The 144179-nt window shown below is 46.2% G+C and overlaps 4 protein-coding genes, 2 long non-coding RNA genes and 1 pseudogene across 10 annotated transcripts; 2 read left to right on the top strand and 5 right to left on the bottom strand.

Moving 5' to 3' along the window:
- Positions 1-21208: 21208 nt before the first annotated feature.
- Positions 21209-22394, bottom strand: LOC120658742 (membrane protein PM19L-like). The gene is made up of 2 exons (XM_039936956.1): positions 22065-22394; positions 21209-21921 (listed from the first exon to the last, which is right to left on the bottom strand). Exons 1-2 carry the CDS (start codon positions 22189-22191, stop codon positions 21539-21541), a joined length of 510 nt encoding a protein of 169 aa, XP_039792890.1. The 5' UTR covers positions 22192-22394; the 3' UTR covers positions 21209-21538.
- A 3694-nt stretch (positions 22395-26088) lies between these two features.
- Positions 26089-50295, bottom strand: LOC120659868 (protein TSS-like). The gene is made up of 26 exons (XM_039938135.1): positions 49946-50295; positions 48349-48451; positions 48179-48240; positions 47737-47829; positions 47237-47309; positions 43239-43607; positions 43048-43115; positions 42803-42934; positions 42221-42262; positions 40798-41322; positions 40560-40717; positions 39924-40455; positions 39253-39315; positions 39000-39101; positions 38590-38907; positions 38413-38505; positions 38120-38221; positions 37929-38033; positions 37139-37272; positions 30906-31089; positions 30618-30749; positions 29923-30035; positions 29695-29785; positions 27255-29616; positions 27115-27178; positions 26089-26460 (listed from the first exon to the last, which is right to left on the bottom strand). The coding sequence occupies exons 2-24, from the start codon at positions 48407-48409 to the stop codon at positions 27394-27396; spliced, it is 5775 nt and encodes a 1924-aa protein (XP_039794069.1). The 5' UTR covers positions 48410-48451; positions 49946-50295; the 3' UTR covers positions 26089-26460; positions 27115-27178; positions 27255-27393.
- A 20161-nt stretch (positions 50296-70456) lies between these two features.
- On the bottom strand, positions 70457-75644 carry LOC120659867 (annotated as a pseudogene).
- Positions 75645-86557: 10913 nt separating this feature from the next.
- LOC120659866 (alpha-glucosidase 2-like) lies at positions 86558-107386 on the bottom strand. Of its 4 annotated transcripts, XM_039938134.1 has the most exons (23): positions 107235-107386; positions 106859-107150; positions 105507-105575; positions 105088-105225; positions 104851-104965; positions 104306-104391; positions 101668-101763; positions 101264-101432; positions 101040-101182; positions 100868-100954; positions 100584-100769; positions 99924-100091; positions 98579-98699; positions 98316-98385; positions 97872-97959; positions 97673-97793; positions 97239-97432; positions 97043-97151; positions 96734-96889; positions 93618-93720; positions 93324-93497; positions 87060-87205; positions 86558-86974 (listed from the first exon to the last, which is right to left on the bottom strand). In XM_039938134.1, the coding sequence occupies exons 2-23, from the start codon at positions 107075-107077 to the stop codon at positions 86781-86783; spliced, it is 2952 nt and encodes a 983-aa protein (XP_039794068.1). In that variant the 5' UTR covers positions 107078-107150; positions 107235-107386; the 3' UTR covers positions 86558-86780. The 4 variants fall into 4 exon arrangements, with proteins under 4 accessions (XP_039794068.1, XP_039794065.1, XP_039794067.1 ...); XM_039938131.1 differs by lacking the exons at positions 105507-105575; positions 106859-107150; positions 107235-107386 and having other exon boundaries at positions 93324-93536; positions 104306-104388; positions 104840-104965; positions 105088-105108; XM_039938133.1 differs by lacking the exons at positions 105507-105575; positions 106859-107150; positions 107235-107386 and having other exon boundaries at positions 93324-93494; positions 104306-104388; positions 104840-104965; positions 105088-105108.
- A 3287-nt stretch (positions 107387-110673) lies between these two features.
- On the top strand, positions 110674-111908 carry LOC120662447 (zinc finger BED domain-containing protein RICESLEEPER 2-like). Its single transcript, XM_039941592.1, has 2 exons — positions 110674-111780; positions 111885-111908. Exons 1-2 carry the CDS (start codon positions 110674-110676, stop codon positions 111906-111908), a joined length of 1131 nt encoding a protein of 376 aa, XP_039797526.1.
- A 23-nt stretch (positions 111909-111931) lies between these two features.
- Positions 111932-112550, top strand: LOC120659865. Its single transcript, XR_005669234.1, has 3 exons — positions 111932-112030; positions 112114-112272; positions 112351-112550. It is a non-coding gene; the product is annotated as an uncharacterized LOC120659865 (long non-coding RNA).
- Positions 112551-115825: 3275 nt separating this feature from the next.
- On the bottom strand, positions 115826-119487 carry LOC120659864. 2 transcript variants are annotated; one of them, XR_005669233.1, is made up of 5 exons: positions 119166-119485; positions 118933-119031; positions 118389-118461; positions 116475-117633; positions 115826-116081 (listed from the first exon to the last, which is right to left on the bottom strand). It is a non-coding gene; the product is annotated as an uncharacterized LOC120659864 (long non-coding RNA). The 2 variants fall into 2 exon arrangements; XR_005669232.1 differs by lacking the exon at positions 115826-116081 and having other exon boundaries at positions 116608-117633; positions 118389-118478; positions 119166-119487.
- Between the last annotated feature and the right edge of the window lie 24692 nt (positions 119488-144179).

The following is a 144179-nucleotide window of genomic DNA, read 5'->3' as shown; positions in this document are numbered from 1 at the left end:
GCCTGGAGAAGGGTAAGGACATCGCTTAGGTGTACGCCTCCACCAAGCGACAAGGCGCATTTACTTTTCATGTTTAGTTCTTGAGTTTACCTTTGCATCATGTAATAAGCGCCCTTTTCATTTCAATATAATAAAGTTTGAGCTCCCCGGATTCCAATCCGACAGAGTTCCCTTTTTATGTGTGCCATATTTTGTCTTGAGATTTTGTACAGGCACAGAAACAAGTGTGGGGGGATGCACCTCGTAAAAATGCGACACAAAACTGACACGACCAGCACGCAACAGAAGAGGGCGAGAGGGCCCACCTCAGGGGTGGCCGAACCCATGGGTCGGTCGGCCCCTGGTGAAGCCCACTCGACTCCACCCAGCTCCAGATCATTGGTTTGCGTCTCCAAACCCTTAAACCTCCCTGCATTCATTTAAATTCAATGAATTTCTTCGCATAAAAAATCACAAAGTCCTTAAGCTTTCAAAAAAATAAAACCTTGCATGCATTTTATTCTTAGCTTTCTTTTTAACCTTGTGAATAAACTCCTATAGGGACCCCATGCTTTCTAAGTAATTGATCAATGAGATATGACTTGGTTTGAAGGCATCATGCTCTTCCTTGCAAAAGCACTTGTTTTCTTTTTCAAAAGTTAAAATAAATATAGCTTGACTCCTCAAATTATCATGAATTCCTACCAAAGCCAAAGACAAGTTTTCATGCTCAACATTCAAATGTTGTTTACCTTTGCTTTGAGCTTTGTCAAATTCTTCAACCCCTGTTAGAGATTTGTCATGCTCTCTTGATCAAGATCACGTACACATGCTATACTTCCCCACTGGGAGATAGTCGCCACATCCATCACTCCACAAAAATAAGAACTCTATGACCCTGCTCTCCAAAGCAACCTGGGCTATGAAAAAACAAAAATAAAAGACATCTACCCAAAGAAGGTAGACCACATGCTCATGGAGTATGTCAAAAAAAAAGAGAAAGAGAAAAGAGAAAAGATGCATACCCAAAGAAGGTATGCCACATGCTTGCAAAGGCATGTCAAAAAAAATGTTGATAGCTCACAGTTGAAAAGAACAAAGGGAGAAAGAGTCAGGTAAAAGGAGTTCATCCATGAATCACCAAAAATAGTCCACACACTTGCACATCTTGATCAGGTTGTATGACTCGTTTCTGCTCGGATCTTGTTTTTGACTCAGCAATACAACCAAGGCAAACATGCCTGTCCACTCCTACCCCTAAGCCCCACATAAGCCTGAGTAGATGGTAGGAGAAGGACGGCAGCATCTTTGCCTTGGTGAGGATATAAAACAAAAAGAGTGATTCAGAGAGTAATTTGAGGAGCAAGGCTATCTTTCTATTTTCAAAATAAAAATGTCCAAGTGCTAAGCAGGAAGAGCTAAGAACCTGAATTCTGAGTTGTTCCATTGCTCAATTACCCAAGGCTACATGGTAGCCAGACAAAAATTCACAAGGATGAGAAGAAGCTTGGAATAACTTGTATGCAGGTTGAATTCAAGGAGTAGCATCCACCATGGTCCTTCAAAGTTTACTCGAGGACGAGCAAAGGACTAAGTGTGGGGGTGTTGTTGACGGACCTTAAGTGTCATTTTCGACCATCAACTCTTGCAGCTTTTCACCAAAAATAATCACCAAACGTAGATATAGGGCTTACAACTAACCATTTTAGTGAGTTTTGGTGAATTGTCATCTGCAGGCACCCACATCTGTAAAAGAGGGAAAACACAAGTGAACATGAGGAAAAATGCACAAAAGATCCACACTGAAACGTGTCACTTACAAGGAGGGCCGACATGTTAGAGCAAACGGGGAACCAAGGCAAATGCACCACGGGATCTTGACATGGGCCCACAGATCAGACTCCCCGAGGAAGATAAGGACGAGAGGCGACCAGGTGGGGCCGACCAACCCCCTGGGTCGGCCGAACCTGGTCGGCCTCCCGTCCAGGTGCACTTCGACGTGGCGTGCCCCCTACTCCTCCTGATCACCTTTTATATATGCTTTTGGCGGGAACCGACCCTGAAGACTATAAAAGGGGGCTCCCTCCACCTCTCACAACACACACCATTTTCATATGTGAAAGAGAAGAGTAGAGAGGCTCCACCTCTTTGTATCATTAGCCTAGGAAGTGTGTGAGAAAGGAGTTCGGAGAAGAGCCGTACTTGTCGGCGTCTCTTCGACTTTGTTCCTCTACGGATATGGTACATTTGGAGTACATATCCGGGTTCTTCTATTCGGTGAGTTCTTGTAAAGTTATTCTTCTGTTCTCATTCGTTCGCGGGTTCATCGTCCGTTCTCGTAGCGGATACTCTAGAAGAGGGCCTCTGATAAAGACGGGATAACCCTACACAACTCTAGAGTAGTAGTCGAAGGCATAGGCGTGGTGTCTGGGCCTTAGATTACCTTTGTTTGTCTCATGCTCAGCTGGTATTGTGGGGTAGGCGGCAGGTGGTGACAGCCCTGTCCGTTCACTATGGAGACAGTCTGCGTGGTTAGTGCACTCCCCCCCCCACCTGGGTACAACATAGAGCAATACCGGATATTCCTTGGCAGACAAGGGTCAAACCGGTGCCTGAAGTGAGCGAGTGGAAACATTAGTGTATCTTCGCTTGAACCTATCCATAGATCAGAATCACACTACCGTAAGGTCTCTTTATCTCTTATCTTCTTCGGGGTAATCTCGATAGAAGACATTTACACACCCGTTCCTCGTGGAAAATACGATACCTTGAATACTCCCGGGTGAAGTGCTATAATGGTATTTCCGTGCGCTTGCGAACTTCTCTGTAAGAGTTAAGAAATACCAACAGCTGGCAGGAGGCCTCATGCAGGCGCGGGGTGTGCTGCTGCCCCGCTGACCGGGCCGCAGGGCCACGTGGCGGCCTGCAAGTGGTGCGCCCCAAGGCGGTTGGCGGTCCAGGCGCCCGAAGCGCGGTTAGGCTGTCGGTTCGGCCGGTTTAGACACCCAGGAGTCCGGTTTTCTTCCCAGAAATACATTACACCGCGGGTTTCTCTCGGTTCAGCTCCGGTTCTTGCCCCTGGAGCATGGTTCTTCTCCGATTTTTGCTACAAGTCGGTGGAGGAGGAAGATACCGATACCAGGAGGTCGGTTGCATGCAGGGGAGCAATTAGGAATATTCCTAGCACCTCTCCCCTACAAATAGAGGCCATTCCCTCCTCCCACAACATATACCTACACTTGAGCTTCAATTCCTCCATCATATTGTTCTCCACCTAGTTGTATATTTAGAAAAAAGGAGGAGAGTGAGAGTAGAAGAGAGGAGGAGGAGGAGCCGGGCTTGTTGGAACCTCCTCAGCTTTTGTACCTCTACGGGTCTGCTTCAACTCGAGTTGCATCCAGGTTATCGCTCGGTATTATCTGAGCTTATTATTTGTCTAAATTTAGTTCTTGCTTTATTTCACTTACGGGAATTCCACTCGACCGAGTGCTCTAGTCCAGGTACCGGGTTAGAGTAGTAACCATTAGCATAGACGTGGTGCCTAGGCTAGTATTTACCTGAGTTTGCGCCCAACCCCACGGACAGTTGTGGTAGCCCCGGAGGTGACAGCTCCGACCAGGCCTTTGTATTCCACCACGTTCCGGTTGATGTTTCGTATGGCTGTTGGCGGCCTGACCCCGATCACCATTTCCCAGCCTTTTCGAGGATCGGAAAGGTACCGTCGCTCCGAAGTAAGTGAAGTTTAGTGAGCCTGACTCTTTTGCATCTGGTAATCATAGGAGTACCTTAGGATACCCTCTCTTCCTACAAAAACATTCTTTCTACCTTATCTTTGGATGACCTTGGCCCCTATCTAGTTCACTTCTCGTTCCCCGTGGAAATCGATACCTTGGAATACTCCGGGTGAAAGCTACAGCGGTATCCGTGCGCTTGCAGATTTATCTGTTTGCGTTAACAAATACCAACAAGCTTTCAGGTGCCGTTGCCAGGGAATGGTAGCTGTTCTAGAATCGAACCAAGTCATCCGCATATCCTTTTTCATTTTACCATCATGTTGGCGGTCGATATCAATGATTTTTGCCGCCAACGCTCCGCCTGATTTCATGAAATAAAGTCCATAATCATTCCAAATTCACTTATACTAATAAGTTCCACAAGTTCTGTTGAATATTTGAATGCAGGAACTCAGTGTGTAAAAACTGGGGAAATTCCTAGGCCGGCCGGCCTACCCAGTGTGGAGTCTCGTGTCCATCTTTTGCCAGTGTGTCTCAAATCACAAAACCAAGCCAATTCAACTTGATTGCACTCAAGATTCCTATCCTAAGATCGAAAGGCTTGAGTCAAGGATTGGCGGACCCACATGCAGAGAGAACCTAATCTTCTAGTTGGATACCGTCTTAAGGAATAACATGCAACCGTCGATGGACGAGTTAGTGCAACGGAGGGCGGAGAGGGGACAAGCCGAGGCCGGCCGGCCTAGGCTAGACCGCCTGTCCCCCAACTACCTCACTTCGGACCAACGCCACTGCAACAAACTTCTTCAGAAGATCAGAGCCGTCAGCAAAGAAGGCGGTGACACGTGGATGGCAACCCCAGGCAGGCCGGCCTAGGGGAGGCCGGCCGGCTTGGCCTTTTTGTGCCACGTGTGCAGCCTTCTAGATGGAGTTACAACTGTCATGTGTGCAGCCCACAAGTGGAAGTTACAACTGCCATGCATGTGTGGACAGCTTTGCTTTCAATCCAAGCCAACCATAGCTTAGCCTACAAGCTAAGCAACCTTAGCCTTGCTTACAAGCTAAGCAACCCACCTTGGAGGCCTATAAAAGGGAGCCCCCACCCCACATTTCAGCACACACCATTTGGAGAAGAGAAGAGTCCCAAGCAAGATGTAGTCCCACTTAGCAGAATAGGGAGAGTGTGAGGTGAGAGTCTTGGCAAAAGCCAAAGTAAAGGAGCGGTGCCGAGTTCTCTCGGCCTTACTCCACTTTTGTAAGTCACCTCAGAGGAATGAAGCATCTTCGGAGTGAAGTTCCTCATCTCTCATCGGTATCTCGCTAGTCTTTCTCTTTACTTCAGTTACTTGTTTACTTTCTGTCTTTGATCTGCGGGATCCCTAGTCTGCGTAAGTAGCAAGTTCTACTTATTTGAGAGTGCTTTCTGTCTTGCTCGTAGGCAGGAGTACGTAACTCGATAGTGTTAGGCGTGGTGCCTAGACTTGGTTAGTTATATAGGGTTGTGTTCCACCCCGCGGTACCGCAGTGGTAGGCGGCAGGTGGTGACAGCCCTGTCCGTCCTTTGTAGTCCACCACGTTCGGGTGTTTTCATAGCAGTAGGATTGCCAAAAGTATGCTGGGCCCCTTCTCACCCCTGTCTGAGCCCTTCGCTTAGGCCGCCGAAGCAGATCAAGATAGTTTAGTTGCAAGTCTTCTGGGTAATGAGTTGGCTAACCGACATTAGACCCTCTACCCACTTACCTCTCTTCCCCAGGTGGGTCCGGTTGAACTAGTTCTAGGTCTGGTCGCGCTTTATCATTCCCCGTGGATTCGATACCCTAGAATACTCCAAGGTGAAAGCTACACCGGTCTCTGTGCGCTTGCGGAGTAATTCGTTTAGGCTAAGGAGTGCCAACACACCACCACTTTCACCTCACCACAACCATCAACCACCACCTACCACATGGATTCCACTCCTATTCACCAGTTCTCCGCACCAAAGGGCGAGTTCTTAGAGCCACCATAGTCGTATAAGCCTATCACAGCTTCTGGTTATGAACTTCGTCCCGGCTTTACAGCCATGGTTCGGGACCAATCATTCTCTGGGCACGAAGATGAAAATCCTTATACCCACCTTTGGGAATTTGAGCATTTGTGTTCTTGCCTTCATATTGAAGGTATGGAACATGAGACCATTAAATGGATGTTGTTTCCATTCTCCCTTTCGGGAAGAGCAAAAAAATGGTATGCTCATATCGTTGGTGGAGTTAATGGAAGTTAGGACGAACTTCGAGACAAATTTTGTCTCGCTTTCTTCCCCGATTCCCGAGTTGGTGCCCTTCGTGTAGAAATTCTTACTTTCCGACAGAAAGAGAAGGAGACTCTAGGAGCAGCTTGGGCTAGGTTCACAGACCTTATAAATATAGTCCCAAACCTTTCTTTGCCTGACCACGTCCTTTTGAATCACTTCCATCTTGGTCTAAGCAAAGAGGCTGTTGTTTACCTAGATATTTCTTCTGGAGGCTCGTTCAAGCACATTACCATTAGTGAGGGGAAGGTCATCCTTAAAAAAATCCTTGAAAATACCCCTTACACTGACATATATGACGGGTCCCCGAAATAAATAGTGGAGTCAAATCCCGACCAAGAAGAGGAGGCACTCGCAACCGTTTCTGAAATTCCTTTGAATCCTTCCCCTGAACCAGTTGCCAATGAATCTCACATTAAGGGAATGCACCAAACTCAAGAGGATGATGAACCTCATCCCTCTTCTTTTCCCTTTGAATTCGAGGAAGATCTTTTTGAAGATTTTGGAAATGCCTCGAATTTACTAGTACAAGGGAGACCTCTAGTGCACTCTGCACCGACTGAGGATGATGGTCCGCACAATGAGCCCTTCCTTTTAGAACATATCAAAGGACTCTCGGCCATCATGAGCTGTGAATGGTCGGCAGAAGCAGAATTATCCATCAAGGTAGCCCGAATCATTGCCCCATCTGATGTTCTACCTTGCGTCCTTAAAGACACCATCATAGAGGCTCACTACTGTTCGACCGTTGGGATGAATATTATTCCAAAAGTCTTAGCTGAAATGCTTTGCCCCAACGAGTCTGTGATCCCATCTCATAAGCTTTTAAAAATTCCTTCGGGAGTTATTCTTGAAAGTTATGGGATCATAAGGTCTATTCCTTTGTGCATAAAAGATTCTGAGTATCGTCTAGATTTTCATATCTATGACATCTCAGAAATGTCCCTCTTGATCGGTTTACCCTTAGGGACACTCTTTTAGGAAAGACCAAAACAGGGTCTCTTGAATGTGAAATTGGGAAGTTCTTCTATCGCTGTCCCACTTTCACGCTCAAACAATGCGATAATGGAGCCTAAACCCAAACGAGACCCTATGGAGAATGTCATGATGGCTTACCTAGAAAACATGGCTGAACCAGCTCTAGACATTGAAAACTTTGTTGAATAAGAAGAAGAGCTGGCAGAACCCATTGAGCTAGATTAAACCGAGGTGCCATCAGAACCCTCAATCGAGCTCAAACCCCTTCCTTCCGGCCTAAGATATGTCTTTCTAGATGATAACCGTGAAACCCCTGTCATCATAAGCGACAAACTCTCCCAGGAAGAAACCCAAAAACTTGTCGCTATCCTAGAAAGACATAAAGCGGCCATAGGCTACTCGCTCCAAGACCTCAAAGAGATTAGTCCCACTCTTTGCACTCATAGAATCCCTATTGATCCTGACTCTTCACCATCAAGGGAACCACAAAGGAGACTTAACAATGCTATGCGCGAGGTTGTTAAGAAAGAGGTCATGAAACTCTTGCACGCTGGGATTATCTATCCCGTACCACATAGCGAGTGGGTTAGCCCAGTCCTGGTCATACCGAAGAAGGGAGGTATGACAGTCATTGAGAATGAAAAGAATGAACTTATCCCTCAACGGACTGTCACGGGGTGGCGGATGTGTATCGATTATCGGAAACTCAACAAGGCCACTAAGAAGGATCATAACCCATTGCCGTTCATTGACGGAATGTTAGAATGCCTCGCGAACCATTCTTTCTTTTGTTTCCTTGATGGGTACTCCGGGTATCATCAAATCCCGATCCACCCCGACGACCAAAGTAAGACTACATTTACATGCCCGTATGGAACTTACGCATACCGACACATGTTGTTCGGATTATGCAATGCTCCAGCTTCCTTCCAACGTTGCATGATGTCTATCTTCTCCGACATGATTGAGAAAATCATGGAGGTGTTCATGGATAATTTTACCATCTATGGCAAAACCTTCACAAATTGTCTGGAGAATTTAGAAAAAGCCTTACAACGGTGCGAAGAAAAGCACTTAGTCCTGAACTAGAATTCATGGTTCAGGAAGGGATAGTGCTTGGACACAAGGTGTCCGCTCATGGAATAGAGGTGGACAAATCAAAGATTGAGGTAATTGAACAACTTCCACCTCCCAAGAATGTGAAAGGTATTCGTAGCTTTTTAGGCCATGCAGGGTTCCATAGGTGTTTCATTAAAGACTTTTCTCTAATTGCTAGACCCCTGACAAGCCTTTTGGCTAAAGATGCACCTTTCATCTTTAACAATGAGTGCCATGAAGCCTTTCAAATCGTGAAAAAGGCACTCATTACAGCCCCAATCATCCAGCCTCCTGACTGGAAGTTGCCCTTTGAAATCATGTGTGATGCTAGCGACTTTGCTGTCGGGGCTGTTTTGGGCCAAACAAAGGATAAAAAGCATTATGCTATATCCTACGCTAGCAAGACCTTATCCGGGGCATAGCTGAACTATGCCACAACTGAGGAAGAGTTGTTGGCAATGGTCTTTGCAATAGACAAGTTTAGATCTTACTTAGTGGGAGCAAAGGTAATTGTTTATAAAGACCATGCTGCACTCAAATACCTCCTCACTAAGAAAGAGGCTAAACCACGGCTCATCCGATGGATTCTTCTACTCCAAGAGTTTGACATAGAAATAAGAGATAAGAAAGGAGTAGAGAACTCAGTGGCCGATCACTTGTCTAGGCTGCATCATAGGGATACACATGAGTTACCCATTAACGATAATCTTAGGGATGACACTCTCCTCAAGGTAATAGACTCGAATCTGTGGTATGCAAATATTGTCAACTATATGGTTGCAGGATATGTTGCACCAGGGGAGGACAAGAGAAAACTCAAGCATCTAAGCCGTTCCCACCTGTGGGATGACCCGTACCTCTACAGAGTCTGTGTCGATGGGCTGTTGAGGAGATGTGTCCCAAATGTTGAAGCTACAAAGACCATAGAAAGTTGCCATGCATCGCCCTATGAGGGACACTATGGAGCATTCTGTACACAAGCCAAGATCTAGCAGAGCGGATTCTTCTGGCCAACAATGTACCAAGATGCAAAAGAATTCGTCAGAAGATGTGCTAGATGCCAGAAACATGGAAGCATGAATGCACAGGATGCAATGCCGCTCATGAACAACCTCCAAGTGGAGTTGTTTGACGTCTTGAGGATAGACTTCATGGGACCATTCCCAAAGTTTGGAGATGCTGAATATATTTTGGTAGTAGTGGACTATGTGTCCAAATGAGTTGAAGCACTGCCCTGCCGATCTAACGATTCCAAGCACTCCAAAAAGATGTTCCAAGAAGTGATATTCCCAAGATTTGTTTACCCCGAATGGTCATAAGTGACGGAGGGTCACACTTCATCGACAAGACCTTTCGGTAGTTCCTGGCCAAACATGGAGTTAAGCACAATGTTGCAACCACATACCATCCTCAGACAAACGATCAAGCTGAAACATCAACCAAACAGATAAAGAACATTCTGCAGAAGACCGTGGATGAGATGGGGAAGAATTGGAAAAACTAGCTGCATGATGCACTATGGGCATACCGAACAGCATACAAGACACCCATAGGCATGTCACCATACCAGCTGGTATATGGAAAAACATGCCATCTACCCGTGGAGTTGGAGTTCAGAGCCCATTGGGCCATCAAGAAGTGGAATATGGATCTCCACCAAGACGGAAGGAAGAGACAAATGCAAATATATGAGCTAGAGGAATGGAGAGAAAAAGCATACCACATCTCCAATATCTACAAAGAAAGAACAAAGAGGTGGCATGACAAGAGAATCAAAAACAAAGAGTTCAAACCGGGAGATAAGGTTTTGATGTTCAATTCAAGGGTGAAACTCTTTGGTCATGGAAAACTTTGGAGTAAATGGGAAGGGCCATTCAAGGTGATCGAGACCTCTTCACATGGTGCCATCACGCTCCAAAGTGATGACGGTAATGTATTCAAGGTAAATGGCCAACGTTTAAAAATTTTCCTCGAACCACAAAAAATAGAAGAAATTGACACGATTGAATTGTTGCAATTTAATGATTCAATTTAAAATATTCAATCTTGTTGGAAAAAACAAATAAATAAATAAATAAAAACTTGAAAATTTTGAGAATGATTTGTTAGTCCAATAAATTTGACTCTATGGTGTTTCCCACCAGAAGAGTCCCTGTTATTTTCACCTGTTTTTGTCTTTGAATAAAAAGCAGATATAGCTCCAAAGAAGTGTGGGGGTGTGCAACACCTCCACTGAAGAACAAAAGGCATCGGACCACATCATGAACGGGTGGAGGAGCGTGTACACAACTTGGTTTGATCATTTTCTTCCCACCTTATCATATGCATGTTCCCTGTTCTATACTTACTCTGCAAAAATTTAAAAAGAACCAAAGTCCACACTTAGATTTAAAATCTGAAAGTAAATTTGAATATAGCTCTTTAAGTATGGACTGCATAAATTTCGTTCCTTACATATCCTTAATGCTTGTGGGTAAAACATATAGGAAAAACTTATTGCCTAAGTTTTTGTGAAGTGAGATATGGCTTTGGCATGTAAATCCATCCTTTTCAATTCAAAGTACTTGGAGAATTTTCTTTTGCTAAATATTAAAAACTCCATAGTCTCACATACTCCTCAATGATAACAGAAATTCCTACCAAGGCCAAATATCATGTTACATTTTGAAACCCTTCTACTTTTGCTGCTTGCTATTGCATTGAGCTTTGTCAAGCTTTGTTGACCCATGTCAAGAAATTTATCATGCTTTTAAAACCAAGATCAAGTACACGCCATCAAATATTTGCACTACTCCTACATTGGGAGTAGGCGCAAAACATACATTCCACTTAGGATCCACCAAAAACAAATGTTCTACTCCTACACCGGAGTGAACAAAAATATCTTGGTTAGGCTCTTTCAAAATAAATGCTCCAAATACTTATGATCTCTCTCTAAAAAATTTTGTTGTGAAAAGAGACATGAGGCTATCATAAAAAAAGAGAAAAAAAAGTGAGACATGAAAAAAAAAAGATTGAAAGAAGAGAAGAAAAGATAACCCATGTTCTCACAAAAGGTTTCTTCCAAGTCTCAATAAAGAGAGAGATGTGTTCAAAGAGCATAATAGAATTAGGATAGCCTCTATATATCCACACACATGCACATCTTTGTTTGATTGCATGATATTTTTCTCCATGGATCCATTGTTTTACTTAGCAAAATATGCAATGCAAGTATGCCTTAAAACTTTCCCTACCTGAGCTCCACATAAGCTTTTTAAAAGTAGGAAGAAAAAGAAGGCAAAGCTCAAAATGCCTTGGTGAGGAAACAAACACTTGAGTGATTTGAGAGTACTATTTGAGGAGTGCATGTGAACTATGCTTTCTTTAATAAAAAAAAATATCCAAGTTACTAAGATGCGAAAATGGAATGAGATGGCTATGTTTCAGAGCTGTTCCATTTCTCAACCGCTCAAGAAGATATGTTAGCTACTCCACATATCCCGCAAGTATGAGGTATGTTTTGTGATAATCTTTATGACAATTCCATATCTTAAATTGCTATGTTTAAGTTTACTTTATCTTCAACCTTTACTCGAGACGAGCAAAGATCCAAGTGTGGGGGAACTTGTTGACGGTAGTTATCGCATAAAATTTGACCGCCAAAGTGAACTAAAATGACATCATTCCATGTCACATCATAACAAAAATATTATTTATCTAACGAGTTCCACGAGTTTCGATGCTCCCAAGTGTTTTGCAGGAATCTCTAATTTTCACAGGTAAAACCTATCTCAAATGGGAAAATAAGGTGCACCAATACGAACAGCTCGTCACGCTGATCAAAATAGACATATAATTTACTATTTTTGGAGCTCCCAATAAAAAGATATGAATTTTGCAAATTAAAAAGGAGTGCTGATGTCACCGCTGATGTCAGCACCCCCGGTCAACGCCAGCAGCACCGCGTGCGGGTCCCGACGGACCGACCTGTCAGCCGCAGCGCTGGAAGAAGTGCGCTCGTGCGCGATGTACAGGGGCCGAGTGGGCCACTCCCCGCACGAGGTGTGGCACCGCGTTTCAAACGAGCGCACGCGGGCAGTGTGTCGCCTCATTCGCTGGCCAGGCGGGCCCAGCTGGCAGGAGGCCTCGCGCGGGCGCGGGGTACGCTGCTGCCCCACCGACCGGGCCGCAGGGCCACGTGGCGGACTGCAAGTGGTGCGCCCCAAGGCGGTTGGCATTCCAGGCGCCAGAAGCGCAGTTCGGCCGCCGGTTCGGCCAGTTTAGACACCCGGGAGTCCGGTTTTCTTCCCAGAAATACATTACAGCACGAGTTTCTCTTGGTTCAGCTCCGGTTCTCGCCCCTGGAGCACGGTTCTTCCCCGGTTTTCGCTACAGGTCGGTGGAGGAGGAAGATATCGACACCAGGAGGTCGGTTGCATGCAGGGGAGAAATTAGGAATATTCCTAGCACCTGTCCCCTATAAATAGAGGCCATTCCCTCCTCCCACAACACACACCTACACTTGAGCTTCAATTCCTCCATCATATTCTGGTAGTAGTGTCCCTCTAGGTGTTCTCCACCTAGTTGTATATTTAGAAAAGAGGAGGAGAGTGAGAGTAGAAGAGAGGAGGAGGAGCCGGGCTTGTCGGAACCTCCTCAACTTTTGTACCTCTACAGATCTGCTTCAACTCGAGTTGCATCCAGGTTATCATTCGGTATTTTCTGAGCTTATTATTTGTCTAAATTCAGTTCTTGCTTTATTTCACTTACGAGAATTCCGCTCGACCGAGTGCTCTAGTCCAGGTACCGGGTTAGAGTAGTAACCATTAGCATAGACGTGGTGTCTAGGCTAGTGTTTACCTGAGTTTGCGTCCAACCCCACGGATAGTTGTGGTAGCCCCGGAGGTGACAGCTACGACCAGGCCTTTGTATTCCACCACATTCGGGTTGATGTTTCGTAGGGCTGTTGGCGGCCTGACCTCGATCACCGTTTCCCAGTCTTTTCGAGGATCGGAAAGGTACCGTCGCTCCGAAGTAAGTGAAGTTTAGTGAGCCTGACTCTTTTGCATCTGGTAATCTTAGGAGTACCTTAGGAGACCCTCTCTTCCTACAAAAACATTCTTTCTACCTTATCTTTGAATTACCTTGGCCCCTCTCTAGTTCACTTCTTGTTCCCCGTGGAAATCAATACCTTGGAATAGTCCGGGTGAAAGCTACAGCGGTATCCGTGCGCTTGTGGATTTATCTATTTGCTTTAACAAATACCAACACAGCCTGATTCCTACGATTTAGATGTAGTAGGTGGTGCGGGTCTTCAGCTTAGACAAGGGAAAGAGAAAGTGTATATCCCCTATAAGCTTAGTAGCAAGGTAATCAACTGGAAACCCAAATGGTTGTACATAGAAAACCAATGGGAAACCCTACCAGTGATTACTCTTGGCCCTCCGACCTAACGGCCTGAGTGGAACAAGAAACCAGTCGACAATAGCTAGATCCCTGAGCTACTCGCAAGGATTGCCGAACTTAGGCAAAAGAATTTGACTGGAGAGGCTGTTGTATTTGACTGGATGAAAAGAAGAATTCAGTCGTTGCAGGCTCGGGAAACCTTAAGTTTCCAGTATTAGGGAACAACTGATTTGTCAAGGTTCTCAGAGGAAGAGATCTCGGATGAAGAAGCCTTTAGTCGGGTTCAGCGACTACTAAAAATGTAAAAGATGTACCTATTGTCCCTGATACTTTCTCAGCTGCAAATCCTCCAAAGCAGGTATGAACTAAAGTAGTCGAAATATACTAATCGAGTACTTTGTCCTAGCAAGATTCTGATAGAATTTGCTTTTCTGAAGGAGGAAGTGGTGCTTTTTAAGAGCAGTCCTCCATTGCTAGGCACTAATCGTCCTTTTTACATTCTTCCCAAGCGCTTCTTACACTGTCGACCAATTCAAAGAATCTTCTCATGGAAAATTGCATGGGTAGTATTAATATCTGATTTTGGTTCTGCAGATGAGGAGGCGGCTGGAGAATATAGTGATGGGGAGCAGAGCCCCAGTGCGAGCACAGATACCCAAGCGGGGCACCCGAAGGGTACGCGATCGGCAGTGAGGAAGCGTTGTAGCTCCTCACAAACTACCAGCGATAGGTAAATAGCTAGTTGATTGCAATCGAGTACTTTGTTTCAAGTTTATCGATTTGCTTTCCTTGATTTTGTTTCTGCTTTTTCAAGTCCGGCGGCTAAGATACCGCGGACTAGATCATCTGGGGATGATGCTGTGGTGGGAAAGACCATCCCTTCCACCATAATGGACTCGTCAAAAGGGACTGGGACTACTCAGCCGGCGAGTAGTTCCAATTCTAGTGACACCAGGAACGCGGGTGGTGGTGCCGTGATCATCAGGCCACCCCCTAAGTTCGGTGTGAGGAAGCTTGCCCTAACAAGGGCATCTACGTAAGTTTCAAGAAACTTGATTGTAGATTCATCTTCATATCGAGTACATCTTTTAACTGGTTTGTCTTTGCAGTGATGCACTCCTAGAGGCGAGGGAAGGAACTAAAGTCAATTCAGCCCCCAAACTGACAGCGGAGAAGCCCTCGAGCACTCCAGAGATGGATGCTCATCAGGCAGAGGAGATGGCAAATTCCATGATGTGTAATTCACCACTCCCAGAAGCTGGGAGGAGCAAGGAAAAGCTCCCGGAAGAGGAGGGAAGCGAGAAGCTTCCAAAAGAGGGGGGAGGCGAGAAGCATCCTGAGGAGATCCCCACAGGTAAACTTATTATGCCTTTTGTAGAGGAAATACTCCCCTTTTTTCCTCTTGTTTGGTTCTGTAACCCCATTTTTCTTCTAGATTCCCAAAACCCAGGGAATACTGTGGGAAGAGTTGAGGAGGTACCACATATAGGGGCGGTTTCTGTGGTGCAGGCAACTAGTTCCCTTGCTTCATCAGGGAGTGCCCTACCACAGGAGAAGATAAAGCTTGCTCACAAGCTTTTGACGGTAAGTAGTCGAATAACTCGAGTACTTGTTTTTATTAGATCGAGTAGTATGTACTAATCTTTTTGTGTTGTACTTTTTGGCAGGAGGTGTTAGAGCAGGGGAGCAGCCAACCCCAGGATGGCTCAGAGTTGATCATTCTGAGTGAAAAATCTCTTGTCCGAGAAGGCTACTCTCCAGGAGAAGAACAAGAAGCTCTCCAAAGCCAAGAAAGGTTAGTCTTTAGCATATATAATACAGTCGACTAGGTTGTTTCGTCTGGTATTTATAAGTTTTTCTTTTAATCGAGTACACAGCTTGTTCGAAATCGTTAAAGATTGAGGAAAGCTTGGTACTGGATCTAAAGATTCTTATGTACCAAAACACAGATGAGATCGAGAAGCTCAAGAAGATCAAGGAGGATTCTGACATGGAGATGGCGACAGTCCTCAAACAGCTCAAGGACCTGTTAGAATCCCAGGACTCGATGCAGCGAGAGCTTGAAGAGCTGAGAGATCTGAAAGATGCCGCTCAAGCCATAGCCGACATTGTGGAGATCCCCGAGGGGGACGAGAACGAACCGCTCACATAGGCGGGAAGGCTTCGTAAAGTACCTGAGAGTTTTGAGAGGTACGTCTCCACAACCACCCGACAGTACGTAGGGCATGTACTCAGGTTGGTGAAGTCCTACTGGCCAGGCACTCCACTTAATCCGCTTGGTGAAGGTGCCAAAGCTGACTGCAGCGATGCTCAATTTGAGCAGTACCTTGAAGAGACCTCCACCATAGCGGATAATATAGTGGAGACTTTGAGCAAGTCTTGACCGTTCTTGGTTTTTCTGTAAAATGATTAGCTTATTGGTGCCACAAGTACTCTGTATTGTACAAATATTTGAATGTGCATCATATGAGTACTTTGTTTATTCTGTAAGATCTTCTGATCTATCGAGTAGTAACACTTAGGAGGTATAGAACCTCATAATTTATGGCGGCATCTCTCCTACTCGATTTTTTATGGTAGATACAAAGTGTTGTATCCATGAATATGTTTGCCTGAAGAGGCAAAATGTGCTCGAACAGGATCGAGTAACATGGTTCTAATCAGAACTCTGGTGCTGACCGGTTAGGATTGAATCCGTAGGATTAACCAAGTGGGAAAAGCACTTTGTTGTATGGTAGTTAAGCCGTAGCTTAATTCAGATTTCTTTTTAAAAGAAATGTTTAGAGCGGTGCTCTTATGAACTTTGTTGTCCAAGCAAACAAGGAGATTCTCGTCGAGTACTTGGAGAACTAGGAGTTTAGGTAGCATCCTGGATACGTAGGTGGACAGGAGACTTTTGGCAACTACTCGATGTACCAAGAGAACACCCTCGATGGTCCAAGCAAGCGGTAGACTTGTGTCGACTACTTGGAGATCTACCTTTTTGTTCTGCTCCTTGAATTTTGGGGTAATTTTCAAAGTTGACCAGTTAGGATAGACCTCATCTGGTCACCCAAGTGGGAAAAACTTTTTGAAAATATCCACAATCTACTCGAGTCAGCGAGTAGTGTGTCCTTTGCCCAAGGACTGGGTAATATCTAAAATAGAACTGTTAGGATGAACTCCGTTGAGTTAACCAAGATGAAAAATATTTTAGAAATATCCAAAAACTTACTCGAGTGAGTGAGTAAGGTGTCCTAAACAAGGACTGGAGTAATTTCTAAGATAGATCTATTAGGATGAGCCCCGTCGGGTTACCCAAGATGAAACCATCTTAAAACTATCCAAAACCTACTCGAGCCAGCGAGTATGGTGTCCTAAACAAGGACTGGAGTAATTTCTAAGATAGATCTATTAGGATGAACCCCGTCAGGTTACCCAAGATGAAACCATCTTAAAAATATCCAAAACCTACTCGAGCCAGTGAGTAGGGTGTCCTAAACAAATTTCTAAGATAGATTTGTTAGGATGAGCCCCCTCGGGTTACCCAAGATGAAACCATCTTAAAAATATCCAAAACCTACCCGAGCCAGCGAGTAGGGTGTGCTAAACAAGGACTGAAGTAATTTCTAAGATAGATCTGTTAGGATGAGCCCCGTCGGGTTACACAAGATGAAACCATCTTAAAAATATCCAAAACATACTCAAGCCAGTGAGTAGGGTGTACTAAATAAGGACTGGAGTAATTTCTAAGATAGATCTGTTAGGATGAACCCCGTCAGGTTACCCAAGATGAAACCATCTTAAAAAATACACCTTGGAGTAAACCAAAGTTTAAGGAACTACTTGATTGTTGCTCTATGTTGAGCAAAGCTTGTGGAGTAGTGTTAGATATGGGGTATAGGTCAGATGAGCGAGAGCAAAGTAGTCGATTTGTAAGGAAATCAACTTTTATTGAGGACTTGTCGTGATTACAGCAATTGTAAAGTAACAGGCTCTGACTCTTAAGACCTACTCCTTACTCGTAGTTATAAGGACGTGAGCAATGGTTTACATAGTTGAATATGAAAAAATATTCAGGGGTAATTCTAATCATTCTGATAATCGACTAGATTTTGGGTAAAGCTTCCTTCACCACGGGGGCCCCAAGGGCTTTGTAGAGTGAGTTGCACTCAAAGATCGTGTGGGAGCTCTTGGGGTGCATGAAGCACTTGCGTAAGAGCATTTTGTTGATCTTGTCTCCTCCAAGAGATGTTTCTCCATGGTGTTGGGTGCGAGTTTTACCCTGAGGGTGGGTGCTTGCTGGCTTGCGCTTTTTGAAGGATGCAGAGGCGAGCGGTGGCATGCAGTAGTTTGAAGAAGAGCTGTAAGCCTCTATTTCCTCATGCTCCTTTCTCCTTGTGATGATGACATTATGTGCGTCACGAACAATGTTGATCACATTGCGAAGATCGCTGTTGGAGTAGTCGTAGTTGTCGGCCTGCTGTTCTTATTGGCAGTTGGCGACGCGCTGGTGCCTGAACGCCCTTTTCTGGTTAAGCAGATGATGTTCATAGAGGTGCTCCACTGCAGGCTGCTCTTCTAGTTGGACAGTTAATGTGACTGCTGGAGGAGGTGCAGGCGGGTCTTGGTTGATAACAGCTTCGACTTCTGCCACTGCGGGAGTAGTTTCCATGTTGTCGGAGAGGTATACGTCATAGTCATCAGAATTGTAGTCGTCGAGGTTTAAGCGTTCCATCGAATCACCCTCTGATTCGTGGGCTTCAGAGATGCGAACCATGAGGATTTCACGGCAAAGATCCTAAACTTCTTGGTCTTGTTTGCTTGCTGACGGGTCTATCAGGGTGTCTTGCTGGAAAGGGAGAATTGTTGGCTGAGGGCTGAGAGCCTTGAGAGCCTGGGGGTGTGTCTCCTCCAGGCGCACTGTCTGTCCTTGGGGCGTTGCATATATGACCAAGTTTGGGAGGGAGTCATGATCGGACTTGGAGTTCATAGTCGAGTTGGATTCGACTTCCTTGCTGTACTGGATTAGATCATCTAGTTTATCTTCAAAGTTGGAGTACTCGGAGTCGAAATCGGTTAGGCCACCGATTTTGGAATATGTGTGCTTTGGGTGAGCGAGAAGCGGGATGCCCATCTCTACGCGGAGGGCATTCTCGTTCATCCAATGTAGCCAAGATTGAGTAGGAGTTAATCCTTCTGGCTCTTTAATCCAGGGTTTGTCGAAAAATCGACTTGCTGGTTTGTTCAGGAGCTTTGGATTTTCCCTTTTTAAGCTTGACTAGTTCCCAGAGGGCGTCTGCCATCTGGGGTGGATGGGCCATGGCATCCATAAATAAGTCGACGTTGTCGGACCAATCCTTGAGGTCGTCGAATAGTTCGAGGTTGTCAAGGCTTTCCATGAACTGGTCGAAATCCTGATTGAATAAGGGATCAGAAACATCAGTTGGTTCAGGAGTCCTTTCGTGAGTAGGTTTCGGTGAAGGGCTCTGGGGTTTCTCAGAAAGAGACGGTCCCATCCGAGCAAGCCGGGGGTCTACCTCTTCGAGTTTTCCGCAAAACTCTCCTCCCGAGTTCTGCTTCTTGTTTTGCAGAGTATTTTCGGCCATGTTGATACAGTCAATGAGTTTAAAATCTACTCGATCGACCCCAAAGAGCATGTCGCCCAATCGTCCATGTGGTGGGTTCAATGTTTCTGGGTTCTGATGTATGCCAGATGAGCCAAGAGCAGATTCTGCAAGCTTGATGCACCCCTCGATCGACCGAGAGACCCGATTTACTCCATCGAGTAGTTCTGAGTTGACGATCTTAGGACATTTAATTGACTTGAGATAATCCACGTATTTTCTGAGGATTTTGGAAAAGTGGAGGTTTTCGGAATCAGAGTTTGTATCGGACTCGGCTAACTCGTGGATTCGATTTGGAGTCGATATGTTTTCTATGATATCCGAGTTAAGCTCGAGTGGAGCTTCTTTTTCGTCGAGTTCTGCAGTCTTGCAGATTTCGACGGGCTGGTTTGATGGTTTTCAGCTCAGCCGAATTAGGCACGACGAGGTGGCTAGAGAAGCCTCCCGATCAATCAGCCGTGCAAGCCCAGAAGCCGAAAACGAGAGTTGTGCCCTCAGGCACGTTGTTGGAGTTGCTAGATTCGGCCATCGAACTCGCTGATGAACTCGCCGAATCCCCTACCTGGCGCGCTAGCTGTCGGTGTTTACCGACAAGACTGCTCAGGGATACCCTTAGCAGTAGGGTTGTAGGTAGGGATCGACTGCTCTGGAACTCGATGGTGCAAGGAACACAAACATTTAGACAGGTTCGGGCCGCGAGTTGCGTAATACCCTACGTTCTGTGTGGTTGTTTGTATTGCCTTAGGTGTTGATATGTTTTGAGAGGGTCCCTGCCCGCCCTTATATATCCGGGGAACATGGTTACATGGAAAGTCCTAGCTGAGTACAGTTGGAGTACTACTACAACACAATCGGGTAGTTTCCTTTGTACTGCAGCTAGTTCTACGCCTATTCGGGTAGTTACAAGAGAGAAAAGGTACACCCATGAGCTATCCCTTACTCTAGAATATTCTATGCCTATAAGCAGACCCGCTGCCCCGGATCTGACACTATCATCACATGTGACTAGGTACTAGATGTTTTCCTTTTGAAGTAACCATAAAAGTCTATTTAGTACTTGGCCAAGATACCAGCCTGTACTATCACTCTTTAGTACCGGTCGGTGACATTGACTGGTACTAAATGGTTGCGCCATTTTAGTATCGAGCCAATTGGTACTAAAATGTGACTTTTAGTATCGAGTGGTTTTTTTAGCCGGTATTAAAATAGTTCTGGAGGCTTACAAATTTAGATCCGATACTAAAATAACTTGGTGCCAACTTTAATACCGCTCCAAATAATAATCAGTGCTAACATGCTAAGACGAAAGGTCGTTTTTCTTGTAGTGTCCTAACAACGTTAGGGGCCTCAAAGGTCGTTTTTCTTGTAGTGTCCTAACAACGTTAGGGGCCTGTATACCGTAGTGTATGATAAGGATCTATGAAATCCTAACAAACGTCGCACGCTTAATTATCTCTTAACCTTACTAGGAGGAAGCTCTTTCATGCCGGAGGTTAAAGATTGCCGCCGGCCGGCCAGCTTTGTCGCTGGAGATCAGACAAGACGACGCCGTGTCCCGTGTGGGTGTGCTTCTGTGGCTTCTGAGCGTAGCGGACGACAAATCTCCACGCACGCAAACTCCTGCGTGCACTGTGCCACGTAGACTGGTAGGCAACGTAAACTGACACGAGTCGAACATGCAACGATAGCCGAACTGGTCCACATTTGTTACAGCTGAACTATGCATCGTCCTAGCACGTAGATCCTCAGTTGCATCTAGCGCTACAAAAAAATTTTGCATGAAATACTAAACAAAATTTATTTATAAAATATTTTTACGGATGTGTGTAATTTTTCGCGACGGATCTGATGACAGTAATTAACCAATGATTTGCTACAGTAATGCTATAGTAACATGTGGATTGTGGATTGTGGAGTTAGTTTTGTAAACTGTATTTTATTTAATATTCTTAATTATTGATCAAAATTAATGTTATGTGGGCTACTGCACAAACCAAACCAAACAGGGACAAGAGGTTGCTAGCGTAGCATCAAAGTACAGACGACGACAATCTGATCAGACTCGATTGCTCGAAGAGGCCGCTTTACTACTGCAAATCTGCAGAGTCTTGGATCAATAAGCAGGATACCGGTATATGGTTGAGCTCAAGACGTCGGTCATGGATGGATTCATGCCTTCATGCACGCATCATCGGTGAAGTTGACAGGTTATATTAAGCCAAACACACCCTGAATCATCTCCCGCAAGTGTCGTCACTGACTGAAACCAACGGCACACAAAATACATTTGACAGGGTACATGTACAAGCCAGAGCTGAGCTGACCTGACTAGAAACAGGAGATGAGCAGATAGCAACGATGTACACACCATCAACACCCACACACACATCCCATTACTACTATTACGTTAACGCCGCGCGCGCCTGCAGCGCGCGTGCATGATCGAGCGCTTCAGAGAGGCGATCAGATCAGACCCTGGGGCCCTTGGGCTCGCCGGCGGCGCCGCCGACGCCGTAGTCGTGGTCCCGGTAGCCGTCGCTGCCGCCGAAGAGGCCCGCGTGGAGCATCATCACGTAGAGCAGCTGCGTGAAGGCGAGGATGATGACGAAGGCCTCGAGCACGCGGAGGCGCCACCCGCGGTGGCCGCCGATGTGGATCTCCTTGCACGCCAGCCCGAAGGCGAGCGCGGTGACGGCCCAGGCGATGAGCGACGACGCCGCGCTCGTGGCGAGGCTGTCGTGGCGCCACGCGCGGACGTGGTGCACGCCGGCCAGCTTCGACGCCGCGCCCACCACGCCGGCGAGGATCGCGAACACCAGGAAGTAGAACGTCGCGCCGTTGCCGGCCACACCTGCGAGCAAGCAAGACGCGCACTAGCTGGGATCAGTAACGTTCCCTGCACACCGACATCGATCCAGATTTTTTTTAACCAAGAACGGCCCTCCTGTCGATCTGAAAGGACCAAGAAGCAAGAACTAAGCATAATTGTAGTACCAGGGTAGTTTGTCTGGCCGTTGATGAAGTGGTTGAGGTTCCAGCTCGCGAAGCCGATGACGATGAGGTACATGATGAGGTTGAGCACCATGAGCGGCGCCACCATGTTCCTCCCGACCCCGGCCATTGTCGTCGAATCTAGAGCAGAATCTAGAGCAGAGCGAGCCTAGTTAAGCTTGCACAGCCCAGCAATGGGAGCAGGCGGCACTCGAGCTAAGCTGAGCTCTAGCAGCAGCAGTGAGCGAAGACTAGTAGTAATGGACAGCAGGCTAGTATCTCAACAGAACAGCAGCTCCCGGTTTTAAAGGCACGGTGGCCACGGGGTAGGGGACGGACCAACCTGGCTGCCTTCCAGGGCTTATCCATCCGTCCGATCCGCTGCCGACTTGCCGAGGGCCGCTTGAGGCTGAAGCTTTCGCGGGCTAGCAGCTCTCTGCAATCTGCATGCGCGGGGGACGGGGGAGGCGGCGACGCGTGTGCGCGCCCCCGCCAGCGCGGCGTCGCAGGGTGGTGGGGGAGGGACACGTGCGCGCGCTCGGTGCCCGGCCGGGGGAGCCCCGCGCGCGCCGGAGCAAAGCGTGCACCTGCCACCGCTCGCGCTGGCGAATCCCGGCGGGGCGGATGGTTCTGGAGCGGTCGCCACGGCCACCGGACTCTGGACTTGGAGTATTCTGCTCGTGGCCATGCGTCTCCCGAGGTCGGTCGGGCCCGGGCCAAGGCTCCTATCCGTCCGTCCGTGCGCGCGCCAGCGCTTTGCGTGGGAGATTTAAACTTGGCGTTGGCGTGGAGGGTCGCTGGTTGACGTGTCGAGATGGCCGTTGAGTAGGTGGAAAGCCTACTTTGCCGCATAGTATATAGTTGCGTCCCGTCCTCACACGATTAAAGTTCACGAGTTACTCCCTCCGTCAGAAAAAAATATGCAATTCTGGCGTAACACTCATTTTGACCAAAACTATCAGCTCGTACTAGTAATCTGAACAAACACATTGTAGGTTTCATAGAAAAAAAATACTAGAAGCAAGGCTGCATGCAGGGACGTGGAGCAATTCAGTCCACGCATTCCATCTTCTAGAAGAGTCTCGCACCATCACAGGCATGAAAGACAGCCATTTACTGTGCCAAGTACTACTATACTTATTTTTTGAGTAAAGTCTATTTTTGACCATCCAACTATCGACTGCGTCCGAATTTGGCAATGCAACTCTAAAACCAGACATCCGCAGCCATCCAACTCTCAAAACCGTTCATGTTTAGCCATCGAGCTGTTTTGCTGGGTGGTTTTGCTGAGTTGGATGCCACGTGGCGGTGGGACCCACCTATCAGCCCTCCTCTCCCTCCTCTCTCCTCTTTCTCTCTCTCCCTCTACCTCTACCTCTCCTCTCTCCTATCCAACTCCGCTGACCCTGCGTCGGCCGCCGCCCTTCCCGCGCACGCCTCTCCAGCTCACCCGGCCGGCAGCGCGGGCCCGCGGCGGAGCTCGAGCTCGCCCGGCCGGCAGCTCTGGCTCATGGGCCGATGACGTTGTTGGCGATCTGGGCGTCGGTGAGCGCCTCGCGGTCGTCCCTTAGTCACACGGAACGCAGAACGACCCGGCGTTCCGTGTTCCGGGAACTTCATTCCCGGACGAGGAACGGGGACGACGCGGAACGCCTCCCAGAACGTGTGAGGAATGAAGCTTGGGTCGTCGTCCCGGATGCAAGCGGAACAAGTACCACTCACCTGGTGGTACGCGGCGCATCGGCTCGGCGGCCGGCGCGTCCGTGGAGGCCAGCTGCCCCTCCTGCCAGCACATCGGTTTCTCTGCTTCGATTCTTCCCGTCGGTCCGTCCAGACTCCAGCCTCCGCCCTCCATTCAGCTGGCCGTCTTCAAGGGCGGCGTCCCCGAGGCGGTGGACGCGACGCACGGCCGGCCGCCGGCGGCCGCACACACAAGCTTATGGCGGCGGCGCCGCGCAAGCCGTGGGTGGCGCGGCGGAAGGCGGAGAGGAGCGCGGACAAGGCCAAGGAGCAACAGCCCAAGAAGGCAGCTGGCCCGCACGCAGCTGCATAGGGGTGCCTAGCTGCAGCCGCCGCCGGCCTAGCGCGTCTCTGATCCAAGCTTTCGTGGAGACAACCTTTCGGCGGCCGGCGAGGACGAGTAAGCGACAACCTTTCCGCGGGCGGCGAAGGCGAGCACGAATGGCGCCAGGAGGCAGACGAAGAGCAGGAGGGCGCCCATGGCCTCTTTGCTTTCGCTCCTGCTCCGCTAGCCGCTGTGAACAGAGCGAGCTAGGAAAGGGCGGCGGCCGGCGCAGGTTAGAGGAGAGGGAGAGGAGAGAAGAGAGGGAGAGGATAGAAGAAAGAGAGGGAAAGGAGAGGTGCTGACAGGTGGGCCCCACCGCCACGTGGCGTCCAACTCAACAAAACCACCTAGCAAAACAGCTCGATGGCCAAACGTGAACGGTTTTGAGAGTTGGATGGCTGCGGATGTCCGGTTTTAGAGTTACATTGCCAAATCCGAACGCAGTCGATAGTTGGATGGCAAAAAATAAACTTTACTCTTATTTTTTTCCCTTATCTGGCGACGTGTGTTATGCAAACTAGATAGTCTAAACATAACTGTATATAGAGGCATTAAGGTAATTTCACTACCTACATTAGTATTGATGTCTAGTCCTACAATTACATTTTTTTCGGGACGGAATGAGTAGGCTACTCTGGTATAAGTTAAAGGGTATCTGCGTCAGAGTAAGATCTATCTATCAGTGACAGATATAAGACGGATCAAATCAAAGAATTTTGTTGGAAATTTTACTCGCTTTAGATATAAGTATAGATATAGATATAGATTAAAAACAAACTCTTCTTACCATTCAATTAATATGTCATTATATACTTGTTAATAATAGCAATAGTTTTGCACAGATACTCCTCAATATCAGTGTTATTGTATTTTTAAGAAAAAGGTAGGAGAGCTGTCATATCTATATTTATATCTATTTTTAAAACGACTAAGATTTCTACCTAATTTTTTGATTAATCCATCTAAATTTTTGGTTTGATCCGTCTTATATTAATTTTTATACCTATATTTATACTAATTTTTGGTTAATCTATATTGACAGGTGGGTTTTAGTCCATCCCGTATGCGAGTCGAATCAGCCCTACAAATTATGAAATGGACAACAATACATATTAAATACTTATACCAATTTCGGCATATTTACCTAGCATTCAAGAAAGGAGTAGAATCCAGGTTTACAATAGTTTCGATTATATCAGTAACGGCAAGAAATCTAAGTAAGAAATAAAAGAACTGAACATCAAGACACGAGGGCTCCCACATGCCCTTCCATTTCATCCTTGATCAGCTGTCCAACCTGGATCGGCGAAACTTGTACTCTTCCACATATTCCAACAGGTGTCCATGAGTACTGCAGCCACTCTTCTTCTTTGCAGCTTATGCAATGATCTCAGCGAAGCAGACCACAATCTCCACCGAGCAGTCAGGAGACTCAGCACTCAGCACTCAGCAGCTCCAAACCTGAACGGCGAACACGCATTGCAAACAGAGGTGTACAGCTGTCTCCGCCTCCGGAGCGGCATTGCAGAGAACGCAGGTAGGATTGCAAGGCCAATTTCGAGCAGAGTACTAAATTTTCTTATAATATATTATCAACTTTCACAAACCTAAATCTTGATTAAAAAATAGATCTAAGAGCACAATGACCTTGTTCTCCTCGTCCTATCCAATTTGGTAGAATCTCGTATTTGCCGAAAAGCCGGCCTAGGGATCAAGTAAGCTGCTACATCTCTTGATTTTTCAGAGTCACTGAAGCAAACAGCGGGCATAAAATTTAATGATAATGTCAATTTGCACCGGATTCAGAGAACTTTGCATCCTAACAAAATGAAGTGACACAATTTCAGCGCTTGTCCCATAGCTCATTAAGAAAAAAAACATTGCAAAAATATGGATAGACGTTATTGCCGACGGTTTCTTGAACAGAAACAACCAATGTTGCATCATCGGGTTCACAGACCATGATGAAATAAGAATATATTGATTAATCATATCGAAATGCCTCTTGTTCTGAATAAACAAGCAGCTTTACCGAATAGACATTATTATTGTTCTACAAAAAAGAATAACGTTAGTTTCTCAAAAAACATTCAGTGATTATTGGATGTGCCGAGGCAACAAAAAAAAATCAGAATCTAAGTGCTAAGTTTCAAAGGCAAAACTTTGCTCAAAAGAAATCAAAGAGGATTCTCTTTTTCTTAATCTATCAAAATTGAAGAAAAACCAGCCTGTCTAGACAGTCTATATTGTTGGTAATACTTTCATCTTCTATTAGTTCTGGATCTCACAAAATTCTTTGCAACTCTTCTGGACTTTACACCGGATTGTCGACACCTGTAATGTGTGTAAGAGGGCAGTGAATTCAGTGTATGAAGAAATCACTGAAAATTTTGGAGTAAGAATGTAGACAAACTGAAGGAGATTACTGTATACATGTTATGCTGTTCCTTTTATTTTGGATGCATAGAATCAGTTCCGCCACAGTTGATATGTTCAAATGATCAAGATTTGTAACATGAAACATTTTCGCTAGATTTGTCTTTACAAATGCTTTCAAAAAATTAAATTTTGTTGGAATATGTTAATGTTCAAGTTATAAAAAGTAGTGGTCAAACTTCTCACAAAAACCGCATGAAGTTAAAGATGTTACATAGCGAATAATTAATTCATGTAATGTGCTCAAATTTCACTTGCTCATTGGAACTACTGTTTCGCAACAAGGCTTGTGTTCTGAACAATTATAATATGGTTGATTTGATCTATGACACAATGTTCACTGTTTCTACATTTAGATGCAAATGCTTTCATTATTGATGATAAACATGTATATGTTCATAATAAGATCTTAAGGCATTGAAACAATGGTAATATTTAAATGCTACATACAAGAATATCAAGAAGCTAACTGCAATCAAAACCAATCCATCAAATGGAAACAGAAAAGATGAACATCCAATGACCCAAAAGATTCTTGCAAAGAAACCTTACCTTATTTTAAATGAAAATAATGGATTTATCGTTTCTGAACAGTTTTGGTTGTGGAATTTTACAACTGCAGAAAATAGCTTTATCAAATGAATGAAATATAATGGATAACAAGAGAGAAGTATATGAACTAAATTCATTACCTAGAACACTGAAGGATCGTCATTCTGCCTTCGAAATAAGAACTTTATCACAGCTCAGTAGATTTGAATTGGAGATCCATCAAAACTCTCTTGCGACCAATAATTCAAATATTTGATGCTTAGAACAATTTTGATTTGCCTAGTTGCCAGATGAAACAACTTCAGCAAAGGACACATCCGAAGGCCTGAAGATGTCGTTTTCTCTTACTACTCTGTTATACACAAGCTTGAAAGAACGTGACCCGTATGTCTTGTTAAGCAAACTTATTGGGATTCTCAGAGTTTGTTTCCGCCGGCTTTTCCCCTTTACACATATCCTGAAACTACCTTCATCTTCGTTCTTCATGTTGCTTCGCGATTGATTCGTTACACCAATGTCATGACTGTTATCTGCACTCATGTCAGGATTCAGCTCAATTCTAACCACATCCTTTAATTGTTTATCCTGATCATCATGTTTGTTGCTGATGAAATTGTCACCTCCTACCACTGCAGGATTCTCCATTTCCTCTTTGGCCGCTACAGCATTACTGTCCAGTGAAGGTCCTATACTAACAACAGCTGCATCAGATTGAATATGTTTATCTGCTAAAGACTGTGAAATGGGGTCAACAACATGTGGCGGGGGGATGAAGTCAATTGTATGGCCACTTGACCATGCTGACACTGGCACAAATTCTGACGGCGCTGAGCCCATATAAGGTTGCCATCCATAATGGTTATGCTGAAAAATATTAGTGTTCATGGGAAATGTGGTGCTTGGAACCACCTGTGGTTGACTATATGGTGGATAAATAAATGGCACAGGATGCATGAGATTAGGAGACCGGGGAGTAGGCGGATACAAATGATGAGGGGAAGTGCACAAAGGAGGACCACTTGGCACCATAGATGGATGCCCAGGATGGAGGGATACATTCACAGGCCAAGGTGCTACTCCCGGCATGGCACCTGGTGGCGGGAGACCAACATTTCCAGCAAGGGGGCTAAGTACAGCCGGTGGAGATGGATTAAATGGTGGGGCAGCAGCAGATAGCTTCTTATTAGGCATCTCTCTCAAATCAATATTACTTAGCACCAAGTTAGGCTTGGACGTCGCACTTGCAACACCTACAAGACTCCCTGTGTTTGTTGTAGATGCTGAATCTGATATAGGTTCTATACTGCTGGGCAGAGCTTCAAAAAATTCCATGTCAGACTTCCCGCTCTGTTCAGCTTTAGCAGACCCAGTAGACTCAGAAAACTCAATGGCTGCACCATCATTGCCACCACTTGGTGGTTCTTGACTTGTGTTACTGAACACATTGGCATCTTCTTTACTATTTCCAGACTCACTTCCAGTTACAGACATCGGCAAATTTTGTGAACCATCTTTGCCTATATTCTCAATCTCTGGTTCTCTCCCAAAGAATTTAGTTTCTTCTGATTGCTGGATTTGTTCTGCTACATTGGCTACTTCTTTAGGATTATTGGCATCTGAAGTGACAGGTCTCTGTTCCACCTGAAGTGAATCAACCAAAGAATCCTTCATTTCTTGTGCAATGATCTGACCAAGTGATGGTTGGTTCTGCGGTACATCATCTCTAGATTTCTGAATTTGAGTCTTGGCAATTGTTCCAGGACGTGCCAATGCAACATCTTTGTATGATGGAGCATTTCCGCTACTTGCAACTAAAGCTCCATGTAGCTCACTTTCTTTGTGATCTATTGAAGTAGGATTGTGTGCTTGTGAGTATGTCACCTGGGATTCTGCTTTACCACTCACCTGCTCTGTACTCTTAGTATCTTGCACCTCTGTAAGCACAGTCCCTGGCTTAACCCTATAGGTCACAGCCTTGTATATCTTGCGACCAAATCTGGCACCTGATGTCTGGACTTTCACATGCTGCTGAGGATCTGTATACGTTGTAGGTACGACAGTTCTCTTCCTTAAGAAATAATACCGATTATTTGAATAGGAATTCCTAGCCTTGTATTGTGAAGTATATGTTGGATCATGACTATCAGGGTCATACACCTTTCTGGTAGTGGGACGGTAATGCTTTATCTGCTTTCCTGGTCCTCCAGCTGATTTAGGTCTTTGAACAGGCTGCCAACCATCTTCAGGTTCTGCAGTTTCATCTTGAAGAACCTCCTTAGGTACATTAATGTTCACCTCGGGTATCTCTAGTGCTAGCTCAGAAGGTGCTGGTTGCTCAACCGATTTAGGACTCTGTATAACCTCAGCTTCAGACATAACATCAGTACCATCATCTTTTGGAAGCTCTTTAACTTGCTGTTCCTCATCTATAATGGGAGTTGAATCCCTCGGAGATATCTCAGGACTTGCTCCATTTGAACTTTCATTTGAATGTGGTAAAACCTGACAGGATAAGTATGAGGTGAATAAAATTCTTAAACAAAAAACAAGGATATGCAGAAAGAAAGATAGGTAACCAACCTTTATACTGGAGTATCTCCGTTTACCAGATTCAGAATCTCTTCCTTTGTTTTCTTGGTTGGGATTTATGTAATCAAGAAGATCAGACACACTGGAAGCACAATGTAAGTCAATATAACATCTAAGTATCCATCTAAAAATGAGTCATCAGAATATCAGCGAACCCAGTCTTTTGTACACTAGCCTAATGCAGAAAATCTAAGGATTTATTCTCAATCAAGGTTTCACCTTAGGTGTCCTTTACTAGCTATTGATGCGTCAGGTTTCCGAGTTCCATTCCGTGCAGCCTCTTGTTGCTCAATTACTTTGGACTCAAAGTATTCAAGCCAGGCAGCAGCATCCTGCATTAAGACAAGGCGAAAAGGTTAAGAATCGCCCTCCATGTCACAGAGGAAGCATTTCTTTCTTAACATATCGAACTGTCATCTTGGACAAAGAAATGCCCTCTAATGTGTACTTTGACAAATGACTATAAATCTGTATATATGTAACTCATCCCAGTTGCTTTTTATTTAGATTGTTGAAGCATCTCCATATATAATTAGTAATAAAAATTCAATGAGTTTCCTATTTTCATCCTCTTATGGTTCGCTTAAAGAATTCTATCACTCTCATAAACAAAAGCATCTTTTCTAGTATGGGAACTTGAAAAAATTGAAGGACAACCAAGTCATCTGATCTATTTAATTCCTGTGGAGCAGCTAAAGGATTTAAATCTACAATTTAAGGGGGTAATCCGATTAGTGTGGAGTTATTATGTAGTAGATTTGATAGCTATACAGTAACACTATTCTCATGTTACAATTTCAATGTTTTGCTAATACTAGTTAAATGTTTATTTGACTGCACGCATTTTAAAATGATATCTAATTGGAGGAGGTACTTCCTGTGCATGTCAACAATTTCATTTCATGAAAGGATACCTGAGTCCGTAGGTCATCTGGTCCAAGCTTTGCACGAAGGATCTGTAAGGTTGTTTGCTCATGCTGAACGCTCAAGGAATAAGCTTCCATCAACGAGAGCGCTATGGCTATAGCATGGTAGCTGGCAGCAGTCTACAGATAACAGAAGATCACTACATAAGTATTACCCAACCAACAGGGTAACTCTTCTGAGAAAAAAAAAAGATCTTAGTGCAAGTATATCTAGCATGTCCTTGCAAGAAAGGAGACATCCTATTCTAAACTATATATATATAGAAAAACAATTACCTGTATATGATCAGGCCCAAGTAATTTCTGGTTGCATTTTAAAGCTTTGTGCAAGTATCTGAGAGCTACATGCACATTGCCCAATCCTTCTTCCATCATGGCTACATTGATATATGTAGCAGCTGTATTTGGATGAGATGGCCCGCACGTAAGATGCAGAAGATATAACGCACGCTTGACATACCTAATTTACACCAATAGTTAATAAGCTTTACGAAACTAGAATATGAGTAAATATAGAAGTTTGCACATACTGTTACAGTTAATTCAAAAAACCAGAATTGTACATTTTACCAGGACTGATCAAATTGTAAGACAACAAGTATGATCCACTTCTGTTTTTAAAATGATTTCGTGTTTATATCTTTGAGCTTTAACCAGACTGTTGGAGTATATTGAGCCCATGTATAAAGGCCCACATAGAGGCCCATGTATAGGAACTATATATCCCACCCTTCTAGGGTTTGGAGGAATACAAGCCATTATTCTCTCCTATCCTCTCTCTTACATGGTATCAGCTAGCTTCTGTTTCCTTTAGCCGCCGCCGCCGCTGCCGCCATGGCTGGCCGGCCACCGGCGCCTCTTTCCCCTCCCCCCTTTCCTCCCCTTCCCTCCTCTGCTCCTGCGCCGCGCACCTTTGCAGCTGCCGCAGGCGAGCAGGGCCTGGGCGGCGCCGCCCCTGGTGCCGCCGCCGCCGCCTTGGCCAGCTGGCAGCCGGCGTCGCTGCCCCTCTCCTTACCCTGGCGTGCCCCAGCCGCCGCCGCCGCCCCGGCCTGGCGTGCCCCTGCTGCCTCTGCCCCGGCCTGGCGCGGATCTGCTCCCGGCGCGGCCGCCCCGCACCGGCTCGACCAAGCTGCCGCCGCCGGCCCGGCCTGGCGTGCCCCTGCCGCCCCTACCCCGGCCTGGCGCGGATCTGCTCCCGGCGCGGCCGCGCCGCCCCTGGGCCGCCGCCACCGGCGTGCCATCCGCCGCCACCCACGGCGCCCGCCGCCGTCCGCCGCCCGCCTCGCGGCCGCCCTGCGGGACCTCAAGGCCAAGCTCGCGCGGGCGCACGCCGCGCTGGCCGCCGTCGTGCCCGCCGCGCCCGCCGCGCATGCCGCGATGCCTCTGCCCGCGATGCCCATGCCCGCGCTCCTGCACGCGCCCGCGGCGCACGTGCCTGCGTTTGGTATGCCCCACGCGGACGCGCCGTTCGCCGCCGCCGCCGCCTTCCGCGGGCAGCCGATCGCCGCCGGAGCTGCTACGGCCGACGACGCTCTCGCCGCGGCCCTCCTCGCCGCCAAGTCCGAGGCTTCGGCGGCTCAGGAATGGGCCCGCGCGGCTGCCCTCGCTTGGGAGCGCGAGAGCTCTGCAGCCGACGCTCTCACTCGTCGGGTCGTCGTCCCGCCCGTCGTCCCCTTCACCGAGCACGGCACTTCGTCCTCCCACCAGGCTCCGCCCTCTGGATCTGGACCCCGGATCGACCCGCCCGACCCCCTCCTTGTTGCTCCTCTCACCGGTCAGACCGGGGGTGGGGTTGGCCGAGGGCGTCGTCGGCGGAGGTGGCGTGGTGGTGGTGCTCGGGGCACTCCGGACCCGACTTCGGCTCCCACACCTGCTCCTGGCCCTGGAGGTACGCCCTGGCGGCCAGGGCGCATCTCGATGTGGCCGTTTCAGGGTCAGGGGGGGCCCTCGTCCTCAGCCCCAGTCGGCGGCCATGCTCGCCGCTGCTGCTCCCCTGTTCGCGTCGTCCTGGACCCCGCCCGCTCCACCCAGCCAGCAGCTGACCTGGCCTGGGGGGTGGGACCAGGCCGCACTGGCGTAGTCCTTTAGCGCCATGGGGCGGACGCCGCCGGTCAGCACCGAATGGATCGCCGACTCGGGTGCCTCCTTCCACACCACCCTAGATGCTGGTATCCTCTTTTCTGTCCGACCCCACACCCCTCTTGTCCTTCTTCCATCATTCTTCCATCATGGTTGGTACGGGTCTTGCCTTCCTGTCACCGCCGTGGGTTCTGCTCCTGGTTCTTTTCTTCTTCCCAATATCCTTGTTGCTCCTCAGATGGTTCATAACCTTCTTTCCATTCGTCAGTTTACAGCTGACAATTCTTGTTCCATCGAGTTTGATTCTTCTGACCTCATTGTAAAGGATTCGGCCTCCCGGCGTCCACTACTCCGGTGTGACAGCACGGAACCCCTTTACACCCTTCGTCTTCCTTCTTCCACTGCACCACTTTCGCTTTCTTCGTCTGCCGCTTTTGTCGCGACGCCGTCTTCCACCACCTGGCACCGCCGTCTTGGTCACCCCGGCCGCGACGTTCTGCCTCAGCTCAGTCGTAGTACAGATGTTCCTTGTACCACGGCTCCTGCTGAGCACCTCTACCATGCGTGCCAGCTTGGTCGTCATGTTCGACTTCTCTTTTCTTCTTCGTCTTCGCATGCTGTGCATGCCTTTGATCTTATTCACTGTGACCTGTGGACCTCTCCTGTTCTCAGCCTTTCTGACTACAAATACTATTAGTGGTGGTCGATGATTTCTCACACTACTCTTGGACTTTTCCCTTACGCGCCAAGTCTGAGACATTCCCCACCCTCCTCCACTTCTTTGCCTGGGTGTCCACTCAGTTCGGCCTCATCATTAAGGCCGTCCAGTGTGACAACGGGCGTGGGTTCGATAACTCCACTTCCCGTTCCTTCTTCCTCTCTCGGGGTGTTCAGCTGCGTATGTCTTGTCCGTATACTTCTCCTCAGAACGGCAAGGCTGAGCGGATGATTCGCACGACGAATGACGTCGTGCGCACCCTTATGATCCAGGCCTCTCTGCCCCCGCGCTTCTGGGCTGAGAGCCTCCACACCGCCACCTACTTGCTCAACCGTCTTCCGTCCACTGCTTTTCCTGCTCCCACTCCACACCACGCTCTGTTCGGTACCCCTCCTCGCTACGACCATCTTCGGGTCTTCGGGTGTGCGTGTTGCCCTAACACCTCCGCCACTACTCCTCACAAGCTTGTGCTCCGCTCGACTCGGTATGTGTTATTTGGTTACTCTCTTGACCACAAGGGGTACCGATGCTTTGACCTCACCTCTCGTCGCGTCCTGATCTCCCGACACGTCGTTTTTAACGAGTCGGATTTCCCCTACTCCACCTCCTCCACACCTTCTCCTAACCCCGAGCTGGAGTCCCTGTTTCCGACTAACCCGGTAGTTCAGCCACCTTTACCTGTCTTTCCTTTCCCTGCAGGTTTTCCCGGCACACCGGCACCGCTTCCGGTGATCCCTGCTGCGCCACGGGCGGCCCCGGTGCCCAGGGTCGCGCCACGAGCGGCCCCCGGATCTCCGATCATGCCGCGCGCGGACCCGGTGTCTCCTGCTGCGCCACGCGCGGCCCCGGTGCCTCCCCCTACACCTGTGTGGTACGCTCAACCGGTGCGGGTGTATCAGCGTCGTCCGACGCCGACTCCGGCGCCGCCACGGTACGTTCAACCAGTGCAGGTGTACCGGCGTCGTTGGGCGCCGTCACTGGCGCCGACTCTAGCTCCGGAGGCTTCTACGACGCCTACACCGGAGTCATCGCCACCGCCATCTACACCGGAGCCGCTGCCGCCTCCGCCGACTCGCTCTCGAGTCGAGCCGGAGGTGTTCACCCGCCAGTCGTCCATCGGGATCCTCGGCATATCCATCCCATAGTGACTCGGCGGATGGTGTCTCAGGCCGCGACTCTCTCCGCCACCGAGGGCAAGACGCGGGTCTCTCCGGTACCCTCCTCTGTCTGCGACGCCCTGACGGATCCTCACTGGCGTCGCGCGATGGAAGAGGAGTACGCGGCTCTTCTTGCCAACCAGACGTGGGACCTCGTGCCGCGTCCGTCTGGTTGCAATATGGTCACCGGCAAGTGGATCTGGACACATAAGCGTCGGACTGATGGCACACTGTAACGCTACAAGGCTCGCTGGGTTCTCCGGGGTTTCACCCAGCGATCTGGTGTGGACTACGAGAAGACCTTCAGCCCAGTAGTGAAGCCTGCTACTGTGCGCACGGTCCTCTCGCTCGCGCTCTCTCGCTCCTGGCCTGTGCACCAGCTGGATGTGAAGAATGTGTTTCTTCACGGCACTCTGTCAGAGACAGTGTACTGCTCTCAGCCGGCGGGATTTGTGGACTCGAGTCGTCCGGATATGGTCTGCCGGCTCAACAAGTCCCTCTATGGTCTGAAGCAGGCTCCTCGGGCTTGATACTCTTGGTTCGCCACGTTCTTGCTGACTTTGGGATTCACCGAGGCCAAGGCTGACACTTCTCTGTTCATCTACTGCCGTGGGGATGAGACTGCCTACCTGCTGCTCTATGTTGATGACATTGTGCTCACCGCCTCCAGTCAGCAGTTGCTTGAGCGCGTCATCTCCTCTCTGCAGCAGAAGTTTGCTATGAAAGATCTTGGTCAGCTCCACCACTTCTTGGGCGTTACTGTTGAGACTCGCCCGTCTGGCCTGTTCATTCACCAGCGGCAGTATGCACTCGACATTCTAGAGCGGGCTGGGATGACTGATTGCAAGCCATGCTCCACTTCTGTCGATACTCAGGCGAAGCTGTCTGCTGATCTGGGTGATCCCGTGGCTGATCCTACTGCCTACCGGAGCCTTGCCGGTGCCTTGCAGTACCTGACCTTCACCCGGCCAGATCTCACCTATGCCGTTCAGCAGGTCTGTCTTCACATGCACGATCCCAGGGAGTCTCAGCTTGCTGCGCTGAAGCGTCTCCTCCGGTACGTCCGTGGCACTGTTGGCTTCGGCTTGGTTCTTCACTGCTCTCCCACCTCTGAGCTGGTGGTCTACACCGACGCTGACTGGGCTGGATGCCCGGACACTCGCCGCTCCACTTCCGGCTACGCCGTCTTCCTAGGCGGCAACCTGGTCTCCTGGTCGTCCAAGCGGCAGCCGGTTGTCTCCCGCTCTAGTGCTGAGGCGGAGTACCGGGCTGTCGCTAACGGCGTGGCGGAGGCGTCCTGGCTTCGACAGCTCTTGGCGGAGCTCCACAGCCCGCTCGCCAAGAGCACGCTCGTCTACTGCGACAACGTCAGCGCCGTATATCTCTCCACCAACCCCGTCCAGCACCAGCGGACGAAGCATGTGGAGATCGACCTACACTTCGTGCGCGACAGAGTCGCCGCCGGCAATGTTCGGGTACTCCATGTCCCGACCACCTCCCAGTTTGCTGACATCTTCACCAAGGGACTGCCCTCCTCGACCTTCTCGGAGTTTCGCTCCAGTCTCAACGTAGCAGGTGGCTAGTTGTGGCTGCGTCGGTAGTTCCGACTGCGGAGGGGGGGTTAGCTTTCTTGTTGTCCTGTCTTGAACACCGCTGCGCCGGTAGTTCAGACTGCGGGGGGGTGTTGGAGTATATTGAGCCCATGTATAGAGGCCCATCTAGAGACCCGTGTATAGAAACTATATATCCCACCCTTTTAGGGTTTGGAGGAATACAAGTCATTATTCTCTTCTATCCTCTCTTACACAGGCCATAAGAAATAGCTCAATAGACAGATATCATTAAAAAACAACAGAAATTGAGATATTTATTTTGTCCTTGGCTTTGTAACTTAACTTTCTATTTAGTGTTGTGTGTGTGTCAGTAGGGGCTTGACTCGCCCTGTAACATAAAACAAAATAATAAAAATAGGACAAACAGCAATCCAACTTGAGTAGAAATTCTGCATTAAAAAAATGACAATTTTCTTTGTCCTTTCCAACCTTTCCTCATAAAATGAAGAAACCATGCACATATTTTCATGCATTAACTAAGATATTTGGAAAAGAAACACCATCTCAGGATTCACTCAAATATCAGTATTTCCATTGCATCTGCTATTCCATAGCTAACAATCTGTATAACTTGTGTTGGAACTATCATCTTAAAAATAGGTTTTATTCCAAACAAAATTTATACCAACAAAGAGAAAAAACCAAACATGCACATTCTCGTGTGACATGTTTGTGAACAGAGGTTAGAATATGGGTTATAGAACAAACGCCCTAAAATAATAAATATGTTTTGTTTTATCTCCTGCCAATCATCATTACATGATATATCATTAAACTACATAGAATTACTCTTACGTCCAATCAAGATCTTGAAGATTGTGAAAATATACAGTATAACTTAGCTAAGACCAAAAAAGAGTATTGTGGTCCATTAGGCTGTTATGAAAACATAGATGAGCTGCATGAAACACAAAATGGAAGAGTTTTATGAATATTCCTTACTTCAGAGCCAATTCTGTATGTTGTAGACGGTAGTAGAATACAGCAAGATCTCCATAACTCTTCATTGTATCAGGGTGGTCAAGTCCAAGTTCCCTCTCATTGATGTCTAGGGCCTTCTGCTGATAAATAGTAGCCTGCAGTTTTTTAGACATATTAAAAGCTAGAACAAAAAAGTATGGCAGCACTTTTTATCTGTAGGCACATCCATTCTAAAAAGCATTGATTCAATGGCCGTCACACGCTTTCAGGTATCATGTCACTGACAAGCCCCCCCCCCCCCCCCCCCCAAGTTGCACTCTGACATGAGACCAACCTAAAAGATATCATTTTTCCATTACGAATCCTCGCATATTACTTTAATTCTATGATACTTTGCCTTAAAGTATAAGTGAAATGTCCACCTTTTCCTATCAGCCTAAACTTTTGGGTTGAATTGGTTGGTGTATGCAACTCAATATGGTATAAGGGCTAGATGTATCGAGTTTGAATCATGTAGGGCGCGATTAAAATAAAATAATTGCAGCCGACTCCTATTCCATGTTTGAGGCCTAGTGGAGCCTACATGTGAGGTGGAGTGTTGAAGTATAAGTGAATTGTCCACCTTTTCCTATCAACTTAAACTATTGGGTTGAATTGGTTGGTGCATGCAAATCAATATTTTGATCCTTTAATGTTTTGTCTAAGCAGGTAGAATCGATGTTCTGAAACCATGTAAGGCCACCTAGAATTGCCTGAAAATGTTTAGCACTTCATCAAATGACCTGATTTCCAACCGCATAGCAATATGTACCTGATTAAAATCACCAGTATGGTACAAAACAACAGCTAGCAGACTATAAGCTCCAGCTGTCATTCGATGGTAGGGACCACACACAGTTATGAGCTTACAAAGAGCCTGCATTTTCATATAGAAAATTACGAATCAGCGGAAAAAGTATATGAAAAGAATTGCTACATTTAGACATGATTTTAGAAACATACCTTGGTCCCATAATTGACAGCATCTTCAAGTTTTCCCTTGTCAAGAGCAGTTTTAGAGGATTCTAGCAGTTGCCTTCCATCTGCAGATGAGCATGCGACTTGCTGCATGTTATGAAAACCATATTAGTTGGGTTTTATGTCATTTCCTATAGTGTATAACAAAGTATTAATAAATAAAAAGGTTCTAAACTACTGATGCTGATAACTGATGTACATGCCATCAATGTATCTGATTACATATGATGAGTCAAATTAATTTCAAACAAGTAATAATCCTATCCTGCAAACCTCACCTTATGTACAGGTACCAGGCTAATAATGTCCTGCTTATGGAATGCGAAAGCAGAATCCATAATGAAATCTCGGGGTGCCAATTCAATGCCCACCTAACAGCAGCAGTTATCCTCAAATCAAACTATGCCAAATCAGGATGAATTTTTTAGAATAAAGATACAAATAGTAACCTTTACCTTATGGCATAGTCCTCTCAGGATAGCATATTTCCTCACATCATTGTAATGTTTTTCTGTGAGCTCAAATTCATATCTCTTTTTCAAGAATACCACCAGCCATCTCCATACTAGGGGATGAACACTAGGACAACTTCCAGAGACATCAGATTCAGGAACACCAAGCAGTAAGTTCAGAGCTGCGGCTATTGTTAGTGCTAATTGTCGTGTGTCTGAAATAGCAGCAATCACGGATCGAACAATATGCTTGAATGCTCGCACTATCATTTCATGCACACATAGGGACTGAACATGTGAAAGCTTCTCCGAAAGCTTGACCTAAACAGATAATTAGCTGGTTAGCATTATAGAGTAATTGGAAAGAAATGGCATTCATTAGGTTCAAATGTAAAAGAGCACTAGAAACTTACAACTCGTCCTAGAGAGCGCATCTGTAGGCCTCTGGTATGCATGAAATCTGTCAAAGTCCTACCGTCAACAGGTGAAAGCTCCAAAGAACCAAAATCAGCAACCTGAATATTTTCTTTGATTAGGCTTCTTAACTCAAAACATTGTGCATGTTGATTATATACATCACTCATAATCTCATAAAACACTTGACTACAGGGAGATGTCCCCTGGCTGTCAAAAAAAAAACTCATTATCTAGTATATTGATACATACCAGCTTAGGAAGCGCGACTTCATCATAGTACTTTAGAGCCATCTCAATCAACTCAGAAGGTGACTGTAGAAAAAACAAGGTTAGTCTTCAGTCTTCATGCACGATTATGATGCAATGAGTGTTAGCTAAGCATGGACAGTAAAAAAAACTCCAACATCAGCTTACTCAAGACAAACACGAACAATAGAAGAAAGTAATTATCTTTCTTTCAGAGCAAAAAAATAGTTTCACTTTACAAAATAAAAATAGCTGAGCAGAAGATTGAAGCACAAAAGTAAATGAACATAGCAAAGAAAGAATAGTACTTCTAAGGGCTTTCCTAGAACAAGTTTGTCAAATAACCTATGTTGCACCAATTTCAACACACCTGCATGATGATATCAGTTCTGCAGAAATTAGAATTGTATTGAGAAAGCTCGTATTTGAGGTTGTCTATAACTGGTTTACCTTAGAGTCCAGAAACTTCATACATGGGTCAGAATTGAACCACTTTCTTAACATTTCTACAGCTCAGCTTGATATCCTTCTTATTAGCCAACATCATATCAAGTGCAATGTGGCAACCTAAAGTTACTAGCTATATTTATAAAACATGTATGGCTCCCAAAGATATACAGAGCAACATATAGCTACTTTGACTTTTTCAGTTGTAATGAAATGCAATGCGTCACCTTCTGGTGGAGCCCAGTTTCTGATTCTTTCAACCTTGTAAAGGCAGATTCTGGTAATAAATCCTTCAGCAAGTTCTCATTCTCTGAAGCATTAGACTCTCCTTGTGGTAATTCAATAGGTTTGTCTTTCTGACTTTCTGCAGAGCTTTTGGTCCCCAATGAGGATCCCATGTCAGCAGTATCAGCATTTTTCAAGTTCTTAAGGGCTTTCAAAGGCTTCCCTAACCCTTCAACCTTTGTCTCTTTTAGAGATTTGTCCACTGTTTTCTTCTTATCCTTCTCACCACCTTGCTTTTTATCCTTATCAGAATTTTTCTGGTCCTGCAAATGCTGAACCCAGCAGGCACCAAGTTCCCATCTCATAAATGATTGTTTCTCATTTTCCTCTTCCTCGAGCTTTTGAAGACTATCCTTCAACAATCTCTTAACAAAAGTTTGTGCCATAGTTAGCTCTTCATGTCTATTATTTTGTGAAAAGCTTGATATCTTTTTCTCTCCAGTTGAATTGGCTTCATTAAGGAGCATCCTCAAACTAAACGAGTGAGCAGAAGTTAACCAACAACAGACAAATATAGGTTGAAGATATACAGATTAAATATGGAGAATAACATAAAAGCATTGTCTCTTGTTATTAACCTGTTAATGTTCAATGCATGTGCACCACCTTCAGGTTGATCTGCTATATTTATTGGCTTAATAGAAGAGGTCACTTTGGCTTTATCGATATTGGTAACCTTTGCTACTGCAACATACCCACAATACCTAAGGTTGATAATGCCCAAACTGTCAACATCCTGCAAATTAAAGAGAAAAGTAAGAAATACTACATTTAATGCAGAATATGGACAAGGCAACCTTAATTCTAAAATCATACATGGGCAGCCGTGTTTTCATCTGCCGTTATTCCTTTCAAAAGGTTCCTTTCTGCAAGATCCTTAAAGTCCATTCCTGTCGCTTGGCTTCCATCTATCTTAGCGTCCAACTTGCAGCTTGCATCTGAAGAATCTCTTGTGACAGTGATGCTAAAATTTCCCACTGTCTCAGAATACAAAAGTTCATTTATCTTGGTTGATGCTGATATCCCTGTACTCTCCATTACATGCCTTACTGCGGTAATAGTCCGAAAGATGGCAACATCAACAAAAAGGCTGTGCAGTAGGAATGCTCTCCTGTCACGGATTTCCCTCTCCTCAGCAGTTTTGCAAGGCATAGATGTCAGATAAAGGAATTCATCTGCCCATGGCAACATATCACTTTTGCCATCCCTTCCCCAACCACCTCCACTGCCTCCCCAGTTTTCATCCTCAGCAGGAAGAGGAGGAAAGGTTGATGGTGACTGGGCAGCAAATGGAGGAACAAGCCATGTGTTTGCACGAAATCCGTAAGGAAAATTTCCAAACTGCAATGTATGAGCAACACCAACTAGGTGAGGACATAAAAATAGAATAGGAGAAAGATTTATCAAACAAAGATGCAGCAAAGAATGAAGCACTTAGGTAACAGAAAACATGACAAGATGTAACGAATTCGCTAGACATCAGTGCTGAATTAAGGTGCTTCTACAAAAGCAGACAATACTATAATGCGTCCAATATGGAAGAAACAAGTTACAAAAGTACATTAGCATATCTATACAAGTAGCCAAGGTATCCCAGAAGGCCAAGACACAACCAAAATTTTTATTTGTTACTTGAAATACACGCACTAAAATTTATCTAACTCTGTTCTCATATATAGTCTAGCTGCTTGGCACATCTGGAAACAAAGGAACAACCTCATCTTCGAAGGAAGAAGACCAACAATTCGAGACTGGACATCAAAATTTATAGAAGAGGCAAGACTTCAAGCTCACAGAATCAAGGAAGGAAAAAAAACAGGAATTTCTTAGTTGGGTAGATAGTATTCAAATCTAGTTGGTATTCTTCTAGCTCTCTCAGAGCTCCCTAGGTAGCTTTGTTTTGCTTTCTTTCTCCTCCTGTAGCGCTTTGGCGCTCTCTGGACTTTGGTCCTCTGTCCAGTTTTTTTGCCTTTTTATACCCTACTCCAGCAGGGGCTTCCCCTCTGCTGCATAGCTTCCAAAAAAAGTCTAGTGCATTCCTGAGTATTACATAGTTCTGATACAACTAATGCCAGATAGTTTCCAGGGGCGAGTCAAGCCTAGGGCAGCCACAGCTCTAACCCTAGGCATAGAACGAAGATGCTAAAGTAATTCTAGTTCTAGCTCCACCCTGATAGTTTCCATCAATGCCAACAAAACTTAAGAATTGAAAAATAACTTGAATGAGGTTATAGCAAACCTTGTTTCGTTCCAAAAATGCCTTCATAAGATCTTCATATGCCTAAAACATATCAAAGCAACAAAAAGAATAGAGCTTTGAGTTAGTAGTAATGAAATAAGTAGTATGAAACATCAAGTGTGGTGGACAATCTTGAAACTTATAACTGCCTGTGATTAGAAACCTCATGTTGCACTATAGCAGTTTATGGTTCTAATGTTTCTCATCAAAAGCTCTCAAAAGATGTGCAAATGCAGATAATTTTTCTGCAGCAGTATGTCACTGCTACAATTAAAATAGCACCAGGCAAATATTGCTTTTAGTTTGTAACCTTACAAATCGATTTATCATCATAATCCTAAAATTACTGCCAGTTTAGTATTTTTCAGTACTGAAGAAAGATACCAATCGTTTTGATATAAAGTGAAGGAGATCCTCAAATTCTCCATGTACTACGAATTGCCTCTCCTAGTGTTTAGGAAAAACAATAATCCATGTGGAAACTAAATAATAAGGTCAAATACCTATGGCATTCAAGCTACTGTTACCCTATAATAGAAATCATAACAAACAAAGTCAAGAAGTTCAGTGAGATTGACGAACATTATCAAATGCTCTACTAAGATGCCTCAGAAGGTCGACAAGGTTATGGCACAAGACACGCTGCTTCCCCAAACTGAAGAATCCCTTTCTCCGAGCTTCAACAACAAGGAATTTCCCACTACAAAGCTTCGCCTGTAAACCAGACAACGATTCTGATTAGGGCCAGCAGCACATTAAACAGAAAAATCATGCGGGAACTATGTCACAACGAAGGTAATGAAAAGGCCGTCACTGATCCATTTTACCTCGAGAAAGAACAGATGGTCATCCGAAGGCTGCTCCTCCTGCCGGGGCTGTGACACTCGCCTTACAACTGAAACCGATCAAGAGTTTGGATAAATGCAAGTGAACATTGAGCGGATCTAGCGAATTGCGGACTCGATGCGTGATGGGAAATTAGGATAGGGAGTAGTGAGAGGCTGTCACGTTCACATACAGTGGAGTGGCGGCGTGAGGTTGGCGAGGGAGAAGAACTCGTAGAAGGCGCCGAGGCGGGGGCACGCGCCGCTCATCTCGGCCTCCAGCTCCGCCGCGGCCGCGGACTCCTTGGCCGCCGCCTCCTTCGCGGCCGACGACTCCTTGGACGGCGACGCCGGTGGCGGCGAGGTTGTGCGGCGCCCGCCAGAGGACCCGGAGGCGGCGCCCTTGGAGGTGGCGCTGGAGCTGGAGGGCTCCTTGGCGGCATCGGTGTACTTGGGGGACGGCGGCGGCGGAGGTGGCGGCGCGGGACCGAAGGAGGTGGTGCAGGCGACGATGTCCAGCAGCCGCCGGACGTGCTCCACCGCACTCTCCTCGCTGTACTCGTCTGCATTTTTTTATTATTTTCATTAGTGCCAGTAATTCGAGAAATTCAAACGGGGAAGAAGTAAGTGTCACTCCAACCGACCCCCTTTTCTAGACCCCTACCACATAGAGTTGAAACGCAAAAAAACAGTCTCCAACCGGTCTCTCATCCCGACCCCGACGGATGAGAGGACCTCATTTTCCCCCCTCCGACTCTCACTTGTAGGAGCTCCTCTTCCGAGCTCTTATCTGGCGACAGCCGCAACTACCGGCCTCCACGGAGCTTTCCCCGCGCCTTCCATGGAGCTTTTCTCGCATTAGGTAGGTTGATTTCTCATCACTGGTGAGTATGGAGTCTATGAGACGGATTGTAGATCCGGTGGCTATGGAGAAGGGGGCGCAGATCCGATGGGGAGCTCCGGTGATGGATTCAACTTGGGAGGGGCTCAAATGGATCGTTGAGGTTGGTGCGATGCCGGTGGTGCGAGGAATTAGATTGGTTTGGCTCGACGATTGGCGAATTTGACGGTGGAGTGAACTCAGCTGCATTGACCGATTTAGTCGGTCAATTTATCAGTAGTAATGAACAATGAACGTTTGTATAAATATGCTTAGATTGTTAATTACATGATATCAATAATAAAAAAAGGGGTATGGGAAGACATATGAGAGTTCGGTTGGAGAACAAAGCAAAGTAGGGGTTGAAATCTGGACGAGAGATCATATATAGAAGAATAGGGGCTCAAATTTGAGAGTTCGGTTGGAGTTGCCCTAAGAACTTTGTTTTATATTTTCTTTCAAACCAGGGTTCCATTGGATGGTTGGATGATGACTTCCCTAAACCCTAAAGAAGTTATAATTTTGAAATTTTTGAAAAGTTGATAAAGTTATGCTCCTTCAAATGAAGGCATGGTTCTTTAGGTGTTGAGACAATGGATTGGTTTCCTAAGAGCAATTTCAGTGAAGTGACTAGTTTAGTCATCTAAAATATAGTCTCTACTCCAGCAGCACCGACTAAATAGACTTCTAAATAAACTAAAAGGAAAAAAAAATAGTGGGCCCTACTTTTGGTAGCCTAAGTAGAGGGTGGCCAAATTGAAAGGGTGGGGGAGGAAATTTAGTCACCCCTCATTTTAGTCACCCAATTGGGAGCCCTGCTAGAGATGAAAATTTGAGCAAACTGACTAAAATGTGGGTTTAGTCACTCAAATGGGGCCCTGCTGGAGTTACTCTAACATGATGAATAGGAGACACAAGAGAAAGAAAGGAGGGATTTTAGAATGGAATTCATTTTATTCCGAACAACATAAACTTGGAAAAGATATGATTAAATGATCCGTTTCAAAAAAATAATAATGAATGATCATGGATCCCGTGAATAGGAAGCGTAGCTCACACCAAAGTCTGACAAAAAAAACACTATAGCCACAACTGGTTAAATCTGACCGTATAAGGTAATACCGCCACAAAACAAGCAAAATATATGTTAACCTAATGTATGAATTTGGCCTGGAAAAAGCCTTGATAACTCTGGAACTAAACTCCAATTGTACTCTAGCTTAGGTTGATACATTTCCAAGGACAGTAATAAAACCTAAATTAAGTATGAGTAGATTGCACCTCAGATCCTCGAACTTGTAGCTACATTCCGCTTAGGTCCCCAAACTCTCAAATCGTCTAATTCGATCCCTAAAGTCCTTTAAGTAGTTCATCCCAGGTCCCAAACGTGCCACGCGTGCATCCAAAGCCGACGTGGTATACCACGTGGCGCCCCGATGGCAAACATTTGCAAAAAAAACCCTGACATCGTCTTATCTTCTTCATTTTGCTCCTTTCTCTCTCTCCCTCGCCGCTTCCCCGCGCCAGCCGTGCCCCGCCTCGCCCCTCACCGCCGCGCCATGGCAGGGGGTCGTGCCCCGTGTGGCTCCTCGCCGCCGCGCCACCCTTCTTCCCCCTCCCTTGTGCCGCGCCATGCCAGTGAGGAGGGGGCGCCTGGAGGAGGAAGCCGACCGGTCAGGGAAGAGGGAGCGCCGGGAGGAGGGAGCGCGCGGCAGCTAGAAGAGGGGGAGGCCGGCATCGCAGTCGTCGTCGTCCTCCGGGCAGTCCGCGGCGGTCGTGTCGCCGTCCAGCAGGCCTGCCATCACGTCACGTGCTCGCCGCCATCCCGAGGTCCCATCACCGCGCCGCCCCCTGCTCCGCCCGGCGAGCACCACGGCCACGGCGCGTGCCTGACCATGGCGGCCGCCCGCCGCCGCCGCTGGGTCCCACCGTGCGGCACCTCCGCTGCACCATCGCGTCGTGTGCTCACCGCAGTCCCGAGGGTCCATTGCGGCGCCGCCTCTGCTCCGCCCAGCGAGCACATGGCCATGGCGGTCGCCCGCCACCGTCGTCGGGTCCCGCCGTGCGTGCCTCCGCCGCGCCGTCGTGTCGCCACGCGCGTGTGCGCTCGTGGCGAAGAGGAGCGCCGAGGGAGGAGGGACCCGGCATGCGCGGCGCGGAGCCACGCCGCAGACCCGCCATGGCCGCCGAGCTCGAGGCCCCCGGAGCCGAGCCGAGTAGCGTCGCCGCCGCTCAACCACGGCGGAGCTGCTGCCGGCCGTGCCACCGCCGCTTCGCTCCGCCGCGAGGAGGAGGCGCGGTGGCGGCCAGCTCCGGTGGATGAGGTAGTGAGAGATTGGAGAGGGAGAGTGGAAGAGAGGGAGAGAGGAGTAAATGTGAGAAGATAAAAAAAATTAGGGGTCTTTTTGCAAATATTCGTACCGTGGCACCACGTTGCATGCCACGTCCGCTTTGAATGCACGCGTGGCAGGTTTGGGAACTGGGATGAACCACTTAAAGGACTTTAGGGATCCAATTAGATGATTTGAGAGTTTGGGGACCTAAGCGGAATGTAGCTGCAAGTTCGGACCTGGGGTGCAATTTACTCATTAAGTATTGACTAGCTAGGAGATGCCGCAGCTATCAACCTTATGAGAGCATCTCCAATGGATTATTCATATCTTATATCCAAAATATATTTTCTCTCTATTACCAATAACTATTTTAGTGTTTTAGGTAATAGTTGTTGCAGCATACTACCAAAATGAAAGCACCAAAAATATGGTAGAGAAAAACCCCTACATTTAGGGGAGAGGGAGGTGTATTTTGGTGATTACCAAAAAATTATAGGTAATGGAGATTGAATTGGCAATCTGCTGAAGCACCTTTATCACCAAAATATTATTTTTTTTATTATTGGAGAGAGGGATAAGTAATCTGTTGGTGATGCTCTAAACTCCCTCGGGCTCATGTTGGTAAGCCACCATCAAGCCTAATCTGTTAATAATGTTTTTTTGAAAGGAACACTAATATATTGATAATGTTTGTACCTTTATCACTCATTTAGTTAGAAAACTAAAATTATTATTCTTTAATCACTTTAGTGCTATTATAAAAACATAAATCCAAGGGAATGAACATTTGGTGTGTTGTTCATTGTTCATGCGTCATATGAATCTATCCAAAGGAGTGGCTACTTTTGACAAAAACATAGCAATCAAGAACTAATATGAAGCCCATAGGTATAAAAAACCCTTTCCTTACGTAATCACCTCAGCCATGTTACACTTTGATTGCACATGATACTGCAACAGAGGATGTCATGGTCTTTACCTTCCACCAGGGTGAGCGTGCATGGCTTCAATGTTGCAATATCAGCGGCATCCTTCAACTGACCATCACGCGTCTACAACAAAAGCAAAATAAAATGAATCATCGCTATGCACTCATTACCGTTTTCGAAGATCCAGGAAACATGCTAGTAGGCTAGCTAGGGCAAAGATTGGGTTTGGATGGAGCACTATTGGAGTAGATCAAGCAATGGTATCATTCGAAAAGCCGAAATAAGTACTTCAAAATTATACAAAAGCAACACCTCGTTTCAAAAAACATCGTCCTTATCTAAATCAGCACTATATAACACCATATGAACATAAATTACATAATGGAGAGAATGAGAACAACCCATCCGGCTGCTTGAGGAAAACAAGTTTTTTTGTTACGGAATTTTCTTTTCGACCAACCCATGGATTTTTTTTGAACCGAATCCAACCCATGGATTGCCTTTGGCTGCTGCCCATATGACTTATTTGGTAGAGGATACTGAAACATACCTCATGTGTGAGGGAGTAGTTTGTGATGGCGCATGTGGCGGTGTTGACGCACAGCAGCCGCCTCACATCGATGATCCTGTCCGTTGAAATCCCCTGCACCAGAGAAGACAAATATGGAGTAAAATTATGAATACCACCAGAGCTGGTTATACTGTAATCTGTAAACCTATAGTTTGTAGTTTACACTATGATTTAAAAATAAAAAAGATGACTACCAAAAAGTACTATGTTATCTTCAATGCCGCTAAGGATCTGTAATTTATGTTTGTTCCAAGCTGAAGCTTTAGTTTGTTCCTATCTCAAGTAACAAGATTTAGTTCATCCTTTTTACGTGTGTTTTTATGAGAATTATCTTCTCATTATATTGTATAGCTCAGTGAGGACAGATGAGAAAATTGCTACGAGGAGAACGACTGCATTGGCGAGGACTTGGAAACCAAACCTTCAGAATGACATGAGACTGGTCCGGGAGGTTCACGGTGATGTCAATGGCCACTGGGAGAACTAGAAACAACAAAGAGTGAAGAACAGAAAGTTAATTGATAAGCTCAACGATGATATCACCTGATCATGAATTGTGTCAAGAAAACTGTGGACATGAAAAACAATCACCTTTCTCATCTTTCTTCTTCTTCTCACCCTTGGCCTTCCCACGCTTGCTCTTAGGCGCCATGCACACGCCCAATGGCGAGCGAGCTCAGCTCAATCAGCCCAACTGCACAACAGATGTGAAACCAACACATAAGTTGCTGCTCAGAAGGTTTGACACAATAGAATGGCTGTCAAGCACTAGAATGTAAACAAGCACAGTAGTGGGGCATGCAGCAAGATTTGGTCACTTTTCACTAGATACACTGAAATTAATAAATTCGATTGGGAGCCTTTCTATCTTCAGTTGCTGGAAAAAGATTTAATACACCGCCTTCCTATCATCAGTACTTCAGAACATATTAAAAATAAAAACTTTGCGCCTTTCGATCGCATGCTTATTGCTTAACAATCATCGTGACCGCCAAACGACGGAAAAGAAAAGGCGCTGCTTTCTTCCCTCTATCCTAGTATATGATGGCATCATAATGATATGATGATGATATGATTGATAACAAAAGGCGGTACTAGTATCTAACATTGTCGTCATCAACGATGAACCCATCTCCCCAGCAGCGCGCGCGCACACACACACCAGGTTTGTATGTTTTCACACGGCTGCTCGGAAGAGAAACATGTGTGGCGCATGTTTTGATTTGAGTTGGAGAAGAGGGCGAAGAAATGGTTACAGAGACTAGTTCCAGAAAAGTTCAGTGAGGACAAATTAGGGCGCTGTCCTTGACATGTGGGCATACCAATCTCATAACAAGTTAACAACAGGGAGACGTGAAAGAGAAATACTCGTCGTGTTTTCATGTATCTGTCCGGCCCACGGCACGAATATTGACCGAAAAAAAGTGAAACACTGACGATGTAAGAAAAAACAGCAAGCAACAAGTTTAATATTTTAAATTCCATCTCTCCTGTTCTCACTAGGATTAACTTGACTTCTCCACACAATATGACTTCATTATGAAGTTTAATACAAAAGCCGAAAAGAGGTAAAATTGAATTCAAGAATTTGGTTCCGTTCTGGCCAACTACATGAGAAACCCAGTTGCGTTTGCAGGCACCATACAGACAGAATTCTGTTCAGCAGAAACAGAGAGTGCGCAAGGAACACATCTCGGATTCTCTGCACGCACGCCGAGACGCTTAATAAGTTCATCTCACCATTCTAATATGCATCATGTACTTAACAAGGAACTAAGAGAGAACAGGAACAGTAAATGATGTAACAATGGACACAAGAACACGCACCAAAGACTGAAGATAAGCAATTCACAGGGTGACAGAAAAGAAAACCGCAGCCGCTGCATGCTCAGTTGTGAGGCTAGCTAGCTTCAGTGCCCGATGCCGTGTGCGTGTTCGAATTCCCAGAGCGATCAAAGAACAAACAGAGCAAAACCAAAGAACGGAGAAAGGAACAGCGTGAAGCCGTGAACGGAAACCAAAGCTTCCCGTAATTGACCTGAGGCGCCCGCCGGCACAACGCACCAAAGGCCAAAGCCCGAGCACGCAATGCTCAAGGGCAGCCGAGCAAAGGGCCAAACGGCCGAGCAACGGAAGCACGAGACACACTTAACAAACAGCAGCCAGCAGGAGGGCTCCAAGGATTTACCAATGGGCGCTGGCGCCCCAGCTGCCGCTCCTCCTCAGAGCACACGCTCCGTGCCTGACGACCTGCTCGAGGCTGTGGATGGGAAGTGTAATTCTTCTGCGAGCACGGGTGCCAAGCAAAGAGCAGCAGGTGGCTAGTCAGAGCTGCCGGAGGCTGCCATTATCGGGATAAGAGAAGGTGGGAGAAGGAGGGTGAAAGGATAGAGCGGGGTGGGGGAGGGGAGGGGGTAGAGCCCAGGGCGGGAGGTGACCAGGCCAGGGGAGCAAGGCAAGGCAAGCAAAGAGCGAGTGCCAAGGAGGGAAGGAACCGATAGCGAGAGGGGGTCGATAAGGGTGGAATGGTGGAGGTTTAAGATAGGGTCCTCACTGGCCGCTTCTGCTCGCAGGCTATTGGAGTCGGAGATTCACGGGCCGGGCCCCCAAATCGCACAAAACGTCTGCATACAGAAGCAAAGGGGAACGGAGAGATGAGCCCACCAGCCATCCAAAACCGGCGACCCTTCTTCTGCACTGCACGCAGCATGCAAGGATGATGGTGCTGCCTGCTGCTCTCCTTCTCATGACCGCCTCTTCTTCTCCCTCTTCCTCCTCCTCCTCCTCCTCCTCATCGTTATCATCTCTGCTTTGGCAAGGTAGGAGACCCCTTTAACATCTTTATCTTGACTAGGATCGTGCCCGTGCGTTGCTACGAGCACCAAAAAAAATTATAACATAAGATATAATATTTATTTAAATGATCATAATTTATAGACCTCAAAGGTGTGGCCAACCAGCATGTACCTGAAGTCATTGGTATAAACGCCAAAGAAAAAGATATACCAATAGAGAAGCATGATTATCCCATCGATAATAATCATGGACACTGGCCCGATACTGTCATGTTGACGTGTCTGATCCCGCCACAATTGGGTTGAGCCATGTTAGGTCCCCATTCGGATGTGCCAGGTTGAGCGCTCCTTGGCCGCCTTGAGGTAACATTTTTCTTGATACGTGTAAACATAGGATTGGACTAAACACAGGATTGGATTGATATGATAATCTCATTTTTCTTGCATGAGCACAAGGATCATTCATTACAGTTTACAGAACCAAAATGTTGAAAGTGCCTGCCAATAAACACTGGACAACAGGGAGCAGAATATATGTGATAAATATAGGACTCAACACAGGATTGATATGATAATCTTTTTTTCAAGCTAGTCTTCCAGAGATCAATTGAAGCAAAGGTCATTACACCACTTTTGTTACAATAACAAAATCACAAGCAACATATTTGTATATGGGGTTCTGTAGCCACAATGCATACAAGAGCAGACCTGAGACACAATTCAAAAAGTCAGTATATGACATATATATTTAATTTGGTACAGTGATTGTACATAAATATTACAATATGAAAGAAACAAATAATTAGAACTATCATTACCTTTCAACTATGGTGTAAGAATCTCCTTATATACCATTTTTTGTGAACGTACCGTTCCTAGTTGGGATATATTTCTTCTCATTCTTTTTTAATTTTTCCTTCCCATTCCTTTTACCCTTCTTCTTCTCTATTTTTTTAGGATCATCATCTTCCTCAACTGCATTAGGTGGTTTCGTGAGAATCTTGATGTTCTTCCTCGAAGTGGCTCTGGACATCACAACATATAACTGACCATGAGAGAATACCGGCTCAGGAAGGTACACACCAACATTTGGGATTATTTGACCTTGTGATTTGTTGACCGTCATGGCAAAACTCAATCTGACTGGGAACTGCTTCCTTTTAAATTGAAAAGGGAACATCTCATCGTCGGACGGGCATAAGGGTATCCGGGGAAGGAAGACACATTTTCCAGCATGTTGACCCAACACAATTTCCGCATCGATTGTATTTCTTTGGAAACCACGTACAACCAGTCTTGTACCGTTGCATAGACCATTAGCAGGATCTATATTCCTGAGCAATATAATAGGACAGCCAACCTTGAGTTTTAGAACATGAGGGGGAAGCCCGTTTGGCGTCAGAGTATTAAGAAACTCAGCTGGATAATAGTTACGAGGATCATCCACTGCAGCATCAAAACTATGGTACTCCATCTCACCGCCTTGGAAAGTGCCTATCATCTTCATATTAATCTTGTCGACCCAATCATTTCTGGTAGATAATATAGCTCTCGATGTGATGTAGTCTTTGTTCAACATATTCTCGTTGATATTTGGGAAAATGCTACTAATTAATGTATCGAGGTCACTTGCCTTCCCAGTATATGGCACACAAATCTCATCTGGAAGTCTGACCTCACCATCAGAATTAACCTCTTCCGTTCCACCACCAATGCGCAATAAATAATCTGCGAAACAAGGGTCACTTTGTGCCCTCATATTGCGAACCAGTTTAAGATGTCTCATCAAACCCCAAAGGTACGATCTCCGCAGTGAAGCATCAATAATTTGAGCCCTCGAACCCTTTCTAACAACTGGCAGTACCTGCCTAAAGTCTCCACCGAACACAACTGTCTTACCCCCAAAAGGTAGCTCAAGCCGATCCATTATATCACGTAGACTGTTGTCTAGTGCTTCAACAGCTTGCCTCTTCGTCATGGAAGCCTCGTCCCAAATAATAAGAGACGCCTGACGGAGAAGCTTCGCAGTACCACTCTGTTTTGTGAAATTACAAAAACTTCCATCCTCAATGGTAAGGGGTATCTTGAAACATGAGTGAGCCGTTCTCCCACCAGGCATTATTGATGCTGCAACACCGGACGTAGCTGTCGCCACAGCAAGTTTATTCTGACTCCGTAATATCGCTAGCAGAGCTCTATATAGGAAAGTCTTTCCAGTACCGCCAGGACCATCCACAAAAAAGAGTCCACCTTGATCTGAATCAACAGTTGCCATGATCTCCTCATAGGCGTCCCTTTGTTCTGGGTTAAGTGAGTTGACCAATGACACATCGTCGATATCCACCTCGACGCTTGCCTCCTCAAATATTTCACGAGGAATGCCATTAGCATCATCATACGCCACGTCGATCACCGGAAGAGGAAATGACTTAATGTCCTTCCCCATTGACTGCAACATATTCCTAATATCAATAAGTACCATTTGTGTGGCTATTTCAGGTGTTGGACTATTTCGTTGATAGTCCTATGACATTGCGTCCAAGTGTTTCTGCCATAGTGCAAACACATTGCTTGGTTCACAAAACACCAAAATGGTTGCAAATAGCCTTCGTAGTGAAGAAGGCATTTGGAACATAGAAGCTTCCTTAAGACAGTCATCTAATGTATTATCTTCTTCGATCAGACCTCTTGTTTCGGCTGCCTCGCGAAATGTAGGTTGCACAATGCCATGAACCATTTTAAGATGCTCGAACGAAGTAGCTCCAACAACATGGTTAAGTAGAACACGAAGATAATAGCATTCCCCCTCAGCCGGGTGTGCGGAGACAATTCTACCAACCTGCTTGCGTCCCTCATGTACCCTTCGCTGCCAAAATTTACCGTTCGAGTGCCAAGTATAGAATTCCGGAAAATCATGATACAATATCCCACGTGCAAACTCATCCACCCTATTTTGAGCAAAATATGTTGTAAGCATTGACTCTTCCACACCGGGGTGATTTACTATATTTTGTATATTAGAACGCTGATGAAATGACACCATATGCATATCAGGGAGATGGAGCTGCAATTGTTTGACTGGTGGGTGATTTTTGCTTAGGTCGAAACCATATATCCTCCACAAGGCTTCTGGAGGTGTCACCCACCGAGCGTCCCTAAACTGCTTTATCTCGTCAACATTACCATTGCTACCAACATTATCACCTTCTCTGACAGCAACAGATGCCCTATCATGACCCTTGTAAATGTATTTGAATAAGTATTTAACAGATTTAATGCTTCCACAAGCTTCAACATTAATATGGCAATTGAACGTGCGTAGCAAATAAGAGTTGTATGGGACTACCCATTGATTGTCCAGCTCATGACCTCTAACCATTTCCTTACGCCCATCGTTATGTCTCCTATATATGGGATACGAGTCCTTTCCTTGTGATGTGGACTCGCAAAAGGGCCCCGGATAGCGATTCTTACAAGAGGTGCGTCCCTTGGTGCAAGGACAAAACGGGTTAAGCACACCACAAGGACCATGCATCATGTGCTTGGTGACCATCTTGTACAACTCTGGAAACTTTTTCTTGTTTGGAAGTTCTGCTGAGATAAGAAGATCATATTGCTCAGGACATGTCAGCTTGTACTTCTGTTTCATGATCAGCAAGAAGTGAGCATGTGGTAACCCCCTCTTTTGAAACTCCACAACATATACATAGGCCCGAACCTTCCCAAGGATGTCATTCTTCATCAGTTTATTCTTCAAGACCTCAAGTTTAGCCCTGAATACCCTAGTCACGAGATCTAGGCGATCCTGTGCAGTTTGCCCAGGTAAAAGTAACTGCCTGATCTCATCCCAATTAGGGTTGCACGTCATCATGTGGAAAATATCCGGTTTACCATACTTCCGCACCAATGCCATGGCATCCATGTATCGACGTCTCATGTCTCGAGGACCTCCAATGAATGTCGGGGATAGTACTGTCCGTTTTCCAACTGCATCTGCTCGACCCTCGCCGGCATGTAAACTGTCAACGAGACCTTGGTATAAATCAGCCCTCAACTCTTGTTGGTTGTTCCTGATGTAATCTAAACGTGAACTTTCAATCTTTACATATGTGTCCACAGCAAACTGCTGAAATAGTCGCTTGCCAAAAAATATTGGGTTAAATATCCCAGGACGCATCTGGAATTTGTAGCAGTAGTAGTCACGTACTGACACACATAAATGGCCGCCCCCACCTTCATGTTTGGAAAGCTAGTATTAACACAATGAACTTGAATACAAGACAAAGTTTGAATTAAAAAAATCTAATTATTTATTAACAGTGAACTATACCTTCTCCATCATCGCCATCACTCTCAGCACGAGCCTTCCGGGAAGCACAGGCAGCCTCAATTTCTTGCATAGTCCACCAACCTTCGGAATGCAATTATGCCAACCGAGCTCCCCTCTGGGGAAGAATAGCGGATACGACAATGCATCGTAACACGCATGGTATGATCGAATCCCATGTACAGACCTATCCTTCCCTTGTATGAGGACACTATGTTGGAACTGGCCTAGGTATTCATTACCTTCAATCCAAACGGCAGTAACCTCTGTTGTCAGAGGAACATTATATGTCCTCTGATCCAACTGTTGGTCCATATTGGATGCAATATGGTAATCCTCAACATCTTCAACATGACCAATAGACCTTAAATGTTCTGAGTATGGGTTACCCCGAAGTATACCAACTAACTGATCTATAACCTCTTTACCCTTTTTCAAGCAATCTTCACGACACCTACAGTATCGGTGCTCAAGAGAAGGATCATCATCATAGAAGTATAATTCAAGGTGTCTAGGTTCAATGCCCTCTTTCTTACCAAATGAACGCACATTATGGTAGATTTGACCATGTGCACGGAATGTATAAACACCACCATTTCGCATGTTGGTTGTCATACGATCTAGGTGGCAGTACAAAGATGTGAATGAGAAATGCCCATTAAAGAATCGGATGTTTGAACGGAAGTGTCTAGCATCCGCATCAGAGCTGGTCCATAGCCTCCTGAGTTCAGGTGGTGTGTCGGGAGTTGATAAATGTATCTTCCCACTGTGGCAACAAAATCCAGGTGGCTCGAACTGAATTTTCTTTGCATTGCAGTGTTCACAGTTGTCAACCGGATCAAGCATATGTGTCCCAGACGGTACATTGTCATAAACCTTCCCGAAGGGATCAATTACATCTGGGTCGACTACATCGTCTTCACACAAAGAAACATCGACATCGTCATCGAATTCACCAGCTGTACCAAATGTCATTAATATATTCCATTATTCCACTATAGTGGAAGTATTACTTTTTTGTTAATCGTATGACTTATATTTTTCCAATACCTTGCCCAGCGAAGAGGTAACCCTCGTCTTCTTCTTCATCCTCCTCGAAAATAATATCCTCATCACCATCTGTTTCAATAGTGTGTCCATTAAATTTACAAGCTTACGATTAAAATGATTAAAGTTGTTAATGAAAAGTATGTCAAATTACCATCCTCGACCATATCAAATTGTGTCTGCAACTCTGAGCCAATTTGCATTCGTGCGCCCGATAAACCTTTAAAACAAAATAAAAAGATGATAATCTATTCAATCAATTTACATTTCACCTTCTGAAAGTCAGTAATCATATTACCAGCAGGTTTTGTGCAGATTGGTTGAGACTGTGATGCCATCCAGCTACCATCCTTAGGAGCAGATCCACCTGGAGATAAGCTTAGTTTGATTGCTCCGAACACAATTAGAAGCTGTAGCTAATAGTTATCATTAGAATTTATTGGTTTACCTATTTCGATTTCTTCCTGTTGTATAGTCTTGAGCGGCTCTGTACAATTATTCTCCTGAGTCCCTTTTGAAATAAAAAACATTACATATTTTATACTTTATTTCTTACAACATATATTATTTCAAATATTGATCATAGTTGATGGGCAAATATTTACCATCACGGGGTTCTGTTGGCAGCTGATCGCGACATATGTCTACATTATCCACGGACATGCGATTTTTACTGATGGTTGCATGGAACTCCATATTTCTTTGATTCCGAAGTGTGTTCCTCTCAACAGCAATCACACGGCGTCTTGGTAGACTCCGTCCAACTCCGGACTCCATGTGTTGAACATCTGGTATTTGTTCAACTAACGGCGGGATGTAAACAGGTGTTCCGCTGAATTCTGGAATCTCCAATTCACTCGCACTTTTAATAGACTCTACGGGGGTAGGAGATATAAATTTGGGGACCCATTGCGGGTTTGCCATAGCGATGGAATCAGGGTGTAAGTTGTTGGCTAGGATTTTTTTAAGTCTTCGTTTATATTCACGTTTCCCCTCCTTCCGCGCTGGCAGTCTGTTCTTCAACTTTTCACGATCAACTGTTTCTTTTGTCCTCAGCAACTTCTTTACGTGGTATGATTCGCGGCGACGCTGGTTAATTAGCGCCTTTTCTTGGACAGACATCGACGCTCTCTGTGCTCTATCCCTCTCCCTCTATCGCTGCTTCGGGTCAATGGATTCTGACACACACAACATTTGTGAGTCAGATGCACCTATAACGGATTATTTCCATGCATAACTGCCATGGTTTTAAATAGCGGGCTATTGCAAATAGCGGCGTATTTTTTCCCGAGGCTAAGAGGCTATCGTTGTGTTCGCTTGGTTGTGACTGGTGGCTGGTACTGATTTGTTATGAGAGAATAGTACTGCTGACTAGCTGGTAGCTGGTGGCTGGTGCTGATTTAGTATGTGAAAATAATACTGTTGGCTGGTTGCCTGACAAGCCAAACGAACACAGCGTATAGCGGAGGCTATAGCAGAGCAATACAGATGACAGACCTGGATCTGAATTAACTACATACCTGAACACGGTACACCAATATCCTCTATCATGGGTTCGTCATCAGCATTGGCGTTATTCAAAGATCCATCTGTGAATAGCCCTGATTAAGCCATAGCAAATAACGAGACAATGAAAGATAGGTATACCTGTTACACCACAATTCACAGTATTAGGCTCTCCATCAATGTTCACGTTGTTGGATGAACCAGGCGTGAACAATCCTATTATGAGACAAATGCAACAACAGGAATGAATCTCTTATACCTTAAATGATCCCAAGTTTGTTATGAGACAAACGCAATAACAGGATTGAGTTTGTTACCTAGGATATCATGATCATTCAACTCACATTCTTCAGGGGTAGCAGGCAACTCATCACTATCACATTGCCTCCTAAGAAGAGCATCCACTTATCCGCGCCCTGTAGTAACAACTACATTTGGTTATAAAAGATAAGTAGTGATCATCACAAACAAATAAACGCCATAACAAAACTGAATCTCCTAGAGCAGCAGTCGGCCTTCAGGGGTAGGAGACAACTCGGCACTCTCGTATTGACTCTCAAGAAGAGCATCCACCTCTCCGCCCTTCGTAGTAACAACTACTTTTGATTTAAGAAGATAGTTCTCATCACAAACAAATAAACGCTACAACAGAATTAAATAACCAATGAAATTAAACACCATAACAGAATTTAATCGCGCAAATCCCGGCTCATCGCATTAGTGTTAGGAAACAAACTCAGTCACCTGGGATAATATCCGGAGTAGCAGCCAATTCAACTGAATTATCCGGGAAACCTTCAACAGCGTGCACGCCTGTGGCACAAATAGACACCATTTTAACATGGATTTCAAATATATAATTTTAAAATAACTCACCAAAAGACAAGCAAATATTACCGTCTTTAGGCGCAATGGTAGGTGAACCATCGTGGCATGAGTAGATTGATCCTCCTTGATAGTCATTAACCTGCTGTAGCGGGGCTTCATTTTCTTTTTCCATCGCCTTCCTCTTCCGATATGACTCACGCTGTTTCTTGTTGCGCTCATCCCTCTGCTCAGCAGATAACGACGCATAACGGGCTCGCTCGCGCTGCCTCTTACGCTCTTTTGATTCTTCAACTACCAAACAACAAAATAGAATAATCAAAATGAATCCTACACAACAGGAGTATCGCAAGTGAACAGAGAATATGCACGATATCCCATACCTTTGCTCGGCACATTAGTTACGTCGGAAAACGGTGAACTTCTGCCCTTTTCCGCATAGGATCCATACACACGCCTGGTTGAAACCTCCTGTAGATTAAGAGACAATCCCATGTTAGTTAGTGCACAAACAAATCGGGTACGTTGAAAGTAGGAGGACATACGAATCCTCTATAACAGTGGGCCCTCAAATCGCCAATCGCCCGCAGACCGATCAGCAGCCGCCGCTGCACGCAAACAACCACCTATTGAGCAGATGAACCACACACGCAGCAGGATAATTAAAATTTGTTGTCGCGGTAGATAGAGCACTTCAATACAAAATATTCCAAGTATATTAAAATCCATACATAAGCAACCACATAAATAGTTTATAAAATAGAGAAACCTAGGTATGTTATCAAAGCTAAATCCAAACTCGCCTTCAAATGGTTTTTCCTATGATGCGGTCAAGATCAATTTCATATATTTTTCATTATGAATTCCTGTCAAAGGCCAAAACGTTGACCATGAAATTCTACCTCAGTGCTCGTCTATCCTGTATTCAGATTGCTATATATAGAGATAGCAAGGTCGGAAAATATCTAGAATAGGTGTGCGCCATGGCGTTGCTTCGTTCATACAAGATCTGAATAATATAAAACATATTTCAGAAAAACCATGCGAAACGCCTAATGATCATATCAAAGTGAATACAAATGGAAAAGCAAGATGCTCATAAAAAAGGCTGAAACTGCAATAATCTGCACCGTCAAAATTTGGTCATTTCAAGCTGGCACAATTTATTTCAGAAAAACCATGCGCAACGCCTAATGATCATATCAAAGTGAATACAAATGGAAAAGCAAGATGCTCATAAAAAAGGCTGAAACTGCAATAATCTGCACCGTCAAAATTTGGTTATTTCAAGCCGGCACAATTTATTTCAGAAAAACCATAGGTTTGTTCTCTATCCTGCCAAACGATTTTGAGGCGTAGCGTACATGAATCTCTGAAGATGAGCGCTAATTCACTTTGCACCTGAAACTCTGAAGATGGGTGCAAAGATCAGAGTAGATGCGTTCAATTCAAACTCTAAACCCTGATGGCCAGCATAGAAATCTCTTAGTTGTTACTCCATTCGTGCCTAGCAACCTTATCGATACATGTGAGCATTAATCTTCAGCAGCTATAGACAGAAGCATATTAGTAACTAACAAAACCAATATGATGGACTCGTATGCACTAACACAGAAGCCACTATCCAGCATAGTTGTCAGCCACTCAAGAACATGGCTTATGCTGAGCACACGTTCTGCTGGAGGAGCTCGCTGTCCCCAATGCCAATGGCACAACATGCCTGTCTGATTTCTGAATAGAGAAGGTGATCGGAGGACAACGAAGGTGAAGCCGGCATCCAGATTGCGAGGGGGAAGAGAGCGGCTTGTGATGTGTCGGTACTCTGCAACTGGGGTACCCACTCCTACTGTGCCAAGACTCGCGTAATTATCCGTAACTACGCCCTAAGGAGCTAAGCAGCCGGACCCCTGGGGTCCGACTCCATCTCACCGGAACAACGATCCCGGACCCGCTTCCCGCTCGGGAAGCGGGTCTAGTGTCACCACGTGTCCAAGAGGTGGAAATGCTCAGCACCTGTGACCGCGGACCCGGACCCCCGCAGTTGGGTCCGGGACCTCCACGTGCCATCCAGACTCCCGCAGATGGGTCCGGGACCTCCACGTGCCATCCGGACTCCCGCAGATGGGTCCGGGGCCTCCACGTGCCTATCTGGACCCCCGTGAGCTCTCGGCTCAGCTAGCAGCTCAGGAGGGGTCCGGAGCCGCCACGTGTCACGCAGACGCGGGCGCAAGCCTTCCGCTGGAAGCTCCCTCACCCACCCGCATTAAGTGCGAGTGGTTGAGGCGGGATCTGCTGCCTCTGGGCGCACGGGGCAGCTTTTGTCAGTCCACACTGTGGATCGCCAGTTACCGAGGCGGCTCATCAGTTACCAAGACAAGCATTAAAGACTCAGCGCCGTGCGCATGGGCGACAAGTCATGATGACCAGCTACTAACTGGAGCAACAGTGCACACTGCTACAGTGGACTGAGTCAGTAGTTCGGCACTTCATCATGACCTCGACGCGCGGCCGCAGAGGCTAGACTCTACTCTGACAGGACAGCTCAAGACCATCCCTGGTCAGAAGCTACGCACAGAAGCCGACGATAAGATCTCCGGATCTGAGGCATTGAAGGCCAAAGTGTAGTTTATAATACATCGCTGGGTCCACATGTCGGGGCCCCGCTCAGTGTACGTGCCCTCCTTGGACATATAAAAGGGAGAGCACGCCCGCTAGAACAGAGACACAGATCCTGAGACTCTCTCGAGACTCAGCTGAGGATACACACAACCTCACCCAGACTCAAGCAATACAATACACAGTGGACGTAGGGTATTATGCTCCGGCGGCCCGAACCACTCTAAATCTTGCTGTGTTCATCGTGTTCTTGAGTGAGATCGATCTAAGACTAGCTAACCCCCGAGTACTCACCCTCTGGGCTTAGTCGGGTGCCTTCCGCCACCCGGCTGTGGTCATCCGCACCACGACATGATGCCTGTCTGATTTCTGAATAGAGAAGGTGATCAGAGGACAACGAAGGTGAAGCCGGCATCCAGATTGCGAGGGGGAAGAGAGCGGCTTGTGACTTGTGACTAAAATTGAATCAAAACTTGAAGGAGAAGGTGAAAGGGACCCAAAGGCTTGTCTCGTGATGGCATCTCCTGATGGCGATATAAGCAACGCAGAATTGTATTGGCCGCATGTACCCTGATCACGAATCGGCACGACAGAATAGAACAAACGACAGAAGAGAACAAACCTGTGGAAGGTTTCCAAGGTGCGAAGCGAGGATGGCGGGGTAGACGCCCGAACGCCGGGAGCGGCGTCGTGCGTTCGGCGGCCCGATCCGATCAACAGGCGCCGCTGCACGTAGGGAGCAGTGCCGTGCGTCCGTCGTCGCGAGGGCAGTTTTTCGCGGCGGCTGCTGCCAAGGACCGCGACCGAACGCCGGGAGCGACGTCGTGCGTTCGCCGTCCTCGCGCAGGCAGTTTCTCGCGTCGGCGGCCCGATCCGATCAACAGGTGCCGATGCACGCCGGGAGCAGTGCCGTGCGGCCGTCGTCGCGAGGGCAGTTTTTTGCGGCGGCTGCGGCCACCACCGGCGGAGGCAGCTTTCACGACGGGAAACTGCAAGTAAGCTGTCCGTCGTGCGCGGATTAGATGGATCCGATTGAATCAATATACGAGGCAGTTTCGGGCGCCAAGTATGGCAGGTCATTGGAGGGCTGATGATCGGCCGTGCTGTGATGGAACGGATGACATTGGCGGAAGGCAGACTGATCCGGCCAGCAGATAACGAGCGACGGACGGACGGCCGTGCAGCGACGGAACGAGAGATGGACGACGCTGAGATGTTAGCGGCAGACGGATGGGGGCGCGGCTGTCCGTCGCACGACGGACGAGTCGCCTACTCATACTTTTTAGTGAGTAGAGATAGAGATAGAGATTGATGAGTTCGGAGATGACGGCGAGCGGGGGAATGTGCATATGGGTGCAATTGGTCGTGCCTCCTTATCAGGGTTTTTAATTCCGGTATGAAAAAAAAATCGGCCATCACCGATAAAATCGAAATATCGGGAATGTCGGGTTTTTTATTTTTTATTTTTATGTTTATTTTTAAATTTATTTTTTAGTGAAACAAATATTCAAAAAATCAATTTCGGCCGGTAAAAAAATATCGGACCCCGCCGATAAAACCGAAATATCGGATATACCGCGAAATTTCGAGCGATATTGTGAACCCTGCTCCTTATTGGGTATTATTATCAGGATTCAGGACTGAAGAATCAAGGGAGGGATGATGGATATGGGCTCCTGGTGGCTGGTTTTAATTTGTTTCTTGAAAGGTATGGGCACACTGTATATAAGACGATATGCCCCTTCTCAAGAGAGGTAGAGACATGTTCTTCAGTCTCTGGCAAACGTTTTAAGCTCCTTCCCTCCTGTCACAGAGAGACACGGAGGCATTTCTGGCGACAGACTTCACTACTCTCACATTATTGTGCCCTGGCGCCATGCAGTGATATTTTATTCATATGCGGATGACTAATTAATAGCAGTGGTGACAACACAAGGGTTGTAAACAAGCCCTTTGTTTTGAATGATAGATTGGTAGTAACTAGTAAGCCTACAACTACAAGTGAACGAATTTGCTTCATGCTAAGATAATCATGCCAAAGAAACACACAGTGAATCAACTCTAATGCTTCGCAACACTGTGAACATTCTTGGTAACAGCAATAAATCGAAATACGTTTGCTAATTTAGAGTGCTTCTTCTTTGGCGATTGATAGCTGAGACCCTTTGGCTTTTTATGTGGAAGGTCTATATCCGTGACAACTAGCTTGAAGTTTAAATATGACTGAATATCTTGTTTGCCGGTTTGTTAAAAAGAAAACTACATAGGCAACTTCACAGCAAGGTGCGTTGTAATGAAAACAATATGAACAATATTTTCTTGAATAATTCACTAATATTAAGAGTAAACACATTATTTTTCAAAACAATAATAGATTTGGTTTTCCCCTATATTGACATTAAGTTATAAAACTAATGCACATTCTTGTAATTCATGAAAATTTTGCTTTAAGAGACACTAATGTGGTGTCTCATTTGAGGAATCAATAAGAATTTGATGAGGGATGAGGTGATGGACCACCACATTGTTGAAATTTGGGCTTGGACCATTAAATATTTCAGCTATTCCAAATAAATCTCAAAGGTCCATGTGGGCATGAGGAAGTGGTGGAGTGGTGCAAACCTTTAATCCACATTGCTAGGGGAAGTTAAGGAGACCCTATGACTCTCATATATATCTAACCCATAGGCTGCCACCAGAGAATAGATCAACTCAAGGTAATGTTACAAAATCTAGCGTAGCCTAACCCATCCCGCTCGTCGGCATGCACCAGCAAATGGGAGAGCAGATCTCCGGAACCTTTCGCCTTTGGGATCCTACACCGGGAGAGGGCGAATAAAGTTTTTGGGAAGCGTCCGGCGCGACTGCTCAAAGATCTTCATCACGGCTCGTCCTTCGTCCAAATCAGGCGTTGCGGTGAATTGTCATCTGCAACACCGTCTCCTGCACTCCGTCCGCAGGACTGTCTTCGTTCGGTCATCGCCATTCATCTTCCCAAAGGCAAAGACACAATACATATACTCGATCTTGTTGTGTTTTGCTGCTATTATGATAGAGCAGTTCATGATAGATCTAGTCATGCTCATGATTTATTTATTTCGAAATTTAATCATGCAGTTGCCTAATAATTCAACACTCATTCCTCCAAGCCCCGGGTGAGGGGGCGCATTATGCTCTCAGCTTCACACCTCCTGTGTTATTTTGCTGCAGAATATATACATACGCCATTCAAGAAATCAACACCAGGATTACCAATCCAGTGAAACGCCTCTCATGGGATCATGTCTCCACATCTTCAGTTTGATCTCAACACATGCGTGCCACGGATGGAAGACCAACCTGAACCACAAATCAAAACCAGACATCCAGTCCCGTTTGACTATATAAGGCGAGTGGATCCACGAGATGCCCATCTCTTTCTTCCTCTACAGATCAAGACAAGGGAAAGCACACTGGCTCTAATCCCCCTTTGAAGAAGAAAAAAGAAGTCATGCATGCCCCATATTAGTTCATAATATTTTTCCTTATTCCGTTCCATCCATCAGTTAATATGACTTTTTCTTGAACTAAACGGGCTAGCAACTCGGAGGGCGGATTAGGGCATGTCCTATATCTATACGTCATGTAACTACTCGTATCAATCTTGTACCAGTCAGAATAGATAGAAATCACCCAAATAGTACTCGGGAAGGACTCTAGACGCCGCACTGACCTAGGGTTCCATGTAACCCTACTCCCCCAAACTATATAAGGGCGGACAGGGACCCCTCTAACGCATAGACACCTCATTCATTATCGCTCAAGCAATACAAACCACCACACAGGATGCAGGGTATTTGTAAGGGAAATTGCCCCATTAGGCCATTGTTTTGTGATTTTGGTGATTGAGTAATAATGTAATCAATGTGACTAATGAGTTTGCTAAGTGAATATTAATAGATCCCAGGGATGAAGTAAAAAGGCCAAGCAAGGCAAAACACGAAGAAAGAACTCAAAGAAATGTTGAATTGGACGAGTTCTGCAGAAGACAGTAGCACCGGATGAACCGGTGAGGCACCACTGGTCTAACCGGCAGGCCTCAGATGCACCGGTGCCCTAGCACCGGAGCAATTTGCAGAGCTGGTGCCAACAAGTCATGTGGCACCGGATGCATCGGTGATGCCAAGTTGAAGCACCGATGCAAGCACCATGCTTTGTACCAGAGAGCATGTCAAGGGCCAAAGAGAAGTTTATTCAGCACCGGATACACCGGTGGTCACCAGAGTAAGGCACCGGTGCACAACCACGTCAGCTGCAAGGGAGAGAAGCTGCATCGGATGAACCGGTGACAAGGCACCGGTCTAACCGGTGATAGCCACGTCGGCTGTCAGAAGGCCAACGGCTACTGATGAGCCGTGAGTGACCGGTTGCACCGGTGCCCCCTCATCGGTCTATCCGGTGCCCTCGCAGAAAAGTGGCCAACGGCTCTTAATGGCTCTATGGACTTGGTTGCCTATATATATGGACTCCCCCGGCCATTTGAAGATTGCTGGAGTTACTACAAGCCTCATACACATACAAGAAACCCTCCAAGCCTACCCAAGTGCTCATTGATCAAATCCTTAGGTTTAGCACTAGCTTTGAGAGTGTAAGTGCTAGATTAGCTCTTGAGTGAGTGAGCAAGCAAGGTGTTGTGCCTTGTGGCTGGTTCTTGAGTGAACCAACAAGAAGATTTTGGTGCGCCGGCCCCTTGGAGCATTGGTGGCTCGCCGGCACGTCAATGACCCTCCGACTTGGTGTGGAACAGCGTGGACGACCTTGTGCGGGGGACGTGTGAAACGAACATGGCACCATTTATGCCATTTCGAGTGATTTTGGTGATCGAATGACAACGCAATCAATGGGACTAATATGATTGTTAAGATGACATTCTCGGGCATTTAGGTCCAAGTGATGACAAAGACAAAGAGAAGATAAGCAAAGTTAGGCCCAATTGTGTCAAAATCAATGTGCATACATTTGCTTGGTGATTCAAACACTAAATGCACACATTTAGGGGGAGTTCATCCTATAGGTTGTGATTTTGAGACTAATATATTTTGCTAGTTTATCTTTTATAGTCTCACATGGAGTTAACACTCTAAGAGAATGTTTCTCACGATCAATGTGAACAAACAACTCTATAAGAGTGATTAGATGAACTGTGCTTTCATGCATATTGAGCCATGCTCTATTGAACGTAAATGCTCATATCTAAGTTCATAGGCTATGTGCTCATACATTTGCTTAACCTTGGTGTACCAAGTGCTCTTCTTTCAAAAGACTTTCAATTGGTTGCAAGTCACTTTCAAATTGGTACATGCAAGTAAAACAAAGAACCCCCGAAGGTATGCAAGGTTCTAAACTCATTCAATTGGTATAAATTGTCAATTTCTTTATAATCTTTAGAGCTACCTCCGTGCATAATATGACCTAAGCTCTCTAGTTATAACATCTAGTTGTGTACTTGATTTTCGCATTATCATTTTGTGCACATACTTGTAGAGAGCTTAGCTCATGTCATGCTAGTTTCATGATTTTGTGATCCACCATAGTAAATTTTCAATTGGTATCTTCATTGATATCATACAATTGGATCATGAGTCATGGAGCTAACTCCCTAGGCTACTAATCTTCTCTTAAGCTATATTATTGGAGCAAGACCTTTTAGGTGATTTGATTCCAAAAGGGGAGAAATGTGGATCAAAGCAAGGTATTTTCTCAAGGAGAAGAAGTATATCCCAAAAGGGGAGAAATATCTAAGTGAATCAAGTCATGAGGGAGAAGTAGCAAGATAGGGGGAGGAACAAAAGGGGAAATCATGGTTTTAGGGGGAGGCCAAGTCATCATTGGATGATAGTAAGCATCCAAGCAAGCGTAAGCGGTTTCAATTTGTTTCAATTGGTATCAAGCGGTTAAATTTGTCAATTTTTGCAAATATTATACTTGCTTTGATTGTGTTGTCATCAATCACCAAAAAGGGGGAGATTGAAACGAACATGGCACCATTTATGCCATTTCGAGTGATTTTGGTGATCGAATGACAACGCAATCAATGAGACTAATATGATTGTTAAGATGACATTCTCAGGCATTTAGGTCCAAGTGATGACAAAGACAAAGAGAAGATAGGCAAAGTTAGGCCCGAAGGGCATCGGTCTCAGGGCAGCGCCCTGAAAGCTCTTCGGTCAGTAGCACCGGAAGAACCGACGCCAAGGGCATCAGTGCATCCGGTGGTTGTCGGAAGAACCGACGCCATGGATTTTTGGTGCAGAAAGGAATCGAAGCCAAGTCAGCTTATAGGCACCGGATGAACCGACGGTTCAAAAAGGGGCATCGGTGCTTTGGGTGTACTGTGTTCCAGAGACGATGCAAGTCGCGCAAAAGCCAAGTCTTCAGCACCGGTTGAACCGGTGAAGCATCGGTGCATTGGGCGTACTGTGTACCAGAGACGATGTTAAGTGCCCAGGAGAAGTTTCTTCAGCACCGGTTCAACCGACGGTGCATCGGAGTATTGCGTCGGAGCATTGACATCAGCAGAAGAGAAGAAGGCTGTGAGTGACCGGTTTAACCGACGGGCAAGCATTGGTTCAACCGGCGGTCACTGTAGCAGCAGTCAGAAGTTCAACGGCTACTTCATGCCTTTGAGTGACCGGATGAACCGACGCTACCCCTGCCAGAGGCATCGGTTCTTCCGGTGATACGCAGATTTTCTGCTGACCGTTGGAGCAACGGCTACAAGACTTGGTGGCCTATATATATGCCTCACCCCGGCCATTTGAAGTTTGCTGGAGTTGCTGGACATCCCACACACACCCAAGAACATCTCCAAGCCATACAAAAGCATCAAGATCATATCCTTAGCCCTTAGCACACTTTGAGAGTGTTGTGTAAAGGATTAGCTCTTAGTGAGTGAGATTGCAAGGCTTCGAGCCTTTGTGCTATGGTTCATTAGTGAACCAAAACAAGAGCTTGGTGCGCCGGCACCTTGGAGCGTGAAGCTCGCCGGCAACGTCATCGACCCTCCGACTTGGTGTGGAGCGGTGACGACACTTTGTGCGGGGGACGTGGACACCCCCATCCTTTGTGGAGAAGCTCCTTAGTGGAACCCGGGGCCAAGGTGACCGTGATTGCGTTCACGGAAGAGAATTGGTGGCCGAGTAGCAATACTCTTAGTGAGTGCTACAACAACGTGGATGTAGGTGTGCCTTTGTGGCTAACCGAACCACAGGATAAACACCTGCGTCAAGAGTTTGCTATCTCCTATCCCGCTCTTTAAGCTTCCGCATTTCATACTAGCAATTTGTGTGCCTTTACTTTCATAGAATAATTTCTTCATAAAAAAGGCTATATGTTGCTAAACTCTTTTGGGATAAGGGTTTCACACTAGAACAACCTAGTTGCACATCTAGATAGCATGTTTTAGTTTAAGTTTTGTGCAAACTAGTTGGAGCCATAGGTCAAAGTTTTTATTAGTGCCTAATTCACCCCCTCCCCCTCTTAGGCTAGAGCACCCGATCACTTTCAACGTGGAGACCCCCATCCTTCGTGGACAAGCTCCTTAGTGGAAATCGGGATCAAGGTGACCGTGGTTGAGTCCGCGGAAGAGACTTGATTACCGAGAAGCGATACTCTTAGTGTGGGCTTCAACAACATGGACGTAGGTGTGTCTTTGTGTCTAACCGAACCACGGGATAAACACCCGTGTCGAGAGTTTGCTTCCTCCTACCCCGCTCTTTACGTTTCCGCATTTCATACTAGCAATTCTTGTATGCCTTTACTTTCATAGAGTAGTTTCTTGATAGGAAATGCTATATGTTGCTAAACTCTTTTGGGATAGGGGTTTCACACTAGAATAACCATAGTTGCACATATAGATAACATGTTTTAGTTTAATATTGTGCAATTTAGTTGGAGCCATAGATCTAGATTTTAAGTTGCCTAATTCACCCCCTCCCTCTCTTACGCTAGAGCACGATCCGATCACTTTCAGTATTACGTAACTCGCGGCCCGAATCTGTCTAAACCCTTGTGTTGTTTGCACCATTGTATTCCTAATCTTAGCGGCCCCCTACAAACAAAGTACTATCTTAGGGTATCCCTAAGTAGGCTTGCTGGTAAAACACCGACAATCACCTTTAGGTCATCTTGGTCGTTCGTTTGGTCTCTAGCAGTCGACTGGCTGCTTCGATTTTGGTGCATGCATGCTTTGCCGTCGACAGCAGATGCTTTGCCGCTGTTGTATGTGATGGAAGCTTTGTCGTCATTGCCCCTCTATTGGTGGATGCTTTGCCATCCTCTTGTTATTTGGGCGGATGCTTTGCCGGATTGCATCGTCTGGTGGATGCTTTATCACCACTATCATACTGAATTGGTGATGTTTTATCTTTATCAGGTCCAGTTGCTTAGCGTCGTATTTTGGTTTTTGCGAGGCTGAGCATGTTCTCTCTCCCTCCATTTTTTCTTGCTTGCTTGTTGTCGTGCTAGCTCGTGTGCCACTAGCTTAGAGAGGTGCTTCGTAACTCAGCGCTACGAGGGTTCTCTCATAATTTTGTCGTTATAATTCTCTCCTTAATAAAAAACGTGCTTAGCTACGGTCGTGAAAAATAATGTTTTTCCTTGTCACTTCTAGTTCATATGATGTCTTCTCTACCAACAATCCAAGACAAACGGTGTCACTCAAAAGCGACGAGTGCCGCGAATTTGTGATAAGGTCAAAGCTCACTTGTTCCCTTGTGCCTTCAGTACATTCATACCGATGTCATGTGGCTTTCATGCACCCAGGCACACGTAACGTGAGTTCCACTCTCACCCAGAACACCCCGAAATCGACACCGTTTGAATCCAACAAAATGGATCCGGTTGGTTTCGATTTAAATGTAGCAAGGCATAAAGATTCTACGCATGAAACTGAATCGGGACATCGGGTCACTATGCACCATCAGTAAAGATAAAACATTCTAGCAGCCCTGAGAAATTCACATTTTTCTAAAGTAATAATATTTTGAAAAATAACATTTTTTTTAAAAAAAAACTAGTGAATGATGCCATTTTTTTCAAAAATTAATAACTTTGGGTTGCTTTATCCTTACATATTCCGCCTATGTTTCCGTATGTGCCCCATATATAGCAGAAGCAGATGGTCTTTTCTCTGATTTTTAACAAAGTTCAAATGACTGAATGCGTTTGCATAAGCGGATCCGAGCAAATGAGGAAATGTAGACAATATAGTCATGCTTCAACAGAAATCAAGTTGGCCGGAAAATAAAAGGTGATTGATTCTCAGGGCATCCTGTTGACGGCGGGAGGCACCATATTTAGGCTAATTTTTATGCTTTTTTTTAATTTTTCAGATCAAATCATGAGAAATTCTTTATTCGACAATGTAAAAGTTGAGGCTTAACATTGCAAAATTTGAACCTCCCCACTTGACACTGGCCGGGTTGAACTTTTATTCCATACTAGTGGTTATGCACATGCCTGGCCCAGGCACGAGTTTGAAACTAATTTCTATATCAACTCTACAAGAACATAATGTACACCATAGTGTGAGAGTTCAACCACGTGGACAGATCAAGAATATATATATCACGTGTTGGTTGGTGAGCACATAATTAACAGATCAATAGAAATAAACAAAATAAAACTAACAGTAAGCGCGAACATCATATCAGATCCACCATAAGAACTTGTCTTAGTCCATTATTGATACAAGAATTTAAAACATTGCCTAATTTGTGCTACACCACCATGCAAGACATGACATTATCTGGGAGAGATCCATCCATACTTCTCCCTCAACTTCTATGTACACCATAGGCCATGGTTTAACCTTTAGGTCAGGCCACTTGGACCCTGCAATCTTTGTAACCTCTATAACTCATAATGCTATATCAATCTATCTCTGCAGCCCCTGAACTTGTCAAAAAACAGTGAGGGTCACTTTATAAGAATAAGATCCCGAATGCCTGATAGTATAGGGAATATATAACTATAATACTTACAACATATATTAGTTCACCACGATGCACTAACCCAATGAATCAATAACTTGTATCTCACAATTCTTGGCATTTATGACTGTAAGTACCAGTGACTTTGTTCAATGTTTATAGGGACAAATACCTAGTGCAAACAGATACGTTGTAAGGTTCAATATCTTTTTCCTGGTAGCGCTAACTGAACTATTAAGTATCCATATTGCACAAGACTGCATCTTATCCATATTGTCTGTAACCATCGAGTCATCCTGACAATACCAAACATAACCTCAATATTGGGAAATGGTTGCTCACAAAAATAACTGAGCACTGGCATATAATATCCTCGGGCAGATCTCCAAGAACAGACATCTTGGATCTCACATACGCCATTCTGCTAGGGATATACAGCAATACATCATCATCTCACAGAGCTTTGTTATTAAAATGAAAATGGTAATTGGCTTATCGCAGGGAAGAAGCCACTGTGATGTTACCTCCTCGTCATAGTGGTGTCCCTCGATTCCAGTGGTGTCCAGTGTTACAATTCAGAACATGAAACCTGTGCAGATTGTTCTTCAGAAAAGCAGGAGGTCGGTCAAGGTGCATGGCAAAACTGGTGGCATAATCTGATGGATTCAGAGGCTCCAAATCACAAAGTGTTGATGACCAATGGTATAAATTGTTGTATTGGTGCTCGGAAACCGATAGGCCCAACCGTCTGGTCTTTTTGCACCAGGTGCTAACACAAAGCCATATTCCGCTCCAACATCTTCCACATCAGGCCTCTGCTTTCCCCCAGTAACCATACACATCATTGATTGAAACATCTGCCTCCCTAAAGAATCACCCACATAAGCAATGGTTTTATCCTGCATCCTGAAATATGTCCAAGTTAGTATTTGCCTATATTCACAGCCAAAGAGTGCAGTATATGCCATCTCCAAATTCATCTTAGACTGGCAATGATCATGTACCTCCTCAAGAACAGAGAGGCCTCAAACTCTGGCATCTCACATGCTTCTGGCTGCCACCTAAATTTTTCATATGCAAAATCTTGCGCTGGGTTAATCTGCAGGACCAACTCTCAAAAAGCCACTGTTTACAGCCAAACCCCGAGTATAGTGGTCTACGATTGTCAGAAACCCACTTTCCATTCCTGTAGTTACATTCTGTAGGATTAGGATAGATGAAGCAAAAATCAGATTCCTGTAGTTACATGCCAACTAATATACATTCCTGTAGTTACATGCCAACTAATATACATTCCTGTAGTTACATGCCAACTAATATACATGTAGAGTGAACAGTAGATAAGATGAGGAATATCCTAGATGAAATAAATTCATTGTTTATCTAGCAGTACCACAGGTTAAGTAAATACCTTTCTTCTCAAGAGGCGGCAATTCCTTTTCATCTGCAACGTCAACAGAATAGCCTACCATAGTCAATGGTGGTGGTGCACCAGTAACTTGCTTTTCTGCTTTAACTACTGATTAAGGCAATGGGTCCGCATTTGGAAAGTCTTCTTCTGAAGATGTATGCTGATCTACAAACTTTGAGTTAGCTGCAGAAATTTATTTAAAAGAAAATGAGAATAGAAATTGATTTGATACAAATTTAAGAGAAAATGTTAATGTGTGCTTAAGATGACCTGGATTAGTCAAAACCAATGGATCTGGTTGAAGGATTCTAGAATCATAGTATGTGCCTTTCTCCCATTTCCAAAGAAGAAACAAAATAAAAAATGCAAGAATGACAAGCTTAAGCTGCTTGAACCGCAAACCATTAATACTTCCAAGCCTCATCCCTTTATTGATGTTCTGTAACATAAATAGTCTTCTCTTCAAGGTTGATGTGTGTAACCATCCATAAAAAGTAAGAAAAATGTTGGAAGTGAACCTGTTTCAGAAAAGGTAATGTTATAGGCATATTCCACAACATATTAACATGCAACATTTTCCAAAAAGAAGTGTAAAGCTGCCAGTTATGCAAGAAAAAAAAAATCAATGACGGGCATCTCCGTTTGGCAATTTACTGAATTTTTGGCTGCCAACAATAATCAGGATAAAGCCTGCCTTGCACCTGCTAAATGACGGATAAAAATCATGTTGCACCACAAACTTTATGGGGAAAAGGCCATTTTGTGAGACCTTTATCAATTAGTGACCCTTCCCACCATATGCTCACTCACATATCTAGGTGAGGATATGCAAAATTTAAATCAAATGTTTTCAGCCTTGTAATGTAATGAGATGAATATTGATAAACATCTATTGCTTGGGCAAAATGAGAAACAACCATCATGATGATATGAACATACGCCATCCACCCGATGATCCGCCGCCGGAACAGCAGGTTCTGGGGGCTCTCCTGGTAGGATTGAATAATATGTTATGCTGCAAGGAAAATAGAGTGAGAAAATTGCATAAACCAGTGCTTTGCTCAAGCATACCTTTGCAAATGTTTGCCCCTGGTCTTCAGTGAGCACGGTACTTTGTTGGACATATGCCTCCTGCATATTGTCATGAAAGACATTAGCAAGAACAAATATTGTAAGATCAGAAAAAAAGGTTCATTACTAATTTTCATCTAGTCAGTAGCACAAATCAATGATTAAAACCGAAAATGGAATCTTAAGGGCTAATTACACTATCTACTATAAAACTGAATGGTGTACTACATTATCTAATAATGCCAGTGAAGCTGAAGCAAACACATGGGCAGACCTAACAGAAATAGGACTATGAGGCAAGGATGCATGTTCATGAAGAGCTAGCAGAAACACATGGGAAAAACACAAATCTAGTCAGTGCATGCGCGTTTGTGAAGAGGAAACACATGGGAAAACACTAATCTACTCAGAGCATGCACATGGCAGATGGGCGGGCGCGCACGCGGTTGCACCCTGCACCATGATTGCAGATCGGTCGATATGTCCGCCGGCCGCCTGCGGGCGCTCGAGTCGGTCATTTCTCAATTTGGCAATAAAATGGAATACTTACTACTTTGATCGTTTCTCAATTTGAATTATGACAATTATTCGAGCTTTTAAAGATCTGCATTGTTAAGAACAAAAATAGCTTTAATCAGGTAACCTGCCACCACTTCTTAATTTGCCAACTGGGATGAGAAATTAATTAAAAATTTGAAAGATCATTGAATAGAGAAGTACCTGTTGCTTGTCCATCAGATGCATCTTGCGTCCCCACCATGATCAGTGGCTCCTTAAACTGCACCATACAATCGAACAAAACAAATCAAAATGACGCTTCAACCATGTGGCCAAAATTGTGAGAAAAGTAAAAATACGTATCCAGAGAATAAGGTTAATGCCAAGAGATGGAGAATAGTAAGAAGGATAGCCATCTGAGTTAATTTCTGTATTTATATCAACATAGATCAAGTTGATTATTTCAAAGTCATTGGTTTATACCCCGCCATTTCATGTTATCCTCACATGAATTCCAAATGTCAAAGCACCTGAAATTTTTCATCAGCATTTTTCTCTGAACAATTTCGGAAGTACTAAAAGGTGCACCTGAAATTTTTCAGAGCATTTTCAGGACAAATACAAGTAGCATCTACATACCATGACATATTCTTTTTTCAAAACTTAGTGGCTAATCTAATTTCGTACATGGGTGCTTTCTGAACTGACTTTTATGGTAACAGAGTTAATATTTTTTCCCTGATAAGTATAAGCACTAAACCACATGATTTTTAGAATAAAATAAAACAAAACACTTTACAACAACAAACTGATATGAGAACAAGTCTCAAATGCATATGGAATCCAGACAGGGTTGTACGAGGACAATTCTAATAAACTGACCAGCACAGCTCGACAATGACTCGGCGATGAGGTCGGACCTCTCCGCCTCAATGACTCGAAGCAGGAACTGCATGGTGTTGAGGTCCGAGCAGCACGCCCCACCGTCCAGCGCCATGTTCACGTGGTGGCGCCCGTTCCCGAAGTGAATGTCCGCCGCCTAGCAGCAGCAGTAGTCACAGCGAGTGAGATCAATCAGCAACCGAGATAGGGGAGCGGACAGTAAGGGCCGGAGCTGAGTTGTGGGAGGCTGCGAGCGACTCACCTGCAGGATGCGCCGGAAGCAAAGGGGGAGCGACGCGAGCGTCGGGGTCCGGGTAAAGCACGGTGCGGAGGACCAGCAGGGCGAGCAGGAAGGAGAACAGGAGGGATTCATGGCGGCCGCCGGCGTTGGATCTGGGATCCCGGATCTTGATCTCGCCCTCACCCTAGCCCTCCGCCTCGCCCGCCACAAGTACGATCCGGCGGCGGTGCGGAGAGGCGGCGGGGGACGTCACGACGACGACCCAGCGGCGGTGCGGGATTCCGATGGGGAAGCTACGACACGGGATCCCGACGTCTCGACGACGACCCTGCGGCGGCGCTGGGATCCGAAGGCAGGGGCGGCGGAGGACGGCACTCGGGGTGCCCAGCGGCGTTGCAGGTTGCGGCGGCGTCGGAGGCAGGTGCCACATCGGGGGGAGGCGGCTTCGTGGGGTGCGGCGGAGGAGGCGCGACGTCGGGGGAGGCGGTGCCGCGGGGCCACTAACGTCGCGTGGTGCGGCGGGGGAGGCGCGACGGGCGGAATGCGACGGGGTTACCGCGCGGTCAGGCGGGGGAGGCGGCGTTTCGAGTCGGCGGAGGAGACGCGACGTCGGTGGAGGCTGCGTCGCGGCGTCGCGTGGTGCCGCGGGGGCGGCGCGACGGCGGGGGAGGCGGCGCTACGGGCGGGGAGGTGGCGTAGCGAGGGGGAAAAAAGCAAAAATTAGATTGGTACCATTAAAAGATTCAGACTTTAAAAGAATACCATTGGAAAATTCAACTTTAGAAAATTAGCATGAAAAAATTGCTCCGTTATTGATTTCGACCACAACCGTGAACTCAACGTTAACAGCGGGAGTTTCATACCTGACCAACTACCTCCCTCTTCCTATGACACTGGGCCCATTCGTCATCCCTAGAAGCCCCTGCCGCCGCTGCAGCCAAGCAGATGATTTTCTTTGGAGATAGCCAGCAGCCCCTGCCACAGTTAAGGACGGCGGCGAGCCATCTGTTCCCATTGCAGCTCGTGGCATTGGAGGTGCAGCAGCATCTACTGGAGGCATGGGTGAGGCGCTGTACCAGGCAGCAGCTACTGTACTCAGCAGGGCCGCCCAAGCTCAGCAGGCCAATTGGAAAAATGTTGCCCACGATTATTTGCTAGGTTACCTTTGCTCAGGTGATTTTGGTTGGTTTGAAGCTGGAAAAAGATGGCGTGCGTGATTGCGAGTGGCTGCCGGCCCGCCGCTTGATCACCGGCCGCCCGGATGGGTATACGGCAATGCAGCGGCGCGTCACGGCTTGTGCCTGCGAACGGGGGAGTGGGTGGGGAGACACACATCCCCATCGTGGCTGCAGTTGGCCCTCAGAGCGCTTAGATCCGGTGAGCAGATTTCTGATTCTTGGTTTCTCGAGCTCGCAGTCGTTTACATTTTCCCCATCGCCCCTGTCCACCGGGCCACGCCTGCTGGAGGTTAGGGATGACAAGTGGAACCCAGGTGTCATTGGAAGAAGGAAGTGGCAGGTGAGGCCTGATGCTCTTGTGTTCTAGTGCTGTTAACGTTGAGTTCATGGAATGGTAGAAAGCTATAGCAGAGCAACCTTTTAATGCTAATTTTCTAAAGATGAATCTTTCAACGGTATTTTTCCAAAGTTTGAGTCTTTTAGTGGTATGAATCTACTTTTCCCGGGAAAAAAAGGAAAACGCCCCCAAATCAAGCGACGCGGGCGAGCGGGTACAAGGGTGGGTAAAAGAAGCCATGGTATCAAAAGAATTGGATTTTGGGCAGAAACATTTTCCTTGATGGTGTTTTGATATTTGGTCAAGTACTAAGATCTTCCATGTGGGCCTAAGAGACATACTTTGTGAGAGGGGTGAGTAGGTCAGTGTGGGTAACAATTGTTTTCAATTCTTTCATCCTTTATAGTATAGATTCGATACCTCCGTCCATATTCTATCAGTTAACTTACGTGAACAGTCCATCAAATTTCATTAATTTTTGTCCAAATTAAACAACCATCAAATCACCTCCAAAATTCATGAAATTTTTGTAGTGATGATATAATAGACGAAGATGAATTTATTTTGCATAAAAACTCATATGTAGCATTTAAAATCATAAAACTAAAGTTCATCAAATAGGCTACTTTTGAAGACTATATAAATTTTTAGGGCACTGCACTACTTTCCAAAAAGTTATGGAAAAATACTTTGATGGTATGAAATAATATGTAAAAATAGCTTTGATCATATGTTACTCAGAGAATCTTAAAGTTATATCAAATTTTTGGTTTTATGAATGAAGTTTAAAATTTGTTTTTGCTAAAGTGCTTCAAAATTTTCCTGGTAACTTATGATCTAAAGTAATTTTATAATTTCTTTCATCCATCATAGGAATATTGGATAGTTCCATAATTTTTTAAAGGACATCTGTGCAGTAAAATTCAGATAACCTTCAAAAGTAGTCTATTTTGGTGAATTTTAGTTTCAAAATTTTGAATGCTACATACTCTCCTTAATCCAAAAAAAAGTCATCCTAGGATTCAAATTTCATCACAAAAATAAGTCATTATACCATATTTAGTATGTGCATGCGCATGAAGAATCAATTAGTGTCAAATATGGCTCATAAATAGGAATAAGTAAGGTCATTTTACATCTTTCTTAATCTATCCTAAAATACCTAAAGTGACTTGTTTTTTGAGACTTTTCATGCAAAATGAATTCATTTTCATTTGATATATCACTACAAAATGTCCCGGACTAGCCCCCCAAAAACATATGCAACAAGGAAAAAATCAAGTGATGAGCCCACCACTCATCCAAAACCGGCAAGTCTTCTTATACACTGTATGCAAGGATGAAGCTAAGCTAGGAATAAGGTTTTAAAAAACGCTAGACGCTAGGTGAACGCTAGCCTATGGTTTAGAGTTTTTTGTGATTAAACGTAGATTAAACGTCTTTTGTGATTAAACGACACTGTGATTAAACGCAACGCTAGGCCAAAGTTTAGAGTTTAATTAAGATTAAATGTAGTTTTAAAACATTTTTTAAAACAGGGGCTAGGAACCTAGGAGCCCCCTCGCTTTCGACATCTTCAATTTTACTTGGTGCTTCATTAGTTGATTCTCTAGGAACCCTTCGGACCAATCGAGGTAGCTGCAACCACACACGATCTTCTGGAATTATGAGCTCAACGACCCCTTCAACATGTTTCACAACTATTGGTCTAAAAACATGCAGGTCAATGCTTGTGGTAGCTGGAAGAATCATGGGTATAATGACCCCTTCAGTAACAAAGACTTCTTGTAACTACTTGTCGCTGACAAGTACTCAGAGCGTTATTGGAGCTATGAGTTTGATACCTCCTTGAGTAATGAAATTTCCTGTAGATACTGCCATTGACAAGTACTCAGAGCATTACTGGAACTATGAGTTTGATACCTCCTTCAGTAACGAAACTTCCCGTAGATACTGCCAATGACAAGTACTCTGAGCGTTACTGGAACTACGAGTTTGATACCTCCTCAGCTTCAGTAACAAAACTTCCAGTAAACACTGTATATGACAAGTACTTGGAGCATTACTAGAACTATGAGTTTGATACCTCCTTCAGTAACTAAACTTCCCAAAGATATTGCCAATGACAAGTACTCAAAGCATTACTAGAACTATGTTGTAGCCTCATGGGTTCTAGTTGTTAGCCAGTAGTACACTGAACTAGTCGTCTTCATGATTAGTTTTGTAGCTGCTATAAGGTTGCCTCCTACGCGCGATGTAATTAATAATGGATTCCCACTTAGTCATCCACGAACGACACGGCCACTAAGTTTGATACCCAAAGGACCTCAACCGATGGTTCCGTGATATGCTTGAAGTGGTTCCTAATGTAGTATTTGTGTAAGTGTCAGTTATTTGGGCGATCCTAATGTAGTATTTGCTTCATCTTGCTCAAGACAAATGGAAGTAGGTGATGATGGCGGAGTATCGGTCCTTGGAAAGTACCTGGATAATCTTTTGTGATATGGCCTCATCACTCAACTTAGTCAAACCTATTTCATTTAGCTCATCAACAATAACATTTAAACATGAATACATGTCATTAGCTAATTCATTAGGCATCATTTTAAAAGAATTAAAAGTTTCTTTGACCAAGATATACTTTTGCTCCCTGACGTCACTAGTGCCTTTGTGGAGCTCTTCAGTTGTGTTCCAAATTTTGTGTGCACTTTTAAGATTGTACACTTTATTGAACACATCAATGCTAAAAGATTCTAGAAGAGAATTCAAAGCAATATCATTGTAGTGTATCTCCTTTTTCATCGGCCTTGGTTGGGTTGTTTGGCCGGGCTAGGGGTTTCATTACTTTATTCATCACTCTCCAAACACCTAAACCTTTTGCTTCTAGAAGGCATGACATGCGAACATGCCAATAGGGGAAGTTTGTGCTGTCAAAGCGTGGAGGCCTACCGAGATCACTCCTAAAATCTTCGGATGTCATTTTGCTTGATGACGGTGAAGCCAAATGTCCGAAAATGAGCTGCCAACTCTGATACCAATTGAAAGGACTGTGACACCCTAAGAAGGGAGTGAATTAGGTGTTCTAAGAACTAAGGCTCCAAGCACATATAAAACCTATTCTAATTTCTATCAAGATGTGAACTAGGTTTTTCTATGTGTTTCTATCTCTATGTGTACAGAAGTTTTGCACCCTTGGTTCCAATCATATAAACTACACAAGGCAATTCAAGGAAAGGTAAATGCGGATGTAAGTTAAAGAAGTAATATAGAATGTAAATGGATAGAGAATGCAAACTCTTGCACGATGACTTTTACGGAGGTATCGAAAAGCTCTCGCTTTCCACTAATCCTAATTGGAGCCCCTCGTGAGGGAATGCTCATGCAAGGGCTAAGCTCCAGGTCGAGTAACTCCATGGATAGCCAACAGGCCTTCCCCACGCGCAAATGGATCTCTGCCTTGCCTCTCTTGGATGCTCCCCACTATATTCACTAGGTAGAGCTTAGGCAAAATGTCGAGGACCTCTCCTCCCTATCACAAGCACCGGCTGCCACTCCGCAAACTCGGTTGGAGTGTCCAGCAAGACTTACAAGCCCCAGATTTACAATGCTTGGTGCCCTCAAGCGCACCGAAAGCAATGAGGTGTGCAAACCTCGCCTAACTCTAGGCTAAGACCTAAAGCAATGCACTAAGCAGCCTAAATTAGCACTAATTAAGCCATAAGACATGCTAATTGCCATAATCTTCTCTTGAGCATTTGGTGGAGAGCACTTGAATGTGAATGGGAACCAAGCCTATAGCTTCTGTAAGCTCTAACACACTACTATGCAAATAGTCGGGTGGAGGAGTATTTATAGCCAACCAAAGAATCTAGTCGTTGCTCCAACAGGTAGAAATATGCCTTGACCAACTGATTCGATCCCTTCCTGATGCACTGACCGAGTGAATCAATCCAACTGTGCAAGGTAGTCATTGGGTGGCTAACTCGAGCCGCACAAGCATCACCGACTAATTTGGTGAAGACTTCATTGGCATGACCGAATGAATTGGTCAAACCAGAGCCGATCTTTTTCCTCACAGCATCACCAACTGATTTGTTGTCCCCTTGATTTGCATGACCCAGTGAATCAGCCAATGCAGTAGCTTCTATTTGTGCTTCCCCTGGTGACCGACTGATATGGTGCTAGTTCCAGCACATGACTGGATGAATCGGTCAGATGCATTGGTCTTGTTTTGACTTGATTTAACTTTGTTTCGTCACATATCTTTTCTTTCTTGATCATTTGGATGGGTTCCAATTGCATTCTCAGAACCTAACAAACATCTTCAAAGGTATATCTTAACAAAAATATTAGTCACAATAGTTAGGTTGTTATTCAATCACTAAAATCACAAACAATGGCTCTGGGGCCATTTTCCTTACAGAAGTGTACCCATGCAGTCATATCTCAAAAGTGTGATGATAGTGCCTGATCAGCACTACGTGACGAGTAACACGACTTGGGGGTAAAGTGTGCGATCTATGCAGATAGTAAAACTGATATATTAGTCGTGCTCATGGTTAAGAGCAGCCTAGACCCTTGCATGACAACTTAGGGATTTATTGGTATAGAGCTCCAACTAATTTTGAATTCTCTATGGGAGTTGATTCTCTGAGAGAAGTGATTTTGTGTCTAAAATGATTCTCTTAAAATCGGGATGGAGAATCACTTCACAGAATCAGGAGAAGCTACTCTTTTTAGCTCTCAACCTCTTAGTTTATTTCATAGAACCACTTCATAGAATTAGCAGAAAATCGCTTCTCTCTGAGAAACTGTTTGGCAGAGCTCCTACTAGATTCAGCAGAGAATCAGCTCTAGGAGCTCTACCAAACGCTTCCTAATTGGAATATGAGTTTTAATTCAGTTATTTATTTGATCCAGCTTTACTTTATTGTTGTTATATATCTATTTATCATAAATGTGGGATAGAAAAACTATTATATTATAGTAATTAGATTGCTTATAATTTAATGTTCATTTAAATGCTAACCGCAGTTATTCAGCCAACGTCTATCCTTCATTCACGCAAGTCTCCATATGAACTGTTCTCGATCTTTTGCAGTTTAGCTCTATCAACTATGTTTTATCGCATTTAAGTCTCTATCATCTACAACTCATAGATTGCATGTTTTAGCTCTGTTTTACCCGTTCTTATTGCGTTAGCTTTATTTTGGCGGGAGCGTTTAGTAGCGTTGTTGTACCATAGTTCATGTATCATAATGAATTTAGAATCAACTTGATTAATGCCTATTTAAACTAGTATTTATAACTAAAAGCAAATTAGAGCTCTACCATTTTTCATAGTTAATGTTATATTGATTAAATACCAATTTAAATATGCCTTTCTATATAACATATCTAGTTCAACATGAATCTCTTCTATTTGTTAGTTAAATAATTAATTAGCATAATTTATGAGTAAACTTAATAAAATAAATGTTACTAAGTTTATCTCTTCTTGCAAAAATAAATTTAATTAAGTTAATTACAACCCAAGATATTATTTAAATATTCTTTACCTGTGTTTTCCTTGATTAAAATAAATCTTGCATATAGTTTTTATTCTGTTATAGTGTTTGTAGATAAGATCCGCAAGCACACGGAGATATAGTTGTAGAACTTCACCCATGACGATGAGTATTCAAGGGTATCGTATTTCCATGAGGAAAGGGTTGTAAAGATCTTTTAGCAAGTTTGCCTAGAGAAAAGATAGGATGACCTTTGGGCAGGGTGGTTGTCTAAGAGAAGAGGTATTTAAGAGAGATAAACCCAGCTCTTATTCGAGTACTTCGGGCACCGGCTTACTTCTGGTCTGCCAAAAGTATCTGGCTATTATCTCTACACCCAACCCGAACGTAGGGGACTACGAAGGACGGATAGGGCTATTACCTCCTGCCACCTACCCCGACAGACCATGGGGAAGGGAAGCAAATAAAGGTAACATCAAGCCTAGACACCACGTCTACGCTATCGATTACTATTCTAGCCTCGGCCAGACTCCGTCTCAAAACTCGAGACCTTAAGCTGGAACACCCGCTAGGAGGATGAATGATGATCCGCAAGAGAAAGATAACAAAAGCTTAACTCTAGTAAGAACTCACAAAGTATACGATACCTGGATACTTACTCAAGAAGAAGCTTGTATCCAGTGAGGTACAAGTAGAGGGATGCCTACAACTCCAGCATTCCTCACAAATTTCTCCTCACACACTCCCTAACCTACTCTACTAAGTAGCTCTAAATAAGGATGGCAACGGTTCGGGTTTGGATCGGGTGGAGTGTCTGGGCACCCAAAACCGAAACCCAAACTTAAAACCCGAACCCGAACACCTTTTCGGGTGAAAATCCGTCCCCAAAACTAAACCCGTGGATACCCGAAACCTGTTTTATATGACAATATAGTAAAATCAATAAGTACTTCCTATAGACATATACATGATATATATAATATTCACACATATAAACAAGAGGCAATAAATAGTAAATAATTTTCTAAATAAATTTAGTAGTTTAAACAAACAAAGTTATTATTAAGTATAGTATAAAATAAGAGTTTTATTCGAAACGGTTATCCATTGGGTATCCACGAGTGAAAAATCATCCCCGAACCCGCTAGACCTGAAACCCGCGGATATCCGACCCGAACCCGCTCTGTTGCCATCCCTAGCTCTAAAAGGTGGAGTCTCCCCTTCTCCTTCTGTCCAAGATGTGTTGTGTCAAATGAGGGCATGTCCTCCTCCTTTTATAGTCTCCAAGGCCAGTTCTCACCATCTTTATGAATGGAAACCTTAGCCATGGCCTTGAGGAAGAGTAGGGCCACTCCACGTTGAAATGAACCTGGACGGGAGGTTGTCTGGGTTCGGCCGACCCTGGGGGTCGAACGACCCCTAGGTGGCACCTCCCCGGCTCTGCCTTCCACTAGCTCACTGACCTGGGCCCTGGTGTTGATCTTTGGTAGTTCGTACCTTTGCACGCCCGTTTGGTCTGGTTTGTGGGCCCTTCTTATAAGTGAGCTGCAGGACGAGATCTTTTATACTTTTCTTTTGCGTATACTTGTGTTTTCCTTTGCTTTTCAGTTATGGGTGTCTGCAAAATATGACTCACCAAAACTTATGGAAATGCTTAAGTTAAATTTCTATATCTGAGTTTGATGATTTATTTGGTGTTGAATGATGCAGAAGTGGGCGGTTGGATTTTCAACTTAAGAGCCGCCAACATATAATATAAATCTTTCAATAGTTGACTCTTTTCAACCGTAGTTCTGTTTTCAGCCTTTTTTTGCTCTCTTGCAATTGTAGCTTCAAGTCCTATTCTTTGGTGCATTCTTATAATGCTTTTCTTTTGTTTGATGCTCTATTCTTAGTTGCGCTTGTTCGTTTGTTTGTTGTATATTTGTGCATATACTTGTTCAGTGGCGGAGTTAGAAACAATTCTAAAGCGGGGCCGGGGCCAAACAAACTTCGATAATATTTAAATATAAAATTTTTGCAATTTACACTAATTTTTATTGACCGCGCTAATATGCACAAGCTAGTTACGGTGTTTATTATTTAATCATGCAATAACAATTCACAAAGGAAAATAGGAGCGAGAGTCAATATATCATGTTCATTTTTGTTTTGCCTTGGTTTCCTACAAAAATTTAGCCTAATTTTAAAAATATTTTATTCTATTATACAATACAAAATCAATAATGTTTACAGAGCATATTGTATCAACAATAATATATTTATATAGATTCGAATTGGGGAAGTATATACAGGAGCCATGGCTTTGATGGCTAATGCGATCGCATTAGTGGAGCATGTGGGTTTGTTGTTGTCATCCTTCTCGGCTGTGGCCGCCTGCCTGCTTGTCGTCAGCGTCTTGTCGTGCAGTTGCTGATGCCAATCGTGAGATGTGAGTCTGCACGCTCCCCCTTTGAGACACTGATGAGCTGTGACTAGTGAGCAGCCATATACGGAGAACGTAGAGAAACTTCTGGGGCTAGAGATCAGGGTGGATTGTGAACTTTTGAGAAACTGAATAATATTGTCGGATTTTGTTGTGAGCTGAAATGAGTTCAAATTAAGAGGTACTTAAAAACATGAGCTAAGATTAAATTGAGATTAAAAGTATTTTAAATCTTGCGCTAAGATTAAAGAGTACTTAGAAACTTGAGTTAAGATTAAGGTAATATTAAAAACTAGTTAAAAAATATGTTGTTAGGGGACCACATGGCCCCTGCCAGCTCCCCCCTCCCCCAGTTAGGCCACTGTACTTATAGCGAGTAGAAGGAACACGAGAACTTTAAAAGTGAGTTGCGAGAACAAGTGTTGAAAACTAAGTACCTATTCTTTGGAATAACAACAAGTGCATCCTTTTGTCCTGCTTCTACCCTGATAACTTTTATCTACATTTGTGCTTGTATGCATTAATATGAAGGGTCCTATTTAGTTATCCTTTATTATATATGTCCATGAAGCCGGGTTTATATCTTTGTTGCTAGGTAGATTACTTTGGTTATGGGTGGTTTAATGATGGTGAATGATACCTGAAACAAATGTTTGCCGCTCTATAGGTCAACCGGCTTGTTAATGACGTATTAATGAACATGATTAATTAAACTATGGAGTGACCGTCTAGAATAACAGTGCAACCACATGGACTAATGGGTTCTAGTCTTGGCTAATTAATTATATGTATGTAGCTTGTTAGCAGCTTACTGAAAAGCGCAAGAGGGAACTTGTGGTAAAGAGGTTCACTGCTGCCAAGGGTACATACTTCTGTTTGCTTTTTGGTCATGCTGACTCACGCTGTTGAAACCTCACTACTTGTTACGGGGTCTTTGTAAAGGTATTGTAGTGTATATATGCAGTCATACCTTGAAAGTATGATGATAGTGCCTAATCAGCACTGTGAGACAGTTAACACGACTCGTGGGTGATGACCAAACGGGTCGTGCCCGATGTGGGTGATGACCAAACAGGTCGTGCCTGATGGACCGCACGGGCACGCATAACCCAACACGGTGGCTTTAGTGCACTTGCCGGCATGGCAAGACCATAGCCGAAATAGCAGCACGCACTGCTGGCATAGACACAACATAGTTAATAGACCGACATGATCTGGCACAACCCAGCCCACAACCTCATATATATATATACTTTCCACCTATGTCTCAAACCCTAATCTTCCTCTCTCCCTTTCCTGCAGCTGGCCGCCACCCTCTCCTCCCTCGCTCTCGCACGTAGCGTGCCTCCCCTCCCCGCACGCATGCCCCATCCTCCCCTCCAGTCCTCTCCTCCGGCCCTCCCCGGACGGTGACCTGCCTAGGGGTGCAAATGGGTGGCCCTTAGGTGCACCTCCATCCCTCTTTAGTTCAAAATTTCGTACTAGTTTTCCAAATTGAGATATAGTTTTAGAGAATTAGTACAAAATTTTAAAGGGTTGGAGGGGCACCTAATGGTTACCCATTGGCACCCCTAGACCTGCCCTCCACCTCGAGTCGCGCACCGCTACCATCCCACCTCCCCACGCTGTCGCAATCCTACCGCCGCCACCATAGCCTTCCCCGCGCCATCATCGTCCTGGCTGCCACCATGGCCTTCCTCGCCCCTCGTCGACCCGTCACCACCGCCACAGCCTTCCACGCCTCTGTGCACGACTAAGCCTTTGTGCTAGTCATGTGCCAGAACATGCCATGCCATGGCCGTGCTGCACGTTTGGAAATCTATAGCAGGTTGAAGAGTGTCCTCCAATATATTGCACATTGTTCTTTTTTTATCTCTCTTCCTGGCCAGTATACAACCCTCTGATTTATTCTTTTGGGTCAGAATGGTCAGAAAGAATTGGAAGATATAAGTTTGTTAAAGAAAGAGTCAAGGGCTAGGATATTGGACATTTCACATTTGGTGCCGAAACTGAGAAGTGCGAATACGTTTAGTGTTGTACTGCAGAGTCTTGTTCTCCTGTAAACACACGCAGTATACTGTGGAAGTTCGAGCAACATGTTCTGAATAAAAGTTTCGAAATCATGACATCAAAACAGAAATTGAGTAATTGAAACAGATAACGGAGATTGCAACATGTACCACACAGCTTTATTAATGATAAAGTCTAGAACATAGCAGGGATTGCCGAACCTTTTGAAGCAAAGCGTTCCTGTTAGGGCTGTTACGACACGACTCCAAAATACCTTGTACGCCGACATCGATACACACAGACCGTAAAACAAGAGCTTGGCTGAAGCGAAGCATCATCTAAAGTGGCACATTTATTTCAGCTGTCCTGGCAGTGTTTAGTTTGTTTGCCTCACCTCATACTGGTGGCAAATCCTTATCGGCGTGTCCTTCGAAACAGGCCTTTCCTCCGACCAAAGCTCCATGTTCACATCACCAGTTCCCCAGTGCACCAGGCATTTGCTAACCTCACTGGGATCAAACCGGTTCACCAGGCTCAGCCCGACACACTTGTCCACTAGCATCCATTCCCCTGAGGATTTGCCAAAAGATGAGTAAATGAGTTGGCAGATGGGCCAAGGTGGAAGGGTCTTCAAATAGTGCGCAAAGTAACTTACCATTGGGTCTGAGGTCTCCCTCGAATATTATTTCTCCTGACTCTGGGGAGATCTCTTGCTTTGAACCATTGATGGCCGTGAAAGCGACCACCACCTCAGTTGGGTGCAGCAGGGTGAATGTGGGATGAACTCGTAAACAGACCAACCTTAAGAGGGAAAACAATCAAATATGATTCAATGTCTCAACTCTCAAAATATATTCTTGAAAAAAAAAACTCTAAAAGTAACCTCACATCATAAATTCAATGTACGAAAGAGTGCCGTTTTGAGTTGCATACATTTACCCTTTGACAACCACTATCCTCTTGAATATTTCCATTGAACTTTCAAAAATTGAGAATAGAACACTAGTGACCATGTTCATGTCCAAAACAACAATCTTCCGTGAATAAAGTAGCTAAAGTTTCTACTATAATAATTGAGCAAAGCATATTAGATGCAAACTCCAAAGTAAACAAAACCAAAACATAATTAAGGATAAGGTCAGCTGATGCCGAGGAACAAAACATGCCTAATGTTCTGTTTCTGGCATCATCTTTGTCCTGCAATTCGTCTAGTCCATAAACAACAATAGTAGAACCTGTATCTGGGCAACTTAGATAGAGGCAGAGGCTGCAGGGCAGTGTTAATATGGGCAAAACCATGCTACAACATAATCATTTTTCTTTGATTAAGCTACAAGTTGAATCAAGCTCTTTGAATTCCAGCACTAGAAAATCATTAAGTGCTTGATCTTTCTAAATGGTCACACTTGAGTTCAAATCATGAACAGAGAGCAAGAGTAATCGAGAATGTATAATTGTTAGATATATATGTATAGCCGGCTGTACATTGCCTTGTATAGGTGATTGATAACCTTCCTAGTTTAGGAGATTGTATCCTTGTACACCAAGCCTCTTGGCTATATATATGAAAGGTCACCCCCCCCCCAATTGGGTGTGTGGTGTTTCCCATTCTATCTCTCTACATGGTATCACGAGTTTAGGTTTTCCTTGATTCTCTCCACCTTCCGCTCAACTCCTGACCGCGCCGTGCGCTCCCCGCACAGGCGCCCACCCACCGGCGCCGCCATCTCTCTGGCTGCGCATCCCTTCCCTCCCGCGCCATCATGTCGACGGACTCAACCCAGCCCTCGGCGACCTCTCCTTCCATCGGCGCGACCTCCCCTGCTTCTGGCGGCGCGACTAGCGGCGCCATCTTCATCAACCCCTACGCCACCGTCTCCGTCAAAGCCCACGTGCCGATCACCCTCGAGTTGAAGAACCCTAACTTCACCAGGTGGTCCGCCTACTTCCGCGACATGTGCGGGAAATTTGGTCTTCTGCGGCACCTCGACGGCCCCTCCCCCGTTGCCGGTCAGCCCGTCGATCCCGCCTGGGAAGAGGCGGATTGCTGCGTCCGCAGCTGGATCTACGGATCCGTCGCAAAGGCCGTCCTCGACATGACCATGGACGGCACCACCAAGACGGCCCGCGCGCTGTGGACCGCCATCGTCGCTCTGTTCCAGGTGAACAAGGCACCACGGGCCATCTTCCTGAGTCACGAATTCCATTCGTTGACTCAGGGGGACTCCACAATCGACGACTACTGCCACCGCGTGAAGACCGCCGCCGACAAGCTGTGCGACGTCGACTAGCCCGTCTCCGAGTCGACCCTTGTCTTCAATCTGCTCCGCGGATTGAACAAGGAATTCTCCAACACCGCCGACAACATCGCCGCCGACAACCTCTCCTTCTACTACGCTCGCGACCAGCTCCTCCTCAAGGAACTGCGCCTCGCGAACGAGATCAAGGTTGCGGCGGCCACGGCACTGGTCGCTGGCTCTGCTCCCTCCTGTGGCGCCTCCGGCTACTGCTCCTCCTCCTCCTCGAGTGGCGGACAGCAGCAGCAGCCACAGCGCCCACGCAACAACAGGAAGGGTGGCAAGAAATCCGGCGGCAGCTACGGCGGCGGCGGCGGCGCGGCCCAGCACCCCCGCCCGCGCCTTGGATCTGCATGTCCCTGGGCGGGCAGTTCTGGACCATCTCCCCCGGCGGTAACACTGGCGGCGGGCACCCCTGGCGCTCCCAGCAAGGCATCCTGGGCTCGGCTCCTCCGCAGCAGGCCCACACCGCCTTCGCCCCGCTGCACGTCTCGCCTCCGCCACAGCACAACCCATCGCCAACTCCCTCTTGGGATCAGGCCGGGTTGATCGCCGCCCTCCAGCAGATGTCGATGCAAGGCGGCTCTCCATGGGTGGTGGACTCAGGAGCTTCCTCCCACATGTCTTCATCGGATGGTATATTGCTCCAATGCCTTCCCACATCTATTTCTTCAGTTTTAGTAGGCAATGGTTCTAGTATCCCAGTAGCTTGTCACGGTCACTCCATTTTGTCCACCAAAACGTCAAACTTTGCTCTCAACAATGTCCTTGTCGTCCCTTCCATAGTTCAGAATTTACTTTCGGTTCGTCAATTCACCCGCGACAATCATTGCTCTATAGAGTTTGACGCTCTCGGTTTTTTCTGTCAAGGACCTTTCGACGGGGCGCGTGATGCTTCGCTGCAATAGCACTGGAGATCTCTACACCTTGCCACAGTCCAACACCAGCCCGTCTGCACTTCTGGCTGCCTCTTCCTCCCTGTGGCACCAACGTCTTGGACATCCAACACCTGCAGCTTTAGATTGCTTGAATAAGAACAATTCTATTTCCTGTAATAAAGTAGCAGATTGTATTTGTCATGCCTGTCAACTCGGCAAGCATACACGTCTACCTTTTAGTTCATCTACTACTCAAACTGCTGCACCTTTTGAGTTACTTCACTGTGATGTTTGGACCTCACCTATCAATAGCATCTCTAGTTTCTCCGACTATCTTGTGATTTTGGACGACTACTCACACTTTTGCTGGACCTTTCCTCTCCGACGCAAGTCTGAGGTCCACCAGCACATAGTTGAGTTTGTGGCCTATGCACGCACCCAGTTCGGTCTTCCCGTGAAGTGTCTCAAAGCTGAGAACGGCATGGAGTTCGTTAACAATGCCACCTCCACCTTCCTGGCGGCCCATGGCATTCTGTTGCGTCTTTCATGCCCATACACCTCAGCACAGAACGGCAAGGCCAAGCGCACCCTTCGTACACTCAACAATTCTATACGGACACTCCTTCATGCGTCCATGCCACCATCGTATTGGGCAGAAGCACTTGCGGCTGCCTGTTACCTGCTGAATAGGCGCCCCTCCTCATCTATTCACAGTGAAGTTCCCTACACACGCCTCTTTCGTGAGCAGCCTACTTATGATCACATTCGGGTCTTTGGGTGCTTATGCTACCCTAACCTCCAGGCCACGTCTGCACATAAGCTCGCTTCTCGCTCCACGGCGTGCGTATTTCTTGGGTACCCTTCCTCTCACAAAGGTTATCGCTGCCTCGACTTGTCCACTCGGCGCATAATCATCTCTCGACACGTCATTTTTGACGAGTCTCGGTTTCCCTTTGCAGACGGCTCACCCGCTCCCGATTCTTCCCTCCTTGATTTCCTGGTTGATGACACTGTGGATACTATGCCTTGCTCTACTAACCCTGCAGCTTCCCCGCCACCGGCTGGGCCTTCTCCGGCGGCACCAGCGGCTGCTCCGTTCCCAGAGGACATTGAGCAGCTGCCCCCTCCTCCACTGCATGCTGGACCGGGCAGGCATGGTCCCGTGCCCCCGCCAGGTCCCGCAGCATCTACGTCTCTGGGCGGGCGTGGTCTTGTGCCCCTGCTAGGACTTCAGCAGGCGCGCCCAGCGGCTCCACGGGATGCCGCTGGCCTCATCCCTGCCCTACCGCACGTCTACGTGCGTCGCCCACCAGCGCCGACTTCTCCGCCGGTCCCTGTACCTGCTGCCGCCTCTGAGTCCTCCCGGCCTGTCACTCGTACACAGTCCGGGGCGATTCCGCGAGTGCAGTACAGGGGCCTCACCGCCACGACTCCGTCGCCCATTCCGGCTAACTACCGCAGTGGGCTGGCCGACCCAAACTGGCGTGCGGCCATGGCCGATGAGTACAAGGCCCTGATGGACAAAGGCACCTGGCGACTAGTTCCACGTCCGCCTGGTGCCAACGTCGTATCGGGCAAGTGGATCTTCAAGCACAAGTACCACTCCGATGGCACTCTCGCTCACCACAAGGCACGTTGGGTCGTCCGCGGTTTCTCCCAGCAGCACGGCATCGACTACGACGAGACGTTCAGCCCAGTTGTCAAACCGCCGACAATTCGGGCTGTTCTGAGCATCGCTGCTTCCCGCTCGTGGCCTATTCGCCAGCTGGACGTGAAGAACGCGTTTCTTCACGGACATCTTGAGGAGACTATCTACTGCCAGCAGCCACCTGGCTTCGTCGAACCTGCCGCCCCTGACCATGTTTGTCTTCTTCAGCGCTCACTCTATGGTCTGAAGCAAGCTCCGCGAGCGTGGTACCAGCGTTTTGCCACGTACATCCGCCAGCTTGGGTTCACTCCGTCGGCCTCCGACGTCTCCCTCTTTGTGTACAAAGAGGGTGGATGTCTTGCCTACCTGCTGCTGTACGGCGACGACATCATCCTCACCGCCTCCTCGCCGGCCCTCCTTCAGCGCATCATCGACCGGCTCCACTCCGAGTTCGCCATGACAGATCTTGGGGATCTCCATCACTTCCTCAACATCTCCGTCGAGCGCTCCTCCGACGGGCTGTTCCTGTCCCAGCGACAGTATGCAGTCGAGCTTCTTCAGCGGGCTGGCATGTCCGAGTGTCACTCTATGGCGACCCCTGTTGACACTCGGACCAAGCTCTCTGCGACCGATGGTGCTCCCGTTGCTGATCCTTCCGAGTACAGGAGCATCGCCGGCGCCCTTCAGTACCTCACGCTGACTCGTCCTGACTTGGCGTATGCAGTACAGCAGGTGTGCCTATTCATGCATGATCCTCGTGAGCCTCACCTAGCACTGCTCAAGAGGATCCTTCGCTACGTGAAGGGGACACTCTCCTTCGGTCTTCACCTGGGCGTCGGCCCTGTCCAGTCCCTCACTGCATACTCGGATGCGGATTGGGCTGGCTGCCCCGACTCTCGACGCTCCACCTCCGGCCTCTGCGTCTACCTCGGCGACAATCTCATCTCTTGGTCTTCCAAGAGATAGACCATCGTCTCCCGCTCCAGTGCGGAGGCGGAGTACCGAGCTGTGGCTCATGTCGTCCTGTGGCTCATGTCGTCGCCGAGTGCTGCTGGCTGCGGCAGCTTCTTCAGGAGCTTCACGTCTCGATTGCTTCGGCGACAGTTGTCTATTGTGACAACGTCAGTGCTGTCTATATGGCAGCCAACTCAGTTCATCATCACCGCACGAAGCATATTGAGATTGGCATTCACTTCGTCCGCGAGAAGGTGGCTTTGGGACAAGTTCAGGTACTACATGTCCCCTCCTCTCACCAGTTCGCGGACATCATGACCAAAGGCTTACCTGTACAGTTGTTCACTGAGTTTAGGTCCAGTCTTTGTGTCCGAGACTCCCGCTGCGACTGCGGGCGGGTGTTAGATATATATGTATAGCCGGCTGTACATTGCCCTGTATAGGTGATTGATAACCTTCCTAGTTTAGGAGATTGTATCCTTGGACACCAAGCCTCTTGGCTATATATATGAAAGGTCACCCCCCCCCCCATTGGGTGTGTGGTGTTTCCCATTCTATCTCTCTACAATAATGATGGCAGAACTGCACCTCTGTTGCTGATTTGTTTATCTTTGGTTTGTTTATTTTTTTCAAGGTGATCAAGATGGATTCGACAGCCCCCTTTTGAGTAACACAGACTGCCAAAAAGTCATGGCAATGTTTGCTCGTGGTGGGCAAAGGCAGCATAGAAACTGGCAGAAAGGAGTGGCGGGCAGCTATATAGGCCCAGACATTCCGGTTCCGGGGTTGGAGAATGGAATCACTAGTAGGGTAAATGAGAGAACAGAGGAAGGTATTTTTTTTTTCTTTTTTGTTCCCATTCACTGGCATACCTGGTTCTCTGCAGTGTGGCCATGTGGTGGATGGCATGCCAGCGAGGATATATAATCAGTCATATTCTAGGTCATGCAGGAGCAGGATGGCATGACCTAGAATATGTTTTGCACTAATTTTAACTATCGAAGGACCTGAAGTACAATATCAGAAATTTCCATAAAATTGCTTTCCATCCATAAGTAGCGTGTGCTTTGTGACTGAAATTTCGCTAAGGTGCAGAGCTGCACAGTGCCACATTAATTTAATGGGAGAAAAAGGGTCCTCACCTTGAAAATCCACCAGATCCAGCACCCACACTTCTTGCCTGAATGCTAGAGTCAATCTGAACAATCTTTGGATTGTCTTTCAAAATAGATATCTGGCGCTGGAGAACTAGACCACCACCAATGTCTCCTTCCATACAAATAGATTCCTCCTCTCCCGATTGCTCCAGATACCTCCTGCAGTTTTTTGAACTTAAGTTATTTAGTGGAAAAAAACTGGAAGTGGCAAAGAAATATTCATTAACAGGCAACAAATAACATCATAAGCAATTAGTCTGAAATGATGATTTCCATTACCTGGTGACTTTGTACTCTTCTGTGCAGCCAGCAGACCTATATTCAGTCCCACTGTATTCTTCATAACCATTGATCTCTATCCTGCTGTGAAGCCACTGGGAATCTGCACACATCAATTATAAATTATACTCAAAGCTGTAGGAGGAAATGATTGTGTGTATTCCTCCAAACCCTAGAAGGGTGGGCAATATAGTAGCTATCCATGGGCCTCTAGACATGGGCTCAATATACACCAACACCCCCCCCCCCCCCCCCCCCCCCCGCAGTCTGAACTACCGGCGCAGCGGTGTTCAAGACTGGACAACAAGAAAGCCAACAACACCCCCCTGCAGTCTGAACTACCGGCGCAGCGGTGTTCACGACTGGGAAACAAGAGAGTACAAAGGGCAAATACCCCCCCTCCCCGCAGCCACAACTAGTCACCGGCTACGTTGAGGCTGGAGCGGAACTCCGAGAAGGTCGAGGAGGGAAGGCCCTTGGTGAAGATGTCGGCAAACTGGGAGGTGGTTGGGACATGGAGAACCCGAACATCGCCGACGGCGACCCTGTCGCGCACAAAGTGCAAGTTGATCTCCACGTGCTTCATCCGCTGATGCTGGACAGGGTTCGTGGAGAGATACACGGCGCTGACGTTGTCGCAGTAGACGAGCGTGCTCTTGGCGAGCGGGATGTAAAGCTCCGCCAAGAGCTGTCAGAGCCAGGACGCCTCCGCCACGCCGTTAGCGACAGTCCGGTACTCCGCCTCAGCACTGGAGCGGGAGACAACCGGCTGCCGCTTGGACGACCAGGAGACAAGGTTGCCGCCCAGGAAGACGGCGTAGCCGGAGGTGGAGCGGCGAGTGTCCGGGCAGCCGGCCCAGTCGGCATCGGTGTAGACAACCAGCTCAGAGGTGGGAGAGCGGTGAAGGACCAAGCCGAAACCAACAGTGCCATGGACGTAGCGAAGGAGACGCTTCAGCGCCGCAAGGTGAGACTCACGGGGATTATGCATATGGAGACAGACCTGCTGCACGGCATATGTGAGATCCGGCCGGGTGAAGGTAAGGTACTGCAGGGCACCGGCAAGGCTCCGGTAGGCAGTAGGATCAGCCACGGGAGCGCCCTGATCAGCAGACAGCTTCGCCTGAGTGTCGACAGGAGTGGAGCAGGGCTTGCAGTCAGTCATCCCAGCCCGCTCCAGAATGTCGAGAGCATACTGCCGCTGGTGAAGGAACAGGGCAGACGAGCGAGTCTCAACAGTGACGCCCAAGAAGTTGTGGAGCTGACCGAGATCTTTCATAGCAAACTCCTGCTGCAGAGAGGAGATGATGCGCCCAAGCAACTGCTGACTGGAGGCGGTGAGCACAATATCATCAACATAGAGCAGCAGGTAGGCAGTCTCATCCCCATGGCGGTAGATGAACACAGAGGTGTCGGCCTTGGTCTCGGTGAAGCCCAAAGTCAGCAAGAACGTGGCGAACCGAGAGTACCAAGTCCGAGGAGCCTGCTTCAAACCATAGAGAGACTTGTTGAGATGGCAGACCATATCCGGACGACTCGAGTCCACAAATCCCGCTGGCTGAGTGCAGTAGACAGTCTCTGACAGTGCCATGGAGAAAGGCATTCTTCACATCCAGCTAGTGCACCGGCCAAGAGCGAGAGTGCGAGCAAGAGGACCGTGCGCACCATAGCCGGTTTCACCACTGGACTGAAGGTCTCATCATAATCAACACCAGGCCGCTGGGTGAAACCCCGGAGAACCCAACGAGCCCTATAGCGATCCAGGGTGCCATCAACCCGACGCTTATGCGTCCAGATCCACTTCCCGGTCACCACGTTGCAACCAGGGGGACGCGGCACGAGGTCCCACGTCTGGTTGGCAAGAAGGGCCGCGTACTCCTCTTCCATCGCGCGACGCCAGTGAGGATCCGCCAGGGCGTCGCGGACAGAGGAGGGTACCGGAGAGATCCGCGGCTCGCCCTTGGTGGCCGAGAGAGTCGCGGGCTGAGACGCCATCCGCCGAGTCACCATGGGATGGATATGACGAGGATCCCGATGGATGACCGGCGGGTGGTACAGCCGGCTCGACTCGAGAGCGAGTCAGCGGAGGCGGCTGCGGCGACGGCTCCGGGGCCGCGCGTGGTTCGGCGAAGGGCACCGGGGCTGCGCGTGGCGCATCAGGAGGCACCGGGGCCGCGCGTGGCTCGGCGGAGGGCACCGGTGTCGCGCGAGGCGCGACGGGGATCACCGAAGGCGGCGCCGGTGTCCCAGGAGAACCTGCAGGGCAGACACACAACGGTGGCTGAACCACCGGGTTAGGCGAAAACAGGGTCTCCAGCTCGGGGTCAGGAGAAGGGGTAGAAGTGGTGGAGAAGGGGAAATCCGACTCGTCAAACACGTGTCAGGAGATGAGAACACGGCGGGAGGTGAGGTCGTAGCAGCGGTACCCCTTGTGGTCAGGTGAGTAACCAAGGAACACACACCGTGTCGAGCGGGGCACCAGCTTGTGAGGAGCAGTGGCGGCGGTGTTAGGGTAACACGCACACCCGAAAACACGGAGGTGGTCGTAGCGAGGAGTACCGAAGAGGAAATGATTGTGTGTATTCCTCCAAACCCTAGAAAGGTGGGCAATATAGTAGCTATCCATGGGCAGAGATGGGCCTCTATACATGGCCTCAATATACACCAACAAAAGCTAACAAGAAATTAACTTATGGATCCATCTATAATGCATTGGCATGATGAAAGGATATACAACCATCATAAAGCACATAGATGAATTTTGAGGTATATCAGGAAAAGTACATTCCAGCAAATAAAACGACATTAGTATCTCCATTTCTAAGGTAACAAATTTTATACTAATGCAATTTCCTTATATGCCACTGAAAAAACTTGTAACCCCCTATATGCCATCATTGTGTCTAAGACATGTGGGTCCCCCAAGTCACTGACAGTGGCATATAAGGGATTTAGGATTTAACCAATGGCATGTGAGGAATTTATACTCCCTCCGTTCCAAATTATATGTTGTTTTGGCTTTTCTAGATACATAAAAAACTATGCACCTAGAAATGCCAAAACAACCTATAGTTTGGAACGGATGGAGTATTACAATTTACAGAGATGAAGCATACCAGAAGGAAGATGGGTCATTGAGATAATACGACCGCCAATCCATGGGACAATCTTAAGCAACCAGTCTCCACTCTTTAAATCAACAGGTATTTTTGATAGCTCAGCACCTTCCTGTCCTGATGGCTCATCGATATCAGGTATAGGCTGAATCATCTCTGTACAACCATCACAATGTGGCAGTATGACACAAGTTCAGACAAGTAAAAGTGTGGTAATTTTTTGATAATGTGATTAAAATTATGGTAATGGTAATCATTTATTTGTAGATCTAAAAAAATATAACCATAAAGAAGTGGTAAGATAAATACCCAATCGTTTCTTGTGCTCAAGTTCACTAGTGGCAACTAAGCTGGACACTTGTGATTCAGAAGGCATTGTAAGGTGTATCTCTCCACCATCCACACCATCAGCGCTTACCTGGATGAAAACAAGTTGTTTTGTAATTATAATAAAGATATTTTGTTTCTTGAGTGAAAGAAAAAGAATGAAAGGCAATAGACATACCATAGCACCTCCACCAAGCAATATATTTATTTTTAAATTTCGTTTTGGTCTCCTCCATGACCCTTCAGATTTGAAAACTTTGACAGTAACCACCGATGAGTGGAGTTCAGCACTATAATATGTCAAAAGATAGTCTCCCTGTGTGAATGCATAACCATCTCCAGCATCTTCAAAGAGGATACCTTCAGCTTTACCTGTAAAACAAGCCAAGTCATTGCACAGACACTATGCACACAGTTTTGAGACAACATTTTAAATCATTATCTTGAACACAAAATAAAGGTAACTAAAGCATAAAAATGTAATATAATGGGAACACAAGTTAATGTGTAGCAGGTTAAATTTTGTTTTCTTATCCATTCAATCACATATGACAAATTCACACTTATGGATACCAATAGCACCTGATCTTCAGAAAATGAGAATGTGCATACCATTTTCATCCAATGCAACAATTAGTGACAAATCATCCTCCAAATTTGCTTCACCAACATGCCTAATAGGAAGACCTACAGGAAGAATTGCTCCACCACATAAATACAGCACGGGCAAATCCTACACAATTATCCATTCATTAATAAGTCTTGGAATAGCATTTAAGTCAGCAAACTAGGAGTTTAAGAACAAACTTACTGGGTGTGAATCTGCAAAATCAAAAGGCAACCATATGCCCTTTGGTAACTTATGCGCACATTCATGAGCTCCTTTATTAGGTGAAGTGCTGCAAAAAGACCGGAAAGATTAAAGAATCCAAAACATAGAGAAAAACACAGAGAAAGGACACTTGGCCTTTTGGCATTTTTTCATCTCTATATAGTTGATGTCGGGAAATTGAACAATTTCCAACTGATGAAGTGATGATGCAAAATCATCTCTAACACACAAACATCTACTGAGGCACTAGAACATAGCTATATGAAAGCAAACACACACATATACAAAGCACACCAAGGGTCTCAAGCATAGCTATATGAAAGCAAACACGCACATATACAAAGCACACCAAGGGTCTCAAGAATCATGACAAAAAAGTTGAATAAAAAAGTTATTATCAAGGCATTGATGTAAAGATATTACCTTGCGCAGACTAAAAGTGGTCCAAGGAGAAAGGAAGTCTCAACTTTCCTCAGTTCAGGGTCTTGTGGGTCTACAAAAAATCGACAAATGTGACAAAACATTTGTTAATAAACTGCATCCTTGGGAGAACATATGGTATGTCTTATAAGTTTGGTCGCAAAAGAAAGGAGGCAACAACTTGCCACACATCTGTGGTCTTCCTACAAACTATGAGCATCTGCACCAACTTAAAACTGGGGATACAAAGTGAGAAAATTAATTACCAGCAAAGAAAACTGGAGTAGCAACAGGAATACCAGTTGTATGTGAACGGTAAAAAAGAGTGTAGATATGTGGCAGTAGCCGGTACCGTCTCAGTAGCGCAAGGCGACAAACTTCCTCGCACTGAAAGAAGTACAAAGTTTTCCAATTAGCCAATGCTTTCTCAACTAAGAAATGAACAATGCTACATTGACAGGGCATTGATTCGCAAGAATATTACATAAAACTCAACCCAATAACCAAACAAAAAACTGCCATCACAATATCTGGGACTTTAGTTCTGCTTGTTATTAGATGCAAACTAGCTATGGCACACGGGACCATATTTTACATTCATAAAACGAACAGCCAATTGAAAGAGAGAAGACATCATTCATCATTGGATACAGGTCAGAGGCATCCAAAACAATCAGCTGAAGCAATTATCAGTTCATTAAGAGTTACAGGACAGTATGACGGTAATATTGTTGTCCAGGGAAGTCTAGATAAGTGAAGGGAATTAACTAATTGAAAAGAATGGGGTTGGAGAGAAGTTGACACACAAGACGAAGCTTATATGTTTTTACCTGAGTTTATTAACAACATAGTTACATATGTTACACCACTAGTTGGAGAAACTAAATTTCCTGAAAGTATTACTCACCTTATCTTTTTCTTTGACATCATAAAGCCCATGTCATCAACTTTTAAAGTTTGATCACCAGTATGTTTAAAATCATGTGTAGTGGCAATATGAAGATTGAATTATTGTTATCTGTTGCAAAAGATACTTTCGTAATTTCAAAATAATGATAGTACGGAACACGACTAACAACTTGGACACATGTCAGCCACGGAAAGTACATAGAATGTTCAAAATATGCAACAGCAGAGGTGTTTGTTGCCATAGCAAGGTACATCAAACAAAAAAATAGCAAGTGTATGATGTTAGAATGCAGGAAATAAGGCTACCCTCAGAAGGTCAAGCTACCTGTGAGAATATCTAACATACACAGAGCAGCAGAGTTTCTAGTAGAGCAATAACCCCTTGGAACCCTTCAGAACAAAATGACTGCAGATTGAATCATGATGTACAGCATGGTAACTGGCATAAAAAAATGGAGGAAATGCCAACTGATGTATGGCAATGTCAAGGACAAGCTAGCCTAAAGAAGTGTGGCAAGTATACTGCACAAAAGGAGCATATTGAAGAAATTAAACCAACCACCAACCATGCATTCCATGCAAATATGAAATGCAATGAAGCAGAAACATCCCCAGTTAATCAAGCTTCTTGGACTGTGCAAAATTTTCCTATGTTTTTCAGTACACATGTTTGGATGGCGTCTCGGTAGCACAAAGTAGTACCTCTTCACCGAAGGACCATGGCTCGTGGTCAACACTTCCAGTTTCTGTATGGCCACGTGAAAATGGAAACAGTGCACCCACACCCATCCATCTTCCAAAAAGTTTTGGAGTGGCATTTCCAGCAAAACCACCAATATCAGGACCTGACAATGGTTGACCACTGAGACCCTGATCAGATAACCATAATGTTAGACCATTGAAGTCTGCTTACATATCATATCTTGCCAGATGACTCAAAGTAAGAATAATTTAGCCATTGTAGCAACTTCAGTTTTTAAATGCCAAGACCTTGAGAACAGCATCCTAATATCTAAAAGAAGGGGCAAACGAATAGTAGAACTTGGCAGAAGCGCAAGGAACCAAATTTTGAATGATACAGAAGACCATGGTTCTCAACCCAAGCACTATTGAGTATAGACAGTCTGAATTGCTTTCGCATCACAAGATTGTACACATCATGAAATTTAATAACGCCATAAATTAAATGCTAAAATAAGTAGCCACCAAAATAGCCATACATAAGCATTTGCACTGATGACCAAAAATAGAACACTTTGTTTTGGGGGCCACAGGGAACACATTTTCGAAATCAGAAAAGACTATAAACTCAAAAATATTCAAAAGGGAACGATTTTGGATATTAGAACACATGTCACTTACCAACTGAAGAACCATCGGTAGACTCATGTGCAAATGCTCCCAGTTTGACAGATTATCACCGGTCCATGTTGCAGCATAGCGTTGGCTCCCTATAAAGCCAGCTCGTGTAAGAACAAATGGTCGTTTAGCTGCATTACCCATTGCCATTCCTTCATAAGTAGATCTTGCCATTAGCATTCCATAGACCTGAAAATTATAAACACTACAATATAAATGACAAAATAGCAAATATAAGTGAACTCATTCTATTTTAATTAGCCATTGTCCATGGCAGGGTTACAAACATTGTGATAGTACGAATGATTTTGAACACCGCCGACATCAGCATCTCCCCTATGGATATTGTTTTCAGGCATTGTCTTCGTGGTAGTCTGCAAGTTCAGACCAACACTTCCAATTACATAGGAAAAATTTGACTAGATGTATTAAATATATGATTCATGACACATCACGTACCTTGAAAACAGCAGGCTCATTCATATCATTCCATATTCCATCGACACCATTAGAGATGAAGTCCTTTACCAAACTAGCCCACCAGGCACGTGTTTTTTGAGATGTATAGTCAGGGAAAACACAATCACCAGGCCATACGTCCCCTGAGTTTAGACTATATGAGGCATATCCTCCTAAAGTGCAAGAAGATGACAATGCAGCTTATTTGAGTCAGTGAAACGTACCAACGAATGGGCTGACATCTGCCTTTTGAATCCAAACATCATTTTTTGAACCACTATCATAAACAAAGTAACCCTCCTCCTTCTTGATCCCTGGGTCGAGCATCCAGATTGCTGTGCAACCAATGGAATGGAGGTCATTCACCATTGATTTTGGATCAGGGAATCGGTTCTGTAGCATATCAACAGCAAGGTGCTCAAACAGGATTCAACAAAATCAATTGTCATAGGAAATTGTTTGCACTCAAAAGAACAAAGCTCAGCTAGAAACAGTACATAATTATGGAAGAAAGTTGGAGGCTCTAGTTAAGATTCCAAAACAGTATAATTTTAAAACATGAGATGAGAAACACAAAGCAGTTTTTAAAGTGCTTCTACGTAGATATCACAATAGAACAGATACTTACACTATCGAACGTGAAGCACCTAAAACCATCCATATAGTCAATATCCATCCAGACAACATCACAAGGAATGCCTTTCTCCCTAAATGTTCTTACAACCTGTGCAAGCAATAAATAACCAAACATCATGATAGAATATCATCATCATCATATTTTTATGTCTCAAAATGAATCATGTGACAATTATGTAAACCGAATGGTAAATGGTCCGAATAACTTCAGATGGCCCATGAAAAGGAACATAATTCTTCCCAATAACATGATCTACATTCCAACTTACAAGTTAGAAAAGATTGATCTATAGTAACAAATGTTCTTTATTTCAGCTTATGAAGAATATCACCATGTTTAAAAAGCACACCATACTTTCATGCATTTCTTTGTCACTACATATATGTTCACCTTTTTACTCTTCAAAGCCCTGAATGCAAGACTTTGACCATGATTTTTTACATTAATACTTCTAAAAAATAAATATATTTACCATGAAATTATGTTCATAAAAAATCTACATGTGATGTGTATATAGTTACTCTATATAGTTTTACAGTATCAGAGAAAATAAGTGGTACAAATTCAAAATATTGATATGTGGATCCCAGGTTACTTATATTTAGCAACAGTGGGGCTAACAATGAATAGGGAAAACAAACGACAATAAATTTACTCTACATGCTTGATTAGGTCTTATAAATTTCCCTTTTAAGTCAAGAGAGTGAGAGAGAGACCCATAGTAATGCATTGAAGCCTGAACACTCGATATTGATGTACAGAAGATTTATATAAGTCATTATCACAAATCAGTAGGACGCTATATACTACACATGTATATGACATAAGGAATAGAGTAAAGGAGAATATAATGTGAACCCCAATCCTATCAGGGTATCCTAGTTCATATATATATAACTAAAATGAAGCTATACTGCTATAGGCAGGCAATTATTTTAGGGTTTTTTGTGTACAGGACACTCTCAAAACGTTGATTTGTGCGCTGCACACTCTATTCCTTGATATAGTCTGTAGGACACCCTGAGTCATAAATTTTGTACGCTGCACATTGGATCTATTAAACAACTCATTTGCAGTATTGGAGGTGAGAGAACGAGACCTAAAAAGACTAAAATGCCCCTAGCTTCAATGACTCAGTTAGCTCCTCCGCTGGACTCCTTGGAGGCCTTATCCATTCGCTCGGAGGAACGGCCGCCGCCGCCCTTCACCTGGGGGCCTGCATGCGCGCGTTTGCTGGCGACTGCGCCGCCCCACGGCGCCGGCCTTCGCGCGGAGCCCGCGCGCGTCTGCGACAGCACCGCCCGCGACTGCGCCGCCGTCCGCCCGTGGAGGTGCCCACGACCGCGTCGGCCGTCGCGCGCGCGGCACGCGCGCGTCCGCACGGAGCGCGCGACCGGGCCTCCGGCGGACCCTTGCGATCGGCACAGTCGGCGGCGGTGCGGGACATCGGCGCCGGCGGAGGCGGGACGGACCAGCAGTGAGGGTCCGGCGCGAGAGCGGGCCAGCGGCGGAGGAGACCGGTGGCGAGGCACGGGCCAGCGGCGGCGCAGACCGGCGGCTAGTCCGCCGCGAGGTGCAGGCCCGCCGCGGGAGGGCGCAGGACGGGGCGGCCACGGGAGGGCGCCATGGCACGGTGGAAGGGGAGGGACCGAGGGAGGGAGGAAGGGCGGGCCAGCGGCGGTGGAGACCGGTGGCGAGGTGCGGGCCAGCGGCGGCGAGGGTCCGCCGCGAGGTGCGGGCCAGCGGCGGCGCAGACAGCGACGGCATCACCGCGCCAGGCAGCTCGACTCGGGACCGGGATTCCACATGATCCGCCGCCGCCCATCGGCCCCAAAATCCAAACGCGGACGGGAGAAGGCCAAGATCCGTCACTTTGGCTGCTCCTAATCCTCCCCTATCGAGATGCTTCAACAAGAACGTGTTCATGGGCTGATCCTGATGGGCCCTGCCGTCGGCGCGTTGATGAGCTCAACGTTGAGCTCGTGGCCGCCATCCGCTGCCGCTCGTGGACGAGCTGCACTGGCACGGCAAGCACTCGCGGCTTGTCCCACTGCTTCGTGCGCCCGACCCCCGCGTTCGCTCTGCAACTAGCGGACAGTGAGATGGAGGCCGCAAGCTCTGACGCCAGCAGCAGGACCTTTGAGGCGCCATTGGAGCAGAGCATGAACACACGCAGAGCGGGCAGGGCAAGAAACGAGAAGGGCATAAATGCCATTTCACAAACCTCTACCACTCAACCAGATTGGAAATGAGTTTTTTAATCGAATCAATGTGCTGCAGACCAAACACTGATTTTATAATGTCTGAGAGACAATTTCAACTTTGAGATTGTGCGAGAGGCAAAATCACGCTTTCGCGGTGTGCTACAGACTAAAAACCCATTCTTTTATGGATCCCTTGACGAATTCTCTTGCTGCCTGCACCATCCATCAATTAGTTCAGAGGCACAGGATTTGATGTTTGCATTTGGACTTATAGTAACTGAAGACAACAAAATGAACACTGTCATAGGACTAGCTACACACTTTATTCATCATAATTGACGAGTATGAAGTTGCTGCCACTAAAGTATTAATTAATACTTCCTTAAAAGGAAATACAAATAGACAATCCAATGATAAGAAAATACCTTGAGTACTTTCTCAGAAGAATCATAGCTCCAACGACACTGATGATAGCCAAGTGACCATTTTGGCGGCATGGACACAGTACCTACAATGGATTTTTTTTTTCCACAGCTTATTTGATGAAACAGCAATTAAAAAACATAGAACATCTAAATTCAATGTGTGTTTTCTGCTCTGACCAATTAGATAGAGAGATGTAATGATGCTCTCTTAGGTAGCTAATGTCTAGTTCAGTAAAAATAAACTGCAGAGAAAATGCCAATACAAGCAGCAAGGATAGTGACCCCACATTCTACCGTAACACTTATATGTCTCGAACCAGCGCCAATAATGTATCAAACAGAATACAATACTTCCTATTATTACAATTGCATTCATATTAGAACAAAGATATACAGCTTCATTATTTATGAACAAAGCTAAACCTTGACTCAATAAAGCAACATCATGCAGGTATGTTTGTCTATAGAAATATAGTGTAGAATATGCGTATATATTAGTGCCACAAGATGTCTAAAAAAACATGGTAGAATTACCGATTGCATATTTGCATGTGACAAAGATGTCATAACATCAGCTGGACTATTAAATGGCCCAAAAGTGATGACAGGGTAGGCAGATGAGGCAGAAAACTTTATAGTAGATTCTTGTCTCAAGTCAATCTGTCACAGTAAACAAGGATTCAGTTCAAGGCACATATTGCTTCAAAATAAAAGTTCAAGGCACAGATTTTAATTAACATATTAACAAATAAAAAGCTTTAGAATGATGTACCACTGCATACCTCACAGCGCCTAGTGGTATCAGCAAGGACACCCAATGCTTTTCCATCAGGGAGGACAGCCAAAACCCAAGGGTGTGACTGGTATAATGAAGTGGTTCCTGGCCCAAAACCCCATGCATCTGTGTTCCACGTGAAAACCTGATGAAATATGTCAATATATTATGGCAGGTCCTAAAGTCTGTTACAGAAGCGGGATAATAAATATATAGAGTTATTTAGCAAAACTACAATTATCAGTAACATTGTAAGAAGGAACTAAATTTCTAGTGATGATTTCAAAAAACTAAAACTTTGGCCTGCCAAAGTTGTAGTTTTGTGAAGTGGCCTAGAATTGGACCTTCATTACAATTTCAATAGTTGAAGTTTTGAGAAATCAACTCAAATGTATAATATATGGTTTCTTAAAGCAGATGCCATACTCGTTTCCCTGTACGCTCAAGTGGGCCACTCGCTTCTCCAGTGCCATAGAATGATGTCCCAGAAGGAAGCTGATCAATTAAATGAAAGCAAGTAAGCCTTAACACATATATCTTTGAGAAATGTTAAGAGTTCCAGGGAGATCTTATTACAGGCATATACACATAAAGTATAAAACAAACACAACTCTTTTTTAAATACATGTTGGGGGGAGGGGGGCGGGGGGGCAATAACAGAAAGAGAAATCAATTGATGTTCCTGGGATTTCAGGCATCCCCTCTAGCCAAGAAAAAAAGGTTAAACCCAACATGTTGCAATGTTACAAAAAGGCATCACAAAAATCATGCTTGTAGTGCACATAACGTAAAATAAACCTACAAAAAGCCATCTTATCTTTGATTTTTAAAAAACTGCCAGATTGACATCTAGGACGAATTCAAAAGTGAATTGTTGCAGCTGTACTAACATTATGTATACTGCACACAAGATTTTTTTGATAGATTTTTGAAATACTGCAACATGGAAAATTCACAAATGTGGAAGGCTGCACCCCTGGGTATGAAATCTGCACAGAAACTGGAACAATGATGGTTCAAATTTTCGCCTGAAACAACTATTTTCTGCCCACCAAGGGTGTCCAATTCAATGTGCTAATTGTTAAACAGAAAATGGCCAGAAACTTTGGTGTAGAAAATAGTCAAATGATTAGGATAACAACTAGGTCAGTAGCATCGAGTGATTCAAATTTGAGATAGTTGCAGCACTATGGGGCGGAGGACAAGACAATGGAATACCACAGATCAACATCTAGATTTCTTCCTTCTATTGTTCGGGAAGAACAGCCTACTTTTACACATTAATTGCCGAAAGGCCCAATGTGCAAATAATACGAGTTGGCTTAGCAATTTTGACTTGTATCTCTAAACAATTCGTGTGTATTTGGCCTTATGGGGATGCAACATGCACATTATCTTATAATGGATGCATCTGCCCCTATGCGTGCGCTGTGTTCAGCGTGAAGTTACTGAGTCAGATACATACCGCTGTCCTGGACACCAATCGCAACAGTGCTACGCCCCTCAAACAAGGCCAGAACGAGCAACAGACACGGCCACACGGGGATCACTGGACCAGCATTTCACGCGCTCTCCCCATAAGGCATCAGCCAACAAGGAAACCATCCAACCGAAACGACCACCCATCCACCCACACAACGAGACGAGGCAAGCGATCTAGCGACAAAAAAAAACGAGACGAGCCGAGCGCCAAACGCTCCGCGCACGCGCATCACCCCACATCCAAACCAAACCAAGGGCCCGTAGTACGCTGCCCGTGCGCGCCGGCGCCCGCGTACCTTGAGCACGACCCTCTGGGCGCCCCCCGGCGCGGCCTCGAACGCCGGGACTACCGCGGGCGCGTCCGCCCCCTCCCGCGGCGCCTCCCGCCGCCGCGGGTCCGCGAACGAGAGGCTGGGCCCCGCCGCGGCGCGCGCGGCCTCCGAGGCGTCGAACCGGAACACGCCCTCCTCGAGCACGCGCGCCCACACCATCGCCCCCGCGGCCGCCGCGGCCATCCTTCCTCCCTCCGCCGCCCCCGCGGCGGCAGCAGCAGCAGCAGCAGGCGAGGTCCCGCTCCCGCCGCGGCACCTGCAGTGGACGAAGCCAGGCGAGCGATGAGCAATCCCGATCGATCAGCCGCGCTCGCGGATCGGGATATCGGGGGCGGGGTACCTGAGAACGGATCGCCGAGGCCTTCCTCCGCCGCCTCGCGCTGGAGGTGGAAGCGGAAGCGGAAGTAGTGGGGGACGAGGCGGAGTGACGCGGGGCTGCAGGTGGGCGTGGGCGTAGCGAGCATTTTTCTTCTTGTAGAAAGGCCGCGCGACCGGCGTTGCTTGCGTGGATCCGGGGTTAGTTTAAGAGCTAATTACCTGTGTACCATTGTAAATATTGCATATTACCTGTGTACCATCGAAAATTTCTTAAATTCTTCAGTGCTATCGAATGAAAATTTCTTTCCCTACGTACCACTGCCGTCCGCTTCCGTTGATTCTTGCCGTTTGCCCATCCTGACATGTAGGCCTGGTGCATGAATTCCTCTCTACTCCCCCTTCTCTCTCCACGCTACCGGCGGAGCTGGTGACGCTGGCCCTCCGCCCCCTTCCTCGCCGGGGCCGGCGAGGAGCGGCGTGGTGGCTGGGGACAGGAACGGCGCGCGGCGGCCGAACCCAGGGCCCGGAACAGCCCGCAGCTGCAACTCCTTCCTTCGGCGAGGCCCACGGCAAGGCCACCTCGGACGCGGCCGGAGGCACGGCGCGCGGCGGCCATCTCCCCGTGGCGGGATCTTGGACGGCCATCCTCCTCCCTCCCAGCTCTCGCCACGCCTCCCTTCCCCTTCCTCGCCGACGCCCCTCATCCCTCCCCTGCGGCGGCGACGGCGGGAGCGCGTGCAAGCGGCGCGTGGTTGCGGTGGCGGCGGGCAGGCGGGCCTACGCGACCTCGAGCTCGGGACCCCCGCCTCCCTCCTCGCGGGGCATGGTGGGTGCTCAGGCCACGGCGAGCACGCAGGCCACGGCAGGAGCGCGGAGCAGCGCCCGTGAGGATGTGGGGCCGCGAGCGGCGGCGGCACCCAGCACCCGCACGGTGGCGAGGACGTGAAGCTGTGGGGGCCTGCGCGGGGCGGCGTGCATGATCTCCAGCGGCGCCTCCTTGCCACGCGGAGGGGCGCTCGGAGCTCCGCCGGCCGCGTCCTTACTCCTCCGCGCCGGCGCCGGCGCTGGCTACTCTGCCGCCTCGGACGCGGCGCGGAGGAGGTGCGGAGGACGGTGGCACGCGTTTCGGAGGTGGGCAGCGGCGCGCCGGGCGGAGATGGCCAGCCGCCGCCGGCCCTCTGCCCCTGCCTCTCTCCCCTGCTGCTCCCCATGGCACGCGCGCCCCTGCTCCCTTCATGGCGTGGCGCGAAAAAGGAGCTGCTGCGAGCGGCGAACCTCCCCCGTGCGGCCGGCGGAGCTGCTGCGAGCGGCGGTGGAGCCCACTCGGAGCGCCGCGCCGCGGATCATGCCGGTGGCCAGAGAAGGCTTGGGCTCCGGCAGGAAGAACAGCGTCCGCATCTCCGTGCTTAGACAAGAGGCCCACATGTCAGGATGTGCAAACGGCAAGAATCAACGGAAGTGGACGGCAATGGTATGTAGGGGAAAAAATTTCATTCAATGGCACTGAAGAACTTTAAAAATTTTTGATGGTACACAAGTAATATACAGCATTTACAATGGTACATAGGTAAAAGCCCCTTAGTTTAATGCGGAGGGCCAGGGGTTGGTGGACTCTGCTAGAGCCAGAGGGCGGAGTGGATTGGGGGGAGCCGAGAGGTGGTTTGGGTGGATGGGATTGGTGCCAGGTGTGGGACGCCACGGGTTCGCAGCTATGGCTGGGCAAAAAACCCGATACCCGAAGCCCGAACCCAAAAAACCCGAGCCCGAACCCGAAAAACCCGAGCCCGAAAAACCCGAACCCTAATACGGGTTCCAGCCCACGGTACCCGAAATTAATACGGGTAGTTCGGATTTTGGGCCACGGTACCCGAAATACCCGATTTACCCGAAAAATTGGTCAGCCCATTAGCCCAAGTAAGTTGCAGCCCAGCCCACCACCAACACCAAGCGTCGAGGCCCATTCTTCCCAGCCCAACACCAAGCCTAACCCTAATCCCACGCCGTGCCCCCAGGCCCCAGACGGCCAGACGCGACTCGCCAGACGCCCAGACCCCGCGCCGTCCCAACCCCGCGCCACGCCGCCGCCCCCCACGCTAGCCCCAGCTGCCCACCGCGCCACCGCCCGCCGCCACCGGCACCACCTTCCGTGTGCGCCTACGCCTGCGCAAGCGGCCGAGCGTGCAGGCCCCCGAGCCCGAGGCGGCGACTGTCGAGGCCCATTCTTCCCGAACCCCGGCGACCGGCGTCGCTCTCCGCCTCGCCCTCTCCTTATCCCCGGTGACCTCGGCTTCCTCAAGATCTCGGCTACAGGCCGGCCAGCAGGGTGCCAGACCGGCGACCGCCACCGTCGTCCACCAGTGCCTCAGACCGGCAACGGCCGACGGCCAGCAGGGGCAAGGGGCTTCTCGAGCCGGAAAGACGACCGAAGAACAGCAGCAACGACGGAGGAATCTTGCAACGTATGTCATTCATCCCTCTTGTACTTGTTCATGTCTTTCAGATCTAGTAGCATCGCTGATTTGCTTCCACAGTTACACTCTTAAATCTGAATGCATAGCTTAAGGATAGGAATCAGTCACGACTTTTGAACTGCAGTGTCTTGATGAACTCACTGAAATCAGTGCTCTTTGTCTTTCAGATGCCTGAAACTGAAGATAATATTGAGATTGAGACACAATCAATGAACACCGAGACATGACAATTCAATTGTGCCAATGGAGATTCAAGATTCACAACCATCAGAGTCAAATGGACAAGCTGCTAATCAGGAGGTTATTGATCTAGAGAATGACACAGGGAAAGAGAAGGAAAGGAAGCAAATGGCACCAAGGTCAAATGTTTGGAATCATTTCAACAATATCAAGGATGACAAGGGTTTTCTCAAGTCTGCATAATGCAAATATTGCTCTCGCCCAATGAAGGCTGAATCAAAGGGACACGGTACATCTTTGTTGTCTCGACACTTGCAAAGTTGCCCAAGAAATCCTAACAAGTTCGAGAATGACCGAAAACAAGGCACATTGCAAGGGGAAGGTGTTACCACATGGAGGTTCGATCAAGATGCACTTAGAGCGGCTTTTGCTGAGATGGTTGTAGAAGATGATGAGCCTTTTTCTATGGGTGAGAGGTCAGGCTTTAGGAAATTTATGAGCAAAGCCTGCCCACGTTTCCAATTACCATCTAGAAGAACCTGCACTAGGGATACTTTACGTCTTTACTTTCAAGAAAGAGCCAAGCTGGAGAAAATTTTTAAAGATTCTTGTCAGCGAATTTGCTTAACAACGGATGGTTGGACTTCTCAGCAGCAAGATAGCTATATGACTGTCACTGCAAGCTTTATTGATGATAATTGGCAGCTACATAAGAAAGTGATCAGTTTTTTCAAGGTAAAGGGACATAAGGGAGAGGATATTGGGAAAAACTTGCTTAGATGCTTGACTGAATGGGGTTTGGACAAAGTAATGACTGTCACTGTTGATAATGCTAGTGCTAATGACAATGGTGTGGCTGTTTTGAGGAGACAGCTGCAGGGAACCAACATAGCTGGTGGCAAGTATTTGCACATGAGGTGTGCTGCACACATCATTAACCTCATTGTGCAAGATGGATTGAAAGAAGTTGACCTCTCTGTGAAGCGTGTCAGGGCTGCTATTAAATGGGTTAAGAATGGGACTTCAAGATTGGTAAAGTTTAAGGAAATTGCTGAGGAAGAGAAGGTGGAGAGCAAGGCATTTCTCAAGCTTGATGTCCCAACTAGATGGAACTACACATACCTTATGCTAAAATCTGCAATTGCTTATGAGAAGGTGTTTACAAGGCTTGCTGAAGATGACTACACTTATGTTATTGACCTATCTGAAGAGAGAGAAGGCCCTGGTCACCCTGATGAAGCTGATTGGGGTAGGGCCAAGAAAATGGCAGACTTTCTAGAGCATTTTCATGATCTTACTGTCCGTGTCTCCTCGAGTCTCCATGTCACCTCTAATACATTCTTTCAAGAAATTGGGGAAGTGCATTTGCTGATTCAATCTTGGATGAATAGTACAAATAATCTGCAAGTTTCAATGGGCAAGAGAATGAAAGATAAATTTGACAAGTATTGGGGAGTTTGGCACACCAACAAAGAGCAGGAGCAAGAGACTGAGAGTGAGAGGGATAGTGAGAGAAGGGGTAGGGGGAAGGGAAAAGCAAAGGAGAAGGAAAAGGAGAACATTAATTTACTGATTTTTATTGCTGCAATTCTTGATCCAAGATACAAGTTATCTTTGTACACCAAATTGACTGTTGAAGAAATATTTGGTGAGGAAAGAGGACAGCTAGTTTGGGCAGCTATTAAATCTTGTCTCCGTGAGCTGTTTGATGAATATAGGCAAATTCATGCTCCAAGTGAAGTACAAACTGAAGTAAATGATCCCAATCAATCAAGTGGAACTAGACAAGGCATGCTTGCTGAAAAAATTGCAAAGAGGATGAGGATGGAAAGTGGTTCTAGCAACACAACCAAGTCAGAACTTGACAAGTATCTTAGTGAAGATTCAGAGGATAGGAATAAGAAGATTGACATCCTTGTTTGGTGGAAAGACAACGCACCCAGGCTTCCAGTTTTAGCTCACTTGGCTCGTGATGTGCTTGCTATACCTGTCTCCACAGTAGCATCAGAGTCCGCTTTTAGCACAAGTGGACGTATTTTAGATGATTTCCGTACTTCTCTTACTCCACTCATGGTAGAGGCTCTAGTTTGTGCACAGGATTGGCTTAGGAGAGCAACTCCTATTGACATCAAAGAGAATATGGAGGAATTAGAAATGATGGAAAAAGGTATAAAATTTTTCTTAACTCCTTTATGCATTTGTTGCATCATTGTAAAATTTTACTCATTGCTTCGATTCCTGTCATTGTAGAGTTAATAGAAGAATTTGGTAACCATAAAGCCCAGAATATTGGCAAAGGAAAAGGGAAAGAAAAAGAGGCTTCCACTGCGAAAACACAAGCACAAGCAACACCAACAGGAAGCAACTCCAAGTCGATCTCCAAACCTGGGTCATCTACATCTTAAAAAGGTAATGCTCTAATGGTTTTTACTTTTTTCAATCTCTGTTATGTTAATGAAAATCCCTGTCTTATTGCTTTGCATTTAGGGTGGTGCAGTGGTGCTGCTGGACAGATGGAGTGCTGGGAGGTTTGGACTTTGGAAGCGAATCTGTCTTAGTCATGTAGTTTTTTCATCTATGATTTGATTTGTGTGCTTCAAAACTATGTTTATTAATTGTGATATGTGAAGTGTGAACTGTCACGGTTTGGACGTGTGAAGTGTTAGTTAATTTCGTTTGAACTGTCAGTTTGGACGCGTGAACTGGATATATGGTTGGGTGTATTTGATTTGATTTTATACTGCATATGTGGAGTTCCAGAATTTCAGGCAATTCGGGTAAAACCCGAACCCGAATTTTCGGGTTCTTGTTTTTCCCAACTGATTTCGGGTATCATTTTTGAAAACCCGAAATTCCTAAAACCCGAACTACCCGATCCGAAAATTTCGGGTAACCCGAATGCCCAGCCATAGTCTTAGTCATGTAGTTTTTTCATCTATGATTTGATTTGTGTGCTTCAAAACTATGTTTATTAATTGTGATATGTGAAGTGTGAACTGTCACGGTTTGGACGTGTGAATTGTTAGTTAATTTCGTTTGAACTGTCAGTTTGGACGCGTGAACTGGATGTATGGTTGGGTGTATTTGATTTGATTTATATTGCATATGTGGAGTTCCAGAATTTCGGGTAATTCGGGTAAAACCCGAACCCAAACCCGAATTTTCTGGTTCTTGTTTTTCCCAACTGATTTCGGGTATCATTTTTGGAAACCCGAAATTCCTAAAACCCGAACTACCCGACCCGAAAATTTCGGGTAACCCGAATGCCCAGCCATAGTCTTAGTCATGTAGTTTTTTCATCTATGATTTGATTTGTGTGCTTCAAAATTATGTTTATTAATTGTGATATGTGAAGTGTGAACTGTCACGGTTTGGACGTGTGAATTGTTAGTTAATTTCGTTTGAACTGTCAGTTTGGACGCGTGAACTGGATGTATGGTTGGGTGTATTTGATTTGATTTTATATTGCATATGTGGAGTTCCAGAATTTCGGGTAATTCGGGTAAAACCCGAACCCGAACTTTCTGGTTTTTGTTTTTCTCAACTGATTTCGGATATCATTTTTGGAAACCCGAAATTCCTAAAACCCGAACTACCCGACTCGAAAATTTCGGGTAACCGGAATGACCAGCCATATTCGCAGCTGACGCCTGGCTGGTTCTGGGAGAGTGGGAGGGCCGAGTGGGTTCCGCGGGGCCACAAGTCAGGGGGAGCGACCTCTTTCCTGTTCGGAGTAGTAGGGCACGTGAGTATTGCTCACAGTATCAATTTTGGTAAGTAGATCACGTGACTTGGGTCTAGTAGGATAAGTTAAACAAGTAAGGGCACGTACAACGCTCAGCTAGCGCCGTCGACTTGCATCGAACAAAACAAAATACGACTTACATCAGCCGTTTCAAAGAAGAGAGAGAGAGTCGTCGTCGCCTCCGTCGTCTACAGCGTGAGCGCGTGCTCCGATGGAAGTCGACAGCTCCGAACAACCGCTGCACGAGCGGAGCCGAGTCGTCGCCGGTCGCAAGGATCCGATGCGCGGGCGGGTGCGCGCGCGCGGAGTCCATTTTGGCGGCAAATCGAGCGCGCTCTCCTCGCCGCCGCGCCCCCGCTCGCCGACCGTTGCCGGAAGCCCGCGCCGCGCCCCCGCTCGCCGACCGCTGCTGACGCCGTCGCGGCCGCGCTCGTCCTCCTCGCCGCTGCACCGGAAGCTCGGGCGGCGCCGCCGCTCGCCGGCCGTGGCCGACGCTATCCCGGCCGCGCTCGTCCTTCTCGCCGCCGCCCCGGAAGCCCCCGCCGTGCCGCCGCTCGCCGGCCGCGGCCGACACCGTCCCGGCCGGGCCTGGACGACCATGGAGGAGCAGCTCCCCCGCATGCCTCCCGGCCAGCCGCCGCCACGGCCGATCCCACTCGGCACTTGCCGTCTGTGGCCAGACCATCTCGACCTGACTCGCGCCGCCGGCTTGGCCGGATCTGTCCCGGGCTTGCCGCGCCATCGCTGACCCTGTGGCGGCCACGGCCTCGCCTGGTCACGAGCCCACTGGCCAGCCGGCCCTCGCCTCGCGTGGCCGGGAGCCTCTCCAGCTGGCTGCGCCCGCGCACGCTCTGGCCGGTCCAGCGCCGGGTGCGCGCGGCCATCCGGGTCGACGCCGGGCGGCGGCATCTTGCTGCTGCTGCGTCGCCGACTCCAGGCCAGCCCCGGCGGCGCGAACTGGCGAGCATGGCGGGCGCGGACCGGCAAGCACGGCGGACCTCCGCCGGCGATGCAGACGCGAGCTGCTCCATGCGTAGCTTCCTGTTGGGAGGCTCCAGCCCAAGGAATGAAGAACCGACCTGGATTTGCATGCTCTAATTTGGGGAATTCGCTGTTCATGCTCAAATTTGGGGAATTTGAAAGGAGTTCCATGTATTCTCCATATAAACAACACAATGACTACAAAGATCAAATTATATACTAGATCATCATGATTCATGTGTCAAATAGTGAATTAAATAACTAGCAGACAGTTAAATAAATAGACAAACTGTCTGTGTGCAACAAATACAGCAGCTGTCTAGAGTGTATTTAGCTGTCTGTGTGTCTAGACTTTGTCCATGTCTTAATGGGCTGGTCACGGCTTACGAAAGATGTATTTGTGCAACTTGATAATGAGCCCGCTAAATCAATTTTACTCGCCTGTGCTGCCACACGTTCTATCCGGACCGTCGTTGTCGCATGTGGATGCGTGCGGACATGTGTTTTTTCCCAAGGCGGTGATGCCGATCCCGTTCAGCAGCTTCTGACAAGTACTTCAATAAAAAAATCATGTGGACTGCGTGTTCTGACAGTATGTGGATAGATGAATGAGTCTATAAGGTTGGTAGAATAAATAGTATTTGGCTAGTAGATTGAATGGTATTATATGAGAAGAAATAAGCCGTAATAAATCAAGCCAAGACAAATCTAGACTAGCCGAACAGACTCAATCACTCTGTTCGCTGTGCTAGAGCTGGAGCTGGTGACTGGAGTGGTATGAGAGAAAAATAATGTTGGCTAGTTGGAGCTGGATCTAGTGGCTGGAGTGGTGTGAGAGGAAAATACTATTAGATTGGAGCTGGAGCTCGCTGCTGAACGGAGTGAATATGGACATGATTAATTTTTACACTGTAGATGGACGGTGAGTATCCAACTTGCAGACTTTTCCTCCACTACATTAACTGAAAGGACGCAGCTAATATACGGCCGGCCGTAGCCGTACGGCACTCTTTTTTAGTCATATAGAGGTATTGGGTTTAACTTCATAAGATAAAGACAAAAAAATGACATCAGCACATGCAAAAGCAATCTCAAATTTAAAAAAGCCATAATTTTACCCCCTCAAGATCAAAATTAAAATTTGATTGCACCATTGTGTTGCCCTCAACAAAACCATCAAAATAAAATCTTACTTCAATATATTTTGATGATATTTTTTCCATGCAATCCCAAAAATCACTTTTATTGAAAGTCGAAAGCATATCGTAATAAACTCTGAAGCAATTTAGTAAATGTACAAATCCAAAAAAATTGCTCGATTTTAGGCTTCCTCCTCCCACCGGCCTCGCTGCCGAAAGAACACAATCTAAACCACCTTTACTTATTTAACTGCCCCTAGTAGAATTGCTAGATGTACAAAGTTGTTTGGCCAAATTCTTCACATGCACGCTGCTGGTCAAGCCTCACCCCCACCCAGTCCTTTTTGTTGAAGCTGCAAAATGTAGATGGCAAAAAATTTGACATGCTAATTTGTGTGTTCTAGCCGTAATGTTGCAAAAAAATGCTTAGACAAAATTGCTTAAATAAAGGTATTGTTATGTCTAAATACAACAATAAAATTATTTATTAGAAACCAATATTATTGCCTCTGTATAACCGTTTTATTGAGAACCAAACCAACAATAAAATGCCTATACGAGACTGCATAACTTATATTATAAAAAAATTGCTTGATAATGTAACGTAAGCTGCCTAATTTAGAACCATACTTTTGCCTATGAACCATGAAAAGAGCTGCCATTATTCATGTTACAAGATCTAAAATAAAATGAATTTGACATCCTATTACAAATGCATCTATGCTTGTTAGAAATTAGAGTTTTACCTACACAATTTTACTCCCTGCACCTGTAGTTACCTCATCAGGTCCTAAATCAGTGTGGTGTCTGCAACTGCATCATCTCATCCTAATCTACAAGCACTTCAGAACACACAGCAACAACCCCATGAAGAAAAAAGAACGCAGAAATGTCATGCATCATCATATATTTTAGAACACAATTTTCAGACCTACATAGTTACTTATTTATTTGTCTACTACTTTCACTACGGAACTATGTGAACCAGAAATCATAAAATGCACTCAATATGTACTCTAAAGTGCCAAATGTATTTACTTCTAATTACTCAAAATGTCTTTCAATCTGCATCCATGTTCAAAATCTGGTGGCCTGCATTGTAATTCTAAAAAAAATCAAAGAGAACATGCAACTATGTAAGTAATAGAGGTCCAAAAAACATTCACAAATTAGTAGGCTGAACTTGTATGAGCATTGCTGGCAGTTGTATGTTATCTATTTTCTGAAGGCAACAAAATTGCTTAAAGAAATGTATTATTATGCATAGATACAACAATAAAATTGCTTATTGGGAATCAATATTATTGCCTTCGTAGAAAGTTTTATTGAGAACCAACATTAAAATGCCTATACAAGTCTGAAGACATAACCAATCTAATTAAAATGTTTATGAATCATAATGCAAAAATGCTAAATTCAAAATTAATAAATTACTTGATGATTTAGCAAAAGTTTCCATGGCTGAATCATACATTACCAAGAGAACATAAGGAGTTAAGGACATAATAAAAGTCCCAGACAATACAAAAGATAAAGCTGGTGTCAACAGTTTTTAGAGGTGCAGTAGACATATCACCAAGCTAAGAGATGACAACCATAGCAATTAAGTACTAGCAGCCTCTAGAAATACCTAAAGATTTGGGGGAGACCTAAAATCTCTATATTGGCCACACTTTCATGAGCCCCACCTCCCTAGGACTCTGATTTTCACTTCCCACTACATCTAAACCATCAGAAAACAATCAAGGCATGTGCTGGCAATGAATTTGTGCAGGGATTGAGCAAAATCACCACATGAAGCAAAATAAAATTAAAAAACAGCACAAGTGCAGGACCTCACCCTTCACCTGATCCTTTGAATAAACCACCCTCTTGCACCCTATTTGGAACTTCTGCTGCAACAACCTAGCAGTAAAATATAGTAGAATCATCTGACTGGAATAGTAAAGTTGATAAGTTCAAAATCAAATGCATAAGAGGGATCCAAGTAATTAACTAGCAGCTTCCCGTGTGTTTGGCTATGCTCAAATTTGGGGAAAACCCATAACTCGAATACCTGTTTGACTTTGTCCCAAAATCTAAAGGAAAACTATATATATCCCGCTTTTTGGCATTTTAAACTGAAATTCTAAAAATTAAATATGAACCATTAAATATTGCCTGAGTCCCCATGCCTCATTCCCTGAACTTACTAACAGAAATGCAAAATATGCAACAATAAGTCAATATGCAGAATCCCAATTCCCAAAATCATGTATAGCCTTCTTGCCTCTAATCCCCTAAAGCTAGAATCCAACATGGATCGCAAAAAAAAAGCTACACCTAAACAATCAATCGATGGATGGTAACAGCTCTAGCAATTTAGCTAGACATGCTACTTTCAGCCCGCTCTCCAGCCTCCTTATCCAGCATGAGAAACTACTTGTACTAGACATCTGAAATGCTTAACCGATATTGATTAACTGCTTATTTGGTATTATTAAAATACTTGGTATATTTTTCTAATGCATAAAAAATAGTAGATAAAGCTAAATACCCAGCAACGTGTCGAGCAGCACACTAATTGTAGGACAAAGTGCAACATTGAAAAAAGTTGTTTCATTCTTTCTTTCTTTTTTATTGCAGCACAAATACTTTAGCTCTAAGAAGATCTCACAAACCTGTCAATTAGGTTAAGAAGTTAGCAGACTAGCACCAGTTTCAAATGTGTCTCCCTCCAGCATGCTCAGCAGGCTGTTAAGAAAGAAAACCTATCATCAACACAATGAAAACAAAGTGAAGTGAACATCTAGAACAGTGATGCAGTTGAGAGATTAAACATAATCAAGTTTTCGTTTTCAAGGTTAAAAGCATAATGAGACATAAATTTATTTTGGTATATCTTGCACATACAGGCACACATTATGTAGCATATTCTCTGTTTTAACTAAATATACTCTCTCAAATGCTTAGTGCCATATTTAAATGCTTAGTGGATTTGCCAAAATGCCTGTATTTTTGTGAAAAACTGCATACCAATTCCAATTTCAACATGGTATCCTATTCTCCTATTAATATGTCATTTTATTCATACGTGAGCCACTTGTGACTGAAACAAGGAAATATCATAATGTAACTTTTGTTTGTGTCATTCGCATGAGCAGGAGGACGAGCTAAGTAAGTAGTAGCAATTTTCGGTTAGCATGTCTACTCATAAACACGTACCCTGATGATCTTCTCGTTGTCCTGATTCAACTGTTGTGGTGAACTTACCCAACCTGTCATAGCACATATATGGACGTGTGGAGTGGAAGGCTTCACCAACTGCCATTCCAAATCACAATCAAACATCACAAATTGAGATTTGAATCGAAAATCCCCGAGACAATAAATGGGAATAGCAAGGAGATCGAGAAAATGGGAAGAGAAAAATGAGGGGAATAAAAGGATGCAAGCACCGTTGGACGGATCAGACGCCGACCGCTCGGATCCGGCTGCTTCGAGCTGTGCGCTTGCCGCCGTGCCTCACATCACCTCGCTCCGGCCGCAGGTCACCGAAGGTCAGCACCCACCCACGCATCACCTGCTCCAGCGGCAGGTCGGCCTTCGCTAGCGCCGCAGTGCTCCAACCACCGCTCATGGCTTTCATCACAGTCAGATCTCGACGCCGCCGCCGCAACTGCGCCACCAGGGACTGAGTTGCCTGCTCCGCGGTGAGCAACATTCACGGGCCCCTAGGAAACCCTAGCACACATGACGCGTGAGAGAGGTGGATTTTTTTTTTCTCTGAAACTAGCCAGAGGGGGATTGGATGAATGAAGGAAATAAAGAAAATGGAGAAATATGAAGAGGGGTGTTTGTATCAGGAGTGAAAATGTCTAATAGGACCCAGCACGTGGGGGTCTGCGGGTCTGAGTGCCAGACGGAAGGTGGAGGCCGTGCTGGAGGTCAAAATTACGATCGGCTAGTATTAAGTCGTTACCTAACTGAAATATTAGTGTATTAGATAAATAATTAAACAATCTAAATGAGCATGTGCACATTACACGGATGCACAGTGCCTAGATTTTTTTCCCAATCCGCTCCAACTACACATATGCACAAATATTGGTGAAGAGATAGCTACAGCATTTTTGCGTTCAAAAAAGATAGCTATACAATGATAATATTTTATGGTGCACTTGTTTCTATTGTTCACCCTACCACACACAAAAAATCAAACTAATCTATTTTTAAGGAAAAATTAGAAGTGATAACCATCCGATGCATATGCATGCATTTTTTTAATCAATCAAATGCACACATAAAAAATAACGTGTACAAATTTAACTACTGCTTGCACAAGTACTCATGCTATCCATGTAAAATAATTTTATCCATTTATGTGTATGAGAATAAATACACATGATGCATTATATAGTTTTATTGTGCAAGTAACATGCATATTTGTGCATCATACTATCAGCACGGATCATTAATATTACCAAATAAACACTAACCTTGCACGTACACACAAAAAATATATATATATATATATATATATATATATATATATATATATATATATATATATATGGATGATTGTTGCACATATTCTTTTACACAAAAACTTACAAATTACCATGGCAAATGCACACACTTTTGTGCATGGATAAATCATAAGTGTTCAAAAGTGTGTGCGGCGGAGGTTCATTGACGAACGCCTGTAGAATGGAGCACCATTTTTTTAAGGTTCTTTACTGTTTGCTGTTCAAACATGTGGTTCAGAATTGTCTTGAGCCACCATAGTTTCTGTTCCGCCCTCGTACCCATGCTATGTCCCACTCCTTTCGCCTCCGTACTACATGAACAGATGTGCTTGATTTTTTTACATTCTCGTATCTCGATGTGCACATTTCAATGGTCTAGATTACTAGTGCCATAACTCCACAGTGCATATAATTCTCATTCCAGCCAGCCGGGCACTCTGGAATGAAATCTACCTAAACATTGGTCTTTTCAGTATAATAATCAAACGTGTAACCATATGCTGAATCAAGGATATGATGCTTCTGAGCAAATATTTGTGGTAGTTAAAAACTGTATCTTGGAATTAAGATGTTTGTTTGGGTGTAATTTTCATACAAAAACTGTTGACGGCCAAATTTGGCACCTGCTGAGGTCGACCGGTCAGACCGGTCTGGTCTGTACACTCCGAGTAGAATTATGGTTTTTGTAAAGAGTCCTCATGTAATCCTACTCGTGAAGGGGTACGTCTTCCCCGGCCTATAAATATAAAGGCTAAGGCCAATTGAGGTTATTCCCAATCGAATCAATACAAAAAATCGCATTACTTTTATCTCTCAAACCCTAGTCTTTTCCAACCCTAGATTGCTTTCTTTCTTCGTCCCGGCGGCGTTTGAAGACGTTCTGAGTGGCCTGCCGACCTCAGAGCAACCCTACGATCACGAGCTCCGACGGGGTCCCTCCCGAGCTCGCTGTTCTAGGTTTCCAGCGAGCCCCTGCCTGCACCGGTCAGATCGGTCGGCGAAACCGGTCAGACCGGTCCGCCCAGGGTTTCGCGGGTGTTGATCGTTTTGACGATCGCTCGCGCGTTCTAGCGCATTCGAGTGTGTTGGCGCGATTCTGTGTCAACACACTTTTTGGCGACTCCGCTGGGGAGAGATTAATCTGTTTTTAAAACCGATCTAATCTACTCCTTGAAGAATATGGGCTCTTCAGAGATCGACAAGGAAAACATCATCACGGCTACAATGGAGGAGCTCACCGAAGAAGAGCGCAAGGCCTACCTTCTTGTGGAGGAGCACGTCAAGGCACAATTCTTGAAGGGCTTCAAGAAGGATCGTGGTGGCCTCGTCAAGAGAGTGGAAGAGTTCATACTGCCGTCTCTCAAGCTTAGCAAGGATAAGGTTGAAGAGATCTTCAATGTAAGCCTCTCTCCCTCTGATATGTTTCATAGAATGTCATCCATGATGGATCAAAAGATTGTTGCTGCACAAGCCGCTACGGGTGATATTCTAATTAAATTGAGTAGTGATGTTGATGCGCTTAAAGGCAAACAACCTATGTCAGATCCTAACTCATCAGATCCGAGTTCGGCTACCCCTGAGTTCACATCTGAACTACTCTATGGTATGCCGCCGAACTCGTTCTCAGGGCAAACCCCGCCACCATCGACCCTGCACACAGCACCGGTCGGACCGGTCCCACAGACAATTCCTGGTTCGGCTGCCCCTAGCCGAACTAATGAGTTGTCGCTGTATACGCCGCCTCGCACTACTACTGTAGCGGGAGGGCCACGAGGATCTGGACCTAACCAAGGACCGATCTCAACTTCTTCACAGACGATGGTGCATGGAAACCCTAATGCACATCGTTTTTCTGAGTTTTATACCAGCCAGCACTATCAGGCCGATCTTATTAAGTTCAAAGAAGATCTGGCCAATGTGATTAAGAGTAAGCTTGGGGTGAATATGGGTACTACACGTTTATATCAAAAACCTTATCCCGCTGAGTTTGATTTTACTCCTTTTCCTGCTGGTTGGCGTATTCCTGAGTTTACTAAATTTAATGGTGATGATTCTCGTACAACTTGGGAATACGTTAGTCAATATGTCTTACAATTAGGAGAAGCCAGTTTCAATAATGCTTAGCGTGTGCGTTTATTTTCTTTATCTTTGACTGGAACGGCTTTCTCTTGGTTTTCCTCGCTTGCTCCTAATTCTATTCGCAATTGGGCTCAGTTGGAGTATAAGTTTCATGATCACTTTTTTAGTGGGGAAACCAAAGCGAAATTGTTAGACTTAACATCGATTAAGCAAGGACGTGATGAATCTTCTTCGGATTATTTCAAGAGATTTAAAGAAATTAAAAATCAGTGTTTTAGTTTGACGATTTCCGAAAAATATTTGGCGGATTTGGCGTTTAATGGTTTACGTTCTTATTTGAAAGATAAACTCGAGGGCTTTGAATATCATACTGTGAATTTCTTGCAAGTCAAAGTCATGGGTTTAGAGTTTAACCTTAAAAACACCAAAGATACTTTCAAGCCTCATCGGTCCAACACGTACATTATCGATCGTGATTCGGATAGTTTGGACGATGAGAATAAAGAAGTATATGCTGCTGAATTTGTTTGGCCATCGAAGGCCAAACCCGGTTCAGTTCCGTCTCTCAAACCGATTCAAAATAATCGGCAAGAGGAGCTGAAATTTACTTTTGATGTTTCTAAATGCGATCGGATTTTTGATGAATTACTTAAAAATGGTAACATCCGATTGTCACATGCTATTCCATCTCCCGACGAGCTCAAGCGACATGCATATTGTAAGTGGCATAACTCTACATCTCATGCTACTACTGATTGTAATGTTTTTCGTCGACAGGTACAATCGGCCATTAATGAAGGACGATTGGTACTTTCTGAGATGTAAATTGATAAAGCTCCTTTCCCTGTTCATACACTGGAATTGAACAATCCGAAGGTGCTCATTCGGCCAGAATAAGCCGAAGGAGCTAAGGGGATGTAGGTTGTCATCGGTGATCCAAGACCGATGAATACAAGTGACAAAATTCTTGCCCGGGAAGTTATCAAGGAGAAGACTGATGATGGCAAGGATACTCTGAAGATCATTATCAGAAATCCCAGACTTGGAGGGCAAGGAAGCTCTCTACCAGAAATTCGGTCTGCTAATCAGGCACGACAGGTCAGACCGGTGTCTCCGACCGGTCAGACCGGTGTCCGGTCCGACCGGTCAGACCAGTTCCTCAAACCGGTTAGACCGCCCTGGTGACCGTCCCAGGACTTTCAAGCCAAAACGTCCGGAAGTGGGTACTTGGAAGACCAATGAGGTGAAGGTGCACGGAAGAGCTACTAATCAGAAGCTCACCTTCAACTAGTTGTTGAACAAGTACACAAAGGCCGTTCAAAACGATCGGCTGCTAAAAAAGAGACCGCGATCACCACCGCGCCAAGATCGTCCAGCGTCCCCGAGGGGGGAGTTCAGCAGGCGTAGAGGTGATGTTGTCACATTGTATCCTCCTCAGAAGATGTATGCTACCATGCCATGGATGCCACCGGCGTCAAATGCAACAAATTCGGTGTGGGAGCATGAAGGGATATGGATGCAGTGTTTTCCGATGCCTTATCCTCCACATTATCAGAGGGAAAGCTCCAAAGTACCAGTACATGACCGATTGGGACCACGCCAATCTGGTCCAGTGCAGCAGGCTACACCGGTTAGACCGGTCACCTCCGACCGGTCAGACCGGTCTCATCAGAGGCCGGGCCAAGCTCCTGTTCCAAGGTTTGAGTATCGCGTCAAAGAAAAGAGGGAGGAGCAGAAGACCATGGTTGATTCAGAAAAGCCCAAAGCTGATGTTGTTCAAATCAGTGAAATCAAAGTGCCCATAAAAGATACGGGCAAGAAACCGATGGATATAGATACATCGGTTGATGTTCCTTCACAAAAGCCGGTCATGGCCAATGATCATGAGGCCGGTAGTAGCAGGGGTGCAGCGGATAAGTACCATCAGCCTAGATGGTGCCCTTCGGGATTAACTCATACGCAAAAAAGGAAATTGCAGTGCCTCCGCAACAAAGAAAAGAAGAAACATGAGAAGGAGAAGATGTGGGATGAGGAATTCAACAGATACAGGCCTATGTTCCCTCAAGGCAAGGTGTGGAAGGCTAAGACAGCTGACCAGCCAGACAGACCGGTCGGACCACCGCAACCGACCAGTCAGACAGACCGGTCAGACCGGTCGAGCCCAGTATAGAGGCAACAGCCGAATCGGCGCCGCCTGTTTCGGTTTCTTCTGTTGATGAAGCCCCAGCAGTTCCTCCGACATCAAAAGACGAAGAGTTGGTAGACTACGAAGCGTCTCCAGAGCGCACCAATATGGAGATCAATGTGGTGCACTTATCTTCGGAATACTTCGTGGTTCCGGAGGAGGATTTGGCTCATCTTCAGTTCGGGCCCCGTGAAGCTGTGTTCCAGAAGCCAAGCGAGAAAGACAATCATCTGAGGGCTCTTTATATGAGGGGACACATCAACGGGAAGCCGATGACTCGCATGCTAATAGATGGTGGGGCCATTGTAAATCTTACGCCCTACTCGCTGTACAAGAAGCTCGGTGGCCAGGATGAGGACTTGATCAAGACAAACATGACGGTTAGTGGTGTTGGAGGGAGCGAGCCCCTTAGCGCCAAAGGAGTTGCTTCCATGGAGCTCACCATTGGAAGTAAGACGCTTGCTACAGCTTTCTTCGTCGCGGAAGTGCAAGGTAACTACAATTTGATTCTTGGGAGGGATTGGATTCAAGCAAATCAGTGTGTTCCTTCTACCTTGCATCAGTTTCTTGTTCAGTGGATCGGCGATGAGGTTGAGATTGTCCATGGGGACACTTCATCCTTTGTTGCTTTGGACGATTCAGATTCTATTAGTGCACACGACAACGTCAAGTGTTTATCAAGCATGGATCTGTCCAATTATGATTTGATCAGTTGCACTAAAGATGGCTTTGTTTCTGCTGTGCTAAAGCCGATGAATAATCGGCTAAATCATTTAATGTAAATCAGATGAGTACAACAGAAATTCCAGAGGCGACCGGTCAGACCGCCAGTGCCGACCGGTCAGACCACCAGTGCCGACCGGTCAGACCGCCAGTGCCGACCGGTCAGACCGGTCTTGTCCCGTTCGGCGGACAGGGCCGACCGGTCAGACCGGACACCCCGACCGGTCAGACCGGTCCAACGCAGAATGGCTGCTGCAGAGGCTAGATCAATATCGAGCGCGTACGAACGATATGTGTGAAGCCATTGAAGATTCTAGTGATCTAGATAAGTTGGGCCAAGGGTTTACATCGGCTGATCCTTTAGAAAAGGTAGACTTTGGTGATGGAACTATTCCTAGGCCGACCTTTGTAAACAAAAATTTATTGGCTGAATATAAAGCCGATTTGGTTAATTTATTAAAAGAATACATCGATTGCTTTGATTGGGAGTATCATGAGATGCCTGGTTTGAGTCGTGATCTTGTTGAGCATCGTTTACCTATTAAAGACGGTTTTAGACCATATAAACAACCGGTTAGGCGTTTCAATACCATTATTTATGACTGAATTAAAACTGAAATTAATCGTTTACTTGATGCTAGATTTATTCGGTCTTGTCGTTATGCTGATTGGATCTCTAATATTGTGCCTGTTGAGAAAAAGGATTCGGGGAAAATTAGAGTGTGCATTGATTTTAGAGATCTTAATAAAGCTACTCCCAAGGATGAATATCCTATGCCTATAGCTGATATGTTGATGAATGAGGCTTCCAGACATCGTGTCATTAGTTTTCTTGATGGTAACGCCGGTTACAATCAAATATTCATGGCCGAAGAAGATATATCTAAAACGGCCTTTAGATGTCTGGGATTTGTCGGCTTATTTGAGTGGGTGGTTATGACTTTTGGTTTGAAAAATGCGGGTGCTACTTATCAAAGAGTTATGAATTTAATTTTTCATGATTTGATTGGTGTCATCTTAGAAGTGTACATTGATGATATTGTCATTAAATCAGCCGGTTTAGATCATCATTTAGCCGATTTAAGAATTGCTCTTGAAAGGATGCGCCGGTATGGTTTAAAGATGAATCCACTCAAATGTGCTTTTGGTGTATCGGCTGGAAAGTTTCTTGGCTTCATTATTCATGAGAAGGGAATAGAGATTGATCCTAAGAGAGTTGAAGCCATGAAGAAGGTTGAAGCCTCTACATGCAAGAAGGATTTACAGAAGTTCTTAGGCAAGGTAAATTTCTTGAGAGGATTTATATCTAACTTGTCCGGGAAGATCGATGCTTTTACTCCTATTCTTCGGTTAAAAGATGAAACCGAATTTACTTGGGGGGCAAAACAGCAAAAAGCATTTGAGAAGATCAAGATTTATTTGTCTTCACCACCCATACTCAAAGCGCCTAGGAGAGGAGTACCTTTCAGACTTTATGTGGCTGCTGAAGACAAGGTTATTGGGGCTGTTTTGACTCAAGAGACCGAAGGGAAGGAATATATTATTACTTATTTAAGCCGACGACTTATTGATGCGGAGACGAGGTATACATTTATTGAGAAGTTATGTTTGTCTCTTTATTATGCTTGTACCAAGTTGAGACATTATCTATTATCTAGTACTTGCATAGTAGTATGTCAAACCGATGTGATCAAACATATGTTACAGAAACCGATTTTGAGTGGTAGAATCGGTAAGTGGGCTTATGCTTTGGTTGAGTATGATTTGGCTTGTGAACCTTTAAAATCTATGAGAGGCCAAATTGTAGCGGATTTTATTGTTGAGCATCGAATTAATGACAAGCATGATTTAGAAGTCGGCTATATTACTTGCACACCATGGAAGTTGTACTTTGATGGATCGGTTTGTGATGATGGTCAAGGGATTGGTGCTGTTCTTATTTCTCCGAATGGTGCTGTTTTTGAATTTTTAAACCGATTGGAAGAAGAGTGCACAAATAACCAAGTTGAATATGAGGCTCTTCTATTTGGCTTGGTATTCTTGCAATCCATGGGCGTGAAGCATGTTGAAGCCTTTGGAGATTCTCTTCTGGTGGTGCAGCAAATATCTAAGGTATGCCAGTGTTATAATGGTTCTCTAAATGCATATCCTGATAAATGCCTCGATATTATTTCCTCTTTCAATGAATTTGTTATCAAGCATATTCCGAGGGAGGAGAATGGAAAGGCAAATACTCTGGCGCAACAAGCATCTGGCTATAATGTTACGAAAAAATATTTCAACATTCGCAAGCTGATGCAAACGAAAGCCGAGTGTCTGGTTCTGGACGCACCGGTCCGACCGGTCAGCGCAACCGGTCTGACCGCCCAGACCGGTCAAACCGGTCCAGAGATCGGTCTGACCGGTGATGCAGCTGTTAGTTCTGATTCGGCCAAAAAAGATGATTCAATCGTCTCGACCAAAGCCCAGGATTGGAGGGTTCCTCTTATGTCGTATTTGAGAGATCCTGGTCGTGGCGCAGAGAGAAATATTCGGCGTTTGGCTTTCAAGTATGTTTTAATTGATGATGAACTTTATCGTCGAACTGCCGAAGATTTGCTCCTCAAATGTTTAGACTCGGATCAGGCTCGGGTTGCTATGTGTGAGGTTCATGAAGGTATTTGTGGTACTCATCAATCGGCTCCCAAGATGAAGTGGTTACTCAGAAGAGCTGGTTTATATTGGCCCACCATGCTGTCTGATTGTTTTAGATACTATAAAGGGTGTGAAGAATGTCAGCGATTTGGTGATTTGCAATTGGTGCCTGCTGCGTTGATGCATCCTATTATTAAACCAAGGCCATTCCGAGGTTGGGGGTTGGATTTTATTGGACAAATTAATCCTCCATCTTCAAAGAGGCATCGCTCGTGTTAGTTGCTACAGATTATTTTACTAAGTGGACCGAAGCAGTTCCTTTGAAGAATATGACACATAGGGAGGTAATTGAATTTATTACTGAGCATATTATTCATAGATTCGGCATTCCACAAACTTTGACAATGGATCAAGGTCCTTCATTTATATCAAAAGAGGTGCGTGCATTTGCCGAATCTTATAATATTAACTTGCTCAATTCATCTCCATACTATGCTCAGGCCAATGGGCAGGCCGAGTCTAGTAATAAGATTTTGATCAAACTTGTCAAGAAGAAGATAGAAGAAAATCCTAAGAGGTGGCATGAGGTGTTATCCGAAGCATTGTGGGCTCATCGTATATCTAGACATGGTTCTACTAAGGTTACTCTTTTTGAGCTTGTGTATGGTCAAGAGGCCGTTTTACCCGTTGAGGTAAATCTGGACGCATATAGGTTGGCAAAGCAAAATGACCTCTCCGCTATTGATTACCATGATTTGATGATGGATAATATTGATGAGGTGACCGACAAGCGTTTGAAGGCTTTGAAGGAGATTGAGAAAGACAACCTTCCGGTGGCCAGAGCTTACAACAAAAAGGTAAAACTTAAATCTTTTCAGGTTGGGGATCTGGTTTGGAAGACAATTTTGCCTCTTGGGATGAAAAACAACAAGTTTGGCAAATGGTCGCCAAGTTGGGAGGGTCCATACAAGATTGTCAAAGTTATCTCCGGAAATTTGTATATGGTGGAGACGGTGCAAGGTGAATGTCTACCCAGGGCTATCAATGGGAGATACTTGAAGAATTTCTATCCTAGCGTTTGGCAAAGTGCGTGAAGACGAAGACGGACGGTATTGGATATCGCCCTTAGTTTTATTTTTAGAGTTGTATGCTCTGTGTAAAACATATACATCAAGATATTTCTTGCTTTTTTGCTTGTGAAACTCACCAAAAAGCAGGGGGGTATATGTTGACAGCCAAATTTGGCACCTGCTGAGGTCGACCGGTCAGACCGGTCTGGTCTGTACAGTCCGAGTAGAATTAGGGTTTTTGTAAAGAGTCCTCATGTAATCCTACTCGTGAAGGGGTACGTCTTCCCCGGCCTATAAATATAAAGTCTAAGGCTGATTGAGGTTATTCCCAATCGAATCAATACAAAAAATCGCATTACTTTTATCTCTCAAACCCTAGCCTTTTCCAACCCTAAATTGCTTTCTTCCTTCGTCCCGGCGGCGTTTGAAGACGTTCTGAGTGGCCTGCCGACCTCAGAGCAACCCTAGGATCACGAGCTCCGACGGGGTCCCTCCTGAGCTCGATGTTCTAGGTTTCCAGCGAGCCCCTGCCTGCACCGGTCAGACCGGTCGGCGAAACCGGTCAGACCGGTCCGCCCAGGGTTTCGCGGGTGTTGATCGTTTTGACGATCGCTCGCGCGTTCTAGCGCATTCGAGTGTGTTGGTGCGATTCTGTGTCAACAGAGACAACCTAAAAGGGCAAAATGAAAAATGCAGTGAAAGTTATGTTTTTGTGATAACAAAGGAATAAGTATCGGAGACCTTTTCTTATTGACATGTTGCAAGATGTATTTATAGAACAACTCAAGTTGTTTTGGGTACCCAACCCAATCATCACAAAAAATATAGCTGATTCATTCGGGAATTGGATACTCCCAATAGACCCAAGATCGCGGTTTCAAATTAGGATGGAGCAACCAAGCAAGTGCGGTAGTATGTTGGGTTTATTTGGGTCTGTGGTATGTTGGAAACTAGGGGTGCCAATGGGTATCCATTAGGTGCCCCTCCAAACTGGTGCAGATCCTTCCAAAATATGGGTGGATGTCTTTCTAGCAGACTCGTGTTTGTCTGCTGTATGAGTTTATGCTTTTTTACAAATTGGCTTGTGATAATTTACTTACTTTTTTAATCTAGTTCAATGGTAGTTTTGATCTACTGCTGTGTAAGAATGTGTGGACTAACTTCCTGGGAAGGGGGATAATTTCGGAACTCTTTCCATTATCTTAAAAACAATAAATTTATGACTTTGTTTCCAAGAACCTGTGTTTGCCGTTTGCTAGCATTTGTTTGTTCTCTAACTCCGCCTATAATAAAGATATTTTTTTTAAAATATTGCTGGATCGTACATAGGACACTAACCCTTTTCAACACTCAAACCCAACACATTTAGGGTCCATTTGTTTGAGCTTCTGGGCAACCTTTCAGCATGAGAAGTCAGAAACTCAATAAAACAACAAACTTCTAGCTTAGCTTGTGGAAACCAAAGGTTCAGGAAAGCTAAGTTTTATGTTGGAAGCTGGAAAACTCAGATTTCTAAGCTTTTTTAGCCTTTTGAGCTTGGAAAGTTAAAAACAGCGTCTAAAAGCTATTATTAGCTTTTTTTAGAAGCAAAAAGCCCACATCAGCTTTTCAAAAATGCTCCAAAAGTTGCAGCTCAAACAAACAATTATTATTGTCTTTTCAGAAGCAAAAAACTAGCCACAGCTTTTTCGAAAAGCTCCAAAAATTGCAGCTCAAACAAATAAAACCAAAATCGGGTAGGATGTATTATAAAAGAAAAGCCTTGCCTCACTCGCAAGTGAGGACCTCTCCACTCCTTCCTAATTTATTGAGAATGGAAAAAAACAATCTTCATTGCTTCCTCGAAACAATAGTTTCATGGGCAGTTTTTCATAAACCTCTTTGAGCAAGGCAAGGCGATTCATGAAGAATTCCTCTCCTCTAGTTGGTCTATTAGACTATTATTACTATAAGATCCCCTAAAACAGGCATACCCATAAAGGACGGCAAGGAAAAATGGACCTTTTCAGAAGCAAAAAGTCAGCAGCAACTTTTCAGAAAAGCTCCAAAAGCTGCAGCTCAAACAAATAGCTATTATAGGCTACACCGGCGGGAGAAGACGAATGGTTCTCATTGAGACAGAAATGCTTGGAGTCCCATCGTCTGTGCAAAGCATACAAATTAAACAGCATCTGTAGTTCGACTTTTGTGCTGGATGATCATTGTCGGAATGAAAAATCTTTTGATCTCAAACATACATCCAACTTGTCTTTCAAAATTCACATCAAATAATCTCGAAGCACAACCGAAAATTAACTTTGACAGAAACAGTGGCGTTCCTAGTGGTTTGCTATATATGCCATGACGTACCTAAAATTCTAATCCAAAATCATTAGCTTTAAAATTAAGAGCCCATTACTAATAAGTATATACAGATTATACTGAATTATGTATAAAAAGATTGTTATGGCATACCCTTCTCCAAATCCTAGGAACGCTACTGGACAGAAAGCTCCCAAATATTAGTCCACCATTCGGTAGGATCAGGGTGCCAAAAATTCTGCTTGGCATTCTTCTCATTTGGCCACATATCATTTTGGAGTCCAATGCAGGAGCTAGCGTGCATCAGTAAAATTACATTGATCCTTGCCAAGGTACTTGGTGAAGGAACATTGCTGGTAGGTGGGCTGGAAATAGAAAAAACTTTCAGCAGCAAATGGCGCGACTCCAACCAGCGTCTTGTCTCTGGTGTTGACGGCCAACACCGAAAAACGGTTTGGGTCATCAACGTTCATCTTGGCAATCATGTACACGACATCTTCATCGTACAGGTCCAGTGTAGGCGCCGTACTCACCACCTTGTCCAAGGTCAGCTTCTTCCTCTCCAAATCTCAGCCGGAAATAAGCCAGGCGAACAAGTGTCAGCGGGCGAGAGCTCAGCCGAGTCCACGGTGCAGCACTTGTCCCAGTTGTCTGCACAAATCCCCCGCGTGAACATGGTGGCCGTCCACCTGAACGCCGTGAGGTTGCTCTCGTCCAGGTCGGGGTACTCGATCTCGATGAACCTCAGCGAGCCGCCGTCGCTGCTGCAGGTGACGTCGCGGATGTGGCGCAGAGGCGGCGTCGCGCCGTCGAAACCCTCCCCGAAGTCGGCCCTGTTGGTGCCCAGCAGCGAGGGCAGCTCGACCAGGCGCATCTCGGGGCGCTCGTCGGCGACGTTGCACAGCAGCACGCCTCGCCGGAGGTCGACCCAGCCCAGCCCGACCCCGCCGACGGAGACCACCTTGGTTGGCGCGTGCCTCGCCAGCAGGTCGCAGTCCGTGCCGCCGGCCACCGGCGCGACCGTCGTGCTCCACGACATGGTCTCGGACGAGAAGACGCGGAGGTGGTAGTCCCTCCGGCCGCGCGCCTCGAACCGCGGCTCGGGGACGACGACGAGGTGGTGGCGCCCGCCGCGGGACAGGACGCCGACGTGGTCGGAGTGGAGGCCGACCGGGTAGGGGCGCGGGAGGAGGTGGAGGGACGGCGGCTCGCCGGCGCGGTACGCGAAGACGTCGGTGAACATCCCTCTGGAGGGACGTCGATTTTCCGACCTTTTTTTCTTTTTTAGTAACTTTTTTGTCGTTTTGTGATAAAAAAATTTCTGAAATATTTTTCAAGAGAAAAATTCAGGAAAGCAAGAAAATTTGACGAGAAAAATTTGGAAAAAACATTTCAAGAAAAAAAAAGTTGACGAGAAAACTTTTACCTTCAAAACAAAAAAATCATTTGATAAATTTTTTGCATCATAAAAAAATTCATCCAAAAATCAAAAGAAAAAATAAAAAAATGTAGAAAAACTTTTGAAAAAAAATCAAAACCGGATCTGGGCCCCACCCAGCGCTGGGGAGAGCACCGGCCCCGCCGCGCCTCCCGCCGCCGGCCCCGCCGTTGGCCCGCCTCCCCGCCGCTGCCCCCGCTCCACCGTCGCGGCCGCGCGCCGCTCCGCCGCGGATCTGGCGCCGCGGGAGCCGGAAGGGGAGGCAGGAGGTGCGGCGCGCGGAGGGGGAGGAGGCCGTCGCGGATGGGGGAAGGCGGGACGGCGGCGGATGGGGGTATGCGCCGGGGAGAAAGAAGGAAGAGAAGAAAAGGGAAGAGGAGAAGAAGCAGGGAGTGCTTGGGGAAATAATGAGGAAGGGGAAGGAGCTGTCGGTCGGTCGAGTCGACTGTGAATTTGGAATCTCACGGTTGACTGTAAATTCAATATTGGGACGTTCCTCTCTCCCCAAGGCCACAAGCGGATCCGTTTTCCCCGTGATTAATTCTTCGCGTGCCAAAAGAAACTTCCTGCATGCGACGGCCTCGATTGTGATCCAACCTCTACCACGGTCTGCGTCACATGGGCGTGATCGCCGTCGGTAGCGTCAAGCCATGGGCGGGGGGACACTGGACAGCGCTCGTTCGCCGGGAGCGGTAGCAGCGAATAGGTACGATCTCTTACTGTTCTTCTTCCTCCTTCCTTCTTCGTCCTTTCTTCTTCGTCCTTTCTCCTTCCTTCTTCCTCCCGCCGCCCCGTAGTCGACCACCTCCTCCGGCTCCCACGCCGTCGCGCTCTCCGCCGGACAACCCACCTCCACCGCCGGGCCGCCGCCACCCCAGACCCCTTCCTCTATGGCCGGCGGCCATGGGAGCCGCCCCCACCCCAGGCAACCCGGAAACCTAAAGGCCGCCGCCTCCCGCCACCACCACGGCCGCCGGCGACTATACCGGCGGCCGCTCCACCCACCTCCCACCCTCCCTGGCCGCCCCTCCCCTAAACCCTGGGTCGCGGCGGCGGCCAGAGGTTGAAGACGACAGCCTGTTCACTGCTATCGTTGGCAGCGCACGAGCGCCCAATAAGAAATTTGGCCATGGGCGCCCTGTCAGTCATCACCGTCTGAACCATTTGGCCGTGATTAGTGGCGGAGCGGGGGGCTGGCAGGGGCCATGGCCCTCCTAACAAAGTAATTTTTGTTAATTACCTTCTAATTTTATTTTAATTATAGTTAAGTTTTTAAGTATTTTTTAACCATAGTTATAATCTTAGCCCAAGTTTCCAAGTACTATTTAATCTCAGCCTAATCTTAGCTTAGGTTTTTAAACATGTCTTAAATCTTAACCCACTTTAGTCCACAACAAAAGCCCAAAATATTATTTGGTTCATTGGAATTTCACACAATCCACCCTGATCTCTAGCCTCGGATGTTCTTTCCGTTCTCTGTGTGTGGCTGCTCGCTAGTCACAGCTTATCAGTGTCTCAGTGGAGAGTGCCAGTAGACTCACGTCTTATGATTGGCATCGTGCGAATGCACTCCAAAGTGCCGATAGCAAGTAGGCAGACAACCACAGCCGAGATGTACGACAACAACAAACCCACTTGCACTACTAATGTGATCGCATTAGCATCAAATCCATGGCTTATGTCTATATTTCTTCAATTTAAACCAATATAAATTTATTATTATTGATACATCTGTAAGCATTGTTGATTTCTTATCGCATAATAGAATATATTTTTTCAAAAAAAAAATTAAGCCTAATCTTTGTACGAAATCAAGAAAAAACTAAAATGAACAAAATATATTGACTTCCGTTCTTATTTTGCTTTGTGAATTATCATTGCATGATTAAATAATATATACCGTGATTAACTAGCGTATATTAGCACAGTTAATAGAAACTAATGCAAATTGCCAAATTTTTATACCTACAAATATTATCAAAGTTTGTTCGATGTCGGCTCCCTTAAAATTTCTTTCCAGTTCCACCGCTGGCCGTGATCACCGTCGTGCAAGGCCGCCATCACCGTTTTGCAGTGCCGCTTGATGACGGGGCGGGGAACACTGTGCGGTGCCGTTTTCTCCCATCGATTCTCTCCTCCTGGCTTCTCCATGTTCGGCGATGTAGCCTGCGAAGAATGAGATGAGACCAGTGCCCGATTTTCCAGTGATCAAAACCAATCCGCCTCTGATCTGGTCATTCCTTCCATCTCTGCAGGAACCTTCGCTCCTTCGTTCCCTTCCAATCTGCGCCCGACTATAATTTGTTCCCTGCTACGACGACGGCACCCTCGAGCAGTCGAGCGGCACCTTGAGGCGGTGGTTGGCCCTTGGAAGAAAATTGAGTACGGTGCCACCGGTTCACGTGGCACACCCGATGAGCGAGAAGCCGAGAGCAGATCGTTGGGTTGCTTTGATCCTCTGCAACCGTGGCATCTATAGCAGACGCTGGAGGGCCAAACACTCAACCTAGGTATGTGAAGTGTAGTTCGATCCACTTGCATAATTGCATCACCGGGTTAGAGCTAGCCGACGACGCACACCTGCCTTACGGCGGCGGCGCCGTCCTACCATCAGTCCAGCATAAAAGTATCAGTTGTCATATTATCTGGTACTAATACTTGCATAAGTACTGGTGGTACTAATACTTGCATAAGTACTGGTGGTACTAATACTTGCATAAGTACTGGCTGTAACGGCAGCTGGTACTTTTAGCCCGGACCGATGGACCAAGGTGGGTAGGGAGAACTTTTGGTACCGGGTGATAGGCACAACCCGGTACCATTGATCAAGAATTTGTACCGGGTCGTTTCACAGCCCGAGACCAATGAAAAAGATATATTTAAGTCGCGGGTGATAGCATACACATGTACTACATGCTAATTTTTGGCACCGGTGAAAACTATCGACCGGTACCAAAAGATGCCGATCTCTCGCTATAGATATTTTTAAGTCTGCTGGCTGCCAACTCCTCTCTTATCCTCTACCTCTCATCTCTCTCGCTACCTTATCCTCTAGAGAGCAGGCCAATGGAGCGCACGGGCCGCTGCGCCGCCGCCGCCGCGCCGCCGCCGCCGCCGCGCCGCCGCCGCCACCACCACCGTGGGGCGCGCAGCTCGCTGCGCCGTCGCCGCCCCCACCACTGCGTAGGAGCGCGAGCAACCGGCCGCTGCCGCCGCCGCTGCGGGCAACTGGCGCACGGGCGGGAGCCGGCTGTGGGAGCGGTCGTGGGGCGCAGGCACGCGGGAGCCGCGCCGCCCGGGCTCGCCAACGGCCTCGCTGTTTTGCCCGAGCTTGCACCTTCTAGGGAAAAGGAATTGATGGATCAAGTTGTAAGCCTCAAGAGTAGTGTGGAGAAGCTCTCAAGAGGAGAATACATCCACAAAGAGATTCTCTTCAACAATGCCCGTGACTATGGCAAAAGAGGTTTTGGTTCATTTCCGGAGCCAAACATAGCCACTACTCCTTCTCCGGAGATAAAGATTAGCTTCATCAAGGAAGTTGGATCATATTGCCAACATTGCCAAGTCACCGGGCACCACACTAGGGAGTGCACTTTACCATCACGTCCTCTTCCTAAATTACCCAAGAATTACTCTTCAATGTTTCAAAATAACCATTTTCTCTTGAGTAAAGTAAAGGGCAAGGTGAAGGCCAAATTCATTGGCAAACTCACTAAGGAGTCAAAGAAAAAGCTCCCCAAGCAACTTTGGGTCCCAAAAGCTCTTGTCACACATGTGCAAGGCCCAAAGCTTGTTTGGGTTCCTAAAACTCAAAAGTGAATTCTCATGTGTGTAGGTGAACTACAAAGCCGGTGGAAAACATTGGGTACTAGATAGTGGTTGCTCTCAACATATGACCGGCAATGATAGCATGTTCACCTCCCTTGAAGACCCCGGCGATCATGAACATGTCACCTATGGTGATAACTCAAGGGGAAAAGTTTTAGGTTTGGGTAGAATAGCTATCTCTAAAGATTTATCCATTTCTAATGTCTTGTTTGTAGAAGCACTTAGTTTTAATCTTATTTCTATTGCTCAATTGTGTGATCTTGGACTAACGTGTACCTTTGACAAGAATTGTGTTATAGTAACTCTTGAAGAAGACAAGTCAATGGTATTCACGGGGTTTAGGCATGGCAACATCTATTTAGTGGACTTCTCTTCAAAGCAAACAAGCACCATGACATGCCTCTTCACCAAGTCTTCTCTTGGGTGGCTTTGGCATAGAAGAATTGCTCATATTGGCATGAGCAACCTCAAGAAAGCCCACAAGAGAGGGATGATCACCGGCTTGAAGGATGTCACGTTTGACAAAAACAAGCTATGTAAAGCATGCCAAGCCGGGAAGCAAGTTGCAACACATCATCCCATCAAGACGATGTTGTCTACCTCCAAGCCGCTCGAGCTTCTTCACATGGATCTCTTTGGTCCAACTACATACAAGAGCATTGGTGGTAACCTCTATTGCCTAGTAATTGTTGATGATTTTTCACGTTACACTTGGGTCATGTTTTTAGGCGATAAGGGTGAAACTCCGGAAATCTTCAAGACTTTTGCAAGAAGAGCTCAAAGGGAGTACAACTCTCCAATTGTGAAGATCCGGAGTGACAACGGCACCGAGTTCAAAAATATGAAGATTGAAGAATGGTGCGATGAAGAGGGCATCAAGCATGAGTTTTCCGCCACCTACACACCTCAACAAAATGGAGTGGTGGAAAGAAAGAACAAGACACTCATCACCCTAGCTAGAGCAATGTTGGATGATTATGGCACGTCCGAGAAGTTTTGGGCGGAAGCAATCAACACGGCGTGTCATGCATCCAACCGAGTATATCCTCACCGACTCCTCAAGAAAACTCCATATGAGCTCATCACCGGGAAGAAACCAAATATATCATACTTTCGAGTCTTTGGTTGCAAATGTTTCATCTACAAGAAAAAAAGGCTCGGTAAGTTTGAAAGTAGATGTGATGAAGGTTTCTTTCTTGGTTATGCATCAAACTCCAAAGCATATAGAGTATTCAATCAAACCTCCGGGTTAGTTGAAGAAACATGTGATGTGGAGTTTGATGAATCTAATGGCTCCCAAGAGGAGGTTGTTGGCTATGAAAATGTAGGTGATGAGGAGATTGATGAAGTTTTGAAGAATATGTCCATTGGGGATATCAAACCGGAAGAGGTGCATGAAGGCAATGATCAAGGGGGGAGGACCTTCCTCATCTACACCAAGCACCTCCACGGCGCCCCAAGTGGATGAAGATCAAGAAAAAGATGATACACAACGTCAAGAAGATGTGCCAACGCCAACACCCCAAGTTCAAGAACAAGAAGAGCAAAGTGTTCCACCACAAGCACAAGTCACCCATGATCCACCCCAACAAGCATCCACGCAAGTACCGCTAGTGAAGCATGGTCGCATCTCCAAGGATCATCCAATTGGTCAAATCATTGGTAGTCCATCGAAGGGAGTAAGAACTCGCTCTAAACATGCTTCATTTTGTGAATATCACTCGTTTGTTTCTTGTATTGAACCCACTAGCATAGAGGAAGCGCTTGAGGACTCGGATTGGGTGATGGCCATGCAAGGTGAGTTGAACAACTTCACCCGCAATGAAGTTTGGGTCCTCGAAGCTCCTCCGAAAGACAAGAACATCATCGGCACCAAGTGGGTCTTTCGAAACAAGCAAGATGAACATGGGGTGGTGATACGCAACAAAACAAGACTTGTGGCAAAAGGGTTCTCTCAAGTCGAAGGTTTGGATTTTGGTAAAACTTTTGCTCCGGTCGCAAGACTTGAAGCTATCCGTATTCTTCTTGCTTACTCTTCACATCATAACATTAAGTTGTATCAAATGGATGTGAAAAGTGCATTCTTAAATGGCGTTATTAACGAACTTGTTTATGTTGAGCAACCTCCCGGGTTTGAAGATCCGAGGAATCCTAACCATGTTTATAGGTTGCACAAGGCACTCTATGGGCTCAAACAAGCTCCAAGGGCTAAGTATGAGAGGCTTCGTGACTTCCTAATCATGTAAGGCTTCAAGATCGGGAGGGTGGACACCACTTTGTTCACTAAAGACGTCAACGGGGATCTTTTTATTTGTCAAATTTATGTTGACGATATTATCTTTGGCTCAACTAATGATTTACTAAGCCATGAGTTTGCTACCATGATGTCTAGGGAATTCGAGATGTCCATGATTGGCGAATTGACCTTCTTCCTTGGTTTTCAAGTCAAACAAATGAAGGAAGGGACATTCATCCATCAAGAAAAGTACACCAAAGATATCTTGAAGAAGTTCAAGATGGATGAGTGCAAGCCAATCAAGACACCCATGGCAACCAATGGGCATCTCGACTTGGATGTGGACGGTAAACCGGTTGATCAATCCCTCTATCGTTCTATGCTAGGGTCTTTGCTTTACCTTACCGCATCTAGGCCCGATATAATGTTTAGTGTGTGCTTGTGTGCCCGCTTTCAAGCTAACCCAAAGGAGTCACACCTCTCGGCTGTGAATAGGATCCTTCGGTATCTCAAGCACACCCCAAACATAGGCTTGTGGTACCCCAAAGGCGCTAGCTTAGATCTCTTGGGATACTCGGATTCGGATTTTGCCGGAAGCCGTGTGGATCGTAAGAGTACCTCCGGGGGTTGCCACTTGCTTGGGCGTTCTCTAGTTTCTTGGTCGAGTAAGAAGCAAAATTCCGTGGCTTTGTCCACCGCAGAAGCGGAATATATAGCGGCCGGTGCATGTTGTGCCCAAATCCTATATATGAAGCAAACCCTTTTGGACTTTGGTGTGAAACTAGATAGGATCCCACTCCTTTGTGACAATGAAAGTGCCGTAAAAATTGCCAAGAATCCGGTTCAACACTCTCGCACAAAGCACATTGATATTCGCCATCACTTCTTGCGTGATCACGAAGCCAAAGGAGACATATCTCTTCAAGGTGTTAGATCCGAGGAGCAATTGGCGGATATTTTCACAAAACCATTAGACGAGAGTACCTTTGTTAGGCTAAGGAATGAGCTTAATGTGTTAGATGCGGCAAACGTCATATAAGTTGCCATGTCATATAGAAAAATGCATACATATAGGACACTTGTCTAACCATGGTAAGATAGTGATGAGCAAGGGTTTAGCTAGAGGTGATGGTCCACTTGTGTTCCTCTAGGCTTGTAGAAAGGCTCATCATGAAGAAGCTTCCCGTGGGTTCAAACTTGACAAGTAGATCTTAATTTCTTGTTATGCATTTCTTGTCATATAGATGTGCACTTCATGTTTACTTTACTTTCGCATGTGGTTGTAGCTTGCATTATCATTGCATGCGTAAGGGTCACAAAGGAGATCACTTGATGAAAATGAGACTTGTTTTGATATACAACATCTTAATTCATGAAAAGTGAAAAGAGCAAAGTGTTAGGTGCGTTATTGCCTAGTGAGCAATGTCATGATGAGTTTGAAGCTTTCCATCTTCAATATTCCTATGACATGACTCATACATTTTATTTGGCGCTTTGTCTCTCTTGCGGCTTTTCCTTGTGTTTGAAAAGAAAATTATTTAAGCAAGTGTGCTATCCTATTTATTTTTGAGGGGTAAAGTCGCCTATGCAAGTCCATTAACTTGAGTTTATTTGAGTTTTATAAGTTTATTGGACTTAGCATAGAAGAGTGAGCTGAGTGTGGGGTTTTTGGCTTCATCGGATAAACCGACGTTCAAAGGATCTCTACCCATCGGTTTAACCGGTGTTACTATCTTGTGGCTCAGCTCAGTCAAGTTTCAGGCGTTCAACCGACGTATTCAAAAGTCAGAGCATCGGTTCAACCGGTGATCATAAATGCAGATCAGACCTAGCAATCAACCGGCGTTTTGATCAATCAACCGACGAGTTCACTTTTGACAGCATCAGTTCAACCGGCGTTCAGTTTCAGATCTGCAGGAGTCTCGGGAGAACTGCACCGACGAAATCAACCGGCGCTCAAACCCTAGGCATCGGATCGACCGGCGTTAAAGAAATTCGCGGGTCCCACCTGTCATATATGGGTCTTGTGCGGGCTGTCGGTTTCTCCCTCATCTGTTTCGCCCGACTCCTCCCATCTCACGCCGCTGCCGCTCCGCAGTCGCCTCCACGCCGCCACTAGTCGTCGTCGCTCGCCCACGACTCACGCCGCCGCTCGCCTGCACGCCGCCAGCAGAGCCGCCGCCGCCGCGCATTCACCACAGCACCGCCTGCGCGCCCTCCTGCGCCGCCTGCGCACGCGCCGCCACCGTCTGCGCCGCTCCGCTCCCGCACTCGCGCCCGCGCCACCAACACGCCGCCCGTGCGCTGCCGCCACCGTGTGCCTCCCCGCCGCCGTCAGGGTCAGAGCCGCCGTCCCTGCACCACACCCCTTTCACGCCGCAGCAGCACCCGATTAGCGCTCACCAGGTGTTCGAGGTTTTGACTGATAGAGATGGGTCGCGAGAAGAGGAAGGGGAAGGAAGTCGTTGTCGAGAAGCCCGCTCGCAAGCGGACTCGTGCAGAGAAGGAGGCCGAGAGGGCCGAGATGGTGGCCAAGGCCGCCGAGGAGCAGGCATCAGGCCATGCTCGTCCGTTCCAGATCAGGGAGGACCCCAGAGGCAGAGGCAGAGGCAGAGGCAGGGGTATGGGCAGAGTGAGAGGTGCCAGGGCCACCAGAGCCGCGACGGCAGCAGCAGCAGAGTCAGATCAGTCAGATACAGCTGCAGATTCAGATTCAGAGGCAGAGCAGTCTGAGCAGTCTCAGGGGCAGAGCACACAGGAGTCACCGACTCTACGACGGTCTGGCCGCACTCGGCAGACATCCCCAGCAGCAGAGACTTCACCAGCGACCGAGCGTCGCACTGGACCGAGGACGCGAGGAGGTCACCAGCCACAGGAGCCTCGCAGGTCCGCAGCTGCAGCAGCAGCAGCTCGTAGAGCCGAGGCCCTAGAGGCCGAGCGCGCAGTGTTCCGTATGGACACTGTTGTGCGTCTGGAGCCAGGTGTGCTGCTCCAGAACTTGACCAAGGCCAATGCGGCGAAGGTCAAGAGGCTCAGGTGGAGTGTTCAGGAGGAGGACTGGTTCCCCGTGACCCGTGACAGCCGAGTCGACCGTAGGTTCTGGACGCTTCTTCAGGCCAGTTTCTACGAGACCTACCAGAGGCGGGGTCACAGGATCTTCCCGCACAGAGTGCTTGACTGGGTGTCTCTGAGGACAGCCGCAGGGGGAGCAGATGTCAGAGAGCACTTCGCTCACTTCAGGGGCCTGCCCAGGTTACTCCAGATTGAGCAGAACAGATATATTGAGGACTGGGTCAGAGTCTTCTATGCCACGGCCTGGATTGCTCCCGAGCGTCGAGCAGTACACTTTGTTTATGGAGGCCAGGTCTTTGGTTTGTCGAGAGCGACGATAGCAGGGATTCTTGGAGTTGACTTAGTTGACGTCTCCCTGCACGAGATGGTTTACGGAGATGCAGATCCACCGCGCAGAGCGATGATTGGCGGGATTGCACCTTCTCATGAGGCGATCTCTCAGTGTTTCCGCCAGCCGTTCCCTGCCTCCTACGCCAGAGTTCCCAGCCTGCTGACCCCAGAGGCATACGCAGTACACATGGCACTCCGGAGGACTTTGCTACCGAGGAGTGGCTACCCAGAGGGGTTTACAGGACTGCAGCAGCTCCTGCTTCTACACATCCTCACTCACGAGCCGTTTGACATAGTTGACTTTATTCTGGCTGAGATAGAGGATGTGATCACAGACGGGATGGGTGTGGTGCGACAGTTTCCCTTTGCACACTGGATCAGCTATATATGTTCTATGATTGTGCCAGCAGAGTCACCCATCAGCGCTCCCTACCGTCACGATGAGGCTCCCCGGTTCCCAGTTTACCGACCGACAGCTCCACAGGACCGGAGGAGGGGCAGACAGGCAGAGAGAGCTGCCATGGCACAGTTGTCACCAGAGGCACAGGCCCGTGTGGCACAGGAGGACGAGGCACTGCTTGCCGCCGAGGCACAGCTTCCCGGAGGAGAGGATCAGATACACTGGTCTGAGCTTGAGTCAGACTCCTCCGAGGACGTAGAGTACTTCCCTGCAGCAGCCCCAACTAGTCACGACCACGAGGCAGGGGGGTCTAGAGAGCCAGCTCCAGAGTCACCAGCACCTGCTACAGTCTCTGAGTCCCAGGTGTCTCAGCCGTCCGAGCTCACCGCACTTCTACAGCAGCTCGTGACTCAGTAGAGAGAGGACAGGCTTGCACAGGAGGAGGCCAGGAGAGCCCATGAGGCTCAGCTTGCTGCTATACAGAGAGAGGCCGCCCGAGAGCGGGCTGCGACCGAGGAGCGTTTTGTCGGGCTTATCGACAGAGTTTCACAGAGGACAGACGCTCAGTTTCAGCAGATGTAGCAGGGGATGATGGCGATGTTCGGGATGATCTCACAGCTTTACTCTCACACCGGACTCGCCCCGCAGCAGCCAGGACAGCCAGGCCTTCAGGGTGTTGGAGCACCTCAGCTTGCCGTTACACCAGCTCCAGCCCCTACTGCAGCTCCAGCTACCTCAGCGACACCGGAGACCACGTTCTCGATGTCCGCATTACTTGGGTCTGCCGGTCATCCACTGTTCTCTCCACTGCCAGCGACTTCACTCTTCCAGGAGTCTCCTTCAGCAGTCCAGTCAGTCGCCCTCCCCATCGTACCACAGACACTACCTTCAGGGGGAGGAGGAGAGGGTTCCTTGCTTCAGCAGCCGTCACAGCCGGCAGCTTCAGCACTCACTACTTCAGATGTTGACACATCTTCTGCTGAGCCGGTTACTACTTCTACGGACCCTCTTCCAGGCAGTGCCAGCACGCGAGCCTCTACCACAGCTACACCCCCAGTCACTTCAGATCCAGCAGGCAGTTCTGACCAGCAGCTCCCGTCTGTCACCGAGGGTACACCGTCAGACGACGACGACGATGATGACCCGGACCGCTTCCTTGCAGTACCACGACAGCCGGACCAGTAGCTCGCCTTTTTGGTGCTTTGACGCCAAAGGGGGAGAGAGTCAGGGGGAGTCAGAGTTAGGGGGAGGGTAGAGCTAGAGAGAGCTCGTAGTTATCAGGACTTTGATTCTTTGTATCACATTTGGTGTTAGTTCATGGATATGTACATTTGTCACTTGAGTATGCCGTGCTTTGAGACATATCTATGGATTTCGTTTGAGCCGTTGTGCTCTTTGGTCCTTCTTTTCGAGTTCGCTTGTGTTTATCTTGCTTTATCTTTCTCGCTCTCTCGTTATTTATGGTTGTGTTGTCATCAATCACCAAAAAGGGGGAGATTGTAAGCATCTAGGCCCTCAAGGTATGTTTCGGTGATTAATGACAACCATTATTGTGACTAATGAGTTTGTGCAGCTTAATAGATCATTATCGCTCATTTGGTCATATGTCAAAAGAGGCCCCTCAATTTCATTATTCAAAAAGGCGAT

The sequence above is a fragment of the Panicum virgatum genome, chromosome 2N (assembly GCF_016808335.1).
Source record: "Panicum virgatum strain AP13 chromosome 2N, P.virgatum_v5, whole genome shotgun sequence".
Classification (NCBI taxonomy): Eukaryota; Viridiplantae; Streptophyta; class Magnoliopsida; order Poales; family Poaceae; genus Panicum; species Panicum virgatum.
The sequence above is the reverse complement of the archived record's forward strand: the minus strand, read 5'-3'. Positions and strand labels throughout refer to the sequence as shown.

What these genes read in the sequence shown, in the direction of transcription:
- LOC120659866 (XM_039938134.1), bottom strand. Translation starts at nt 107,077, where the DNA reads ATGGCCGCGGCGGCCGCGGGGGCGATGGTGTGGGCGCGCGTGCTCGAG. An exon ending in CTTCTGAGAAAGTACTCAAG is followed by an intron (nt 101,764 to 104,305) that starts GTATTTTCTTAT and finishes TTGCTTGCACAG; the next exon opens with GTTGTAAGAACATTTAGGGA. An exon ending in AGATGTCAGCCCATTCGTTG is followed by an intron (nt 101,183 to 101,263) that starts GTACGTTTCACT and finishes GTCTAAACTCAG; the next exon opens with GGGACGTATGGCCTGGTGAT.
- LOC120659868 (XM_039938135.1), bottom strand. Translation starts at nt 48,409, where the DNA reads ATGGCGCCTAAGAGCAAGCGTGGGAAGGCCAAGGGTGAGAAGAAGAAG. An exon ending in ACTACTCCCTCACACATGAG is followed by an intron (nt 47,310 to 47,736) that starts GTATGTTTCAGT and finishes CTTTTGTTGTAG; the next exon opens with ACGCGTGATGGTCAGTTGAA. An exon ending in GCCTGGTACCTGTACATAAG is followed by an intron (nt 38,222 to 38,412) that starts GTGAGGTTTGCA and finishes CATAACATGCAG; the next exon opens with CAAGTCGCATGCTCATCTGC.
- LOC120658742 (XM_039936956.1), bottom strand. Translation starts at nt 22,191, where the DNA reads ATGGCCGGGGTCGGGAGGAACATGGTGGCGCCGCTCATGGTGCTCAAC. An exon ending in CGGCCAGACAAACTACCCTG is followed by an intron (nt 21,922 to 22,064) that starts GTACTACAATTA and finishes GCTTGCTCGCAG; the next exon opens with GTGTGGCCGGCAACGGCGCG.
- LOC120662447 (XM_039941592.1), top strand. Translation starts at nt 110,674, where the DNA reads ATGACTGTCACTGTTGATAATGCTAGTGCTAATGACAATGGTGTGGCT. An exon ending in ATAAGAAGATTGACATCCTT is followed by an intron (nt 111,781 to 111,884) that starts GTTTGGTGGAAA and finishes GTCCGCTTTTAG; the next exon opens with CACAAGTGGACGTATTTTAG.